Source organism: Scyliorhinus canicula, chromosome 6 (genome assembly GCF_902713615.1).
Source record: "Scyliorhinus canicula chromosome 6, sScyCan1.1, whole genome shotgun sequence".
In the NCBI taxonomy this organism is placed as follows: Eukaryota; Metazoa; Chordata; class Chondrichthyes; order Carcharhiniformes; family Scyliorhinidae; genus Scyliorhinus; species Scyliorhinus canicula.
The window spans coordinates 163,188,575-163,300,568 of NC_052151.1; the positions used below are offsets into that span (position 1 = coordinate 163,188,575).

The following is a 111,994-nucleotide window of genomic DNA, read 5'->3' on the forward strand; positions in this document are numbered from 1 at the left end:
AGAAATGTCGACGCAGAGCTCGGCAGGCAGTTTACTGACCTGGCATTAGCCAGGACATTGCCAAGTCCGAGTCCGTCATCAAAGCTTGCAAAGAGACATTTGCCAGGTATGGGATACAACTCACGGTAATGAGTGACAATGGTCCATGTTTCTACAGCCAAGAGTGGTCCGACTTTGCACGATCCTACCACTTTAATCATATCACATCCAGTCCCCATTACCCGCAATCAAACGGGAAGGCCGAGAAAGGGGTCCATATTGTCAAGCGGTTGCTGTGCAAGGCTGCAGACCCAGCCTCGGAATTCAACCTGGTGCTATTGGTATACAGGGCAACCCCTCTGTCGACTGGTTTGTCTCCGGCGCAGTTGCTCATGAACCGCAACCTGAGGACGACTGTTCCAGCCATCCATGTTCCAGACCTTGACCACCTGATGGTGCTGCAGAAGGTGCAGCGATCCAGGGACCTGCAAAAGATCACGTTCATGCCACGAATCTGCCTGCGCTGGCTCCAGACGATGTTGTTCGCATTCAGCTGCCTGAGGGAGGTTGGTCAGCCTCAGCTGTTGTTGTCAGACAGGCTGCTCCCAGGTCTTTCATTGTCCAAATGGCTGATTGCTCCATTTTACGGCGCAACAGGAGGGCGCTGCGTAAAGTTCCCTGCCCATCACCCAACTGCACTTCCCCCGCATGTCATCATGCCTCCTTCGCACGTCTTGCACCATGAGTCCACCGTTCTGGCAGCGATCCCATCTGTCCACAAGGCCACCGCGATGGCAGCCATCCTGCCTGTCCAGGTGCCGGCGTCCCCCCTCCACCTCTGCGGTGATCGACAAGAATTCGTCGCCCACCACAAAGACTGAATCTATCGACTTAAATCTTGTAAATTTTGTTCAGTTTGCTCTGTGTCTGTACGATAGTCACCTTCCCATGTACATATGTTCATTCATTCCCCACTTGTGCATAGTTATGCATGCATATACAGCCACGTTCCAAAATTTATTTTTAAAGGGGGAGATGTCATAATATCCACTCATGTATCTCATGAGATGCAGACGGGCAGTGATTGACACACAGGACAACCAATGAACACACATGACACAGAACAACCAATCACCAAACAGGACACCACCACTATAAAGCCCACAGGGCATTAAGGCTCTCCCTCTCTCACAGGACATGGCTAGGGAGATAGTCACAGTGCACAGGCCAATGAACATTATCACCATGTGATAGAGAGCTAGTCTGGTCAAGCCAGTAGGAGGTTATCAGTTAGGTTAATAGAGTGTCAACCCACAGCAGATTATGTACAGCAATCAGCAGGTTCAATAAAACAGTGTTGGACCATCTCCTGTGTCGGAAGCCTGTTTCTCGATTTACTGCATCCAATTCCAGTCAATGTTAGACCAACATAGATAACACATCAGGTTTGTTGTGTGCTCAGACATGTGAGATATTAAACAGCTCATCTATTAGATCAAGCCAAGGAAACGTCTCAGCATTTATCTGTGCCTTTGAACTTACATCTCTGTACCTGTGATTTATTTTCAGGATTTTGTTTGAGTCAATTCAAATGAATTGGCATGGTATCACCTTCACAGTGCATGCCCGCAAAAAGCTTGATTACAGCTTTCCTTGTTATCTCCATGGCTTCATGTAGATAGTAGTCATGATCTTTTTTTAACAACAGATCACATCAGCTAAGCCCATTGCTCCTTTGCTTCCCCTGCATATCTTGTCTACTTTCTGTTGGAACACATACTGGCTCTTTTAAAAGCGAAAAGGTAAACTTAGGAATCTGTACCATCCAAAGGCTGTGTTGAATGTTGTCAACAGTGAATGCTCCATATCAAGCTTCACATTCCAGCAGCCACTTGTGGCATCAAGGTCACTGAAAACCATTGTCCCTGCCAGTGCAGGGGTGATCCCTCCCAGTGTTGGAGTCAAGTGGTGATCATTCTTGATTGCCTTATTAAGAACTTTGAGATCCAGGTAACCTCATAACCATCCTTTTGAATTCTCCCTCATTTTGATGGAATTTACCCAATCAGTCGGGTCTGTGAATCTGAAGAACAAAGAACAAAGAAAAGTACAGGCCCTTCGGCCCTCCAAGCCTGCGCCGACCATGCTGCCTGTCTAAACTAAAATCTTCTGCACTTCCGGGGTCCGTATCCCTCTATACCCATCCTATACATGTATTTGTCAAGATGCCCCTTAAACGTCACTATCGTCCAAGCTTCCACCACTTCCTCTGGCAGCGAGTTCCAGGCACCCATTACCCTCTATGTAAAAAAAAATCTGGCAATCACTTTATTTTCTTCCTTCTCTTGGAGCTCTCCTTCAAGATTTTCTTTTAGCTTTATTGGTACTTTACTCGGGGAGGAATCACTGTTTTTTTTCCCCTGGATTAATGATGATCTTCAAAGTATCCAACCATCTCATCAAACACTCTGGACACATTTATATCTTTATTTCTTCTGATTGAAGGATGCATTTAATTGGGTTCACTACCTTCAACCTTCTGTGATACCTCCTTCAGCTCATAGTTTACTGAGATCAACTGCAGTTCTTCACAACTGTTCAACTCCATGATAGTAGGACCATTTGTTTAAGAACGTACAGTTTATGGCATTTTCTTTGTGTATCGTTCTGAGCTGGGCTCTCAGATTTTGAATCTGAGTTCCCCCTGTATGCCATTAGCATGAAGGTGCTTGGCTTCAGAGTATCTTTCTTTGGATAACCATTTATTTTCTTTGTTCATGGGATGAGGGCATCTCTGGCTAGGCCGCTCCCTAATTGCCCTTGAGAATGTGGCAGCGAGCTGCTTTCTTGAACTGTTCTCTTTCAAAGTTTCTGGAAAGATATTCTGGAAAGCTTGAGTGGGTGATGTTGCTCTGTGTCCAGTATCAAGCTTCAGATTTATGGTTGTAGGTTTATCTCTCACCTTCCTCTGATCTCAATGGTTGTGCAAATGTTTTCTTTGTGAACTGTTGTAACCAAACATTTAAGTGTGTGGTTTCTGTGTCTATTGTGTCTCAAACTGACTGTAATCTTCCAGATATTACGATCTCCGACCAGACCCCAACGGTGGCAAGGATACGGGACCAAAAGCAAAATATTTTATTTTAATTTGTAAGACTGTGCAGAAAGAATGATTAGTTGCTGGAATGATTGGATGAAGAAATGCGGCTTGGTTATTTTTAAAACATAACTTTAATATGAATCACAATAACTTCAAATCCAAAACAAACAGCATACAATTTCACCTTAATACTCCATTTCCCTGAAACAACAAGAAAATAAACATACTGCTCTCAATTCAGCTTAAACAAGATTGGCCTGAAGTGATCCAAAACAAATCATGGCCCTTGTGAAAACCCCTTTAGGCTCTTTCTGAATGTCTTCAAATAGCTGTTTCAACTGGACTGTTTCAGCCTTTTCCTTATCTCCAGACAAGGCTGTTCTACTTTTAAATATGATCACTTTAAAATCTATCTCACTGGGTAAGAAAACGGCCTCTCTACTGGTCACACAAGGGTTGCCAGATCAGAGCGTACTTCCTTTCAGTTTTCTCCCAACACATTTAAAACTTCTAATTCTTTGAGATGGCTCTGGGTCTCTCTCTCAGCACCACCCAGCACTGACCTCATCTCAAGATTTTAAAAAACTGCATCTTTGCAGGCTGAAAATAATTAACTGATCAGGGACTTCCCCAGTCAAACCACATTAACCCCAGGCGTTTAACCCTTAAATTGCCCACTACATTTATAATCTTCCAATTGTCACACAGGACAAGGATGTTTTTGTTTGTTTTTTTCCTATTTGCACTCTTGCTCTGCCTCTGTAAATTCCTTTACCTTCAGCTCTTTGTCTTCCACATCTTTTCCCAGTAATCAGGCTTTCCACAAGCTATGAAGTTTGATCCATATGCAGAACATATGGGGGAGGGGGGGGGGGGCACGGTAGCACAGTGGTAGCACAGTTGCTTCACAGATCCAGAGTCCCAGGTTCGATTCCCAGCTTGGGTCACTGTCTGTGTGGAGTTTGCACTTTCTCCCCGTGTCTGCATGGGTTTCCTCCGGGTGCTCCAGTTTCCAACCACTGTCCAAAGATGTGCAGGTTAGGTGGATTGGCCATGCTAAATTTCCCTTAGTGTCCAAAAAGGTTAGGTGGGGTCACTGGATTATGGGGTTACGGGGATAGGGTGGAGGTGTGGGCTTAGGTAGGGTTCTCTTTCCAAGGGCAGGTGCAGACTCGATGGGCTGAATGGCCTCCTTCTGCACTGTAAATTCAATGATTCTATGATTCTGTCTGTGAATTCATGTGGTCATCCATAACTCTTGCACATCTTTCCATCAGTCCGGTGTGCATTCTTGTGTTGCAATTTCACCGCATCAGCCCTGCTGCCTATCCCTTGAATTAACTGAAAGCTAGTTGTTTAGATAGTCAATGCATTTATCTGTGCACTCTTGGCTCCATGTGCTCTTGCAGTGCCAACAGCTTGAGATGTAAACAGTGACCATGTGGGCTGCATGGTGGCACAGTGTTGCACTGTTGTCTCACAGCATCAGGGACCCGCGTTTTATTCCGGCCTTGGGTGATAGTCTGTAGCCATCTAAGATTGCCACCTGCAAAGGACCATGGAGATTATGGCCAACCCAGGACTCCGACAGATACACAGCCTATGTGTATCTAAAACACAGGTAACCAGACCTGACTGAAACCCCGCTCGTTTACATTTTAATGGCCCATTTTTCCAGGAAAATAGAACTCCAATCAAGCAACCGGTACAGTCACAGACTGATCGGCGGCACTCCCCTTGCTCAGAAAGCACAACTTCCAAGGTCAATGACCGCTAAGAACCCACCCAGCTACCAAGGCACCCGCCCCTTTATTGGCCAAAATCGAAGAGAGTTATCAGAGCCCTGTCGAACTATTGGGTCCAAGGTTAAGGACCGCCCCAAAGAGCGTGGAATCCCAGGGGGATAAAGGAGAGCACAGCCATGTGTTCTGTCTCTCTTGGATCCGGCCTGTGCCTAACCCAATTGCAGCAGGAACAGCCAGCTAAGTTCAAGACCAACAATCTCTACCTGATAGCTGAGCCCAGCAGAGACAGAGCCACTTTCTTCGAACCAGCCAAGTGAAATCCAGATAAAGGCCTTTATCCATTTGCACAGTGCCGGTCACCCTGATGTTAAGTGTAGGTTATTGTAGCTGATAGGTGTAGTATAACTCACAGTAGATATTGTGTTTGCATGTTGAGATAACTCTTGTGTATGTAAATAAACCATGTTTTGAACTAACTAACTGGTTTTGTGGTCATTTGATCGATATAAGGGGAAGGATTGTGGTTTACTGAGATAAATAAATAGAGCAACAAGTCTGTCAGCAGTTTGCACATTCTCCCCGTCTGCATGGGTTTCCTCCGAGTACTCTGGTTTCCTCCCACAGTCCAAAAGATATGCAGGTTAGGTAGATTGGCATGCTCAATGTGTGTGGTTATGGGGTTAGGGCGGGGTAGTGGGTCAAGGTAGAGTGCTCTTTCGAAGGGTCGGTGCATACTCGATGGGCAGAAAGATCTTCTGAACTGTAGGGTTTCTATATTGTCCGTTCCAAATTTGTGTTTTTTGTACATCAGGATGTACAAATGAGCTCATCTGACAGCCTTTCAACTTCTTTTTTCACACTTGCGGACTATATTCCTCAATTTCATTAGGAAAGTGTCAGCAGGCTCACTTCATTCCTGCTTCAGGCCATGAAATTCATATTGGTGGATCCGATGGTTTGACTTATTGGCTGGAGAAGTGTGCTGAAATCCTCAAAAATTTTGTCTGGGATTTTACTGTTGTCCTCAACTATTTCCCAACTACTACAAAGGTCTAACTCTTCCTCTCCTGCCCATAAAAGGATGTGGCTGATCTTTAGCTTATCATTAGCACCCTTCAGGAAACTGTTGAATGTTAATTTGCAACATTGTTTGAAATTCTCAAGACATCTCCAAACACCACTGGCCTCTTCCCAGTTCATAGAGGGTTTGGACTGCACGCTTATTGCTGCAGCAGGGGCACTTTCATTTTTACACAATTCACGGTTCGTTTGAGCACTTTCTCAGGTTGATTTTCATAACCTAGTTTGCACCTGTATCCTTTGAAGGTTTGAGTGCCTCTCGCACACACTGAAACTAAAAAAAAAACTTTTGTCACAAAGTCCAGATTGTAAATCGTATAATTTCTCACGCTGGAACAAGACTGAACCAGATGAAGGAGCAGAAGTAGGCCGCTTGACCCACCAGCTCTGCTCCCCTATTCAATTAAATCATGGCTGATCTGATATAATCTTCAACTTCACTTTTCTACCTTGTGCCCACAACCCTTGATTCCCTTTACTGATCAAATATCTATCCATCTCAGCCTTGAACATACTTAATGACCCAGCCTCTACAGCTCTGTGGTAAAGGATTCCAGATTCACTCCCTCTGAGAGGAAATTCCCCCTTATCACTGTCTTAAATGGTGACACCTGACTCTGAGATTGTGCCCTCTGATCCTAGACTCTCCCACAAGAGGAAACATCCTCTTAGCTTCTATCCTGTCAAGCCCCCTGAGAATCCTGTCTCAATAACTTCACCTCTTATTCTTCTAAACTCCATTGAGTACAGGCCCAACCTATGTAACCTCTCCTCATGAGAAAATCCCTCCATATCCGGGATCATCCTAGTGAAGCTACTCTGCACTGCCTCCAATGCGGTACATCTTTCTTTAGATAAGGGAACCAAAACTGTTCACAGTATCTTGCTGTGATCAAACTAGTGCCTTGCATAGATTTTGAAGGATTTCCCTATTTTTATACTCCATTTCCTTTGAAATAAAGGCCAACATCACGTTTTCCGTCCCATTTACCTGCTGAACTTGCATTCTAGCTTTTTGTGATTTATGCACGAGGAGCCCCAAAACCATCCTGGGAACATGTATGGTAAGACAATTATGTGCGTAAGTGTAGTAACATCGCCATCGTCCCAGAGACCATAGGCTGCTTTCCTCTTTGAGGGGGAGAGCTGACTGCTAGTGATTGTGTTGTTCCTTGTGTCTTAATAAAGCTCGTAGTCTCAAAGCTGGGGTAGATGCTTTATTGTGAATTTGTTCTGTCTTCAGAGCTTAACTTACAACTACCTCAAATGCTGCCTGCCTGTGTGTCTTGCTCCCAGTTCCCCTTTCTGTGAAGTCTGCCCTCACTTCCTGTCCCTCTGTATTCATAGCTCTCCCATGCTCCCTCTAGTGCTTGCTCAGTTGTATTGCATCTACACAGATCTACAATCACCACACCCACCTTTTTATCTTTACAGATTTTCTGTACATCGTTAAAGAAAATTGTACAAAACAGTTAGATTACTTACAATATGTGTATCTATACAAGTGATGGTGCTATTGCATGTTTTATAAAGCCAATTTGTATTTATGAGTCCAACCTTAATAAAAACATTTATGAGTCCAGACTTGATGAATTTGTTCATTGAGTTTTTTCTTTTTCGTTGTTGACGTGGTGATATTGATATTGCAACTCCGTTGTGAATGTTGTCGGTGTTCTTGTTATTTTAAGTAACCAATACGTCATCCCGAGGTGTTTGCATGGTCGAACCACTGATGTTGACTGACATGGACTTTTTTCTGTGCTTGTGGTATCGATTTAGTATGTCATCTGCCTTGAAAACTGGTGTGCTTGCTTGTTCTGGAGCAAATGTGAGTTTGTGCGATTAGCTGTCATCCCATGGCATGTTTGTAGTCTTGTCATTGTTTTGCAGTGTGCTGTGGCATTGTCCTTTATGTGCAGAGTTGTACCATTTTGTATAAGTCATAGTTTCATTGTTGTTGTTTCTGTCTTTGTTGTTTTCGGTGTCGTTCTTGTTTCTGCTCTGCTTCTTGTGGTTTTTGTTGTTCTTCTTGTAGTTTTTGTCATTGTGCTTGTAGTTTTTGTTGTTGCTGTTGTTCTTGTTTCTGCAGTGCTTCTTGTGATTTTTGTTGTTCTACAATCTACAATCACCACAGGGGAGAGGTGACTGCTGATGATTTAACCTGAGGGTCACAGCACCTCAGGCGAGGGGGAAGGTTGAGAATAACCTCATGAATAACCTCAGACTGTAGGGAAATTAAACCTTAGCCTTTGTTCTGCATCACGAACCAGTTGTAAAGTGTAGAATGTGCACTTCTACACGTAGGATACATACATATGCTCGTTATAATAATATAGAACCCAAATCATTTTGAAATGATTTCTTCCGCAAACTGGGCTCTGCAGCTGTCACACGCTGAAGAAAGATGGAAGAGGGAGGGGGGGAACAAAAGTCATCTGTGAGAGCAGAAGGAAGCCTAGCAACACACGGAACAGCAGTCACCCCAGCGCTCCTCAATGATTGACTATTCAATACACCAATGAGAGCTCAAACTGGGGGGGGGGGGGGCGGGAGCCGACAGAGACAGCAAATTGGACAGGACAAGGCGCGCGGCGATGGGGGCGGGGCTTGCGACGCTGGGGGGCGGGGCTTGCGGCTCGACAGCTGACGGTGCTGTTGGGCTTCCGTCAATAAAGGCGGAGGGAGGCTGTTTGTAAATAGAGGCAGCGGGCGTGCGCGCGTTCCAATTGCAACCGCCGACGAACGGCCGGGGTGCGGCTGCATGCGGCCGGCCGGTTCACTTTGAAGCGGGGTGCGGGCTGCCCGGCCGCCGCTCTCCCGAGGGAGGGAGCATGCCGTTCTTAGGGCAGGACTGGCGATCCCCGGGAGGGTGCTGGGTGAAATCCGAGGACGGCTGGAAACGGGAGGTGGATGAGGATGGAGCGGACAGCCGCCCCCGCCACCGCCAGGGGAAGCAGCAGCTGAGCGGACAGTGAGTGCTCGCAGAAACCAGAGCGGCCTGTCAGCCCTAATCAGTCCCAATGGCGATCATCCTTCCCCATCTCATCAGAAACACGAGCTTAAAGTTGTCTTTCGTTTTGCTTCGGTGTCTTGTCTCCTGCCTCCTTCCCTGTCCGTTTTGTTTTTCGGATAGATGTGTCTTTTTTTTATGTCCCCTCCCCTTGTGTTGCTTGTTTTTGTTTTTATATTTTTGACTTTCTGTCGTGCTTCGGCCATGGTTGCAAGTGGCCTACCTACAGTCGGCGTGTTTCGTATCCTGCGGGGGGAGAAAGGTTAATCCCGTGAGGGTTGGTGTGGGTCACTTTCTGCCAGCCTCAGTCATGTCAATCCGCCCTGGAGTCACCTACCTGCTCGGCCTCCCAAACCTCAGTGCAGGAGGAGCTCTGCCAACTTCCCATTGGGTAGATTGTTGTTTCTTCAACTGCAGCAAGAAAATCCTTTGGTGGTGAGGCCCCATCCAATCCAGGTTACTTCCCTTCAGCTGATGTTGTGTGCCAAGCTGCACCTCTCCCTGCTGTATCTGGGACAAAAACCGAAAATGTTGGACAATCTCAGCAGGTCTGACAGCGTCTGGGGAGAGATAAGCGAACCAATGTTTCCAGTCTGGATGACTCTTTTTGTCAAATCAAAGAGTATCCGGGACCTAGTCTCTGCAAGGATTTGTATGATCTGCTCGCCACTAGCAGTGCTGTCACAAACACAGGTGTCTCTAACAGGTAGAGGGGGTGATGATGACATCCAGTTTTTTCTTTCTGGAGCTTTGCCTTTCAGGATTCATGATGTTGAGATGCCTGTGTTGGACTGGGGTGGGCACAGTAAGAAGCCTTACAACACAAGGTTAAAGTCCAACATGTTTGTTTTGAATCACTAGCTTCCGGAGCACAGCTCCTTCCTCGGGTGAAATCAGGATTCAATCAGTGTTCTTGTGAGGTGTGCCCGAGCCACTTTTGACAATGGCCAGAGAGATTCTGCTGTTTCTGTGTTTTGGGTGGTAATCAGGAGATTTGCTTGATTGTCTTTTTGACCTGATGCCATGAGACTTCATGGGACCCCTGAGTCAATATCAAGACTCCCAGAGCTATTCTATCCTGGCTGCAACCTGGGGATTTGTCCAGCTATTTGGACAGACTGCACCAAGGGATGGTGATGGAAGAGGCTAGCACGTTGGCTGATGGGCACAACTCTGTTGGTGATTGAGGAGGGAGTATCCCCAGGAGAGTCCTGTAAAAAGAAATCCATCCTGGCACCAATGGGGATTTGTGGTGGAGAATGTATGGGGGTAGTTGTGGAGATGGGGGTGTGTGTAACAAGTAAACTGAGGGCCTTCTAGTAGGTTTGCTTCAGAATCTGACAAAAATCACTGGCCATGGGTCTAGCGTAGGTGAAAAAGAGCTTCAGGACTTTGGATACTTGCCCTTTTTGTTTGGAGAACTCTTATGTATTTCATTAAGTCTTTGACATGATCATATGAGGTCCTCCATTTTGTTTAAAGTGTTTTATGCTCTTGCTCTGGTTGGACTTTTGGACCTTTTCCCCTGAACTTTTCTTCGGTTTTAATCGGAAAATTTGTAGGCTGAGGTTGCTAGGCACTGTTTCCTTGCATTGGTTTATGGAAAAAAGGATCGGAAGTGTGCGAAAGGGCAGAAACAAGAAGCCAGTAGCGAGCGGTGTTGAAGCTGTAACAGGAGACAGTATGGCCGAGAGACGGACCCCTGGGGTAGCAGTGCAGCGGGCCCAGTGATACAGGTCATTCAGGATGGCTTTGCCAGACACAAGGAGGAATGCCTGTACCTGATCAAGGAGAGTCAATTGATCGCCTGGAAAGCAGACTGGACGCCCAGGACTGGGCGATTCAGAAGGTGCTGCTGGAACAAGAGGAGCACCAAACAGCTGTGGAGATGGGGATGCTTTGAGAACAGCAGAAAAGGCTCTTGAAGAAAGTGGAAGGCCTTGAGAACTGGTCCCGCCAACAGAATCTAAGAATTGTCGGGCTTCCTGAGGGAGCAGATGCTGGAGCATAGGTGGCGGGTATGTTTGAAAAGCTGCTGGGTGAGGGGGCATTCCCCTGACCGCTGGAGGTGGACAGGGCATATCGGGCGCTTGCCAGGAAGCCATGGGCAGGGGACCCTCTGAGGACGATGGTGGTGATTCCACAGGTTGGTGGTATGATTCCACAGCTTCCTGGACAAGGAATGTATACTACGGTGGGCCAAGCACACGTGGAGTTGCAAATGGGAGAATAGCATCCTGCGGGTGAACCAGGACCTGAGTATGGAGGTGGCGAGGAAGAGGACAGGCTTCAATCAAGTTAAGGCACTTTTTTTTTTTCCTTTTCAGAAGCAGGTGAAGTTTGGTCTGCTGTATCCGGTGTGCCTGTGTGTTACGCACGAAGACCAACATAATTATTTTGAGTCTTCTGATGAGGCTTTGGACTATGCAAAAAGAAAAGGATTGGTGGGAGCTTGAGAACTTTTGGACTCTGACAATATGTTGGCCTATATCGGGCCCTTTCTTTTTCTTTTTCTGTTTTTCTCTGGGTTTTTGTTTATTTGTTTTTCATCTCTTCCCCCTTGGAATGTTTTTTGGGGGGGGGGGGGGAAGAATCTTGTGCGCGTGTGTTTTATATCCTGGTTAGTGGCATGGTCAACGTACACGTGCCAAATTGGGACGATGGGGATTTTCTAAAGAGGGTACTGGGGAAGATTCCGGACCTGGATTATGGGTGGGGATTTCAACACTGTTATTGATCCAGGCCTTGACCAGTCATGTTTGAGAACGGGCAAGGTGCCAGCAATGGCAAAGGAGCTGAAAGGGTTTATGGAGCAGATGGGAGGAGGGGGGTTGGATCCGTGGAGATTTAGGCAGCTGAGAGCGAATGAATTTCTCCCATGTTCACAAGGTGTATTCCTGGATTTCTTTTTTGTGGGCAGTACCCTCTTGGCAGGGGTGGTGGGCACGGGTTATTCGGTGATTACGATCTCAGATTATGCTCCGCACTGGGTGGATCTGCAGGTCAGTATGGATAGTAAGCAGTGCCCGCAATGGAGATTGGATGTGGGACTATTGGCAGATGAAGCGGTCTGCGAGAGGTTGAGGAGGAAGTGCATGCTGAACTAACTGCAGGTAAACGACAGAGGGGAGGTCTCCGCAGTGGTGGTCTGGGAAGCGCTGAAGGCAGTGGTGAGAGAGAGAGCTGATCTCGATCCAAGCTCGGAACGGACCGACTGGTAAGAGAGATCCTACCACTGGATCGGAGATATGTGGAGGCTCCAGAGGCGGGGCTATTCGGGGAAAGACTGAGGCTGCAGGCAGAATTTGGTTTAACTACAGGAAGGGCAGTGGAGCAGCTCGGGAAGGTGAAGGGAGTGATCTACAAGCACGGGGGGGGAAAAGGCCAGTAGGATGCTTGCAGCTCCGGGAGGGAGGCAGCTAGGAAAATGGGAAAAGTGGTTGTCGGGGAGGGGAACTTAGTTGGGGACTCTGAGTGAGCAAGACCTTTTGGGACTTTTATAGTAGGTTGTATAGATCGGAACCCCCTCGAGGGCCAGAGGGGATAAGGCACTTCTTGGGTGGGCTGATTTTCCCGAAGGTGGATGGGGAGCTGGTAAAAGGGCTGGGGGACCCGGTCAGGCTGGAGGAGATAGTGGAGGGCTTGAAGGCCATGCAGTCTGGGAAGGCCCCGGGGTCGGACGGGTACCCAGTCGAGTTCTATAAAAAAAGTTCTCCGGAATATTGGGGCTGGTACTACTGAAAGTACGAGGCCAAGGAAAGAGAGGTTTTACCCCTGACGATGTCACAGGCCATGATTTAGCGCATTTTGCAAAGGGACAAGGACCCAGAGCTGTGCGGCTCTTATAGGCCGACATCCTTGTTAAATGTGGATGCCAAAATTCTGGCCTCTAGGATTGAGGACTGAGTACCGGACGTTATGGGGGAGGACCAGACGGGGTTTAAGGGTAGGCAGCTGGGGGTCAATGCAAGAAGGTTGCTCAATGTGATTATAATGCTCCTGGAAGGCAGGAAAGCTAAAGTGATGGCTGCGATGGAATATTTCTGCCTGCTGTTTGCGCTTACGATAGAGCTGCTGGCAAATGCTCAGGGCCTCAAGGGGTTGGTTTGGTTGGATGGAGCACAGAGTCTCATTTATATGCATATGTCTCCGACCCAATGGAGGGGATGGGGGAAATTTTGGGAATCCTGGGGGAATTCGGCCGGTTTTCGGAGTACAAGCTTAATATGGGGAAGATTGAATTGTTTGTGGTTCAGGAGAGGCGATTAGGGGAACTGCCGTTCAGAGTGGTAGGGGACAGTTTTGGGTGTTCAGGTGGCGAGGGATTGGGACAAGCTACACAAATTGAACCTGGCCCGGTTGGTGGACCAGATGAAGGAGGATTTCCGGAGATGGGATGCCCTCCCGTTGTCTCTGGCGGGTAGGGTGCAGTTGGTAAAAATGACTGTCCTCCCAAGGTTTCTCTTCGTGTTCCAGTGCCTCCCCGCAGTCTTTTGTTAAGCAAATTATTAAGAATAAGATTATTGTGGGCTTTTGCTGGGGGTAAGCCCCCACGGGTGAAGAGGGCAATGCTCGAGCGGAATTGGGGAGACGGTGGACTGGCGCTGCCGAATTTCAGTAATTACTATTGGGCGGCTAGCACAGACATTGGGGGGGGTGGGGGGCAGCCGGCATGGGTGCTCATGGAGGCGGGTTCGTTTAGGGGTACTGGTGACGAAGCACCTGCCGTTCCCGCCAGCGCGGTACGGTCTGGTTATGGTAGCGGCCCTGAATCTGGGGGCAGTGGAGGAGGCATGGGGGAACAGAGGAGCATTGGTATGGTCCCAATCTGCAACAATCAGGTTTGCCCCAGGGAGGATGGATAGGGGGGTCCGTATTTGGCAGAGGATGTGGGACTTGGGAAGTAGCTTCCCGAGTATGAGGGCGCTGGAGGAGAAGTTTGAACTGGGTGGAAGAAACAAACTGATATTGACAGGTACGGGACTTTTTGCGGAGGCAGATACCAACCTTCCCACTCCTGTTGAGGGGGATTTGGGACAGGGTGGTCTCTAGAGGATGGATAGGGGAGGGGAGCATCTTGGATATATGAAGAGCTTATGGGTTCATAGGAGACGCAGGAGGCGGAGATGGGGGGAGGGCCTTTCAACAGACGCGCTAGTAAGGGTCAATGCTACCGCAACATGTGCCAGGCGCCGCCTGATCCAGCCTGACGGTGGCCCGGATGAGCAGATTCTTTGGGGTGGAGGACAGGTATGCGAAGTGTGCTCGGGTCCAGTGAACCATGTCCCCGTGTTCTGGGCATGTCCAAAACTGAGGGGATTTTGGTAGGGGTTTGCTGACACCATGTCCATGGTATTAAATACGAGGGTGGCATTGAGCCGGAGGTGGCGATTGTTGGGGTATCACAGGACCCGGGAATTCAGGAGGAGAAAGAGGCAGACGTTCTGGCCTTTGTTTCCCTGGTAGCCCGGAGGCGAATATTGCTGACGTGGAGGGACTCCAAGCCCCCGAAATTGGAGACCTGGCTTTCAGACATGGCAGGCTTCCTCTGCCTGGAGAAAATTAAGTTCGCCATGAGAGGGTCTCAGCTGGGGTTTGCGCGGAGGTGGCAACCATTCGTCGACTTCCTCGCAGAGAACTAATCGTCAGCAGCGAGGGGGGGGGGGGGGGGGGGTCTAGACTAGTGTACGTATGGGGAGCAAGTAGTGGCAAGACCTGCGGGAGAGGGTGGTGGAATTAGCACTATGTATATATCTCTCTTATTTATATTGTTGATTCTGTTGTTGTTAAAATGCCAAAGAAAATGCCTCAATAAAATGTTTATTTAAAAGTATTTTATGACTCTCAGGCACAATTAGTCATGTGTTGGTTGTCAGAAGAGTAGAAGTGTTCTAAAATTTGTAATTTTTTATTTGTTGAGTTTTAATGTTGCCTTGTATTTGTCAGAAATTGACCATCTTATTTTGCAGCAAATGGCAACTGTTGCTTCTCAACACCGTCAAATAAATGGAGATGAATGTCAGAAGCTTGAATGTTAACTGTAGGAGATTTAGTGGTCAGTTCTACATTTCATTGTATTAGCATGCAGATTGTGGGATGTAGAGGAATACTTCATATTAATTTTGCAGAGCTGTTATTCCTTGAGAGAATGCAGTTGTTTCAAAAGCTTTGGATGTTTATCAAGTTTCAAAATCTTCCAGATATTTATCAAGCTAAGAATGCATAGTAGAGCATTCAAAATTGAAAAATGTTTGGTTAATTCCTGTTTTTGGTACCTTGTGCATTGTTATTGCATGGTTGGTTTGTCTTGCATCCACACAAGTGAAGGAAAAGCCTTAACTTGCAATGTCATAAGCTAGATTTACCACCAGTGAAAATTCATATTTTTATCATTCTATTTGCAGTGTCTATTGCTAGTTTAAAAAAGAAACCTATTGCTGAATGATGTATGCCTGGTATCACTGTTTTGCAGCGCCATTTACTCTGATGCCTGGCTTCTAGTCCGTTAATCGCGTTCAGGTGAATATATATGAGCTGTTTGTATGTTCCCACTGCCGCAGGGTGGGAAGCCTGCAATGGCAGGAGGGGTGAGGCAGGACCGTAGACTCTGGATGGGTCTGCCACCCAGCACCGATCCTGTTTGTAGACTGGAGTGGGATTCTCTGCCTGATCAGGATTGCTGACTGGGGGGGTTGGAGCGGGGAAACCCCCTCTGTCACCTTTAGGAAATCCAGAATGTGAGTTGTCCAAAGCTTGGATTTAGTCCAATCTCAAAAGTTTGAGACACCGCTTTGGACAACTATGGAGCCCTCATCCCAATCATGAGCCTAAAAATGCTATAGCGCTCTGCTTGGGGGTTCTGGAATCTATGATCCTCAGATGGGGATGCATAGCAGCATGTACTTAACCTAGAAAGTATAGCCACCTTTTACATAGAATTTACAGTGCAGAAGGAGGCCATTCGGCCCATCGAGTCTGCACCGGCTCCTGGAAAGAGCACCCTACCCAAGGTTAACACCTACACCCTAACCCAGTAACCCCACCCAACACTAAGGGCAATTTATCATGGCCAGTCCACCTAACCTGCACATCTTTGGACTGTGGGAGGAAACCGGAGCACCCTGAGGAAACCCACACACACACTGGGAGGATGTGCAGACTCCGCACAGACAGTGACCCAAGCCGGAATCGAACCTGGGACCTTGGAGCTGTGAAGCGATTGTGCTATCCACAATGCTACCGTGCTGCCCTTTTTTTTTGTAAGTACTGAAGTTTAAATTTGGTTTCCTTCCATGATGTGAGGCTACGTTCTATGTTGTAAGCTTTTGTAAATCACTGTTTCAGTTGAGTACTGCAACGATCTGAGTTGATAATCCTATCCCTTATTTCCATCCCCCCCCCCCCCCCCCCCTCTGGCACCAGGATATTAATGTATGGGGATTCAGCAATGGCAATTCCCCTCCATCTTTGAGGATAATAGATGCAGACCTTGCCAGCAATGTCCAGATCCCATAAACATTTTTAAAAAAAATTGTGGATGGGGAATCTTGCTTTGGTACAAGTAAGAGGCTCGTTTAGGCAGTTTTTCCCGAACAACACCGAATCGAGACCTCAGCCCAAGGTATTTAATTATTCAAGCCTGACTTTATTAGTATAGTTACAAACTAGACAGATGGAGTTTAAAATTGTGCATCTTTAAAAACCATCTAGATTGCTTCTTGGCCTTTTTGGTCAAGATAAGCATGAGGTCAGGTGTAATGCCTGGATCTGGTATGTCTCTTGTAGGGACCAGAAATTGGATTCCATTTGAATTGATTTTTGGAGCAGGTAAGGAGCTGGATTAGGGGTTTGCCCCTCTCCACACTCTTGAGCTCTGTTGCCTACTTTACTTTGGGGTGAACTACAAGCTGTTTCTTATATCGACCAAATCACCACACCAGCAACATGTTAGTTCAAAAACACAGTTTATTGATAACACAAGACTTGTATCTCTATGCAATAACACACATGGGTCCGTACTAAATTGCACCTAATGACTAAGATGACCTTTACTTAACTTCTAGTGACTGGCACTGAAATGAAATGAAAATCGCTTATTATCCCGAGTAGGCTTCAATGAAGTTACTGTGAAAAGCCCCTAGTCGCCACATTCTGGCGCCTGTCCGGGGAGGCTGGTACGGGAATCGAACCGTGCTGCTGGCATGCTTGGTCTGCTTTAAAAAGCCAGCGATTTAGCTCAGTGAGCTATACCAGCCCCACTGTGCGAGATAAGGCCTTTTTATCCGGGTCCATGTGGTTGGTTTGGAAGTTGCTGGGTTCGTCTCAGCTGGGTTCGTCCTTCAGGAATGGTCGCGGGTCCTTAAACTTGGTTGTTTGGCTGCAGTTGGTCGCACACAGGCTCGTCCCAAAAGAGATCGATCTCTAGTGCGCAGGGCTTTTTATCCTTCATCTCTTTCGTGCCCTTTTGGGCGGTCCTTACTCTGGGGTCCAATGGATCGATAGGGTTTTTGGTCACCCATATCGATCTCTGCCAATTAGGGGGCGGAGACCTCTATAGCTGGGCGGGTCCTAACTATCATTGTCCCAGGCACATCAGCCTTTCCAAATAAAGGGGGGGGGGGGGTTGGCGACGGTTAGTCTGCTACTGTTGTAACTCCTTGATTTAAACTCTATTGTCCTGGGACAAATGGTGATCGACTCTAATGGATACAATTTTCAGCCAAGTCTGGTTTCTTTGCACAATACACAGAGGCTGTGTACCTGTCTGTGTCCCAAATTGACCACAATTCCCATGGTCCTTTGCAGGTGGCCATTTTACATGGCTACAGCTCTGGCTTTGTAACTCTGATGAAATAATTTTTTAAAAAAACATTGAGACAATATACTTTCTAAATCTTCACAATTTAAAAAAAAAAAAAACGATTGGGGTATAAATTCAGGGTTGATGCTTCTACCTCCCAAAAAAATGAAGTAGGCCTTTTGAGGGCTGCATGAATTTCATGTCGTTTGTCAAAACATCCAACAAGGCACTGGAAAGAAATGCCCTTTTGTAGTTGCTCACTATTAGCCACTTCTACCTTTTTTGCATCAATATTAGTAAGAAACTCCAAGGGAAGACTACATTTGACCATTACTGTGGTCAATGAGTGAGGCTTGGCCTTGCAAGAAAATGAGACTGCTGAGAAGGCTGAAGTCCATCCTTCAAGGATCACTGGATTATTAAAATACAGAACTTCTGCCTTTCTTGGCTGCAAAATTGATGTTTAGACCAGAGGATTTTAGGCTTTCTTATTACTGTGTAGTTCCAAGTTGCTGATTTGAGGCCTGGTTTTTATTTTTTCATGGTCTATGAGCCATCATTTATTGCCCATTTCTAATTGCCCTTAAAGGTGGTGGTGAGTCTTGAACCACTGGGGAATTATATTTGTATTGGTAAACATCAGAAATAAGTATTGTTTTAAGTCCGTTTAATTTAATGCTTCTGTGCCTGGAAGGGTAACATCTATAGTTAGATTCATGCTGAACAAGATGTTTGTATGTGAGGTTTGGTTTTCATTCCAACTGTAATTTATTGTGTAAAGAGTAAATAAACCAGAAATGGTTGCCTGGCAAAACAACTGCAAGTTTTTAGTTTAGCTAATTTGACTGCAGTTGGAGATGGGCAGCTCTGCTAGAAGCAGTTGGTTTTAGAAGACTAAAGAGGGAACATCTCCCTCAGCCTTGCTAGAAGAAAAAACATATAATAGAGTAATGGTTAAGAAAACAGATGCCGGAAATAAGTTCATGGAGTTAACGAACAAAGGAAGTTGGGAACCAGACAAATTACTACTGTTCATTGGATCATAAGAGGCCAGAAATATCTCTGCAGTAGTGCTTAGCTTTGTGAGCAATTACTGCAGCTTAGTAGACATATATATTTATGGAAAGTGGTGACTGGACCTCTGCATTTGTGTAAAGCCTTTTAAGACAAAGGAAACCTGAAGAAGAAAGAGCAGTGAAACCTTGCTACAAGCAGCAGAGGGAAAGCATAATTTAAAAGATGATTGGAAAGAATCATGTGACTTTTTGAAATTACTCAAGTGGAAGCCAGAGTTTAGTGAGACAAGGTGGCTCACAGTATAAGATCATTGGTGGGGGGGGGGGGGGGGGGGAATTTTGAGGAGAAATTCACCAACATTAATTTGTGTTCAGAGCGAGTGTAGTATGTCTTACTACAGTTATCTTGTGTGCTTAAAAGTGACTGTGTTAATGACACCACAAAGGTGGTGGCATAGGGTTATTGTCACTGGACTAATAATACAGAGACCCGGGGTAATGATTTGGGGTCCCGGGTTTAAATCCCACCATGGCAGATGGTGAAATTGAATTCAATAAAAATCTGGAATTAAAAGTCTAATGATGACCATGAAATCATTGTCGATTTGGATTTGTTTGTGTATTGTCACGTGTACCAACATACAGTGAAAAGTATTGTTCCGAGTGCGGCTCGGGCAGATCATTTCATACATGAAAAGGAAATACATAATGTGGCAAAGATAAAATACATATAAAACACATAGAACAATGTAAATACATAGACACAGGCATCGGGTGAATCATACAGGAGTGCAACACTTCTCGATAGAGAAGATGTGTGAAGAGATCGGATCAATCCATAAGAGGGTAATTTAGGAGTCTCGTAACAACGGGGAAGATGCTGTTTTTTGAATCTGTTTGTACATGTTCTCAGACTTTTGTATATCCTGCCCGATGGAAGAGTGAGTAAGCTAGTTGGGAGTGGTCTTTGATTATGCTATCTGCTTTCCAGGCAGTGGGAGGTATGCACCAAGTCAATGAAAGGGAGACGGGTCTGTGTGATGGACGAGGCGGTGCTCACAACTATTTAATTAAAACCCATCTAGTTTAATTTTATTTCTGCTTTCATTTATTTTGTTTGCTTATGTTTATGCAAATGCCTGAATAATTTTTTTTAACCCCCCCCCCCCTCCCCCCACTGAAATGGCCTAGCAAGCCACTCCATTCAAGGGCAATTGAGGATAGGCAGAAAATGCTGGCATAGCCAGCGATGCCCACATCCTAAGAACACATATTTAAAAAATTGTAGTTTAAGTAGTACTCGGGGGGGGGGGGGGTAGTATTATGTAATAACCCAACAGGCACTATTTAATGCGCAAAAAAAAAAAAAGAGTAACACCCCACCGAGGCCACACTTACTGCATTCATCAGTTCAGGAAGAGGTTGGGGCACCATTTTTAAATGCAGCCCTGATCTTGAGTTTCCTCACCTCTCCTCTTAACGGCACGGCACTTCCTAGCCCAATCATGGGCATCCTTGCCATGGACCCCTCAGCAGTGTCCAGATGGCAGTGCCAAGGTGGACCCCTCAGCAGTGTCCAGATGGCAGTGCCAAGGTATCTGGGTTCCAGCGGCAGTACCAGCATATCACCCTGACCATCCACTAGCCTTAGATGGCCTGAGACCCCCACCAGGTGCTGTTATGCATGGTCCACCTTTGTACTGTTAAACAATGACATGGTGTGGTTTCCCTGGCATGGGCGTTCATTCTAGGGCCTCGCGAGTATCTGGTGCAGAGATATTTAAATGAACCATTAAATATGTTAATCTGGATCTCGTCCAGATTGCGATGTCTCATGAGATCCCGTTGAATCTCGAGAGGCGTTCTGAGTGTCACAAATCTTTTAGTGACGCAAGAAGACCAAGTCTGGTGCCATTCGATCGTGCCTTTCATATTTAATAAATATTTTGCTTCTTGGTGTTAATTAGCAGTCGTGTGACTGTTCCACCATGTTTTGTACAAATTATGATCTTTTGAGCCAGGATTCAATTCTTGAACCTTCCTGTCCAGTTATAACATTACGATCATCACAGTATGTACACCCACAGTGCTGTTAGGGAAGCGGTCCAGGGTTTTGACCCAGTGATGATGAAAAAGCAGTTATAATCGTTCCAAGTCAAAATGGTGTGTGGCTTTGAGGAGAAAGTGTAGGTGGTGGTGCATCCAATGCATCAGCTGCCTGTGTCCTGAGTGATAGAGGTCACAGATTTGGCAAGTGCTATTGAAGGAACTTTGGCGAGTTGCCCAACATCTTGCTTTATGACTATGAAACATGGACAGCTTTCAAGACCGGAAGCTCAACAACTTTCATCTTCACTGTTGTTGAGCATCTCGTGGAAGGACAAAATCTCAAATGTAGTAACTCTCTCAAAGGCAAATCTGCAAAGTATGCTGGCACTCCTCGAACAGCGTTGACTTTGGTTCATGTATGTTAGGGTGGAAGATGGTTGCACATCTAAGAACTTTCTGCCTGTGAGGTAGCAGGAGCCAGGGAATCACTACTTTGCCCAAAGCTTGCCTATTAACCACTTCATTTGTGGCAGATCATATTCCTCATGGGTTGTTTGTTCTAACATCAGCAAAGGTTCACCAAACACCATTTTATTCAGATGGATACTGATGATAAATTTTTCTATTCACTGAATTGGTATCTCCCATAGTCATAGGCAATCAGTTCCTTGTTTCATTCAATATACTGATAAATAAAGGTTCTGTTTATTCAAATCCAGCAAAGGATGATAATGCTCCATCTAAAATATAAAGATGATCATGCATGGCTATCACTGGCAGTAAATTCAAGATACTATAGCTCAATTCCACTGAATGATTATATCATGAATGGAGTGAATCTTCTACAGTTAATCTGCATTTGACGTTTATCATAAGTTTATAGAGATACTGTAACATAAGAGCAAAGATGCTCAAGATATTTCCTCAATCTACTCCGCAAGCTTGTAGAAAAAATACAGAGGAAGTTTACTAGACTCCTATCAACGATGGGGAGACTAGATAAACTGAGATTGCTCTCCCATGTAGAGAAGGGGATATTTAATAATAGGTGTTAAATCCTAAGGGATGTTGATAGAATAAATGAGCCATTTCCAGTTGCACAAGAGTGAGCAAAGGTTGAAGGTAATTGACAAAAGAACTTGAGTTATCATGCAGCAAGTTGTGATCTGGAAGGGCCAACAAAGCAGATTCGATAATAACTTTCAGAAGGGAACTGGATTATTAGTTGGGGAGTGGGGTGCAGGTAGTGTGGGGAGTTTGAACAGGACTAGAGACCTGCAATAGCTCTTCAGGGAGCTGGCACAATGGGCTGAACATCCTCATTCAGTGCTCCTCATTCTGAAAATTTGTCAAGATCCAATTTTGGCCATTTCATTGGCAGCTTACCAAAGTATCTCAATAGGGTTGTGTTCCGCCATGGAATGGTGAGAAGAGTTGTTTTGACCTGTCCTATCATGTACATCAACTTGTGTAACTTAAAATTAAAATCTGACTAGATTAAATCACTTTATTCAAATGACCTAAATAATCTATATATTGTGTTTACATGACTTATTGGAATTTTAGACAATTTGAATGTTTAGCACAGAGTTTTGAATCCTTAAGTAGACCATTGCCTTTTGCATTTGAGTTTTAAAATTACACAGAAACAAAGTATTTAAGTGGTTCACCATTTACCAGCTCACACTCTACATCTTACCTGTGAACACTTATCACACCTGTAATATGTTGCATTGCTTTATTAACATTAACTGCATAGCCATTCAAAAAGAATGTTTGGTTTTCAGATGTACAGATAAAGGATATTCAACTTGTATTGAACAATTTATTGGAATATGTTTCATATATAGCAAATTTGATAAAAAATCGAAAATGGGCACATTTGAAGCTCCATTCATGCTGCTGTACTATGGGAGGACACCTTGGAGGGTAGCGAGGCTATATGGGTAGAGATCAGGAATAAGAAGGGTTTACTACAGGCCTCCCAACAGCAGCGGGAGATAGAGGAGCAGATGGGTAGACAGATTTTGGAAACAAGTAAAAACAACAGGGTTGTTGTGATGGGAGACTTCAACTTCCCCAATATTGACTGGGACTCACTCAGTGCTAGGGGCTTAGACTGGGCAGAGTTTGTAAGGCTCATCCAGGAGGGCTTCTTAAAACAACATGTAGACAGTCCGACTAGGGAAGGGGCTGTACTGGACCTGGTACTGGGGAATGAGCTAAGGCCAAGTGGTAGATGTTTCAGTCAGGGAGCATTTCAGGAACAGTGACCACAATTCAGTAAGTTTTAAAGTGCTGCTGGACAAGGATAAGAGTGATCCTAGGGTGAATGTGCTAAATTGGGGGAAGGCTAATTATAACAATATTAGGTGGGAACTGAAGAATCTAGATTGGAGGCAGATGTTTGAGGGTAAATCAACATCTGACCTGTGGGAGGCTTTCAAATGTCAGTTGAAAGGAATTCGGGACCGGCATGTTCCTGTGCGGGAGAAGGATAAATACGGCAAATTTCGGGAACCTTGGATAATGAGAGAAATTGTAGGCCTCGTCAAAAAGAAAAAGGAGGTATTTGTCAGGGCTAGAAGGCTGGGAACAGACGAAGCCTGTGTGGAATATAAAGAAAGTAGGAACCAACTTAAGCAAGGAGTCAGGAGGGCCAGAAGGGGTCACAAAGTCATTGTCAAATAGGGTTAAGGAAAATCCCAAGGCTTTTTACACATACATAAAAAGCAAGAGGGTAGCCAAGAAAAGGGTTGGCCCACTGAAGGATAGGCAAGGGAACCTATGTGTGGAGCCAGGGGAAATGGGTGAGGTACTGAATGAAAACTTTGCATCAGTATTCACCAAAGAGAAGGAATTGGTGGATGTTGAATCTGGAGAAGGGTGTGTAGATGGCCTGGGTCACATTGAGATCCAAAAAGACGAGGTGTTGGGCGTCTTGAAAAATATTAAGGTAAATAAGTCCCTAGGGCTTGATGGGATCTACCCCAGAATACTAAAGGAGGCTAGAGAGGAAATTGCTGAGGCCTTGACAGAAATCTTTGGATCCTCACTGACTTCAGCTGATGTCCCGGAGCACTGGAGAATAGCCAATGTTGTTCCTTTCTTTAAGAAGGGTAGCAAGGATAATCCAGGGAACTACAGGCCGGTGAGCCTTAGGTCAGTGGTAGGGAAATTACTGGAGAGAATTCTTCGAGACAGGATCTACTCCCATTCGGAAGAAAATGGACATGTTAGTGAGAGGCAGCATGGTTTTGTGAAGGGGAGGTCGTGTCTCACTAACTTAATAGAGTTTTTCGAAGATGTCACAAAGATGATTGATGCAGGTAGGGCAGTGGATGTTGTCTATATGGACTTCAGTAAGGCCTTTGACAAGGTCCCTCATGGTAGACTGGTACAAAAGGTGAAGTCACACGGGTTCAGGGGTGAGCTGGCAAGGTGGATACAGAACTGGCTAGGTCATAGAAGGCAGAGAGTAGCGATGGAAGGATGCTTTTCTGATTGGAGGGCTGTGACTAGTGGTGTTCTGCAGAGATCAGTGCTGTTCGTAGTATATATAAATGATTTGGAGGAAAATGTAACTGGTCTGATTAGTAAGTTTGCAGACGACACAAAGGTTGGTGGAATAGCGGATACCAATCAGGACTGTCAGAGGATACAGCAGCATTTAGATCATTTGGAGACTTGGGCGGAGAGATGGCAGATGGAGTTTTAAATGTGAGGTAATGCATTTTGGAAGGCCTAATGAAGGTAGGGAATATACAGTGAATAGTAGAACCCTCGAGTATTGAAAGTCGGAGAGATCTAGGTGTACAGGTCCACAGGTCACTGAAAGGGGCAACACAGGTGGAGAAGGTATTCAAGAAGGCATACGGCATGCTTGCCTTCATTGGCCGGGGCATTGAGTATAAGAATTGGCAAGTCATGTTGCAGCTGTATAGAACCTTAAGTTAGGCCAAACTTGGAGTATAGTGTTCAGTTCTGGTCGCCACGCTACCAGAAGGATGTGGAGGCTTTAGAGAGGGTGCAGAAGAGATTTACCAGTATGTTGTCTGGTATGGAGGGCATTAGCTATGAGGAGCAGTTGAATAAACTCGGTTTGTTCCCAGTAACGACAAGAGGTTGAGGGGCGACCTGACAAGAGGTCTACAAAATTATGAGGGGCATAGACAGTGGATAGTCAGAGGCTTTTCCACAGGGTAGAGGGGTCAATTATTAGGGGGCATAGATTTAAGGTGGAGGTTTAGAGGAGGTGTACCAGGCAAGTTTTTTACACAGAGGGTAGTGGGTGCCTGGAACTCGCTGCTGGAGGAGGTGGTGGAAGAAGGGACGATAGTGACATTTAAGGGGCATCTGGACAAATACATGAATAGAGGGATACGGACCCAGGAAGTGTAGAAGATTTTAGTTTAGACGGGCAGCACGGGCTTGAAGGGCCTGTTCCTGTGCTGTACTTTTCTTTGTTCTAATCTGAAATAGAAGGTATTTCTCCCTATTTTCTTCCTATTCTATTCAACTGCCATCAAATAAGTCTAAGATTGTTACTTCTACTAACTTACCCAAAACATTCATCCAGTGTTGATCATTTTCTCTTCCCCTGGCACCTGTCCTTCACTTTTACTAGGCCCCTTGGTTCAAATGTCTGAGAAATTCTCAAGTGGTCCAATTGTAACCATTATTAAATATATTTTAATGTTTCCTTTGGAGCCTCATCCTTGGCTATTTTCATGTTTGCAAAGTCTCCATTTTGTCAGTCTTTCCTCAAAACAATTTTTAATGGCAGGGATCAGCCTCGTGTCTTTCCTCTGGCTTGAGTGATTTTCTTGTGAGTGAGCAAATCGGAAGAGTTCAACATATAATCTGACCAGGGCACAATATAATTTAATCATGACAAAATTCTGAACTGACCTAGTATTGTGTACCCTAATTGCTTTGTTTTTATTTCTGCTCATCTGTTGGGTTCGGCATCATTAAGCATACTAGACTCCCTTTCTGCTCCACCATTGGCTTTTTCTTGTATATTTGTGATATTCCTTTGTTTTGCCATTGTGGACTAACTTGCACTTCTCTTTATTGAATTAATCTTCTGCTGATTTGCCAAACACAATTTTTCGACCTTTGGTTGTTTCGCCAACTAATCGATGTTTAGTTGGTTCCACTATAATATTGAGTTTGCATTGAAGCATTTAAAGTGAATACGTTTCAAACTTGTATGAAAATATTTGGGTCTGAAAAGCAAATAAAAGCCATGCAGTACCTACATGTTTTTCATTTACAATTTTACACACTAAAAGGCAAAACTATTTGTGATCTGTCTGGACCACGTGCATATCAGTGTTGTAACTGCATGCCAACTCTCTCGGCGGTTACTACTTCATTTTTGTTGCACATATATATAACCATAACTTATAATTTATATGTTTTGATTGTTTCATTTCCAAATGAGGAGTTTATAACTAACCTGTTTACTCTGCCTTTGTCATAACTTCAGCATGAAAGTAAATACAGTGTCTTTATGCATGTATGTTCTAACATTAACAGCAGGGAAAATCTATATTGAAATACCAACAGTACATGAAATCTAACGGAATTGTCCCTATTTTCATAATAGATCTTTCCAACTGTGATGACTTCATTACAAACTCTCATTAATACTATTTTAGAAATATTGAGTGAGTTCAGTATTTAACTATATGAAACTTTTGCATAAAACTAATGTCTATACTACGATCACATCTTTATGAAGTACTTGAGCTCCTTTTGTTTTCAATAGATTTCAGGATGAGATCAATAAAAATGAAATTATTGGGGAAGACTGTGAGGTGGTAGTGAAAAAGAGGAAGAAAGACCACTTCAATAACAACGCGAAGACTCAATGTAAGTTTTAATCTTCACTTACTTTAACGTAAGCGCTAAACACTTGCAGGCTATTATTTGACTGTCAGTCATGGAAATACATTTAAATGATTATACATGTATTGATTAGGTATCATAAACCAGGTACTCTTTAATTAATTATCGGTTAGTTGAGTCTGTATCAACCCTCCAAAAGAGCACCCTTTCCAGGCCCACTCTCGCTCCCAACCTGCACATACCTGGAAATTCTTAGCATGGTCAGTCCACCTAAACTTTCACATCTTTTTGCTCATTTGGTTTAATGCCAACTATAGGAATATGTTTCATTGCCAGTCTACACATTTTTCCAGATGCATGTATGTCATTATGGAATATTTAGAAAGCAGTGGCAGGTATGTCATTTTGGAATATTTAGAAAGCAGCGGCAGGATCAGTCAATCAGCATGGATTTATGAAGGGGAAATCATGCTTGACAAATCAGTTGGAATTCTTTGAAAATGTAACCAATACAGTTGACCAGGGGGAGCCAGTAGAGTGGTATATTTGGGCTTTCCGAAGGCGTTTGACAAAGTCCCGCATAAGAGATTATTGCACAAGATTAAAGCGCATGGGCTTGGGGGAAGTATGTTGAGATGGATAGAAAACTGGTTGGTAGAGAGGAAACAAAGAGTAGGAATTAATGGGTCCTTTTCAAATTGGCAGGCAGTAACTAGTGGGTTACAACAGGGATCGGTACTGGGACCCCAGCTATTCACAATATATATTAATGATTTGGGTGAGAGAACAAAATGTAACACCTCAAAGTTTGCAGATACCAAGTTGGATGGGAGGGTGAACTGTGATGAGGATGCAGAGATCCTACAGCATGATCTGGACAGGTTGGGAGAATGGGCAAATCAATGGCAGATGCAGTATAATTTGGATAAGTGATTTGATTTATTGTCACATGTACCGAAGTACAAGTATTTTTCTGAGGCTGAGGGAACGTACACAGTACATACATAGTAGACAAAAGAATAATCAATAGAGAACATTGACAAATGGTACATCGACAAACAGTGATTGGTTACAGTGTGGAACAAGGGGCCAAACAAAGCAAATACATGAGCAGCAAATAATTGTGAGGTTATTAACTTTGGAAGCAAAAACAGGAAGACCGATTACTACCTTAACAGTTGTAAATTGGGAGAGGGGAGTGTGCAGCGGGACCTGGGTGTCCTAATGCACCAGTTGCTGAAGGTAAGCATGCAGGTGCAGCAGGTGGTAAAGAAAGCTAAGTGTATGTTGGCCTTCATTGAGAGAGGTTTCAAGAATAGAAGGAGGGATGTGTTGTTGCAATGATGTAGGGCCTTGATGAGGCCACACCCAGAATATTGTGTGCCGTTTTGGTCTCCTTTTCCGAGAAAGGAAGTTCTTGCTCTTGAGGGAGTGCAGCGAAGGTTTACCAGACTGATTCCAGGGATGTCATATGAGGAGAGATTGACTAGGTTAGGATTGTTCTTGCTGGAGTTCAGAAGAATGAGGGGGGAATCTCGTGGAGACTTATAAAATTCTGCCACGATAGATGCAGGGAAGATGTTCCTGATGGTGGATGTGTCCAGAACCAGGGGTCACAGTCTGAGGATTCAGGGTAAATCGTTTCGGACAGAGATAAGGAGCCATTTCTTCACACAGAGTGGTGAGCCTGTGGAATTCATTCCCACAGGAAGTAGTTGATGCTAAAACATAGACTATAATCAAGAGGCAGCTAGATATAGAACTTGAAGCGAATGAAATCAAAGGTTATGGGGAGAAAGCAAGATTAGGCTCTTGAGTTGGATGATCATCCTTAATCGTGATAAATGGTGGAGCAGGCTTAAAGGGCCAGAAGGCCTCCTCCTGCTCCTACCTTCTATGTATCTATGTACATCCATCTTGCTTTAAAATAGAATGGGCTGGATTCTCAGTCCCCGGAATGCCGTCGCTGATTGGACGGAGAATTGGGCCTTGAGGCAAGATCGGGGCTGGGCGCCAACCCGAATGCCATGCTCCGACTCCCCCTTCTGAACTATTTGGTTTAATGCCAGGTATAGGAATATGTTTCATTGCCATATTGCACATTTTTCCTGATGCATATACATGCATTTCGCCTTAAAATAGACTGGGCTGGAATGTCCGGAATTTGTTTCCTGATGGGACAGAGAATCGGATGTCAGGACAAAATCTGGATCGGTGCCAGGCACCAACTCTGACACCATGTTCCGACTCCCCGCTGGCTGCGTGAACAAGTTCCACGCTACACGCCAGCAGGAGCATGTAAATAAATGCAAATGGGTCATATTACCCCTCTTTTTATTTTTCATTTCCCCCCCACCCACCGGGTCTGATTTATGGGGACCCCTGCAGCTTTGATCTGTTCACATGCTTCAGTGGCCTAAGTGGTGAAACCCCAATGTTTATAAACACTGACAGTATCAAAGAGATGAAAGTTGCACTAAGTGCATTCTAATCACTCCAGCATATGATTTCACTGTTCTTGCCTCTCTCGAAAGCTGTGAGTGGCCTGCAAATAGTGGATCTGTGGGAACCAGACCCAGGCACTGCGCTCCTTGGAGGAATGAACACATGGAGCTGCAAGGTAAGTGCTAATATGCTTCCCACTGCCCTGTCTGGACTGCTCTCAAGCAGTTGCTTTACAATCGCAAGGGGATTGTAAAACTGGTGCAATTCAGCTCCAGCGAGAGATGGTTTCTCATGATGTATTTACATTGTGTATTTATCGTGTGTACTATATTTTCATATATGGAATGGTTTGCCTGGACTGTTTGCAGAACAATACTTTTCATTGTACACTGACAAATCTAATCAAACGGAGAATCCAGCCCAATGTCTTTCATCACTGCAAGATCTCAGTTTCTGATTTTAAAAAAAAAAAATCCTGTTTGAATTAGAAGAATGGAAATGTTTAGTTCATTGTAGAAGCTGTATCTGAGATTTTCTGAATGTAACCGTATAAGAAGATACCCTCAAATGTAATTGTTACAGAATGCTTGTTCCCATTAAGGACCCTTGATTTAAATTTACATTAGACAAGTGGAATAGTTATAATTTTCTGCCCTTTGGAAGTTGTGATAGGAACCCCCTCCAAGAATGAATCAGATTAGCAGGAACATTGTCCTGCTAAAAAGCAGGAAATATTTGCTGTGCCAATATAAGAACCATAATGAAAACTGCTACGCTCATAATTAACAATCCAAATAATTTTGACAAGGGGCAAGTTCACGAATAACGAGAGCAGTAGATTGTGGGATTAATTAGATAATGCCCAGAAATGAACATTCGGGTCGTGATGTGAACCCGTTTACTGCAATGCTGGCATCATGTCAAATTCAGGCTGTCTTTTGCAGAATGCAGCAAGTATTCTCTGTTGAGTTCATTGTCTTCCCTGTTAAGTTCATTATCTAAGTGTTACAGGTGAAGAATACTCTGGCTGCATCATATGTAAAACCTTTTTACTGTAACTGGGGGGGGGGGGCTAGAGATTTAAATGATTTTAAGGAATCTTCCGGTGGCGGCCGTGGAGTGAGTGGTCGAACAGAGGGCAACCTTGGTTTGAAGGTGAGTTCTTTTTATCCAAAAACTGTGGGGGCTTTGACAGAAAAGTGTAGCTGAAGGTGTGGAGGAGGAGTCTGTCCTTTCCGTGCCTCCACCCCCCCCCCCCCCCCCCCCCCCCCCCCCCGGTGGCATGTCTGCTGGTTATCAGACCCAGGCAGAAAGACCTGGCCAAGGAACTGGAAGAGACCTGTGGCGCAGCAATAATTGGAAGGGGAAGGGCGTATACTGGAAAACCCCAGGTGGAAGGGGGAGAGAAAGGAGGAATGGAAGAATGCGACATGGCAGTGTTGGAGAAGGAGAGTTGTCATGGATGGAGAAGGGTGTCATCTTGGATGGTTCTGGTTTAGGGTGAAATTAAAGGAGACAAAATTGGTAGATGAGGACGCCGGACAGTAGGGGGTAATGGCAGCGCAAGCCTCCAGTAAAGTTCGTAACATGGAACATACAGGGGCAGAACAAGCCGGTGAATAGGTCTCGGGTCTCTGCACTCTTGAGGAGCTTGAAGGCGGAGGTGGTCTTCTTGCAGAGGATGCACCTCCAGGTGAAGGATCAAGTTCAGTTGAGAAAGGGATGGGTGATTCAGGTATTTCACTCTGGGTTTGATTCAAAATCGTGGGGAAGGTGGCCATCCTGTTGAGTAAGAAGACTGGGTTTGTAAGTGCCAGGGGGTAGATCTGCGATAAGTGTGCAGGGTGCTGGAGGGAACGCTGGTGGTACTAGTGAATGTATATTCACCAAATTGGGATGATGTGGGGGTTGTGAGTGGGTAGTGGGGGGCAATTCCAGTCCTGGACATGCATCAATTGATTATGGGAGGGGACTTTAATTGCGTGCTGGAGCCGATGGTCGAGCCCCAAATCAACGGGAAGGCAGGCCACGTCCAGAGAAATCCTGAGAGTACGGGCAGGAAGGGGAGGTAGTGTCGTAGCTGGGTAAGATAAATGAGCGTTTAAGGAGTATTATGAGAAATTGTATAGGGCCGATCCTGGGGATAAGGAAGGGGATTTGGGGTGGTTTTGGACGGGCTGGAATTGTCACAGCTGGATGAGGAAAGGAGGCAGGTGCTGGAGAAGCTAATAGGATTGAGAGGGGTGATGGAAAAAATAAAATGGATGAAGTCGGGGAAGGCCCCGGGGTCACACAGTTACCCGGTGGAGTTCTATAAGGAGATTGTAAAGGAGTTGGCATCACATTTATTGGGTGCATTTAGCGAGGCGCTGGAGAAGGGGGGAGCTGCCAGAGACACTGACACAGACAACGATCACGCTAATTCTGAAAAAAGGGAAGGACCCGCTAGAGTGTGGGTCACACAGGCCCCTATAACTGTTGAACATAGATGTGAAAGTGTTGATGAAGTTAGTGGCAGGGAGGATGGAAGGATGCGTTCCAAGGGTGGTTGCAGAGGACCAAACGGGCTTTGTGAAGGGTAGACAACTTTCTAGTAATATTAGGCGGCTACTATATGTGATCATATGTGATTAGGGGGTCAGCATAGTGGCAGAGGATTCCGAGGGGGAGTAGGGAACACCCAGTGTCGCTGTAAGAAGCAGGGAAGCAGTTCGTGTCAGACCCATTGGAGAGTATGGGGAGAATTATGAGCTTATTGGAGAGGTTCAGGGCTTTCTCTGGTTATGAGTGTGAGGAAAAAGTGAGGTGTTTCCGGTGAATGGGGTGGATCGAGGAGCCAATTTGGGGGTGTGCCATTTAGGGTTCCATGAATAGGTTTAGGTATCTGGGGGTGGAGGTGACGGGGGAGTGGACGACAATGGACAAATGGAACAAAGTTGGTGGAGGTAAAGGAGGACTAAAATGCAGCTGACAAAGAGCACTGCTGCAGAAGTGAAGGAGTCATGACTAACACCAGATACTGGTAATTTACTTGTATGACTAATTGTGCCTGGTTATGTACCAGCTGGATATTCAGAATCTAATCCATTTCCATTTGGGGAAAATAGTCGAAGTCATGTGAGGCACATGCACTCAACCCTAATGTGAGGAAGCCTACAGTTGAGGGAATGAGGTGGAAACTGTATCTGTTTATGCTAACAGCCTCCTGTGCCCTCTCTTGTTCAGCGGTACTGCAAACTAAAGACATTACTTTTATTATAACATCTCCAGCAGCAGGAGCCAGACACCAACAAGTTAAGAGCCTTGAAGCCCTAGGCATGCGATCCTTGCTTTACACTCCGATTTCAGTTGTGACTACAGAGGTCAATAGATTTTGTTCACAGGATAATGCAGTGGTTAGCACTGCTGCCCCACGGCGCTGAGGGTCTGGGTTCGATCCCTGGGTTACTGTCCATGTGGAGTTTGCACATTCTTTCTGTCACTGCGTGCATCTCTTTCCCCCCCCCCACAACCCAAAAAGTTGAATTGGCCATGCTAAATTGCCCTTCAGTTTGGGGGAAAAAATAATTGGGTACTCTAAATTTAAAAAACAAAAATAGATTTTGGTCACAGTCTCTTTATTGAAGCGCAGATGTCTTTAGCATTGGTCATTGCTGAAGTTCAGGTAAAGTAATTTCTCCCTGAAGTCCCTTGGTGGATATGATTTCTTGTTGAGAATACATCTCCCCTCTTTTGTGTGCTGTCTATAGCCTCTTGTCATTCTCCTAGTAATGCTCAATTCGAAAACTATGACAACCCAGCTGCCTATGACTTGAAGCCACTTATTTCAGCGCAAGCCTTCAAATAACCAAAAAAAAGTACTTCAACTAAACTTCTACTTGTAGACTGTTGAAATTTTAGACCAGTATAGGAAAGTTCCAAAACACACACGGGAATTGCACCAACAGCTGGAAGACGTAATCCAGAAACCAACCTGTAAATAGTTCACAATCCCTTAAACTAGTGCTGGTTGGAAGGGTCCTTCAAACTACTTATGATGATGTGTAACTGCAAGCTTAAGACCGTATATTTTGGCTGTTGTTGGGAGAGATGTTAATTGCAGTGCTAGCCAGTAATATTGTGTTGTGCCAGTTCTTTAAATTGGCTGCTTGGCGTCATTAATTTTCAATCAGTGCCTTAACTATCCTTGGGGGTGAGGGTTCCCAGTAGGCATTCAACTCTTACAAAGATGCCATTTTGTGCTGAAGGTGGGTTAATCTCACGTGGCAGCTAAGGACCTCATCTCAGCCACCTCCTAAGGTTCTTCCAGCTGCCTAAAGTATCCAGAGGAAAATCATCTCCAGGTGTATTCTTGCTCCAAGGAAGGTAAAGAAACATGCTTACTGCGGCTGATATTTTTAGTGGTTGATCTTGCTTCAGAAACCAGAGCTACTTTCATTGGTTGTAATTGATCCAATAAAGTTCTTGGATGGCAGTGGAAAAACATATATCTTTATTTTTTGTTTGAGGTTCTTAGTTTTGAGATTTGAAAGGGAAAGCTATTCTGAGTCTTGGGTAATCTATTCAGTCAATAGGAAAACAGAACCATAATTCCATTATGAGAATTGGGGCAACTATACTGAGATTTGATCCAATTTACAGTAGAAGAATGCATATATTCTACCAGGTTTGAAATCTCAGGATTCTATAATTAGAATTTAACCTGTTAAATGTTCAAGCAGACAGCAGTGATATTATGAAAATGGGAGTCACAATCATCAATGTTGTAATCTTGAAGACCCTACTTCCAGTAGAAATTAGTGCAATAGATACAATGACTGACACTTGCAGTACAGTATCAGCTTGTACTAATGTCTCTCGTCCAATAATGAACTGTCGAATAATTTGGAAAAAGTATTTGTATTTCATGTTTTTCAGACTTCAATCAGGAAAAGTGGATCTACGTTCATAAAGGAAGCACCAGAGAAGTAGGTTAATGTGCTATATAATCTTTGTTGTCACTTCAATTTTTATCCTTTTTAAATGTTCTAACTTTATTTTATTTGTAGAGACATGGTTATTGTACACTGGGAGAAGCTTTTAACCGCTTGGATTTTTCAAGCGCCATTCAAGACATGAGAAGATTCAACTATGTTGTTAAAGTAAGTTTTCCTTGAACTTTGGTTTCCTTGTAAAGAATATATTTGTATTTGGGATCGAGCAAGGCACCAAGTTGTGTTGAAATTCCATTCTTTCAGTTTTTTAAAATCTTTTATTATCTTTAGAAATGTAGCCATGAAATGATGATTTACATTCACCTAGGACATAACGGGTTGCAAATTATCATATATAAATTGGCTTGGGTTGTTCCCAAGAAAATTGCATTGTTATGGCTAATTTTTACAGGAAAAATTAAAATTGCAGATATTATGAACATATTTTGTCTTGCCACACAAATGAAACAAGGCTCCCTTTCCATGGTCACAATATTTTCACTTTTGTATTTTCACTTTTGTGTTTTTAAAATCTTTTTATTCACCATATTTTCATCATTTTCACCATACAAACAAGAAAAAAGACAGAGAAACGAAAACAAAACAATCCCACCAATATGCTACCTAAAACAACAACTCGGAAGTTTAAAAATAATAAGCAAAAAACAAGCAAACCCCACCCCTTAATATTCAACGGCAGCCAACCTCCGAAAATGCATGATAAACAAACCCCAAGGATTGTAGAACTCCTCATATGCCCCCCCCCCCCTCCCCCCAACTCAGACTTCACTTTCTCCAGAGTCAAAAGCTCCAGGCCTCCCCCCTCCACGCTGAAGCACAGAGCGGAGAATCAGAAGCTGACCTCCACCCCAACAGGACCCGCCTACAAGCAGTCAGTGAGGGTAAGGCTACAACATCTGGACCCGCCTGCAACTCTGGCCAGTCTGACACCCCGAAAATGGTCTCGTGGGGACCCTGCTCTAAATCCATATGCAGCAACCTCAAGCTGATAAATACTTTCCTCCAATACCTTGCCTGCTTCGGTCAGGACACATGGTTTTCGGGGCCCCTCTCACAGGCATCTTCCACCCCTCAAAGAGCTGCCTCATCCTTTTTGTGAGGTTCGCCCTGATATACAACCTTCAATTGTATCAGCTCCAACCTAGCGCATGAGGTTGAGGCATTCACCCTACATAGCATCCCACACCACAGATGCTCTTCCATCATTTCAACCCCCCCCCCTCCCCACAGCTTTTCCTCCAACTTTGCCTTATTCCCCTCCATGGACACCCTATCCTCCTCTAGAATCCTCCCAAACATCGCTGATACCACCCCCCTCTCCCTGCCGACTGTACCTCTTCCAACAGCAAGGGGGCTGGCATTATCAGGAAGGGCAGGAAATCCTTCCTCGCAAAATCTTGGACCTACAGATACCTAAACCCTTCCTCCTTTGCCAACCTCCAAACTTTCAAATCGTCCCCCAGGAACAGATCTTTCCCTAATCCTCCCACCTCTGAAACCTTGTATCCAGCCTCCCCAGGTTTCTGGAACCTATGATACCTCTTAACCAGTAACCCCCTCCCCTGACCCGGCTGTCTAAACTGCCCCCAGATTTTCAAAGTTTCCACCACCACCGAGCTCACCAAATGCTTGCCTGGGGCCATTGTTGCTAGCGCCCTCAACACCGACCCCCGACAGACCCCTCCTCCATCTTAACCAACCAGGACCCATCCCCGCACCTTCTCAGCATTCGCCGCCCAGTAATAATACAATAAGTTTAGGAACGACAGAGGGAGGCTGTCCCACCTTGCCAAATCGGCCTTCAACCTCCCCACCAAACTATTAAAATATACCTTCAAAGCCCACCCCTATCACGCGCCACCTGCACCCCCAAGTGCCTGAAGTGGGTTGCCACCCTATAAAATGATACTCAACCCAACTCTTGGTTGGGACACAATAAAATCCTCGCTCTTACCGAGGTTCAATTTATACCCTGAGAGCAACCTAATCTTTGGCGAAGCCCCATTATATTCCCTACCGACGTACTCCGCTCTTGAGATGTACAGTAGCAAATCGTCAGTGTGTAAGGATATGCTATGTTTTTCCCCCGCCTTCACTGCCCCCTCCAAAACCCGAGCACCTTAGAGCGATGGCCAGCAGCTCTATAGCCAATACAAACAACAGGAAGGACACAGGACACCCCTGCCTAGTACCCCGATGCAGAGCAAAATGCTCCAAACTTATCTTATTAGTGTGAACACTCGCCGCCGGCTCCCTATACAGCAGCCGTACCCACACTGTAAACCTCGGCCCCATCTCAAATCTTTCCAAGACCGCCATCAAATGACCCCACTCTACCTAATCAAATGTCTTCCCCTCATCCAGTGCCATCACCACCTCTGTCTCCTTTTCATCCGTTGATGACGTGATCACATTTGACAACCTTCTAACATTCAACAACAGCTGCCTTCCCTTCACGAACCCTGTCTGATCCTCTCCTATCGCCTTCGGGAGGCACCCCTTAACTTTACCGGCATCACCTTTGCCAGTATCTTGGCATCCACATTTAATGGGGATATGAGTCTGTACAACCCACACTCTACTGGGTCCTTATCTTTTTTTAACAGTTGGAAAATCAAAGCCTGTCCTAACGTCTAGGGCAATACCCCCCTACCAATCACATTTGCACCATCAGCGGCACCAACTTGTCCTTAAACTTCTTATAATATTCCACTGGGAATCCATCCGGTCCTGACACCTTCCCTGACTGCATCCTCCCGATTGCGTTTTACCTCCTCCACCCCCAACCTCGGATACTCCAACCCGTCAAGGAACTCACTCTTCTCCCAGCGGCTCCGACCTGTACAACTTCTCATTAAAACTCCTCAAAAACTTTATTAATCTGCTCCGGGACCACTGACTTCCCCATCTTATCCCTTACCTGAACTATCACCCTTGCTGCCACCTCCCTCCAGAGTTGGCTGGCCAACATATGCTTCGCCTTCTCCCCATGCTCGTCTGCTTCCCTCATTCGTTTCAATTGGCGCACTGTTTTCCCTATGGACAACTAGAACATAGAATATTAGAACATAGAACATTACAGCGCAGTACAGGCCCTTCGGCCCTCGATGTTGTGCTGTCCTGTGAAACCCCTCTAAAGTCCCTCTACACTATTCCCTTATAGTCCATATGCCTATCCAATGACTGTTTGAATGCGTTTAGTTTTATAGAACTGATCAAACTTTGCCTGAAGCTCCTTTTTCCTGTCCAAGAGGGCCAGGTCCGAGTCCCCAATGTACCTCCTATCCACCTCCAACATCTCCTCGACCAACATTTTGGTGTTCCTCCCTCTCCTACTTGGCCTTAAACGATATCACCTCCCTCTTCACTACTGCCTTCACAGCCTCCCAAACCACTGCCTGTGAAACTTCCCCTGTGCAATTAAATCTCTCATATTCCTCAATCCCACATATTCCTCAATCACCTTCCCAGTCTGATCACAAAAGCTCCGCTTCCCACAACAACCCTATTCTCCACCCCAGCCTCTGGGCCACCCCCTTCTCCAAAACCACAACCACACAATGCGGCGCATGAACCAAAATCACTATTGTGAAATACTCCGATCCTTTGACACCAGCCAATAATGCCTTGCCCACCAAAAAGGAGTCTATCTTAGAGTGCACTTATGTACCGGAGAGAAAAATGAGTACTCCCGCTCCCTCAGATGCAGGACCCTCCACGGGTCCACTCCTCTCATGTCTCTCATGAGCCCAGTCAGTGCCTTCTCCGCCCCTCCCCCCAATCTCTCCCGACTGGGCCAGTGAGTGTGACTGCGACCTATCCATCCATGTCTCTGGCACCACATTCCAGTTCTCTTTTTTTTTTTCCCCCCCCCATTATTAACTCACGAGTGTCCAAGTCCAGGATGGCACCCAACACCCTCTTTGTAAACCCTACATTGTTCCAGTTGGGGCCATATACGCTCACCAGAGCCACCAACCTTTCCTCCAACACTCCTGTCGCAATCACGTACCTGCACCTCTGATCCTGCCATTACCTTCTCTATCTGGGACCTCACCCTCTTGCTCACCAACACCGCTACCTCCCGGAGCCCTCCTATTGAAATCAGAATGGAACACCTGAATCAGCCAGCTCTTCACCCTCGAGTGGGTCTCCTGCAGCATCACCACATCGACCTTTCGGCAGCAACACCCTCAACCTCTTCACTGGAACCCCCAATCCCCTCAAGTTCCACATTACTATTCTGCCCCTTCTGCCATTATCATGACCACACCCCCCAACCTAATCACTTCCTCTTGAAAACACACCTCTCTCAGTATTGAACCCATCCCACCACCTTTCACACCTCCCAGGCCCATCAAAACCTGTTCAACCAGGTTTCAATGACCACCTCCCCCCCCCCCCCCCCCCCCCCCCCCCCCTCCGGCCAACCTGTTCATTAGCCAACCTACACTTGCTAGTGTGGAGGCCCCATGCCCAGTTCCTAAAAACAAATGACAATCAGCCTTAGCCAGTGCAAAGAAAACGCACTCCAGAAAACCACAATAACCCCAAAGTTCACTAATTTCCTACTTGCTGTACCCCATACCGCAGGGTACGCTACCCTTCAACCAACCAACCCAAAAACCACAACTCCCAACTGTTCCTCGTATAAAACAAACAAACATACTTAAACAACAAACAAGAGATGAAACTAATATAATAATTTCACCCCCACTTCCCTCCGTCCAAAGCCAAATCCCAGTCCCATCTCTCATTTCAACCCCAGTCCTTCGGCCTTCACGAATGTCTCCACTGTCTCAAAGTAACAGTCATTCGAGTTATACGTCACCCTCCGCTTCATCGGTAGACCATGCCAAACCACTCCCCATTACTGTACAGTTCCGCCTTCACCCAACCAAAGGCCGCACACCTTCTTCCCAGCTGCACGGTTAAGTGTTGCTTTATACGAAAACCAATTCCTTCCAACCTCGCCCTAATGACTCAGGACCTTTTTCCTTAACATGTTCTTTATGAAAACAAACTATGACCGCCCTTGGCGGCTCCTCTGTCTTCGGGTTGGGCCTGAGTCACCGATGAGCCATGTGAAGTTCATACCGGGAGGGTTCCTCCCCCTCCCCCAGCAACTGAGCCAACATCTTCGCGAAGTACTCAGTTGGCTTCAGGGCCCCCCACCTCATCTGGCAAGCCCACAATTCCTAAATTCTGCCGCCTCGACCTGTTCTCCAGGTCTTCCACCTTGGCTTTCAGTCCTTTGATGGCTTCCACAGCTCCTCAACCATCAAGTTGCACTGGTCACTATGTGGCGACAGAGCTTCCTCCATCCCCTTCAACTTTTCTCCTTGCTCCTGTACCTCGGCCGATGTCTTTAACACTGCTGCCTTCACTGGGGCTATTGCCTCCTCCACCAGCTCTTGTATTGCTGCCATCATCTCTTTACACATCACCTCCATATGCTTAGCAAATTGCTTTTCGAACTCTCCAGACATCACCTCTTGTCATTTTCTCTATTGGGCATGGCCCGACCCAGCCTCTGCCATCTTTCCTACAGCCGGGCTGACTCATCTGCTCAATGGTGAAACTTCGTTGACCCCCCCTTCTTCCCAACAGCTTTTTTCTTGTTCTTTGACATACCCCTCCGTCTGTATGTCCTCCTGCACCAGCTCATCCAAAAACTGCCATGGGACTGGGCATTAAATTTTTAAAAACTGAGCCTCTAGCAGGAGCCATCCAATCTCTGACTTCCACCTACATGCCACCACGGGAAGTCCACTTTTCTCTTTTCTAATATAATTACAGATTTTGGATAATTGTCATTCTTTTAAAATAAGAAATCACAACAGATAATTTTGCAGTTCACTAACTGGGTAAATTCATCCTTTGCTGTGACATTTTGTTTAAAAGACATTCCCATTTGTGATATAGTTAGTGCTCTGAGTTCACTGGAGTCCTTTTCTTGATAAATTGATGTCTGCAGAGTGAACAGCGCCCAGATATATTTATGTTGTTTCTCTCAAAGCACTTATAGTTGGAGTGTTCGCTTTCAGAAATAAATAAATTGTATAATAGTTCTATTTGCTGAATGTAGTACTTGTAAACTGTTTATTACCGGTGTTGTAAACTGATGTTACGGGAAAGGATATATATACTATAAATTATACTTTAATTCTTTCTCCTCACCCTGGCCATTCTCCTGGTGCAGCCTTTATCTCCATTCTCTTATGCCCAAGGGATGCAGACTTGAACAGATATGGCAAGCAACTGATTTAGCCCATCACTGCCAGATCTGACCGGTCAAATAAAGCACTATTGGGCCCAGCTATCCTATACAATACTGTTTTACTATTTCAGGTTCCTGTTGGAATGCAAAAGTAACTCATTGCTTCTTTACTGCAAGCCATCTTCTTAAAGCTTTCTCATCTGTCTCCTCTACTCTCATCTTCAGTGACAAGTGTGAGGAGCTCATGAACATCAAGACCATTTGATTAGCTGCGTTTGTCACTTGGGCCTACCTGGCCAAATCTCCTTTAAGGCTCCACTCTTTTCTCCTCCGAATATTTGGGCAAATAGGCCTTTTGGTGGATATTTGGTGTCGCAAAGTATTTCTTTTTGTGCTGGCCACATCTCCTCTTCCCACTAAGTTGGCAGAAAAACTACAAGTACTCGGGGCATAAGTCCAAATGGTATTATTGGAGCCTTGCCTCTCAAGAGGGAAGTAAGAGACTGCTGTGTACTCTGTTTCTCGGAGACTTGGCTCATCCCTGTCGCACCGGACTGTGCCATACAACCTGAAGGCTTCTCAGTACACTGGACAGACTGCACGCCGCCATCAGGCAAATCAAAGGGAGGAGGGGTTGCCTCCTCAACTCCTCCTGGTGCTCTGATGTGACGACCCTGGCGAGTTACTGCTCCCCAGGCCTGGAATACCTGACTGTGAAGTGCCGCCCGTCCTACCTTCCACGTGAGTTCACTTTAGCCGTTATCACTGGTCTACATCCCATCCCAGGCAGAAGTGAAGAAGGCGCTGGACGAATTGTATACATGAAGAACAATGAAACCGAACACCCGGAGGCCTTGTTCATCGTGGCCGGGGACTTCAACAAGGCCAACCTAGAGTGTACTGCCAAAATTCCACCAACATATCTCCTGACCAACCAGGGGCGACAACGTTCTCGAGCACTGCTACACAAAAATCAAGGGCACTTACCGATCCATCACCCGACCGTACTTTGGAAAATCGGACCATAAAACGGGGCTCCTTCTCCCGACATACAAGCAGAAGTTTAAGTGGGAGAATCCGGTTAAGAAGGTCGTGCAGTGCTGGTCCGAGGCAACAGAAGAGCTCCCACGTGACTGCTTGGAGTCAGTGGACTGGTCCATATTTAAGAACTCTGCAACCGACCTAAACGAGTATGCCACCGCCGTCACAGATGTGATCGCGGATATCTTCAACCTCTCCCTATTTCATTCAGAGGTCCCCACCTGCTTCAAGTAGACCACCATCATACCGCTGCCAAAGAAGAACCAGGCAACCTGCCTCAATGACAATTGTCCAGTTGCCTTGACATTGATCGTAATGAAGTACTTCGAGAGATTGGTTCTGAGGCATATCAATTCGATACTCCCAGAATGCACAGATCCATTGGAATTCACATACCACCGCAACCAGACACCATCTCCTTGGCCCTACACTCATGCCTGGAACATCTTGACAAGCACCTCTACATCGGACTCCTATTTATTGACTACAGCTCCACCTTCAACACCGAAATCCCAGCCAAGCTCATCTCCGAGCTCCAAAACCCAGGCCCTGGCTCCTCATTCTGCAACTGGATCTTCGTCTTTCTGACCCAAAGACCACAATCAGTAAGAATAAACAACAACTCCTCCATGATAGTCCTCCAATACTGGGACCCCGCAAGGCTACGTACTTGGCCCCCTTCTGTACTCCTTATACACACATGAATGCATGGCAAAATTTGGCTCCAACTCCATCGTTTGCTGATGACACGACCTAGTGGGTCGGATCTCGAATAACAAAGAGTCAGAATACAGGAGGGAGATAGAGAACCTAGTGAGTGGTGTAACAACAACAATCTCTCCCTTAATATCAGCAAAACTAAAGAGTTGGTCATTGACTTCAGGAAGTAAAGTATTGTACACACCCCTGTCTGCATCAGCGGGACTGAGGTGGAGATGGTTGACAGCTTCAAATTCTGAGGTGTGCACATCACCAAAAATCTGTCCTGGTCCACCCACGTCGACGCCATGACCAAGAAAGCACAACAGTGCATATACTTCCTCGGGACACTAAGGAAATTCGGCATGTCCACATTGACTCTCGCCAACTTTTACATGTGCACCATAGAAAGCATCCTATCTGGCTACATCACAGCCCAGTATGGCAACAGCTCGGCCCAAGACAGGAAGAAACTATAAAGAGTCGTGAACACAGCCCGTCCATCACACAAACCTGCCTCCCATCCATTGACTCTGTCTACACGTCCCACTGCCTTGGGGAAAGCATAATCAAAGGCCCCTCCCACCCAGCTTACTCACTCTTCCAACTTCTTCCATTGGGCAGGTGATACAAAGTTCTGAGAACGCGCACTAGATTCAAAAACAGTTTCTTCTCTGCTGTTACCAGATTCCAAAATGACCCCTCTTGTGAACTGATAGACTTATGAACTGATCTGATCTCTACTGAGTAGTACTACACTCCTGTATGCTTCACCTGTTGTCTGTGTATTCACATTGTGTATTTTATGTTTGCCCTATTATTTTCATTTCATGTACAGAATGATCTGTTTTTTGTAAATATAAATTTAGAGTGCCCAATTCATTTTTTCCAATTAAGGGGCAATTTAGCATGGCCAATCCACCTACCCTGCACATCTTTGGGTTCTGGGGGTGAAATCCACACCAACACGGGCAGAATGTGCAAACTCCACACGGACAGTGACCCAGAGCCGGGATCGAACCTGGGACCTCGGTGCCATGATGCAGCAGTGCTAACCACTGTGCCACCATGCTGCCCTGGAATTATCTGTTTGAGCTGCACACAGAACAATACTTTTCACTGTACCTCGGTACACGTGACAATAATCCAATCCAATGGAGTCCAATTTGCATATTTAATAATGAATCCTATCAATTTCAGAAAAACAGATCAAAACCTGGGGAATATGAGCATTTGAGTCTCCAAAGCCATTTTAAATGCCTGTTTGCCTGGATTTTACCAGGCATACAGGGTTGAATATTCTTTCTGTTAACAAATTTTCTATCCATGTGACAAGCCTCTTGAGAGAGATCTTCTGAAAAGTCATGTCCTATCTTTTATCTATCCAATTGGTTACCTGTTCAGAAAACTGTTAAATAAGACTTTAATGGATCCATGCTGGCTGACGTGATTGATCTACTTCTGGATGCTGTTGAATTATGGAGTTGAGTCCACAACTGATGTACAGCTGCATTACGTTCTAAATTGTATGATCCCCAGCTATTTCAATTGTTGTGGTGCTCCACAGCATTTCTAGTTGGTGCAGTATTCCAAACTTTTGAAGTATCTGCCCACTATATAGCAAATGATTTTTTAGGCTTTACAATCATCAAATAATACAGCATTGATTGAGGCTATTTGACTCATCATGCCTGTGCCAGCTTTTTTGAAAGAGCTATCTAATTAGTCCTGCGCATGGGGCTCGATCCTCCCAAAAGGTGACTAAGTGCTCCTGCCAGTGGAAAATCCAGAGTGATTCCTGCTGACACGAAGGGCATTCCCAACATTCCATGCTATGGCACTTGGACAAATATTTTTGCAGAATCGGTTTTCCATGGGATTCTGGGTTTTCCGCTGAAATTGCAAGGGCAAGATCTAATCTCTTGGACAGGTGCCACACCTCTGAGATCAGAGCATTGTAATTTAAAAATGACGCTATCAATTGTCATATTTGGCAAGAATTGTTGACATCAAACAGGCAGTGCTACCTTCAATATATGTTCAACTGTGGTAAGACAATAGATTAGATTCATCAGTAAAGGAAATCTTTCTCTTAGTCCAATCTCGCATTTGTTTAGTATATGTGCCATTTGGCATCCCAATGATTGTGAGCAAAATGGCTCAGGTTTTTGATCTTTCCCAATTTGGTATGTTGGCGACTTCCTTCTGCACAACCCACTCTTGCAACTCCTGGTCCTTAAGTCTCCACATGTCCTGTCTGTTCAAACCGAAAATCAGTTATCTTCCATATCCTACTTGGTGGCTAACGCAGAATAGTTTTTTTCCTTTTGATTTGGATAGCAGCAGCTATTTTCAGTCTCCTTCTGCAGATCTCTGATTCTGAATGCCTGTGTCCAGAAAGACCAGCTGTCCCTCCTTTATGTCGGGATGAAAACTGACATTTCAATTTCTATATGTTTCAGCCTGGGCCTTTTTCCCATGACAACCTAAACATATCTGCCAACTACAGGCAGATTTAATATGATTGCACTATAACCCCATTCCAGGACATTTCTGTTTTACCTTCAATTGAAACAGGTTACAACATAACTGTCTTATAAAGTCTCACATTCATAACAATATTATGACCTATCCCTTGATTTGATTTATTGTCACATGTACTGAAGTACAGTGAGAAGTATTTTTCTGCGGCCAAGGGAACGTACACCGTACGTACATAATAGACAAAGAGAATAATCAACAGCGAACATTGACAAATGGTACATTGACAAACAGTGATTGGTTACAGTGTGGAAACATTCATCAACAATTTTTACTGGGGCATTAGAAGGCCTGCGTTTGAGTAAATCATGCAGCTGCTACCATTTGATATTGCTATTTTGAATGATTATGGGTGGAATCAGTCGGAATTTTCTCCTTTACATGTCTGTGGTCAAGCAGGATAAGATCACTGTTACTGGTCAAAGAAAGAAATGACCTCTGCGTTTCAAATACATTATTTTGCAGAGAAGTCCTGCTGAGTAATTGGGAGGATCTCCAATCGATTCCTATACTGGCCACTTGAGATATGTTGTTATCATTGATGACTATCGACCATCTTCCTTTCACTTCCATTATTTTCTGATATCCAGGACATTTAGAAGTTCGGGATCCAATCTTTTGTTCTTGAACACTGATCATGTATAGCTTGCAAAGTACTACATCATTGAAGAGTTACAACGACAATGATGTCACATTTTGAATTTGAGGCTTGTAATGTCCTGAAACTCTCCTGACCAAGTATTTATAGAATCGGGTTTTGAAATTCAGTATTGAAATGAAGAGTTCTTGGTCATTGGACAACTATAACTATATCACATCGTTCACACTGCGATACTGCTGCATCAGATGATACGTGCTGCACTTGTTTGGTTTATTTGAAAACAGACTGCTACTGGAAAACAATTTATCTCCAGTAAAATACAGTTACTAGTGATATAAGTAATTGCATAAGCATTTGTCCTTCAAGCTAATAACCACTTTATTCCTCCTATCCTTTGAAATGAAATGAAAATCGCTTATTGTCACAAGTAGTCTTCAGTGAAGTTACTGTGAAAAACCCCTAGTCGCCACATTCCGGCACCTGTTTGAGGTGGCTGGTACGGGAATTGAACCGTGTTGCTGGCCTGCTTGGTCTGTTTTAAAAGCCAGCGATTTAGCCCAGTGTGCTAAACCAGCCCCTTTCTGTATATCGATGCTTGAACACCATAAACTATGGGGGCCATGGTAGCACAGTGGTTAGCACTGTTGCTTCACAGCTCCAGGGTCCCAGGTTTGATTCTGGCTTGGGTCACTGTGTGGAATCTGCACGTTCTCCCTATGTCTGCGTGGGTTTCGTCCAGGAGCTCCGGTTTCCTCCCACAAGTCCCGAAAGATGAATTGGACTTTCTGAATTCTCCCTCTGTGTACCCGAACAGGTGCCGGAATGTGGCGACTGGGGGCTTTTCCCAGTAACTTCATTGCAGTGTTAATGTAAGCCTACTTGTGGCAATAAAGATTATTATATTAAAAAAAAAACTACTAATGCTTCCAAGCATCATTAGTTGTTTTTTGAACAGCTGCTGTTTCAATATGTATTCTCGAATATTTGGGATATATCTTTAATTCTTTGTAACCAGTAATTCTAATGTGCCAAAAATAAACTTTGAGGAAGAAAAGTTTTTTGTATTTGAATTCTATATATAATTTTTATTCTAAACTATTTTAAATATTCACTTACGATACAAGTGTACATTTTGTGATGAAATGCTTGTTTGAGGATTTGTAGCAAAGAAAATAATTTTACTGTATTAAAGATTCATGATTGGTAAAAACGTTTTCACTCAACAGCTTTTACAGCTTATAGCAAATTCCCAGTTGACCTCTTTAAGTGGAGCTGCACAGAAGAACTACTTCAATATTTTGGAAAAGATTGTTCGGAAAGGTAACAACCATTTAAATGTGTAAATAAATACAGAACATATTTCTCAGACTAGAAATACAGCGAGATCTATACTAAATTACTACTTCCCAATACTTGTTTTATCTTTATATTCAGATTTCTTAAGCCTAGTTAAATACTGGATAACACTAATATCCCATTGCACTTTAACTTGGAAACTACAATTTTCAAGTGAGTAGCATTATCCCGTCTTCGTGACCTCAGAACATTGCAAGACACATTACTGCCAGTGAATTACTTTTGAAGTGTAGTCACTGTTATGCACAAAATACATTTGTTCAGTTTACTCTGAATTCCCAGGTTGAAATGCAAAAATTGGTGTGAAATGCTGCTGATTGTGTACTTTCCTATTGGTGACAATGGTGTCTTCAATATGGTTGAAACTGATGATTCTTTCATGGTATTCTTACCTTTACTCTATAACAGTTATTCTAGATAATTCTTTTAAAATCTTGGTAAATTCAAATAATGCTTTGTGAAAGAAATGGCATCTCCAAATTGCCTAAACTGACTGACTTTACTCCAATCTCTGACCAGTAATTAATGTGACATTTCAAATTGAAATGGGCATATCTGCCTTTTTGATCTTGTTACAATAGTTCATGACAGTCAGTCCCATGATATTTAAACCACTCACAGGCACCACAGGAATTTCCAAATGAGTTCACTTTATCTAATGAGATATTCCCAGAAGAGAAGAACATTCAAGGACAGTTTCCACCATATAGCAGTTGCAGATTGGTTAGACAAGAGATATGATACGTTTTTTTGTTGTTGGAATTTTCAGAAATCATTGTTTACACGAACAAGTAATTTCCTGCGGCTGCCCTGTAGGATTCCTCTTGTAACCACATTCTCATACCCATTTAACAAATATTCAACAGGAAATATTAGCTTGCATTATATGTAGCCATTAATTTTGTTTTAAATACTAATATGTGCCATTAATTTGTTTTTAATAATGTGTGCCAGTGCATCTTTCAGTGTTTAAGGATATTTCTCCAAGTGAAATTTGGAAAGGCAGGATATATGAGTACTTCAAGGGCAGGACCAGGAAATTCCAGCAGGGAGTGACTGATACTGAAAATTGACAGTTCCTTGAGTGCCAATATGGGGTCAGAATCTAGGACATGAAGGCACACTCTCGTGAACGACATCCACAAAGTACTTGCCTTCTGGATTGCCAATAGCAGAGTCCAGAAGAGCAACCTTTAATTCCAGGAGGCTACTGGGCAATCTATTGGCAATCCTGTGTCGGCAAAATTGGTAGCAGCACATTGGGATAGTTTGTTTTTAAAAATTGTTCATGGGATGTGGGCGCTGCTGGCTGGGCCAACATTCGTTGCTCATCCCTGAGGGTATTTGAGAGTCAACCACATTGCTGTGGGTCTGGAGTCACATGTAGGTCAGACCAGCTAAGGTTGGTAGATTTCCTATCTTAAAGGACATTAGTGAACCAGATGGGTTTTTACAACAATTGACAATGATTTCATGGTCATCATTAGACTTTTAATTCCAGACTTTTATTGGATTCAAATCCACCAGCTGCCCTGGTGGGATTCAAACCCAAATCTCTGATCCCTGGGTCTTTGGATTATTAGTCCAGTGACAATACCACTATGCCACAGCTTCCCCTAGTACAACACGTAGCCGCAAATTGTGCTTCTGATCGAGTTAAGGGGCTGGATTCTCCCCTACCCGGCGGGGCGGGGGACCCGCGGGATGGAGTGGCGTGAACCACTCCGGCGTCTGGCCACCCCAAAGGTGCAGATTGATCCACACCTTTAGGGGACAAGCCCGCGCCGGAGTGGTTGGCGCCACGCCAGTCGGGGCCGAAGGGACTTCGCCGGCCGGCGGAAGTCCGCGCATGTGCCGGAGCGTCACGTCATGCATGCGCAGGGGAGGAGGTCACTTCCACATCGGCCATCGTGAAGGCTATGGCGAACGCGGAAGGAAAAGAGTGCCCCCACGGCACAGGCCTGCCCGCCGATCGGTGGGCCCCGATCGCGGGCCAGGCCACCGTGGGGGCATCCCCCAGGGTCAGATCACCCCCAGGACCCCGGAGCCCGCCTGCGCTGCCCGTCCTGCCGGTGGGACAGGCATTACAGCAGTGGGACTTCAGCCCATCGCGGGCCGGAGAATCGCCGGGGGGGCCCGCTGACGGGCGCGGTGCAATTCCCGCCCCCGCCGAATCTCTGGTGCCGGAGACGGCGGGGGCAGAATTCACGCCGCCCCTCGGCGATTCTCCAACCCGGCGTGGGGGTTCGGAGAATCCAGCCCACGGTTTTTGTTTTTCCATTTATTTTCTCCAGGATTGTTTTAAACTGGTTCCTACATAACAGCTAAGGTAGGTTGGTGGCTGTGGTTGGTATTTAGCCTACATTTTTCTTTCCCTAACTGCCTCCTGAATCTGACGGGTTTATTTTTCATGCCTGTTTGTTTATGAAGTTCATAGACTTGAAAGTCATATTCATCCAATGATTAATATAGTAATGTTTGGACCTTTTCAACCAAGAATTATCCAATCGTTACTGTTGGTTTTATTTGAAATCCCCTCCCTTTTCCTCAATCAGTGTATTATCCGTTAAGAGTGCCTAATTAGTACTTGTGGCGACCATGGAGAAAGAAATCGCATATTTGGTAGCTCCCGCTCCAAATGACGGAACTTGCCTCCCGACTTTTTTTGGAATTTTATTGGAACAATCGGTGGCGCATGAGACAGTGAGGAGGAATCCCCCACCAGTTTATGGAGACGCGGACCAGAAGTGGTCTTATGAGAAGAGATAGCCAAGCAAAGAAGGCACATGCAGAACCTCCAGCATAGGACAACATGGAGGAGGTGCAGCATCCTGGCTTGCCGGCTCAGTGGCCAACGGTACAGTTGGTGAAATACATTCAGGAGAGTTTTGCCAAGCAAAAGAAGGAAGGTTTAGACCCCAATCAAGGCATCAATCAATCGATCGCGTAGAACAGAGTTTAGAAACCCACGAACTGGCGACTCAGAAGGTGGCCGATCACGAGGACCAGTTAACTGTGCTGGAGGTGGGGCTGTTGAGGGGCCACCAGAAAAGGCTGCAGGAGAAGAGGGAAGACCTGGAGAATAGGTCCCGTAGACAGAATGTGAGGACTGTCTGCCTCCCGGAGGAATGCGAGGGAATGGACGCAAGGGCATATGTGGTGAGTATACTTGAAAAGTTAATGAATGATGGCGCGTTTGCTCGACCCTTGGAAGTGGATAGAGCGTTTGCGAGGCAGCTGCGTGTGAATGAGCCGCCGAGAGTGGTGATGGTGTGAATGCACCGGTTCCTGGATAAGGAACTGATTTTGCAAACAGACATGGAGCTGCAAGTGGGGAAATCAGCGAGCTGTGCTAGGACCTGGGTGTGGAACTGGCCAAAAGAAGAGCGGGATTTAATAGAGTAAAATCAGCCCTCTTCAAGAAGGGGGTGAAGTTTAGAATGCTCCATCCAACTCGTTTGTGGGTCACTTATGAGGGTCAGGAGCATTATTTTCGATCGGCAGACAAAGCGATGGACTTTCTTAGAGATAAAAGGCAGGCAGGTGACTGAAGACACTGAACTCTGGGGGCGAGTAATGCTGTGTCGATTCTATAAAAGTTTTTTTGTTTTGAACTGTACATGGTGTGCTTTCTGCATCAATTCTTGGGCCGTTGCTCAGTTCTGTGCGGCAACTTTGTTCTTGTGGGGGGATGGTGGGTGATTCCTTTTCTCCTGTTCTTCCCCAACAATGTCACGGGCCTCCATGTCACTGATCCTGAAGCGGGAGAAGACCCAGAGCTGCGCGGGTCATACCGGCCAATCTCCCTATTGAATGTCGAGACCAAGCTGTTGGCTAAAATTTTGGCCTCCAGTATAGAAGATTGTGTCCCGGTGGTGATAGGGGAAGACCAGACGGGGTTTGTTAAGGGCAGGCAGCCATCGGCCAACTTTGGAAGGCTCTTAAATGTGATCATGTTGCCCTCAGAAGGAAGGAAGGTGGAGGAAGTGGTCGCGATGGACGCAGAAAAGGCCTTCGACCTGGTGGAGTGGAACTATTTGTGGGAGGTGTTAGGACGGTTTGGACTTGGGCGAGGCTTCATTGATTTGGGTTTGGTTGTTGTACCAGGCACCGGTGGCGAGTGTACGAACAAATCGGCTGACTATTGTCGGGCTATTGTAAACTGCACTGAGAACATAAGAGCTAGGAGCAGGAGTAGGCCACCTGGCCCCTCGAGCCTGCTCCGCCATTCAATGAGATCATGGCTGATCTTTTGTGGACTCAGCTCCACTTTCCGGCCCGAACACCATAATCCTAAATCCCTTTTTTCTTCAAAAAACTATCGATCTTTACCTTAAAAACATTTAATGAAGGAGCCTCAACTGCTTCACTGGGCAAGGAATTCCACAGATTCACAACCCTTTGGGTGAAGAAGTTCCTCCTAAACTCAGTCCTAAATCTACTTCCCCTTATTTTGAGGCTGTGCCCCTTAGTTCTGCTTTCACCCGCCAGTGGAAACAACCTGCCCGCATCTATCCTATCTATTCCCTTCATAATTTTAAATGTTTCGATAAGATCCCCCCCCTCATCCTTCTAAATTCCAACGAGTACAGTCCCAGTCTATTCGACCTCTCCTCGTAATCCAGCCCCTTCAGCTCTGGGATTAACCTCGTGAATCTCCTCTGCACACCCTCCAGTGCCAGTACGTCCTTTCTCAAGTAAGGAGACCAAAACTGAACACAATACTCCAGGTGTGGCCTCACTAACACCTTATACAATTGCAGCATAACCTCCCTAGTCTTAAACTCCATCCCTCTAGCAATGAAGGACAAAATTCCATTTGCCTTCTTAATCACCTGTTGCACCTGTAAACCAACTTTCTGTGACTCCTGCACTAGCACACCCAGGTCTCTCTGCACAGCAGCATGCTTTAATATTTTATTGTTTAATTAATAATCCCGTTTGCTGTTATTCCTACCAAAATGGATAACCTCACATTTGTCAACATTGTATTCCATTTGCCTGACCCTAGCCCATTCACTTAACCTATCCAAATCCCTCTGCAGACTTCCAGTATCCTCTGTACTTTTCGCTTTACCACTCATCTTAGTGTCATCGGCAAACTTGGACACATTGCCCTTGCTCCCCAACTCCAAATCATCTATGTAGATTGTGAACAATTGTGGGCCCAACACGGATCCCTGAGGGACTCCACTATCTACTGATCGGCAACCAGAGAAGCACCCATTAATCCCCACTCTTTGCTTTCTATTAATTAACCAATTAATTGGTTAATTAAAAGGCAAGGGTGCACCCTCTTCCCGCTGGCCATAGAGCCACTAGCAATGGCACTAAGAGCATCAAGGGACTGGAAGGGGTTGGTCCGGGGCGCGGGGTCCGGTAGAACACAGGGTCACGCTATACGCTGACAACCTGCTCTTGTATCTCTGACCCATTAGGGGGATAGGGGAGATTATGCAGATCTTATGGGAATTTGGCCGGTTTTCGGGGTCCAAATCTGAATATGGGGAAGAGTGAGATGTTTGCGATCCAGGCAAGGGTACAGGAGAGGAGATTGGGAGAGCTACCGTTCAGAGTGGTGGGATGGAGTTTCCGCTACTTCGGGATCTAGGTGGCACGGGAGTGGGAGCTGTTACATAAACTAAATTTGACTCTGCTAGTGGAGCAATTGAAGGACTTTCAAAGGTTGGACATGCTCCTGCTGTCACTGGCGAGGAGGGTACAGACCATGAAAACGACAGTTTTCCTGAGATTTCTGTTTGTTTTCCAATGCCTCCTCTGGTAAATAAGATGATTTCTAGTTTTTTTTGTGGGGGGGTAAAACCCCGCGAATGAAGGAAGTGCTGCTGGAGCGTAGTCGGGGGGTGGGTGGGTTGGCACTTCTGAACTTCTCATCTATTACTGGGCGGCAAACATAGCCATGATTAGGTGGTGGGGGGGGGGGTTGCGGTGTGGGAGCGAGTGGAGGTGGCATCGTGTAAGGACACCAGTCTGGCGGCTTCATAGTGGCACCTCTGCCATTCACACTGGCCCGATACTCCTCAAGCCCGGTGGTAGTGGCAGCCCTGAGATTCCGGGGCAGTGGAGGAAGCATATGGGAGTGGAGGTAGCATCGGTCTTGGCTCCAATTTGTAACAATCAGCGGTTTGTCCCAGGGAGTCTAGACGGGGGTTTTGGAGTTGGCAGAGAGCAGGGATCGAGAGGATGGGAGATTTATTCGAGATGGGAGCTTTCCCTGTTTGGAGGATTTGGAGGAGAAATTTGAATTGCCAGGAAGAAATGGCTTTAGATGTCTGCAGACACTGGATTTTTTGCGAAAGCAGGTTTTGACCTTTCTGTTCCTACCGCCACAGGGGATAGAGGACAGGGTAGTTTCTAGAACGGTGGTGGAAGAGGGAAAGGTCAGAAATATCTATAAAGAACTCATGGTGTCGAAGGTAACTCAGATAAAGAAACTAAAGGGCAAATGGGAATAGGAGCTGGGGGGTTAGATAGAGGCGGGTCTGTTGGCGAATGCTTTGAGCAGAGTCAACACGTCCTCATGTGCCAGGCTCGGCCTGATACAATTCAAGGACGTTTACTGGGCACACATGACGGTGACCCAGATGAGCAAGATTTTTGGGATGGAGGACAGTTGTGCCAGCAAAACATGTTTTGGGCATGTCCGAAGCTTGGGGGATTCTGGCAGGGATTTGCCGAGGTCACATCCACGGTGCTAAAAACAAGGGTGGTGCCGAGTCAGGAGGTGGCGATTTTGGAGATCTAGATTTTCGGAAGATCCAGGAGTCCACCGGACGAGAGAAGCTGACGTCTTGGCCGTTGCCTCCTTGGTAGCCCGGAGACGGATATTGCTAGCGTGGAGGGACTCGAAACCCCCCCCCCTGAAATTTGAGAGCTGGGTTAGCGATATGGCCAGGTTTCTTAGACTTGAGAAAATTAAGTTTGCCTGAAGAGGATCAATGCTAGGGTTCGGCCGTTTGTCGACTTCTTTGGGGGAAACTAAACATCAGCAGAGGCAATAAGGAAAGTGTGTGGGCGGGGGGGTGGGGAGGTAGGGCTGTTTTTTATTTGGGGTAGGTGGCATTTGTTAAGAATGGAGATGGTTTATACACTATGTTTATATCTGTATTTGTACTGTTTCCTGTTATTATAAAATTACAAATACCTTTAAAATGTTTTACAAAAAAAAAGTACCTCATTACACGCAAATAAAAACACTAAAGATAAATTCTTGTCAGTATCTGGATAAACCAAGAAATAGTTTTGGATTACTTTGGACAAATTGCTTGCCTTTTTTATGCATTGAGTCGTCTTCCATACAAAAGACAACTAGCATATCTGACTTTCATGTAGATTTTGGTTTTTTTTATGTCATTCTAAAAGCATATTCTGCTGTTTTGACTTATTTCCTCCTCCTTCCTCAGTAAACATGCCAATCTATGTTTTGAATTTTGTTGTGAATTTTGATTTTTCAAGGTGATTTCTAAATTCCTATTTGAAGCCATTTAGTCCTTGTCTCATACGTTCTTAATCAGTGGACAGAAACAGTTATTTGATAAACCTGATTACAACTTCTTTATGTTGCCGTACCGAAAATCACATTTACCGGAAATAAACTTTCAGATGTGTAACACCCAAGTATCCTTGGGCGTTTCAAACCTCGTGGCCAGTAAATTCTTTCTTGGGCAATTGTATAATCAACGCACAGAAATACATTTTTAAAAAAAAATGTTTTTGGGACGTGGGCACCACTGGCAGGGCCAGCATTTGTTGCCAATTCCTAATTACCCATGAACTGATTTTTACGACAATCGGCAATGGTTGCAAAGGTCATTGGACTTTTAATTCCAGATTTTTATTGAATTCAAATTTCATCACCATCTGCCATGGTGGGGTTCAAATCCGGGACTCCAGAGCATTACCATGGGGTCTCTAAATTACTAGTCCAGCGACAATACTATGCCACTGTCCCCTGCGAAGAGTATTGAAGATAAATGATTTGATAACATTGTGAAATACTGTGGTACGTTTCATGCTGCTCGAATCAGTTTTTTTTCTCTTTCCAACTCAAAATCTAGTTGGATGGGATTCTTGTCTCTTTTTTTTTTTGTTTTAAAATTTTTTGTACTGGTCTGAAGATGAGGGCAATCATTACTCGCGAATAAAACATTTATTTGTTCCAGTGTTGGCAGTTGGCATAGCGTTTAAGCATACTCTGGTCAGGTAAACAATACAGATTCGGTGTGAAATTTCTCAGCTTAAATCGCACCGGGCCATCTTCACAAATGTGAAATTTCCATTTCCAACAGCATCTTAATGGCTTGGAATAAGATTATTAACTTGAAACCGTTTTGCACAAAATAGGAATTGGACTGATGCTTGACTATCATTAACTATCAAAAGTGAAGGGGCAGTTATCTCATCCTGTAGATTCAATGAACAAACTCAAAGTTGCAAAGATCATTGCACTTTCCAGCCCACCTAGAATTCTATCTCTGCATTTTAAATACATTTTCAGTTGTAAGCATTGATGTATGCCTTTCTGGTTCTATTACAGTGCTCGAGGACCAACAGAATCCTCGACTAATCAAAAACCTCCTTCAGGATCTGGGTTCTGCCCTCTGTATCCTAGTTCGTGAGGTGGGAAGGTGTGTCCTTGTTGGGAACATTAACATCTGGGTTTATCGTATGGAAACTATTCTGAATTGGCAACACCAGCTAAATAATCTGCAGATTACCAGGGTAAGAATACTGAACTCATTTTATTGCTTACCATAGTCACTGTGACCAGAGTTGCTTCTGGGTGGACTCTTTTTTTTTATTGTTGGAGATTATCTGACACTTGTGTGATGTAAATGTTACTTGCCAATTACCAACTCCAGCCTGAATGTTGCTCAAGATCTCCTGCCTGCGGGCACAAACTACTTCATTTTCTGATGAGTTGAAAATGGAACGGAACTCTGCAGAACTCTGCACAATCATCAGTGAACAACCCCACTCTGACCTGCTATGATAGAGAAAGTCATTGATGAAGCAGCAGAGGTGCTTGGCCCTACGACACTACCCTGAGGAATTCTTGGGGTTGGGATCATTGACTTCCAACAACCATAGCTACAATCTGTGTTAGCTAGAAAGTTTCCCCCTGATTTTTATTTGACTACAAATTTATTGTTCCTTCGTGCCACACTCTATCCACTGCTGTCTTGATGTCAAAGGCATTCGCTCTCGCCTCTGGAATTCAGCTCTTTGGGTCACGTTTGGGTCAAGACTGTAATGCGGTCTGAAGCCGAGTGTCACCTGACAAAGTATCGGTGAGTTAAGTGCCACTTGATAACACTGATTATAGGCAGATCTTCCGGCTATTCACGCTGATGGTATCTTCCAATTCCGCTGATGGCGCAACCCCATGTGTGGTGTGGATTCAATTGGAAATTCTATTGACAGTGGGAGGACCAGAAGATCTCGCTGCCGACCAAGGGCTTGCCGCCTTTCGCCATCGAGAAATGTGCCATGTGGAGTCCAGAGAATCTCACCCAATTTATGTCCTCGCTTGGCTGATAATTGCAAGATAAACTGCAAGGGCAGATTAAATTTTGCTGCTTTTGCTTGATATGATATGCCTGGACAATTTTGCATGTTTTTTGGTTGACAGAAGTGTTGTAATTGCTTGGCTAGAGCCGCAGCCAGTTCAGGAGCATAAGTTTTCAGTACTACACTCAGGATATTATCACCATTTTACTGTACCCAGAACAACATGCTTACAATACTGCTTGTGTGATGAGGAGCAGGAGTGTTCCCTATAGGCCCAGCAAAGCAGCTTTCTCCCACATGATTGTGCTCTGCATTTAGCAAATGACCCTTTTTTACCAGGCACCTGCTTCCTGGCTAGTTTATAACCCAGTGGGAAACCTGTTGAATTTCAGCTGGGTTTCCTAATAAAATTCCTCTTGAAATGTCGTGAATTTACATCTCTTGCTTTACAAGTGGTCAAAATTAACATTGTGTTATCGAATATATATGGAGAACAATGGAAAAACTGCAACAAAAAAAAAGTAAAAGAGAAAACGCATGAAAGAAACTAAATGAGGTGAAACAAGATACTACAGCTTTAAAAAAAAAGGTAGTCTATTAGTCTATCTACATTGCATTGATTAGTCTTGGTATAAAAGTAGACGGATGGCTTAATGTTCTGAGCCCCCCCCCCCCAAATGTTGCTGGTTACGAATCAGTATTCGAAGAGGCTGGTGAGTTGTTTGCACATATGGTGGAATCCTTCAACTGATCCCCTAATTGCAAATTTTATTTTTTCTTTCTAACTTCAGGAACTCTGCTAGGTGGGAGAGCTAGTCTGAGGCTCTGGGTGGTGCTGCCGACCTCCATGCAAGTCTCGGCTAGGCAATCGGGGAGGCGAGGCCAGGGTGTCGATCCTTCTCCCCATAAAGAGCTCAGGATGCTCCGATCTCCCAAAGGTTGCCACTGCGGAGCATGACTCCAACCACTCTGGACATGACCTCAAAGAAGGTGGTTTGGGTCATGACCAGGACATGTGGGTGTGGTTGACTGGACCTCTCTGGCACCGCTTGCACTCTTCTCATGCATGTCCTGGTTAGGTGCGCCTTGTGCACTACCTTTAGTTGCACGAGGCTCAGCCCTGCAGATGAGATGGTGGAGTTGACCCTATGCAGAACTTCAATTCAGAATCCTCCCTATGCCGAGCTCCTCCCATTTTATTTTTTTCACATCTCGTCCAGTGGGGCCCTTGTCTCTTCTAATAATTGTCCGCCACATTTACCTCCTCCTAGCAAGTCCGGTGATAGCTGTTTGTCCGTTACAATGTCTGGGGGAATGTCATGGTCGTCTTGCGGAGAAAGTCTCGCAACTGCAAGTACCGAAGCTTGTTTCCTTTGGGAGTTGGAGCTTCTCTGGACTCTCCCTGGGTTGCTACTCTACCACATCCATCCATCCTCTCTCCACGTTAAGTGATGTCAATTTTTCCCGGAATAAATTTATGGTTCCTGCAGATGGGGGCTGCAGCAGACATGCCACTAAGTTTGAAAGTCTGAGCTTTGTGACCACTACCACTGGGCTCCTCATGTATTTGGGTGGGGTGTTGGGGCAGTGAGGCAATGGCCAATGCCTGGAGGGAAAACTCAGTTAAGGAGGCCTCTTCCATGTGCACCCATTCCACCTTCGGCTCTCCCAACCACTCTGCAACCTCCTGTGTTCGCTGCCTGCTCGTAGAATAGGCAGTTTGGCAGAGCCAGACCTCCACGTGTCTTCCTCTTTGTAGGAAGTTGAACCTTGGCAGCACGTTCATTTTTATTGTCTGCACTCTTCCTGACGGGGAGAGTGGATGTGAGTCCCATCTTCACAGGTCCTCCTCCACCAGGCAGGAAAGGTTGCACTTATGGAGCCATGTCCAGTCATGGGCTATCCCCAGGTACCTAAACTTGAATTTGGTCAGTTTGGGCGGCAGCATCTCCAGCTCTCTTTCTCTCTGGAGTTTACTGGGAATATTTTGTTCTTGCTGAGGTTGAGTTTGAAACCTGCTAAGGCTCTGGAGTTCCCTTATCCTGCCCATGCTGGGCAGGGGGTTCAACACGTAGAGCAGCAGGTTATCTGCATAGAATAAAACTCTGTGCTCCCTGCCTCCCCTCTGAATACCTGTCCATCCTTTGCTGCTCTAAGGCCAGTGGCTCAGTTGCCAGTATGAATAGCAGCAGGGATAATGGGCACCCCTGCCTCATGCCTCTGGTGCAGCCGGAAATATTCCGAGCAGGTGGTGTTTGTCCACACGCTCCCCTTGGGAGCCCTGTACAGTAGTTTCACCTACCAGGTGAACCCTCGCCCAAACCATTCAAGCACCTCTTGTGAGGTATCTCCATTCTACTCTATCTTTCTCTGGGTCGAGGGAGACGATCACCTCTGGTGTGCCTATCCCAGGTAGAGTCATAATCCCATTCAGCAGGCGCCTGATGTTTGCCGTTAGCTGTCTGCCCTTTACAAACCAGGTCTGATCTCCACGATTGCTTCTGGCCAGCGACTCTCCAGTCACCTCGCCAGAGCTTTTGCCAGGACTTTGGTTTGGTGCTCAGGAGTGAGATGGGTCTGTATGATCTGCACTAATTCTTGTTTTTGTCTTTTTTCGGGGGGGATCTGTGAGATCGATGCTTATGCCAGCGTGGGTGGCAGGATGGCCCTCGCCAGCATGTCATTGAACATCTCTCACCAGTGCTGCCACAAATTACTTGTCCACCAGAAACCTGTCCGGTCCCTGTGCCTTCCCTGACTGCATGGAATAAATGCATTTCATTTGTTTCTTCCAATTAAGGGGCAATTTAGCGTGGCCAATCCACCTACCCTGGAGTTGTGGGGGGAGACCCATGCAGACACTGGGAGAATATGCAAACTCCGCATGGACAGTGACCCGGGATCAAACCCAGGTCCCCAGGAATTATTTAATCTTTTGAGGCCCCCTCCAGGAGCTGAAATGTGCAGTCCACGGTAAAAGTTTGCGAACATCCTGTTGACCTCATCTGGGCCTGCAACTTTCCTACCACTCTCGTCCCTTGCATGTTGTTCTATCTCCCTTGAGGGAGCCTTATTCCTCAGATGGCGTGCCAGTAGATGGCTGGCCTTGTCTCCATGCCCAGAGAAGGCCACCCCCCGTGTCTGGCAGAGCTGGATCACTGTTTTCCCTGTGGAGAGCAGCTCCAAGTCCATCTGTAGTTTCTTCCTGTCTGCCAGAGCTCCACAGTCGGGACCATGGATTACTGCCGATCCACTTCCAATATGGAGTTGATCGGCCGTTGCCTAGGTGCCTTTTCCGAACCTGAAAGCCGCCTTTTTTTTTAAAATAATTTTTATTCAGATTTTCACAATATCAATAACAGGAAATATTAACAAACAAAAAAAAATTAACAACTAAGAAAAACAAGAAAGAACAAACCCCCCCCCCCCCCCCCCCCCCCATCCGTTAATTACAAAAAGAAGAAAGAGATTGACACTCGTCATAACCAAAGAACACATGTACACGCCCCTCCAACCCACCCGAAAGCACTCTGTCCTGGACCCCACGTGAGGGCAACAGAGGGAACCCCACCACCTGGCAAACTCCCTTACCTGCATATACCTAAAAATGTTCCCCGGGGGAGCCCGAAATTCTCTACGAACTCACCTAGGCTCGCAAACTTCCCATCTACAAACGGGTCCCTCAACCTCCCCCCTGTGCCGTCTCCATTGCCCCCAAATTCTGAGGGTAGCCACCACCACCGGGCTCATGGTATACCTCATTGGAGGGAGCGGCAACGGCGCAGTTACAAGCGCCTCCAAGCTCGTGTCCACACAGGACGCCGTCTCCATCCTCTTCCATGCTGCCCCTTCCCCATCCATTACCCACTTAAGCACCATCGCTGCGTTGGCAGCCCAATAGTACCCACAGAGGTTGGGCAGCGCCAGCCCCCCCCCCCCCCCCCCCCCCCATCCCTGCCCCGCTCCAAAAACACCCTTCTCACCCTCGGAGTCCCGTGCACCCATACAAATCCCGTAATACTCCTGTTGACCCTCCTAAAAAAGGCCTTCGGGATAAGGATGGGGAGGCACTGGAACAGGAACAAAAACCTCTGGAGCACCGTCATCTTGACTGACTGCACCCTGCCCGCCAGCGACAGCGGCAACATGTCCCATCTTTTAAACTCCTCCTCCATTTGCTCCACCAGCCTTGTAAGGTTAAGTTTGTGTAGGGCCCCCCAGCTCCTGGCCACCTAGACTCCCAGGTACCTAAAGCTCCTCTCCGCCCTTTTTAGTGGGAGCCTACCAATCCCCTCCTCCTGGTCCCCCGGGTGCACTAAGAACAGCTCGCTCTTACCCAGGTTGAGCTTATACCCTGAGAAGTCCCCAAATTCCCTGAGAATCTTCATCACCTCCGGCATTCCCCCCACTGGGCCGCCACATATAGCAATAAGTCATCCGCATAAAGCGACACTCCGTGCTCCTCCCCACCCCGCACCAGTCCCCTCCAGTTCCTCGACTCCCTCAATGCCATGGCCAGGGGTTCGATCGTCCCTCGGTATTACCAAAAGTACTCCGACCTCCTCCTATTCGTGGCCACGCTTGCCATTGGGGCCTCATATAACAACCTCACCCATCTGACGAACCCCTCCCCAAACCTTTCCAGCACCTCCCACAAGTACCCCCACTCAACCCTATCAAAGGCCTTCTCCGCGTCTAGTGCCACCACTATCTCCGTTTCCCCCGCTACCGCCAGCATCATAATAACATTCAAGAGCCTCCGTATGTTTGTGTTCAGCTGCCTTCCCTTCACTAACCCCGTCTGGTCCTCGTGGATGACCCACGGTACACAGTCCTCTATCCTTGTGGACAAGATCTTCGCCAACAGCTTAGTGTCTACATTTAACAGCGAGATCGGCCTGTATGATCCACACTGCAGGGGGTCCTTGTCCCGCTTAAGGATCAAGGAAATCAGCGCCCGGGACATAGTCGGGGGCAAAGCCCCCCCCCTCCCTTGCCTCGTTAAAGGTCCAAACCACAGGGGACCCAGCAGGTCTGCGTACATTTTATAGAATTCAACCGGGAACCCATCCAGTCCCTTCCCTGACTGCATGCTCCCTATCCCTTTGACCAGCTCCTCCAACTCCAATCGGCACCCCCAGTCCCTCCACCTGCCCCATCTCCACCTTCAGGAACCTCAGCTGGTCCAAGAAGCGCCCCATTCGCGCCCCCCCCCCCCCCCCCCCTTCCGCTGGAGTTCAGACCGATACAATTCCCCTTAAAAGCCCCTTAAGACCCCCTTCGCACCACATTCCCTCCCCCATCCTTAACTCCACCAATCTCCCTGGCCGCATCCGCTTACGGAGCTGATGCGCCAACATCCTACTCGCCTTCTCCCCATATTCATAAACCGCCCCCTGTGCCTTCCTCCACTGAGCATCCACCTTTCTGGTGGTCAGTAAGTCGAACTTGGCCTGAAGACGAAGCTGCTCCCCCAGCAATCCATCCTCCGGAGCTTCCACGTATCTCCTATCCACCCTCACCAACTCCCCCACCAGCCTCTCCCTCTCTCTGCTCTCTCCTCTCCCTATGGGCTCGGATGGAGATCAACTCCCCTCTAATCACCGCCTTCAATGCCTCCCAAACCGTCCCCACTCGAACCTCCCCATTATCATTGGCCTCCAGATACCTCTTGATACATCCTCGAACCCGCCCGCCCACCTTCTCATCTGCCAGCAGCCCCACCTCCAAGCGCCAGAGCGGGAGCTGGTCTCTCTCCTCCCCCAGCTCGAGGTCCACCCAGTGCGGGACATGATCCGAAATGACTATGGCCGAATGGGAGGGTGGCATCCTCCACCCTCAGAACCAGCCCCCTGCTCATAATTAAAAAATCGATCCGGGAATAGGCCTTATGCACATGGGAGAAGAACGAAAACTCCCTGGCCCTCGGCCTCGCAAACCTCCAAGGAAACACTCCTCCCATCTGGTCCATAAACCCCCTCAACACCTTAGCCGCCGCTGGCCTCCTACCTGCCCTGGACCTGGATCGATCCAATGGGGGATCCAGCACTGTATTGAAGTCCGTTTCCTCCCCCCCCCCCCCCCCATTATCAGGCCCCGTCTCCAGATCTGGAATGCGGCCCAACATGCACCACATAAAACCCGCATCGTCCCAGTTCGGGGCGTATACGTTCACCAGCACCACCCGCTCCCCCTGCAGCTTGCCGCTCACCATCACATACCTCCCGCCGCTGTCCGCCACCACATTTGACGCCTCAAACGACACCCTCTTTCCCACAAGGATCGCCACCCCCCCAATTCTTTGCATCTAGCCCCGAATGAAACACTTGGCCTACCCATCCCTTCCTCAGTCTAACCTGGTCCGCCACCTTCAGGTGCGTCTCCTGAAGCATGGCCACGTCCGCCTTCAGGTGTGTAAACACACGGGCCCGTTTGACCGGCCCATTCAGTCCCCTCACAGTCCAAGTTACCAGCCGGATCAGGGGTCTTCCTGCCCCCCTCCCCCGCTGACTAGCCATAGCCCTTCCCCTGCCCGCCACTGGCCAATGCCCCCCGCTCGGCCCGTTCGTCATGGCGACAAACTCCCGACCCCCCCCCCCCTGCATACTCCAGCTCCTTCCTGGCCATTCCAGCGGCAACCCAGTACCCCACCCCTCCTAGCCGCGTTACTCCCTCCATAGTACTCCCATAAGCCAGCTGGCCCCGGCAACTCCCTCCACTCCTCCGACCCCTCCCAGCGTGGGGTTACCCCTCCTCCCCAGTACCCACCAGCAGGCATTCCTCCCTCTCTCGCAGGAAAAAAAAAAGCCCGCGCTTCTCAGCTCCAACCCCGCCCCCATCAACCCTCAGCGCGGGAAAAAGCCCGCGCTTTCCACCTGCCCGACCCCGCCTCCTCGAAGGCTGCTCCCATTGTCAGCCCATGCCCCTCGCGTGGCCCCAGCCCCCTCCCCACTATCATCTCCCCACACTGCAAATCTACCTCCCACCTCGAGCCCATCCACCGAACCCACGCAAAAAGACAGTGCCCCGCCCACCCTGAAAACAACACAGAATCAGCATTAAACAGAAACCCCCCCCCCCCTCAGAAAATAACAAAGTTACATATAGACCCCCGCACCCAACCCTCAGTTTGAGTCCAACTTCTCGGCCTGCACAAAGGCCCACGCCTCCTCCGGGGACTCAAAATAAATGTGCCGGTCCTTGTAGGTGACCCACAAACGCACCGGCTGCAACATGCCAAACTTCACTCCTTTGCTGTGTAGCACCGCCTTCATCCGGTTGTACCCGGCCCTCCGCTTAGCCACCTCTGCACTCCAGTCCTGGTAAATCCTCACTACCGCATTCTCCTACCTGCTACTCCGCTCCTTCTTGGCCCACCTGAGCACACACTCCCGGTCAACGAACTGGTGGAACCACACCAGCACCGCCCGTGGCGGCTCATTCGGCTTGGGCCTCCTTGACAGTATTCTGTGGGCCCCCTCCAGCTCCAGGGGCCCCTGGAAGGACCCAGCTCCCATCAGCAAATTCAGCAGGACGATCACATAGGCCCCCAGGTCCGACTCCTCCAGCCCCTCCGGGAGGCCCAGGATCCGCAAATATTTCTGCCTCGACCGGTTCTCCATCTCCTCGAACCGCTCCTGCCACTTTTTGTGGAGCGCCTCGTGCATCTCCACCTTTACCGCGAGGGCCGAGGCCTCATCCGCTCTTTCAGAGGCCTGCTGTCAGATCTCCCGGATTGCCACCCCCTGGGCTGTGTGAGTCTCCAGCAGCTTGTCGATGGAAGCCTTCAACGGCTCTAGCAGCTCCACTTTGAGCTCCCGAAAGCAGCGCTGGAGAGTCTCCTGCTGCTCCGGCGCCCACTGCCTCCATTCCTCTAGGTCTCCGCCAGCCACCATCTTGTGCTTCTTCCCTCGCTTTTTCTTTGGCACTGCCACTGCTCTCTTGCTTGCCCCACTCCTGGTCCAGGCCATATACCGATGGGGAACTGCTGCTGACTCCTTCCCACGTCGGGAATCGTCGAATAAGTACCGCTGGGGGCCCTAAAAAGAGCCCAAAAGTCCGTTCCTGGCGGGAACTGCCGAACGTGCGGCTTAGCTCCGCATAGCCGCAACCGGAAGTCACCTGAAAGCCTCCTTGTATACTCCTGGAGGATATACTACTGAATTGTGTAATGGGTGTCGTATGTTATAGTTCTGGCCATATAGATTATGGTATAATATGCATAACTTTTCTCCCATTTGGAGGAAGCTGATGGCACTTTTTTTATTTACAGCAAATAAATAATGGAGCAACACTTAGTGATCTTCCACTTCACATGCAGAACAACATTCTGTATAGGTTTTCTGATGGCCTGGATATTGTCAGTTTGGGTCAGGTGACTTCAACTCTGCACATGCTCAGTGAAGATAGACATCTGTGGAAGAAACTTTGCCAGTACCATTTTGCAGAAAAGCAGGTAAGTCTGTCAGATGAAGTAGAATGTGACCTAATGAAATACAGTAAGGTATAAAGCTTGTGTGGAAAACAGCATCAAAAGAGCTAGTGCTGGAATTGTAGTGTTATAATTAGTATTCCTCAGTGCAGTTTTACTCCGAGAATGCATATTAAAATGAGGCTCCTGATCATTAGCTCCATCCAGCCTGCGTGGGCAGCACGGTAGTATAGTGGTTAGCACAATTGCTTCACAGCTTCAGGGTCCCAGGTTCGATTCCCGGCTGTGTCACTGTCTGTGCGGAGTCTGCACGTTCTCCCCGTGTGTGCGTGGATTTCGTCCGGGTGCTCCGGTTTCCTCCCTCAGTCCAAAGATGTACAGGTTAGGTGGATTGGCCATGCTAAATTGCCCTTGGTGTCCAAAATTGCCCTTATTGTTGGTTGAGTGGGGTTACTGGGTTATGGGGATAGGATGGTGTGGGCTTCGGTAGGGTGTTCTTTGCAAGAGCCGGTGCAGACTTAATGGGCTGAATGGCCTCCTTCTGCACTGTAAATTCTATGATCTATGTGGAGTCAACTACTTTAATATTTTAGTTGGATGCCTGCTCTGTTTCTAGTGAATTTAGAATGACCTCTGTTCTCAAGAGTGCGGGTGGATTTCACTGTGGTACTTGTGTTGCAGTGTCAGTGATCCACAGGGTCCCAGAATAGAGATATGCATATATATTTTTAAAAATCAGAACTGTGACTGACTGACTTCTTCTGTTAGATTTTGCAATCCAATTCCATCCACTTGGGAGCATTCAAGGTAGAAATTCTTAGGGATTCCTGGTCCCCAGCCTTGCTGAGGTGATGTGAAGAAAACATGTCTCTGATTTTCTTTCCTTGCATGATACTGCAATATACCTACCAGTTTGAGAGTGGGAATATTAGTCCAGATTCTGTTGTCCATGTATTTTTGTGAGCTATTCAGTGGCAGCTTTTATCATGTGTCTGACTCGGGACCCGTATGCCTTATTAATCACTTTTAGCAACTTGTACACAGAAAGCACATCCTTTATTTTATATTTCCCGTCCTTCCTACCCAAATGTATCACATCACACTTCACTGCATTAAATTTCTGCCACCTGTCCACCCATTCCACCAGCCTGTCTTGTGGTCCTCTCAAAGTCTATCATTATCTTCTTCATGTTTCACTATTGCCAAGTTTTGTAAGAAGTCTTACAACACCAGGTTAAAGTCCAACAGGTTTGTTTCAAACACGAGCTTTCGGAGCACGGCTCCTTCTTCAGGTGAATCCTACGGGTGAACTATACAATACAGGTTTTGAGGAAAATCTGTATTCACCTGAATACACCTGAATACACCATTCACCTGAAGAAGGAGCCGTGCTCCGAAAGCTCGTGTTTGAAACAAACCTGTTGGACTTTAACCTGGTGTTGTAAGACTTCTTACTGTGCTCACCCCAGTCCAACGCCGGCATCTCCACATCATGGCCAAGTTTTGTGTCATTTATAAATTTTGAAATTGTGCCTTGCACGTCCAAGTCTAGATTGTTAATATAGACCACGAAAAGCAGTGGTCCTAATACGAACCCCTGGAGAATCCCAAAATATATCTTCCTCCAGTCAGAAAAATAACTTCATCGCACTCCCTCTCTTTCTTGTCACTTGATGTATGTTTTTTTTAACTCTAATATCTGGATCAAGCAGAACTAACATGGTGGAAAATTGAATGCGTGTTTAAGACACAATGTAATACACCAGTAATACTGCAGAAACATATGACTGTAGTGAGCATCATTTCAAATTGGACCGGGCAGCAGCCTTTCCTTTCTTTCTTCCTCCACTTTTCTTCAGAGTGCCCTGTTCTCTACCTCTTGAATCCCTCAGGAGTATTGGACTGAATTTTCCTTAAGAATTCTTTTTCCACTGCCTACTACACTGAGCTCTCAAATTGTACCTTTTTTCGGGGTTGATTATTATTGACTGGGTCTTAGAGACCTATAAAGATTTACTTTATTAAACAAAAATCCTATGAAGCATTGCATTCTTGTCATTCACCTGCTAATTTCTCCTTGAGCCTTTGCATGTACTTCTGGGCTTGATAAATTACTCTTGCTTCATCTTTACCTCATCCTTTCCTTATTGTATCTCAAATTGTTCTACTGGATCAATTTTACCCTCAGTAAAATTATGTCTCCAGCGTCAAGCTGAGTTTCAAAACTTATACCTGTTATTTATGTGCCTGAGGCCTGTTAAGTTATTCATAATAGCCATTCATATCAGCTGTCCTTTTGCAGGCTGTTGGACCACTGTATTGTTCACTATAAAGTCTATTTAACCTCCATGCACCAATAAACTCGTGTACAGGTGAATACCGTTTTTGCATAATGGTTTGGGGCTGAGTTCATTCTGGGATTTTCCTCAAAACCTGTATTGTATAGTTCACCCGTAGAATTATATTAACATGCTGCACAGGGGCACCAGACAAGGATGCCCACTGTCTCCGCTGCTGTTCGCACTAGCAATCGAATCGCTAGCAATTGCGCTCAGGGCAGCAAAAAATTGGAGGGGGATCCGAAGGGGAGGCATAGAGCACAGAGTCTCGCTCTATGCAGATGACCTGCTCCTCTACATCTCGGACCCACAGAGCAGCATGGACGGAATCATTGCGCTCCTGAAAGAGTTTGGAGCCTTCTTGGGCTACAAACTCAACATGAGCAAAAGCGAGATCTTCCCAGTACACCCTCAAGGGAGAGGGGAGGGGGGGGCAGCACTAAAGGGGCTGCTGTTCAAACAAGCCCGACACAAATTCCGCTACCTGGGGATCCAAATAGCCAATGACTGGAAAGTGATCCACAAATGGAACCTCACCAGTCTGACGGAGGAAGTAAAAAAGGACCTGCAAAGATGGAACACACTCCCACTCTCCCTCGTGGGGAGAGTCCAGACGATCAAAATGAACGTACTGACCAGGTTCCTCTTCCTGTTTAGATCCATTCCGATCTACATCCCCAAGGCCTTTTTCAAAGCGCTGGACAAACTTATCATGGCATTCGTATGGGGGGGGGGGGGGGGGGGGGGGGTAAAAATGCTAGGATCCCAAAGAAGGTCCTACAAAAAAAAAATCCAGGAGGGGGCTAGCCCTCCCAAACCTGCAATTCTACCACTGGGCGGCAACAGCTGAGCGAGTAAGGGGATGGAGCCAGAGGCCGAGTGGGTCCGTGCGGAGAAAGCCTCCTGCATGGGGACCTCCCTCCGGGCCCTCGCCACGGCAGCACTCCCATCCCCACCCAAAAAACACTCCAGCAGCCCAGTGGTGACAGCCACCCTCCAATCCTGGAACCAACTGCGGCAGCAATTTGGCCTGACCAAAATGTCGGACAAGGCTCCCATCTGCAACAACAATAGGTTCACACCAGCACTGACTGACGCCACCTTCAAAAGGTGGAGGCAGGACGGAGGGACACTGACAGTCAGGGACCTATACACGGATGGCAGGATCGCAACACTGGACGAACTGACAGAGAATTTTCGGCTAGCCAGGGGGAACGAGCTACGGTATCTGCAGCGCAAAACCTTCTTACGAAAGGAGATAAGGACGTACCCACAACCGCCACGACAGACACTACTGGAAGACCTACTGGACGCAAGTATCCTAGAGAAAGGGAACTGTAGCGACATGTATGACCGACTGGTAGAAAGGGACGACACCGTACTGGACGCAACAAGAAAGAAATGGGAGGACGACCTGGGGATTGAGATAGGGTGGGGACTCTGGAGCGAAGCACTGCATAGGGTCCACTCCACCTCCACGTGCGCAAGGCTCAGCCTGACGCAACTAAAAGTGGTACATAGAGCCCACTTAACAAGAAACCGTATGAGTAGGTTCTTCCCGGAGGTGGAGGACAGATGTGAACAGTGCCAAAGAGGCCCGGCCAACCACGCCCACATGTTCTGGTCTTGCCCCAGACTTGTGGAGTACTGGACAGCCTTCTTCAAGGCTATGTCCAAAGTGGTGGGGGTGAGGGTGGAGCCATGGCCGATAGTGGCGGTCTTCGGGGTTTCAGACCAGCCAGATCTATTCCTGGGGAGGAGGGCGGACGCCCTTGCCTTTGCCTCCCTGATCGCCCGCCGTCGAATCCTGTTTGGCTGGCGGTCAGCAGCACCACCCAGAGCTGCAGACTGGCTGTCCGACCTCTCGGAATCTCTCCAAATGGAGAAAATCAAATTCGCCATCCGAGGGTCAGACGACGGCTTCCACAGAACGTGGGAGCCATTCATGCAATTGTTCCAATTGCTAGAGAAAGGGAAAGAGAAAGGGGGGGGAAAGAGAAAGGCCTTCTTGGGCTACAAACTCAACATGAGCAAAAGCGAGATCTTCCCAGTACACCCTCAAGGGAGAGGGGGGGGGGGGGGAGGAAGAGGGCTACGGGTTCGTTATGGGGGTTTGTTCTCGTGGTTTTACGCTTATTTTTTTTTCTTAATTTATTATTTTTGTATTGGAGGGGAGGGGTTACTGTTTTTCTCTTGTGATAAAATTTGTTGTTGAAAACTTGAATAAAAATTATTCCAAAAAAAAGGAAGGACAAAGCCGCAAGCGACAGTCTGATGGCAGGCCCAAAACCAAATTGTAAAATAAATACCTATAAACATGTGCCTCGGCCATATTGAGGAATATAAAATATGTATGCCGGTTAAAGGGGGTGACCACGGTTGTTATTATGAAGATGCTTACCTGTAAATATACATGTTAATTTTTGCGTGGTTTTTTTTCTAATAATTTGTAATTTGTTGGATATAAAATATGAAAGCTCAATAAAAATCATTTCTTAAAAAAAAGAATTATAGTAACATGCACAAAGATATTAGTAACATTGCTTTTCCTTCATTAAGAAATATGTAGCCTATGGATACGATTGTGTAATCACAATAATAGCTTTTAGACATTATTGCGGCATATTGGGAGAATCAGAACAACAGCGTTATGGTCAAACAAAAAAGGAGCGGAATCAACAAATGAGGAAGTAAAATAATTTGGACGTGGGAATACTTCAGCCTAATTTACAGAAAAAAATAAACCAAAATAACACTCTCCCCCAAACAGGCTGTTTGCAATGAGTAGCACTGTTGCTTCACAGCTCCAGGGTCCAAGGTTCGATTCCTGGCTTGGGTCACTGTCTGTGGAGTCTGCACGTTCTCCTGTCTAAGTGGGTTTCCTCCGGGTGCTCCGGTTTTCTCCTACAAGTCCTGAAAGACACGCTGTTATGTAATTTGGACACTCTGATTTTTCTCTCTGTGCATCCTAACAGGTGCCGGAATGTAGCGACTAGGGGCTTTTCACAGTAACTTCATTGCATGTTAATGTAAGTCTACTTGTGACAATAAATATTATTAAAATAATTCATAAAATAATACATACAGTATCTTCACATCATTTCTAGACCTGTTATGTAAAACAATGTAACATTTTTGTGCATCATTGCACCAATATTTGGTATCAAAGTACTTGAAGTTGTAGTGCCACACGAGTGTCTGAGTCACGGAACGTGATGTGACACAGGTGCCAAGCACTGCGCCACCAGATGGAAAATATACAAATTATTATAGTGGACTGAAACTTTTATTAATGCTGCAGCATTTCTATTTTGAAATTATAGTACTTACCAGTTACTGGCTGGCAGTGGATGCATTATATCCAGCAGTTCATTCTCTTTTTGTGAGCGAAAATGCACGTCTGGGTGTGGGAGATGGTGTTGCCGTATGGAGTGTTGGTGTCGAGGGTGCAGTTGATAAGCTCTCGCTGTTTATAAACTCTTGTAAACAGGTCATGCAGAGTTGCTTCATTGATTTAAGTTTATCATAATTGTTACATTCTAATTTGTACATTTGACATTTACAACTTGCTACTGGGAATAATTGTTTTGCAATAGAGTTTTCACAGCATCTAGAGCATCACTAAATGAGTTCTTCAATTTCAGTCTCATAGTCTGAGTCTTCAGTCACTTTTTTTAGGATTAAGAATGGACACTACTATTTCTTCATCGGTCATTATATGTATGAAAGGGGCATCATCATCATCGACACATCCATTTTTATATTCTTTATCAGTGAAGAGCTCTGCGCTAGTTCTTCTATTGCATGTGTCACTTTTTTCGTCATGCCAAAACCTTCAAATTCTGCTGGTTTGAGATTATTTTCAAGCATAACTGCTGGCCACAGTTTTTTCACCATTCCTGAATGGTTTCTAGGGAAACGCCAATCCCATGCGGCATAAAAATCAAATTCCGCATCTTTGGTGTATGATTTGCAGAAGGCATCAGTATCACCAGCCTTGCCTTCGCCATTGATCAGCTATTTCATAAATTTGTTCTGATACAAGTTCTTCATTGTGCTTAACTCTTAATGATCCATTGGTTGTATCAAGCTGGTAACGTTTGGTGGGAGAAAAATAGCAAAGATTCCATTGATCAGAATTTCTGCATCGGGATGTGCGCTACAATTGTCCAAAACTCCAATGGCTTTGTTATCTTCAAGTAAGCCAAATGCACGAAAGCGTTTTTTATTTGGCAAACCACATCCATGTTCAAACCATTCTTGGTAAATTTCTTGAGTCATTCATGAATTTTTGATGTGTTCATACGTCACTGGTAAATGCTTAATTTATTTTAATGCATGAGGATGAGCACACTTTCCGCTGGCTGGCCGACTGACTGACTACAGAGATTTGATTTAAATCCTGTGGCATTCCCAAACAGCTTCACAGTGATGCAATCTTTTGCTACATTAACACCTGGTGCCTGCTTTTCATCTCCTGTGGCTGACATAGTTTGAGGCAGGCAATGCAAGAAGAATAAGTTTCATCAGTGTTGAATATTTATTCAGCAGTACAGTTGTGTTTCTGAACAAGTTTTGGAAAGTTTTAGCACTACTTTATCAGCCGAACACTTTTCTCTCCAGTTATCGCAAGATTCCACAGAACCCGTCTTATCGTTGAATCACTTGAGCCACTTAATGGAGAATTCACAAGGCTCCTTAATTTCCATCTGCTCCGAAAACTGCATAGCCACCTTCATTAGCAAGGTCCAAAAGTGGCTTGGCTAACACAACATTGTCTAATTCTAGGTTAATCACTTGCCTTGCGTATTTTCTTTTCAAACCTGTTTCATTGGACTTTGTTTCATTGTAGAACTCTTTTGCTCCTTCTTAGCCTTGAAGTCATACACAGGGATGAATCTGATGCCATATTCTCTGAATTAGATTGCTGTTTGCCTCCATCCAAGCAGTGTAATATTTCCACTTTCTTTTAAATTGCAAGTGAAACTTGTTTCTTTGTAATAGGCAATGATGTGGATGTAAAATTTAGAGATCGTCTTTTGGAAACCATGGGAAATATTTCCTGTGGTTGACTGGAGCAGCCAGCACCGCCCCAGAATGCGTAATTGCCAGTTTACAACCCAATCACTTTCCGTAAAACCAGCATTTCCGGTAAAATGGTACAATGTCATTTTTTGATTTACCTGTACTCCAGCAAGTATCTTAAGCGAGGCTATATGCAAATCTTAATGCAGCTTTGTACTATGGTTGTCTTAAGTATCTAATAGTTGCATTCTACTGTTGCAAGAGGCCTTCTATTCATGGGTCCTGATTTCAGGCTAGCCATCATTACCTAAAACTAATTATCCCACTAGCTTTCTTTCTGTGGAAATTAAAAGTTGAATGAAACTTGCGGCACTAACCTATGCTCCCACTGTCCCTATTATTCCTTCAAACTGGCAGGCAGGCTTATTGTATGGTACTTTATCAAGTGCCTTTTGGAAGTCTGCCTGCATAATGTCAGTCGCATAACCTTCAGCTACACAAAGGTTTACATACCGTTGTTTGGCAAATCCCCTTCTACTCCCACCCCCATTTACTTGTAGCCATATAACATTATAAATTCATTTTAAAATATTTTATTCCATTACTTGCATGAAATATCATTGATGAAGGAGAAAAGCCACAAAATTGTTTTTGTCACAAAGATCTTCTGAATCAACTAGTTTAAGTGAAATGTTTTAAATATAAAGTGAGCCAAACTTTGTATCTGATATCCTTTTTGCAGTTCTGCAGGCACCTGATTCTGACCGAGAAGGGCTGTGTCGACTGGAAACTAATGTATTTCACTCTCCAAAAATATTGTCCAAAGAAGGAGCAATATGGAGATGCATTGCAGTTCTGTCGCCATTGCAGTATTTTGTTCTGGAAGGTAATTTGATGTCAGTACCAAGTCCACATGAAAATTGTCTCTTATTTCTAATGTGATTGTATTTTTTTATACACTCCACCCATTTGCATTCATGTTCAATTTGTGGTAGAAATAAACCTCTCTCTGTCATTTTTAAATACCAATAATAGATAGCTGAACAGTATTATATGTATACATCAGACAATGCATTTTTCTCCAGTATCTAATTAAACCCCATAAATGTAGCTTATTTGATTGCATCATGTTTGAACATTTTGTTTTGTAATGATTTCATATCATTTGAAACTTATCTTTTAATATGGTAATTTTTGCGGAGTGTTTTCTGCTCTGAAACATAAAAACAGCACAGGAGCAGCTGAGAGTACCAAAAAGGAGGTGAAACTGAAGAAGGAACGTCATAATCTTCAGGCGAATCTGAGGAATTGTATAATATGTCTTGCTATATAAGTGTTTGATGGTTACTGTTCAGGTACTTTAGTTTAATGGTTAGACTTTGTGTTTGTGTTAAGTTAGTTTTGCTTTAAAGGTATTAAAAAATAATTGGGTATTAAAAAATAATTGTTGGCTAACATGGTAGTCCAGCTGGGCCCTGTTGGGTATATTCTGTGCCATGTGGGAACTCAAGGATACTTGCAAAACCACCATGTAGGAAGTGCAGCCAACTGCTCAAGCACAGAATTTGAGCTTGAAGCGTAGCTGGCATCATTCTTGTACATAAAGGAAGCTGAGAGCATGCTGACAGGAGGTGGTCACCCCACACGCTACAAATAATTCACAGGGCAGAGGGAGTGGGTGACCACCAGAAAGATCCGAAGGAACAGGCAGGCAAAGATCCCTTGGACTGCGGTATCCATAAATACTGGTATTCCGTGTCATTCCAGAGTAAAATACATCACTAAGTGCAGGATATTCTGCAAGGAGAACAACCAGAAATTGTGCTCCACATTGGAGATAATCAGTCAGGCAGTGAATGCATGGTTGAACAAGAAAGAAGGCTTCAGATGTGTGGGGCATTGGGACCAATCCCAGGGTGGGAGAGACTTCTAAAAACCAACAGGACTGAGACCAATAACAACAAGGCCAACTGATGCTATGGGAGTTGGTTTAAAGACACCGCAGGAGCAAGTAATGACCTGATTCATAGAAAATGAGGACAGACAAATTGCAATAGAACAAAGAATAGTGTAACAAGAAAAATGTGAATGGGGGAAAAAAAGCAAAGCAGCGTGGTGTTGAAACACGTGTTAGTGGTTGCACACAGATTGTTGAGCTACAGCTGATATTGTGCCTATAACAAAGATCTGACTTCAACTTGAGGAATGGAAACTCTGTAATACTGGCTGCAATGTATTCTGTAGAGATATAGAAATGAAAATGAATGCTTGGGGGTTTTGGGGTAGTGAGAGAATTGATCAAGGATACAGCGGAATGCTAAACTAAAAAGGGTTCAAAGACGGAGGGCTGGATTCTCCGCCCCGGCATACCACATTTCTGCCTCGCCCCGCCAGCAGAATTCTCCGTTACGCCGACCGGTCAATGGGGTTTCCCATTGCGGGGCATCCTCACGCCGTCGGGATACCCCCGGGTACCGCCAAAGTGGAGAATCCCACCCAATGTATTCGGCCAGAGGCGAGGAACCAAAAAGATGCTATTATATTGTTGGGTATTTACTGTAGGTCCTCAAATATTGAGGAGCAAATCTGTAGGTGATAGCGGGTATAATAAGGGGCATCACCATAAGAAAGACTGGGGAAGTTTGTTTCAAAGGCCGAGTTTGGGATTTAGTTCTTGGGAAGGTAGTAGAGAAAGTAAACTGTTTTATTGGGGGGAAAAATGAGGAAGAGTAAAGAACTGGTGGCACCTAGTGGGCACAGGTGAACAGAGGAGCTAATTAAGATGGGGCACCACTGTAATATAGCACTTATAATAAATTCCACTTTGTTTGCCACCTGATCTTCCACCCTGTCATTTCATGGGCCCAAGATCTGCAAACCCCTATGCACACTTGGCGCTGCATCCCTGTGCGAGGCGCGAGTTGCAGCGAATGTCTCTCCCATCTCCCACACAGATTCATTAAAGATATTCCGCTGCTGGCAACCATCCCCTCCTCCCCTAGCATCAAAGCTTGGGCCTCTCCTAGCAGTCACTCCGGCAGTGATGACTATGCCACGGGTTGATGCAGAGGGGCTGCCCACCTCAGTGGAAGAACACATCAGGACCCCTGACATTAAAGTGGGTGTATCCCGCAACTCTGAACCCCATGATGAGCCTGTTCCTTGACATGATGCTTTCAGCTGTATCGGAGGATAGAAGGAGCATGCCTCTGCTCTCCATGCAAGTCATCATCCTCCTGCAGAGTCCAACCAATGGTTTTAATGTTATGTCTGTGGAATCGGAAGCACTAATATAGAGGTGGCAGTCCCCTCGAATAGAGATTTCCTCTCCCCTAGTCCTCGTCCCCAAACCAAGAGACTTCCCAAACCCAACAGTCCAACCGGGCTATGGCCCAAGGTTGTTCTTCCTCTTCCTGCAGGTTGCCCCTCGCCGCCTTCATCCTCCTCCTCCTCCTGAGAAAATATGGCTCTCCTCCGGGTCCAGGTGATCTCCCCTCTGCAGTACCAAGTCGTGGAGAGAGCAACAGACCACAGTAAAGTGGGACACCCTGTGGGGGCTGTGCTGGAGGGCACCCCGCAACCAGTCCAGGAACAAACCGTATCTTCAACTGTCCGATCACCTCCACTAGCATGCATGCATGTTTAAGCATGTGCCTCATTGTAGCGAGTCTCTACAGGTGTTTCTGGCCTTCTCACTAGCATCATCAGCCACCTCCTTACTAAGTATCCCTTGTCCCCAATGAGCTATCCCTCCAAACACTACTCTCCCTCAAAGAAAAATGAAATGAAAATCGCTTATTGTCACGAGTAGGCTTCAATGAAGTTACTGTGAAAAGCCCCTAGTCGCCACATTCCGTCGCCTGTCCGGGGAGGCTGGTACGGGAATCGAACCGTGCTGCTGGCCTGCTTGGTCTGCTTTAAAAGCCAGTGATTTAGCCCAGTGAGCTAAACCAGCCCTGTCTGGGATCTGCAAGCACCCCAAGATGTAACTGTTCAGAGAAATGGGCATACACCTCCATGATTCTCATTGTGAGTTCACATATTGGATGTTGAGGGAATGGTATCCCTTGTGGTTCATAAATGGTGTATGATGGCATGGAGACTGCAGGACCATGTGGGTGCAGTCTATGAAATCCTACACTCTGGGCATGACAGCTAAATGGGTGCAATCCATGGCCCTTTTGTCTTGGCCTGAGTAAATGAAGGGCAAGGTCTGCTGGCGATCCTCACACCCTTATCAAGAATGAGAGACTAACCCCTGGCCCTGATCTGTGTTCCCCACGTCCTCTCCAATGCACCCTGAGTAGTGAAGGCCTAGGGAGACATGAATGTCTGAGCACTAACCTCCAATATTCCCCTCGGAGGTGAGGCCGTCAGATTCACTTTTATGTAGACCTATTGTAAATGACGCCGGCGTGCCAGGTGAATATTCCATGAGTGGCTGGGGGAAGAGAGCTATGGAGAGTGTGCTCACTAATGACATGCTAATGTATTAAAATGGTTCTCGGGAAGAGAATCGCTTTGCTTCTCCAGATTTTGAGCCTGCGCTGACTTTCTCCGGATTAAGAGAGTGGACTCAAAATCGCCCCCATGTTCTACACTTATTGTAAATGATTTATTTGTAAAAATTTGTGTATGGATACATCAATTTAAAATATTGAAGTCAAACTTAGTGCTGTCAGGTTTTTTCCTATAATCTGTGGAAAGGTTGAAGCTTGCTGATTCTCCTCAAAGCCATAATGGCCACCATTATAGTTTGAAAATTAGTGTTCATTTCATTTCATTGATGCTTCCCAATTATTGAATTAGAAATATGAAGCACCAGTATTATGCACCTGTGTGTTCTGTACGGCAAGAAAGCTAGCATCTCTAATTGTTTATATTTGGGAGTATCTCTAATCATAGAATTATCATAGAATTTACAGTGCAGAAGGAGGCCATTCGACCCATCGTGTCTGCACTGGCCCTTGGAAAGAGCACCCTACCTATGCCCACACCTCCACCCTATCCCCGTAACCCAATAACCCCACCGAACCTTTTGACACCAAGGGGAATTTAGCACGGCCAATCCACCTAACCTGGACATCTTTGGACTGTGGGAGGAAACCGGAGCACCCGGAGGAAACCCACGCAGATACAGGGAGAACGTGCGGACTCCACGCAGACAGTGACCCAAGCCAGGAATCGAACTTGGGACCCTGGAGCTGTGAAGCAACTGTGCTAATCAGGTGCTACCGTGCTTTCCCCAAGCTATATAAAGGGTGAAAATAAAGTTATTCCACAATCTTAACAAATTGGCAATAATATCACACACACACAATTGTGCAATTTTATTGTTTATCATTTCATTAAGTAAGAATGATATTACAGAACAGAAATTTTAGTTAAGAATGTTTCACTGGAATGGATAATTAGGTGAGAGTAGAAAGTGCAGGGGTAGTTAAGAAAGCAATTAGGAGAGCAAAAAGGGGGCATGAAAAAGCATTGGTGGATAAAATTAGGGAGAATCCCAAGATATTGTATAAGTACATTAAGAGGATAACTAGGGAAAGAGTTGTGCCCATTAGGGACCAAGGGGCAATCTGGAGCTGCAGGAAATTTTAGAGGGTGTTAAATGAGTACTTCACATCTGCTTTCACACGGGAGAAGGAGGATATAGGTACAGAACTCTGGGAGAGGGACTGTATTGTTATTGAGTAGTTTGACATAGGGAGTGAGGAGGTATTGGAGGTTTTGGCAGGCTTAAAAGTGAACAAATCCCAGGTCCAGATCAGTTGTATCCCAGACTGCTGTGAGGCAAATGTCATGGGAATGTCACTTTTAAGAAATGTTTGTCTGCTCAAGTGGCTGCAGTGATGTCAGAGTGTGGGTGAAGCTGAGCCCTGGCTCTGCGTGTTAGTTCGCATTGAGGAAAAGCTTGGGTGTATATGCATTTTTTGGTTTTGTTTTAGTGTTGGAGCTGAAGCAGCCAAAAAAAGGTGTAATTTTGATATCTCTGCCATCTAATGACTATCTCTAGATCATTTGGTGAATTCAGTGATAACTGTTCTCAAGGAAAGTTAAGGATTACTTAGAGTGTTATATTCTTTGGGGGGTATATTTGAATTGATGGTTACTAAGATGTTCACCTGTTTTATAAAGGTTAACTGAGTTCATAGAATAAACATTGTTTTGCTTTAAATATTGCTGTTTAAATTTCTGCTGCATCACACCTGGAGAGGGTATTGTGCTCTCCATACCACAATCTAGTAAAAGTCGTGGGTCAGGTGAACTCCATGATACACTTAAACCCTGGCCCATAACGCAAGGGAGGAAATTACAAGGGCTCTGACCCAAATTTTTATTTCCTCTCTGGCCACCTGGGAGGTGCCAAATGTTTGGAGAACAGCAAACGTGGTTCCACTTTTCAAGAAGAATGGTAAAGATAAACCAGGGAATTACAAACCATTGAGTCTCCAATCAGTGGTAGAGAAACTGTTGGAAAAAAATCCGAAGGATAAAATAAATCTCCACTGGCGAGGCAAGGTTTGATCAGACCCAGTTCGCATAGCTTTGTCAGAGGGAGGTCATAGCTAACAAATTTGCACATGACACAAGAGATTGACAGGGTGGTTAATAGTGACCGAAGGAGGCCTTGGGTTGCAGGAAGGTGCAGACAGGTTGGTCATATGGACAGCTCTGTGGCAGATGGAATTTAACCCTGAAAAGTGTGAAGTGATGCACTTTGGAAGGAATAACCAGATAAGAAGATACTCAATGAATGGTCGAATAGTAGGATTCTCTGGGTCAAAGAGATCTTGGGATTCTTGTCCACAGAACTCTGAAGACGGCAGGGCAGGTAAGGATACGGGACACTTGCCTTTCTCAGTTATGGCATAGATAGTGAGGTTAGGTTAAAGCTGTACTAAACTTTGGTTAGGCCGCAGCTTGAGTATTGTGTGCAATTATGGTTGTCTCACTATAGGAAGGATGTGACTGAACTAGAAAGGGTGCAGAGGAGGTTCACCTGGATGTTGCCTGGGATGGAGCATTTGAGCTATGAAGAGAGGCTGGATACGCACAGGTGTTTTCTTTTAGAGCAGAGAAGGCTGAAGGGGGATTTAATTGACGGGTATGGTCAGGGTTGATAGGAAGCAGCTGTATCCCTTGCTTGAAGGGCTAATAATGAGGGGGCATAATTGTAATTGAGGGGCAGGAGGTTCAAAAGGATTTGTGGAGGGGGGGGTGAACCTTCACCTGGAGGGTGGTGGAAGTCTGGAATTCACTGCCAGGGAGCGTAGTAGTGGTGGGAAACATCACGTGGATGAACATTTGAAATATAATATTCAACATTATGGACAGCCCTGTAGCACAAGTGGCGAGCACTGTGGCTTCACAGTGCCAGGGTCCCAGGTTCGATTCCCTGCTGGGTCACTGCTGTGCGGAGTCTGCACGTTCTCCCCTTGTCTGCGTGGGTTTCCTCCCGGGTGCTACAGATTCCTCCCACAGTCCAAAGACGTGCAGGTTAGGTGGATTGGCCATGATAAATTGCCCTTAGTGACCAGAAATGTTAGGAGAGGTTCTTGGGTTATGGGGATAAGGTAGAAGTGAGGGCTTAAGTGAGTTGGTGCAGACTCAATGGGCCGAATGGCCTCCTTCTGCATTGTAAATTCTATGATCTATTATGGTTTAAGGGTATAGGTTTAAGGTCCGTGGGACAAAGTTTAGAGGAGATGTGCGCGGCAGATTTTTTACACAGGGTGATGAGTGCCTGGAACATGCTGCCAGGGGAGGTTGTGGAAGCAGAGACATTAACGGCGTTCACAGGCATCTTGACAAATACGTGGACAGGATAGGTAAAGAGGGATAGGGCACTAGAAAACGTTGAGGGTTTTGGTCAAGGGTGGTATCATGACCAGTACAGGCTTGGAGGACCGGTTCCTGAGCGGTTTTGTTCTTTATTCTTTGCTATGGGCCAAGTGCTGGAAAGAGGGGAACTAGTGTAGTTGTGGCAGTGCACTCATTAGACAGGAGGGAAGCAGTGTAGTTTTGTCTGTGCAAACGCGATGGGCCAACGGGTCTCTTTTGTGCTTTATGATTCTGCCTCTAGGTTGGAAAAATCCTTATCTCTATTCTTTAATTGTTCCTATTTATCCTTTTTCTTCCTTTTTGTCCTTCATGCTTACCCCTCCTGCTCCTTCTTCCTTGATCTCAAAGGATTACCATCTTGCTTTATTATTCAAGGTATTTTGAAACATTTACGTCCTTGAATTCTAACTGATTCAGTTAATTAGGTAAATAAAGGTAGCAGTCATTTCTGATGCCCCAGTTAGCAAGGGTTAGATTGTAAAATTACTCTAGCATTTTCCATAAAGATATATTATGTTTGACTTGTTTGAGAAGTAGCTAACATTAATTAGTAAGGGTGGGATTCTCCGTTGGCTGATGCGAGAATCCGGAAACTCAATTGGGCGGAGAATCTGATTTGATGGTGAAATCGTGGCAGGTGCTGGTTTCACGCCAAATCTCAATTCTCCAGTGAATCGACAGCGGCGTCAATGCTTTCCATGTACAGTAAACACCCTTGGCACGTTATTATCGGACCTAACCTGGTATTCTCCGGGGCCTCAGCGATTTTCCGCCTCCACCAGGGCGAATTCCCAATGGCAAGGTTCATTGTGCTTTTAAAAATTGTAATCGGTGCCATGGCTGCTGAGGGGTGGGGAAGGGGAGAGAGGGTACGAAAAGTGTCCAACATCGTCATAGTTTGCTGTCATTCGTGCTGCTGGCCAGGGGGCTTCTGCCAGTACCGGAGAGAGAGTAATGGGGGTTGGCCAGGAGGTGGGCTGTGGGGTTGGGGTGGACGGGCACCAACACTATTGCTGTGGCCTGCAAGGCAGCCATGCAGCTGCGCACGCCACTGACTGCCCACTGTGAACGTAGGGCCACTGGTCGTATGGGTGTCCCCAGGTACCCTCTGGCCCCAGCCGACCCATCAGGGTGCACTCCAGCACAACCAGTGCCATCTTGCTGGCTGGGATGGTGTGTGTGGGTAGTGGGGAGTGAAGTTTATATATGAAAATACATCTTGTCAGCCTCTCTAATGTCAATCACTGACTCAGCGAATCGCACACAATTTCTCATTGGAATTGAATGTGTTCCACATGGCGCTGATGCTAGCCCCTTAACAGTTGCTGAATCAGTCCAAGTGCAGTGGCAGTTTTGCTGTTATGGAAGTCCACGAACCCTGCCCCGGCGTCAACACTTAGTCTCAGGAACGGAGAATCCTGCTTCAAGAATTTTGTTACTGTAATCAGTCACAAAGGCACTTTCAAAATTTTGTATTAATTTGTTATTTTTCCTTTTAAATAGGATACAGGACATCCATGTACTGCCAACAATCCTGAAAGTTGCTCTACACCAGTGTCACCTCAGCACTTCATAGACCTTTTTAAGTTCTAATGGAACTATTAGTGCTTTAAAATTTAATTTTAGATGGCCCCCTTTTTTTTGTAGGAGAGCACTTCGGTGCTTTTCATTCTTGTGCAATGCATTTGTTCTTTAATTAGTTTTTAAATAAAAGCTAAGCATTGCCTACATCAGGAAAAAAATCATGTAGATTTATGTTTCTATAAAAAACAAAAGTAATATAGCTCCTTCAGATGCTTGCATGGAGTTCATTCTTGATTTAAAAGCTTCGATAATGTTTAAAGTTTAAATAAATATTTTGCACTGAAATTTAGCCTGAAATATAATTTACTTACTGAAATTGTTTTAGCACCTTTTTATAACAACATGTTAAAATCTATTGAGAGATTGATACAAAATGTATAATCTAGTGTACTATCTTTTAAAACACAAAGAAAGCACTTTGGTTTCTGTTTCTAAACTGTCTTTTGAACAGAACATTGGCCCCTACAAAGCATTATGTATGATCATTATTCTTTAAGATGTCTCCACATGGATAGGATAAAACCATGTCATTGCTTCAAATTGTGATATTTAAGGTTTTTTCAAAAATATATTGCAGATGATGTACATTATTTTATAAAATAATCATTCCAGCTTTCTGTGATGCTGAGATAAGAGACTTGCTGAAAGCAAATGCTATCTTGTAACAAGCTTGAAGTGCAGGGTATAAAATTGTTTTTTAATATAAAAAAAAACTCTCACAGTATTAAATATGTACGTTGGTGCAAAACAGTAATGCATTGCTTGTACTCTGTAGATATTTGGGAAGACAGGAGAAATAAAATAATTTGGTCCCCAATTGTTTAACTATTAATTTGTGTATTACATACTAGTCATAGATTCGTACAGGGCCGAAAAAACCTTTTTGGCCCATCGAGACTGCACCTACAATTATCCCATATCTAGCGCCAGTCCCATTTACCAGCACTTGTCCCATATCCTTGAATGTGATGGTGTTTTAAGTGCTTTTTTACAGCTTGAGGTTTACAGCCTCCACGGCCTTCCCAGGGACCGCCCTCTGAGTAAATTGTTTTTTCCTCAAATCTTCTCTGAATCTCCAGCCTCATTCTAAAACTATGACCCCTTGTGATTGACCTCTCAACCAAGGGAGGGGGGAAGCAGCTGCTTCCTATTTATCCTGTCCAAACCCCTCCATAATCTGGAACACCTCAATCATATCGCCTCTCAACTTCCTTTGCTGTAAAGAAAACAATCCAAGCCGATCCAGTCTCCTTATAGCTCAGATGCTCCATCCTAGGCAACATCCTGGTGAATCATCTCTGTAGGAGATCGAAGTCGAGAGGTGCTCTGCACTATTAAGTACCAACGTTTTTTTTAAATTTAGAGTACCCAATAATTTTTTCCAATTAAGGGGCAATTTAGCGTGGCCAATCCACCTAACCTCCACATCTTTTGGGCTGTGGGGATGAAACACTCGCAGACACGGGGAGAACGTGCAAACTCCACACACACAGTGACCCAGGGCCGGGATTCGAACTCGGGTCCTCAGCACCGTAGGCACCAATGCTAGCCACCGTGCTGCCCCAAGTACCAACCTTTTTTTAGAAGTTTATTCGTCAACTTCTTCCGTATTCCTGTCCTGTTTTTTCTGGGTAAGATTCCAGTGGTACAAGCAGTACCTCGAGTAATTTAATTACTCGTGTGAGCCAAGACCGTGTCTGCAAGCTATCTGTCATGGAAGATACAATGGCTGAGCCTGATCCTGTTTATACAGATGTGCACAATAGTAAATGTCTTGTGAATATTTCTCAGTTCTGACCAAGTACTTAACGACAAACACCCGTATACTCATTTATTTTAACTCTAAATATAAATTTTAAAAAGTTTTTTAATGATGTTTTACATTTCAGCAAACAATGCAACAAAACCACAAAAACAATACAGAGGGAGACCAGAGAACAGCAGTATAATGAGCTTAATCTAATCATTAGCCATAACTTGATGCCTCTAAAAGCCTTACCAGAGAACAGGGGAGAAACAGGATTAGGCCATGAAAACATGGTAAAATGATGCACACTTTCCCAAGCACTGATTGCTGGCAATTCCCATGAAAGTTCAGGATAAATTCTTTGTGCCATGTTCAGGCACACACCAATACATATCTCTCTCCATTTCAGTAGCTCCAGGAAAGAACCTGTCTCTCTCTTCCCCCCCCCCCCCCCCCCCACCCCCTCCGATACAATAAGGGGAACCTCCCTTAGACCACTGGACTGGCAGTGCTCACCCAGATGAAGAGAAGAAAAAATAAACCCGAAAGGAAGAAATCTGATCTAGGAATATTAGCAGTACATACTAGCAGTAGAGGATATCAAGGAAAACGGCAGTGCTGCCTCACAGCTCCAGGGTGGCACAATGGTTAGCACTGCTACCTCACCGCTCCAGGGACCTGTTACGGGGATGGGGTGGAGACATGGGCTTACTATCCAAGGGCCCATTCAGACTCGATGGGCCGAATAGCCTCCTGCTCCATTGTAAATTTTTAATTCTATGCCTCAACAAAGATGCAAACATAGGAAATACAACCATTATGAGGGGCATAGATAGAGTGGATAGTCAGAGGCTTTTTCCCAGGGTAGAGGGGTCAATTACTAGGGGGCATAGGTTTAAGGTGCGAGGGGCAAAGTTTATAGGAGATGTGCGAGGCAAGTTTTTTTTTCACAGAGGGTAGTGGATGCCTGGAACTCCCGGAGAAGGTGGTGGAAGCAGGGACAATAGCGACATTTAAGGGGCATCTTGACAAATACATGAATAGGATGGAAATAGAGGGATACGGACCCTGGAAGTGCAGAAGATTTTAGTTTTGACGGGCAGCATAGTCGGCACAGGCTTGGAGGGCCGAAGGGCCTGTTCCTGTGCTGTACTTTCTTTGTTCTTTGTAACCACAATGAAGAGGATACTCAGGAAATTGCGATATAAGACCACGAATGAGGGCACCCTACTCCCCCATCAAACCTACTCGACCACAAGAGGGAAGGGCTCCAACAATGTGAAAGCATGGCAAACAGTCTCTCTCTCTCCCTTAAATAAATCGGTTAAGGATTGATCAAGCCCACCTTGGCCTGTGCCCACCACTCGATTTCTCCTAATCACATAGCTCCAAAGAAACAAAAAGGATCCCAAAAACACTCGCAACGTGAAGGAAGAGTCAGATGCAACCCAGTCCTCTCCAGGATACATAATCTGCCCAGGTCATTGAAGGAGACAAGCACGGATTCTTAAATTCAAAACGATTAAATGCCACGATTGGTCACCTCCAACCCTCGCGTTGAGAACAGGATAATATAGGGCCAGTGGCTGGGGGTTGCCCATTCGACCCCAGGCCTCGAAGATCGGATCTACTGCTTCATCGAACCAGAGACACCCAGCCTCCATCAAGATTACTAAAGCAGGGACTTCCGGTGTGCACCATGGAATGAGTGGTCACACACACGGCAGCTCCTGCCTAAGGTTACAGAAAAGAGCTGTTTTTTAAGCAATATGGGGTGGAATTTTTATGAAAAAGCATAGGTGAATGTTGGAGGAGTACTTTCCCCCAGGAATGGTATGTTTCTTGGTTTCCAGATCCGCGGAAACAGTGAAAGATTTGGCTGCAGCTACAGCATGCAGGCGGGGGAAGGGCGAGTTTAAAGGCTTCAAGCTGACCTGAGGGCCTTTATGAAAGCTGAATTCTAGCAGCAGAGGGAACAACTGGGAAAAGATCTCACCAAGGGCTCTTTTAAGGGCCCGCAACGGCGCTGATTTGATTTTTCCCCGGGTGGGAACGCAGCCTTTGTGCTTGGCGGCCGGTGGATGGGCTGGACTAGAAGTGGAGCGACCAGAAAATCAACTTTGCAGCAGAAGAAGGTGCAAGGCAAAAAGGACAAGATGGCTGCGGGCGGGGGACTGGCAGCGTGGCAGCAGTGGGCAAGGGAGCAGCAGGAGCTGCTGCTGCGCTCCTTCCAGGAACTAAAAGCTGAGATCCTGGAGCCGTTGAGGGCATCGCTGGACAGGCTCGGGGCGACTCAGACGGTGGAGATTCGGGAGCTGCAGCAAAAGGCTTCGGAGAACGAGGACAACTCCTGGGCCTGGCGGTGAAGGTGGAGTCGCACGAGGCGCTTCACAAGAAATGGTTCGCAAGGATGGAGGAGATGGAGAACCTCTCCCGCCGGAAGAATCTGCGGATCTTGGGCCTCCCGGAGAGGCTGGAAGGTTCGGATTTGGGGGCCTACGTGGTCCTGATGCTGAACTCTCTGATGGGTGCGGGGTCATTCCGGGGACCCCTGGAGCTGGAGAGTGCCCATAGGGTGCCGCTGCGGAAGCCCGTGCCGAACGAGCTGCCCAGGGCGGTGCTGGTCCGATTTCAACGCTTGGTCGACCGAGAGTGTGTGCTTCGTTGGGCGAAGAGGGAGAGGAGTAGTAAGTGGGAGAATACGGAGATCAGGATCTACCAGGACTGGAGTGCGGAGGTGGCGAAGAGAAGGGCTGGGTTTAACCGGGCGAAGGCAGTGCTCCACAAGAAGGGGGTCAGGTTTGGCCTGTTGCAGCCGGCAAGCCTGTGGGTCACTTATAAAGACCGCCAACTTTCTTTTGACTCCCTGGAGGAGGCCTGGACATTTGTCCACGCAGAGAAGCTGGACTTGAACTGGGGGCTGGGGAACGTTGTACGCGGCCTGGAGGCTTTGTCCTCCTTGATATCCTTTCGCTCTTTTTGGTTCTATTGGACGATGTTTTTTTTTGCTGTCTTGACTTTTGTTTTCTGCTTTTCGGGACTGTTATCTGTTTACTTGGGTGTTTTATTATATCATGTTGGGATTTTTATTATTTCACTGGTTGTGGGTTTGAGTGGGGTTCGCGGCCCTGTTGGGTCATGTGCCTGCCTTCCCGCATTTTGCGGGGGCGGGGCTTGGGATGGGGGGCATGGGTCTCTCTCCCGCGCTGGAGAAGCAGGGGGCAGGGTTGGTATTGGGGGAATGGGTGTGTGTCACTGGGGAGGGTAATTGGGGTGGCGGGAGCAGCTGGGGTCAGCAGGAGTCGGCTGACTTACGAAAGTACAATGACCCGAGTTACGCAGCTAGGGGGGGCCCTAGCTTGGGGGGGGGGGGGGGGGGGGGGGGGGGGAGAGGGGGGATACCGGGTTGCTGTTGGAATGGCCAAGAAGGAGCTGGAGCATGCAGAGGGGGTCGGGATGGGGGTCTGTCGCTGTGGGGAACGGGCTGAGCAGGGGACGCGGGCATGTGGCGGATTACGGAAGGGTGATGGCTAGTTGACGGGGAAGTGGGGTAGGTGGCCCTCCGACCCGGCTGATCACCTGGAATGTGAGGGGACTGAATAGGCCAGTCAAACGGTCCCGCGTGTTCGCGCACCTGAGGGGGCTGAAGGCGGACGTGGCTATGCTTCAGGAGACGCACCTGAAGGTGACGGATCAGGTTAGGTTGAGGAAGGGGTGGGTGGGCCAAGTGTTTCATTCGGGGCTGGATGCAAAAAACCAGGGGGTGGCGATCCTGGTGGGGAAGAGGGTGTCGTTTGAGGCGTCGAGTGTGGTGGCAGACAGCGGCGGGAGGTATGTGATGGTGAGCGGCAAGCTACAAGAGGAGCGGGTGGTGCTGGTCAATGTCCCGAATTGGGATGATGCGGGTTTCACACGGCGCATGTTGGGCCGGATTCCAGATTTGGAGGTGGTGGGCCTGAAAAAGGAAGGGATTTCAACACGGTGCTGGATCCGCCACTGGATCGATCCAGTTCCAGGACAGGTAGGAGGCCTGCGGCGGCTAAGGTGCTATGGGGATTTATGGACCAGATGGGAGGGGTGGATCCTTGGAGGTTTGCGAGGCCGAGGGCCAGGGAATTTTCATACTTCTCCCATGTGCATAAGGCCTACTCCCGGACCGATTTCTTTGTTTTGCGTAGGGCGCTGATTGCGGGGGTAGTAGACGTTGAGTATTCGGCGATAGCCATTTCTGACCATGCCCCGCGTTGGGTGGACCTCGAGCTGGGGGAGGAGAGGGACCAGCGCCCATTGTGGCGCTTGGAGGTGGGGCTGCTGGCGGACGAGGCGGTGAGGGGGCGGGTTCGAGGATGTATCAAGAGGTATCTAGAGGCCAACGACAATGGGGAGGTCCGAGTGGGGACGGTCTGGGAGGCGCTGAAGGCGGTGGTTCGTGGAGAGTTGATCTCCATTCGGGCCCACAGGGAGTGAGGGGAGCAGAGAGAAAGGGAGAGATTGGTGGGGGAGATGGTGAGGGTGGACAGGAGGTACGCGGAGGCCCCGGAGGAGGGATTGCTGAGGGAGCGGCGCAGCCTTTGGGCTGAGTTCGACTTGTTGACCATTAGAAAGGCAGAGGCTCAATGGAGAAAGGATCAGGGTGCGGTGTACAAGTATGGGGAGAAGGCGAGCAGGATGCTGGCACACCAGCTCCGTAAGCGGGATGTGGCCAGGGAGATTGGTGGAGTTAAGGACCGGGGAGGAAATGTGGTGCGGAGGGGGGTAGACATTAATGGGGTCTTCAGGGACTTTTATGAGAGACTATATCAGTCCAAACCTCCGGCGGAGAAGGGGGGGATGGGGCGCTTTTTGGACCAGCTGAGATTCCCGAGGGTGGAGGAGGGACGGGTGGAGGGACTGGGGGCGCCAGTTGAGCTTGAGGAACTGGTTAAAGGGATAGGGAACATGCAGCCGGGGAAGGCACCGGGGCCAGATGGGTTCCCGGTTGAATTTTACAAGGCGTATGCAGACCTGCTGGGCCCCCTGTTGGTTAGGACCTTCAACGAGGCGAGGGTGAGCAGGGGGGGCTTTGCCCCTGACGATGTCTCGGGCGCTGATCTCCTTGATCCTTAAGCGAGACAAGGATCCCCTGCAGTGTGGGTCATACAGGCCGATCTCACTCCTGAATGTGGACGCCAAGTTGTTGGCAAAGATCTTAGCCACGAGGATAGAAGATTGTGTGCCGTAGGTTATCCACGAGGATCAAACGGGATTTGTGAAGGGAAGGCAGCTGAACACTAATATACGGAGGCTCTTGAACGTTATTATGATGCCGGCGGTAGAAGGGGAGGTGGAGATAGTGGTGGCGCTAGATGCGGAGAAGGCCTTTGATAGGGTCGAGTGGGGGTACTTGTGGGAGGTGCTGGAAAGGTTCGGGTTTGGGGAGGGGTTTGTCATTTGGGTGAGGCTGTTGTATGAGGCCCCGATGGCGCGTGTGGCCACGAATAAGAGGAGGTCGGAGTATTTTCGACTATACCGAGGGACGAGGCAGGGGAGTCCCCTGTCCCCCCTACTTTTTGCGCTGGCAATTGAACCCCTGGCTATGGCGCTGAGGGATTCGGGGGATTGGAGGGGGCTGGTCCGGGGTGGGGAGGAGCACCGAGTGTCGCTCTATGCGGACGACCTATTGTTGTATGTGGCGGACCCGGTGGGGGGAATGCCGGTGGTGATGGGGATTCTCAGGGAATTTGGGGATTTCTCAGGGTATAAGCTTAACTTTGGGAAAAGCGAGCTGTTTGTGGTACACCCGGGGGACCAGGAAGGGGGGATTGGGAGGCTCCCACTGAAAAGGGCGGAGAGGAGCTTCAGGTACTTGGGGGTTCAGGTGGCCAGGAGCTGGGGGGCCTTGCATAAGCTAAACCTCACAAGGCTGGTGGAGCAAATGGAGGAGGAGTTTAAGAGGTGGGACATGCTGCCGCTGTCTTGGTGAGTAGGGTGCAGTCAGTCAAGATGACGGTGCTCCCGAGGTTTCTGTTCCTGTTCCAGTGCCTCCCCATCCTTATCCCGAAGACCTATTTCAGGCGGGTTAACAGGAGCATTACGGGGTTTGTGTGGGCGCACGGGACCCCGAGGGTGAGACGGGTGTTCTCGGAGCGGGGCAGGGTTGGGGGTGGGGGGGGGGGGGTGGCTGGCGTTGCCCAACCTCTGTGGGTATTACTGGACTGCCAACGCAGCGATGGTGCGTAAGTGGGTAATGGACGGGGAGGGGGCAGCATGGAAGGGGATGGAGATGGTATCCTGTGTGGGCACGAGCCTGGAAGCGCTGGTGATGGCGCCGCTGCCGTTCCCTCCAACGAGGTATACCACGAGCCCGGTGGTGGCAGCTACCCTCAAGATTTGGGGGCAATGGAGGCGGCTCACGGGGGAGGTGGGGGCCTCGATGGGGTCCCCGATACGGGGGAACCACCGGTTTGTCCCGGGGAGAATTGATGGCGGGTTCCTGAGTTGGCACAGGGCAGGTGTCAGGAGGCTGGGGGACCTGTTCATAGACGGGAAGTTTGTGAGCCTGGGTGAGCTAGAGGGGAAGTTTGTGCTCCCCCTGGGGAGCACCTTTAGGTACATGCAAGTAAGGCCGTTTGTCAGCCGGCAGGTGGTTCCCTCTGCTGCCGCCGCGTGGGGTTCAGGATAGGGTGCTCTCGGGGGTGTGGGTTGGAGAAGGGAGGATCTCGGAAGTGTACCAGGTGATGCAGGAGGTAGACGAGGCCTCGGTGGAGGAGCTGAAAGATAAATGGGAGGAGGAGCTGGGTGAGGAGATTGAGGAGGGGACGTGGGCCGATGCCCTAGAAAGGGTGAACTCCTCCTCTTCGTGTGCGAGGCTTACCCTCATACAGTTTACGGTGCTGCATAGGGCTCATATGACCGGGACAAGGATGAGCCGGTATTTTGGGACCGAGGACAGGTGTATTAGGTGCTCAGGGAGTCCAGCAAACCATGTCCACATGTTCTGGGTATGCCCAGCGCTGAGGGAATTTTGGAAGGGTGTAGCAAGGACGGTATCGAGGGTGGTAGGATCCAGGGTCAATCCAGGCTGGGGTCTCACAATATTTGGGGTTGCAGTGGAGCCGGGAGTGCAGGAGGCGAAAGAGGCCGGGGTTCTGGCCTTTGCGTCACTAGTAGCCCGGCGGAGGATTCTTCTTCAGTGGAAGGATGCGAGGCCCCCAAGCGTGGAGGCCTGTTCAACGATATGGCGGGGGTTTATTAAATTCGAGAGGGTGAAATTTGCCCTAAGGGGGTCAGTGCAGGGGTTTTTCAGGAGATGGCAACCATTCCTAGATCTCCTGGCAGAACGTTAAAAACAAAAGGTCAGCAGCAGCAGCGGGGGGGGGGGGGTTGTCTCTTTTTGTTTTGGGTTGAATATCAGTTTTTTGCCAACAACGGGCGTTAATTTATTGTTTCTCTTTTGCATTTACGGGGTGGGGGGGGGGGGGGGTCTGTTCTTTTTGTTCTTAGAATTTTCTGTTATTTTCTTTTTTGTGAAAATGTGAAAATTTGAATAAAAATTATTTAAAAAAAAAAAGATTACTAAAGCATAGCAGCTAATTTTCAAGCTTTGGCTTTTCGGGAACTCACCTCCCACTTCTCACCAGAGACCAGGCTCACGGGCATTCCTTGTCCAGCCCATACCACCCGACCTGTCAAGATAGACGACATACCATGCAGCAGTATCTCAATGAATTGAAGGCAGTCCCTCACCAGGGATAGTGCTCTGTCGACTACAAGAATTCTGTCCTGTGCCTCCACCATTCTCCCATGGATATCTTGTAGCTCCAAAGACCTGAGCCACAGAGCCAAGATCCTCATCCAGGTCAACATTCTCAGTGATGACCATCATCCAGATGCACAAAGCGATGCCTCGGCAAGGCCCGCTCACCAGCAATAACACCGCTGCAAGCTGGGCCCCACCCCAGGCCACTCTGACTGTCAGAGTCAAACGAGGATTCTCTATGATTTAACTCAGCTTGTCATTGCAAAACTCCATTCAGGATCAACAGGGACATAGGACAAAACATATAATCCCCCAATAAAGACAATTATGAAATGTTGTTGCTCGTTCTGGTGAGTGTGCTATACACTCAATTGGCTCTGTTTAATTCCTTAGCTCTAGAGTCTCCAGGTATCCTTATGATACCGCCACAAGGTTCAAGGTCAAGTTCAGACCAATGACTCAATACACCAGTTAGTAAGGTTCAATCAAACACATTTATTATTTACACAGTAAATTGATACTCATGCAACTAATACTAACGGACTAAACTATTCCTACCACTATAAGCCAATACTTATCTTCGATAAGGGAACACACTGGATCAGGGAACAATGGCCTCTTGTTCTGTCCTGAGACTGCAGGCTTCCCAGTTGGTACGGGCTAAGGGGTCAGGAGTGTCTATTCTCGTAGCGTGCGTTGGTTGGACACTTACTTGTCGGTGTAGCTGTTGGCCAGGCCTCTCCTTCTCAGGTTCAAGTTCTTAGAGAGTTGCTGCAAAGGTGTTCTGCTGGGAGGGCCGGCTAAGAGAGAGCTGAACTTGGGATCTGTCCTTTATAGGTCACAGGGGCTTCGCACCCATCTGGGCGGACCCTGTACCTGCTTGCAATCGATTGGACCTCATACCAATCGATTGGTTTAAATTCCCCAATACTGGGGCTATTTCCCGATCGCTGGGCGGTTCTTGGGGCTGTTTGTAACTTATTGTCCGGGACTCCTGCTGGCGCCGAAGAGTCTGGCTTGACCTTTGTTATTCTCGATTGTGTCCATTGTGCCCGGGAATCACCGGGAATCACTCAATTAGTATGCAAACTTGTTAGTTTCAACGCTGTCTGGTTTCTCTGCAGACAGAATACACAGAGAGATTCTGCAGCCTGCTTGTCTTTCTGACATTGTCCAATTTTCCCTGTATGCATTTCAATTCTCCATTTTATGTCGGGAAGTGGCCAGCTTCGGTGGCTACAATGTGCACCAGGATAAAACAAAGCATTAAAAGATGAGCAGAACCCGAGCTCCCAAAAATGCAAACACTCCCTAACTCACATTACATGACCCTCAATTTTTCACTTTTTAATTATCTTTGATTCTTCTTCCCCCCCCCCCCCCCCCCCCCCGCAAGACATCCCATTTAATCTGATCCACTAGGATTATTGTTGTTTAGAGGAACACTTTTCTTGTATATTTCATGAAGGAAGTAATCCGTTAGGATAAACAAGGTGGTTAATATACTGGCTTTTACACTCATTAGGATTCTTGTTCATTTTGTGAGTGCTCATTGATCATTATAACGAAGGAATCCAAGTGGATCATCACATTTCCTACTGCATCTTTTGTAAAGAAAGAATTTGCTCTATATATTTCTCATTGATTTCTTTTTTCTTTGCTTTATGGTATGTTTGTTTAGTCTATACTTACTGCTATTTATTTACCCAACATATTTGGCTGTATGCCCATACACAGTGCTCACTTTTGTTCATCAAACACTGATGTTTAAGTTTTCCTCTCCTTTCTAATCTTTTTTATCAAATGATATGCACTTAGCTCCTGGTCCAGATCATCTTGCATAAATGCAAGAAATAGAAGCAGGAATAGGCCATATGGCCCTGCAGTAAGATAATGGCTGACCTTCTGCATCAATTCTACTTTCCTGCACTATCCCCATATCTCTTGGAGTACAAAGATCTATTGATTTCAGTCCTGTGTATGCTCATTGAGCATTCGCAGGCCTCTAGAATACAAAATATCAAAGATTGACAACCCTTTCAGTGAAGAGATTCTCCTTTTATTGCTCCTAAATGATCAACTCCATTATCTTGAGACTGACCTGCAGCTAGATGAAACAGCCTGTCAGCATGTCTATTCTGCAAAAGCTTTTTGTAAATTTAGAGATGAAGTGTGATCTATAAACTGTATGACGTATGTCCTCTCCACCAAAAGCAGGACAAATCTAATCCAGCCAATTACTGCCCTATTGGTCTCCTCTCATCTCATCTGCAAAGGGCTGGAAAGTGTCATCGACAGTGCTATCTAGAGATACTTGCTCAGCAGCAACAGCTCACCAGTGATCAGCTTGAGTTTCACCACCCAGGTGCACCCAGTCTTGGTACATACGTGGACAAGTGAGCTGGATTTGAGATGAGGTGAGAATGACGTAAAGCAACAGTTGACTAAGTGTGCCATCACAGGAAGGTAAGATGAGGGAGAAAATTGGAAGCAAAGTTGATGTGATGTTTTCCTATTCAGGCCAGGAGCAGGAAACCATGCCGACAATGTCACCGTGTATGAGAAAAATGAGGTGAGGGAGGGGACCAAAGTAAATCTGGAACATAGAAATTTCCAAATATCCCACAAAAAGGCTTGGACCCAAGTTGGAAAACAAAGCAATATTTGTTTTGGAGGAATTGATGAAAGGAATATTGTTCAATATGAGAACAAGTTTCAGCCTGGTAGAGGAAAGTGACTACATGCATTGTAGCCCAAAAATGGAAACATTTTGCCACTTATCTAGGAATTCATATTTATGTGTATCTCAAGCTTTGTCAAAAATCAGGTCGCCTATTTAGCTGTAAATCATTAAAAGAAGTAATAAGGCAATATTATACGTTTGTTATAATAGTTTAGTTAAGACACTTCCAGTGGCGGCTATCAAGGAGTAAGTCGCACATTTGGTAGCTCCCGCTCGGGTCGGACATTTGGACCTTTTCCTCCATTTATTTACCAGGCTTGATTTGAAAAATCAATGACAGAGGCAATTGTGAACTGAATTCCCACATCGGTGCATGGAGAGGAGGACTAGAAATGCTCGCAAAGGCAGAAACAGAAAGACAAAGAAGGCTTGGGCCTGCACGGGATATAGCATGGCGGAGGACCGGACCTCTGGCTTGTCGACCCAGCGGTCAACGGAGCAGCTGAAGCAAGTTATCCAGGAGGGCTTCACCAAGCAGGAGCAGGACTGCTTGGACCCGATTAAAGAGGCAATTGCGCGGCTGGAGCTTAAATTGGATGCCCAAGATCGGGCGATCCAGAAGGTAGAGAAGGGGCTGGCTGACCAGGAGGAACATCAAACAGCGGTGGAGTTGGAGGTGGGATGCTGAGAGACCAGCAGAAAAGGTTCGTGGAGAAGATGGAGGATCCAGAGAATAGGTCCCGCCGGCAGAGCTTGAGAATCATTGGGCTCCCGGAGGGGTCCGAAGGAGCGGACGCTGGGGCATACATAGCAGCCATGTTTGAGAAGCTGCTGGGTGATGGGGCATTCCCCTGACATTTGGAGGTGGACAGGGCTCACAGAGCGTTCGCGAGGAGGCCGCAAATAGGAGACCCTCCAGAGGGCAATGGTGGCGAGATTCCACAGGTATTTGGATAAGGAGCGTATTTTACAGTGGGCCAAGCAGACACGGAGCTGTAAATGGGACAACAGAATCCTGCGGATCTATCAGGACCTGAGTGCGGAGATGACCAAGAGAAGAGTGGGGTTTAACCAGATCAGGTCGACCCTTTTCAAGAAAAAGGTGAAGTTCAGGCTGTTGCATCGGGCCCGGCTCTAGGTCACATACGAGGAGCAACATTTCTATTTTGAGTCACCTCACGAAAAGGAAAGGACTGGTTTCGGACTGAGAACTTTGAACTTTTCTGCAACGTTTATGTTTAAAAAAAAGTTTCTTGTTTTTCTATTTGCGGACGTTAATTGTAATGCCTGCTGTATTGATCTGGGGCCAATTGCAGAGCTGAGTGAGTTAAAGTTTGCTTTTGCACTGGGGGATGGAGGTGTGTTTGTTCAGATGGATCTTTTGCTTGATCATTTCTTTGTTCAACTTGGGTTTTTTTTTCTCTGTTGGGCAATCGTGCTGAGATTGTTTTTCATTTGAATATGCATGTATGAGGGAGGAGAAGGGTGTGGAAGGAACAATAGATGGGAGATTGTCTGGCGCCAGGGGCGAGGGCCACCAAGCTACCTGGGCGGGTTAGCTTACGGAAGCATAGTGGGGGGGAGCAGATGTTAGGCTTATCAAAGGGTTGATTTATTTTGTGCTGTTACAAGGGGGGGGGAGGGGGGAAATGTTCTGATGGAGGGAGGGACTTTTGCTGAGTGAGAGAAAGGAGGTCGGGGTGGAGGCTGTCTGGGGGCGGGCCGGTGGAGCCGTGGGGTGCGGACTGGCGACTGTCCCAAGAGAGGGGATAGCTGATCAGCGAAGTGGGGGGGGGGGGGGGGGGGGGGGGGGGGCGTGACGAACCCCCAACTAGACTGATCACCTGGAATATAAGAGGGCTCAATGGGCCGGTCAAGAGAGCACGCGTGTTCGCGTATTTGAGAGGACTGAAGGCGGATGTGGTAATGCTGCAGGAGACGCACCTTAGGGTAGCTGACCAGATTAGATTAAGGAAAGGTTGGATTGGACAGGTTTTTCACTCGGGACTGGACCCGAAGACTAGAGGGGCCACAATCCTGACCAACAAGCGGGTTGTGTTTGAGGCGGGAAGAATAGTTTTGGATGTGGGAGGCGGTACATTATGCAGGTGGTACTAGTAACTGTATATGCGCCAAATTTGGATGATGTGGAGTTTATAAAGAGGATGCTGGGGAAGATACCGGACCTGGATTTGCATAAGCTGGTCATGGGAGGGGACTTCAACACAGTTATTGACCCTGGTTTAGACCGATCAAGTTCAAACACGGGCAGGGTGCCAGCAATGGCAAAGGAACTAAAAGGGGTCATGGAGCAGATGTGGGGGGGGGGGGGGGGGGGGGTGGAGGACCCATGGAGATTAGGGCAGCTGAGAGTGAAAGAATTCCCCTTCTACTCAAACGTGCATAAAATGTACTCCCGGATTTATTTCTTTATTCTGAGCAGGGCTCTACTGACGGGGTTGGTGGACACGGGGTACTAGGCGATCACACTCTCAGATCATGCTCCGCACTGGGTTAACCTACAGGTTAGTAAAGGCGGTAACAAGCACCCCCATTGGAGGTTAGACGTGGGGTTTTTAGCGGACGAGGAAGTGTGCGGGCGGCTAAGGAATTGTATTCAGAACTACCTGGAGGTCAATGACAGGGGGGAAATTTCAGCAGCGGTGGTCTGCGAGGCATTGAAGGTGATGGTTGGAGGGGAGCTGATCTCGATACGGGCCCACAGGGAGAATGTAGACAGGGCAGAGATCAACTGGTAAAGGAGGTACTTCCGGTCGATAGGAGGTATGCAGAGACCCCAGAGACAGGGCTTTTAAAGGAACGGCGGAGGCTACAGGCGGAGTTCGGCTTGTTAACACAGGGAGGGCAGTGGAGCAGCTGAGAAATGCGAGGGGGGTGAACTTTGAGCATGGTGAGAAGGCCAGCAGAATACTTGCACAGCAGCTTAGAAAGAGGGAGGCAGCCAGGGACATCGGGAAAGTAAAGGATAGGGACGGGAGCCTGGTGGGAGACTCAGCAGGGGTGAATAAGGCGTTTAAGGAGTTTTAGATGGATAAAGAACTGGCTGGGTAACAGGAGACAGAGAGTAGTGGTGGAAAGGAGTGTCTCAAAATGGAGAAAGGTGACTAGTGGTGTTCCACAGGGATCCATGCTCGGACCACTGTTCGTGATATACATAGATCATCTGGACGAAGGTATAAGTGGTCTGATTAGCAAGTTTGCAGAAGATACTAAGATTGGTGGAGTTACAGATAGCGAGGAAGACTGTCAGAGAATACAGCAAAATATAGATAGATTGGAGAGTTGGGAAGAGAATTGGCAGATGGAGTTCAATCCAGGCAAATGCGAGGTGATACATTTTGGAAGATCTAATTCAAGAGCGGACTATACGGTCAATGGAAGGGTCTTGGGGAAAATTGATGTACAGAGAGATCAGGGAGTTCAGGTCCATTGCACCCTGAAGGTGGCAACGCAGGTCGATAGAGTGGTCAAGAAGGCATATAGCATGCTTGCCTTCATCGGACGGGGTATTGAGTACAAGAGTCGGCAGGTCATGTTACAGTTGTATAGGACTTTGGTTCGGCCACATTTGGAATACTGTGTGCAGTTCTGGTCGCTAGATTACCAGAAGGATGTGGATGCTTTAGAGAGGGTGCAGAGGAGGTTCACCAAGATGTTGCCTGGTATGGAGGTTGCTAGCTATGAAGAAAGGTTGAGTAGATTAGGATTGTTTTTGTTGGAAAGACGGAGGTTGAGGGGGGACCTGATTGAGGTCTACAAAATTATGAGAGGTATGGATAGGGTGGATAGCAACAAGCTTTTTCCAAGAGTGAGTGTGTCAATTACAAGGGGTCACAATTTCAAGGTGAGAGGGGGAAAGTTTAAGGGAGATATGCGTGGAAAGTTTTTTACGCAGAGGGTGGTGGGTGTCTGGAACGCTTTGCCAGCAGAGGTGGCAGAGACGGGCACAATAGCATAATTTAAGATGCATATAGACAGATATATGAACGGGCGGGGAACAGAGGGAAGTAGATCCTTCGAAAATAGGCAACAGGTTTAGATAAAGGATCTGGTTCGGCGCAGGCAGGGAGGGCCAAAGGGCCTGTTCCTGTGATGTAATTTTCTTTGTTCTTTGTATTATTGGGCGGCGAATATAGCCATGATTAGGAAGTGGGTGGTGGGGGGAGGGTCAGCTTGGGAGCATATGGAGGCGGCCTCGTGTAAGGGCACCAGCTTGGGGGCGTTGATAATGGTGCCTCTGCCATTCCTGCCATCATGATACTCCACCAGCCCCGTGGTGGTGGCAGCCCTGAGAGTCTGGGAGCAATGGAGGAAGCATGTGGGAGCATCGGTCCGGTCTCCAATTTGTAATAATCACCGGTTTGCTCCGGGAAGGATGGACGGGGGGTTTCGGAGATGGCAGAGAGCAGGAATTGAGAGGATGGGGGATATGTTTATAGAGGGGAGCTTTCCTAGCTTGAGGGAGCTGGAGGCGAAATCTGGATTGGCGAGGGGAAACAAATGCAGGTACCTACAGGTGTGGGACTCCTACGTAGGCAGGTCTCAACCTTCCCGCTCCTACCACCTAGGGGGATACAGGACAGGGTAGTTTCCAGAGTGTGGATGGGAGCAGGGAGGGTCTCTGACATCTGTAAGGAACTCATGGGGTCAGAGGACACGCAGACTGAGGAGCTGAAGCCCAAGTGTGAAGAGGAGTTGGGAGGAGTGATAGAGGATGGCCTCTGGGCAGGTGCGTTGAGTAGAGTCAACATGTCCACAACATGCGCCAGGCTCAGCCTGATACAGTTTACGGTTGTTCATCAGGCTCACATGACAGTGGCCCGGATGAGCAGGTTCTTTGGGGTAGAAGACAGGTGCGCAAGGTGTGTGTGTGGGGGGGTGGGGGGGGGGGGGGGCAGCGAACCACGTCCACATGTTCTGGACATGTCCAAAGCTTAGGGGATTCTGGCAGGGGTTCGCAGATGTCATGTCCACGGTGTTAAAAATAAGGGTGGCACCGAGTCCGGGTTTGGCCATTTTCGGGGTGTCGGAGGATCCGGGAATCCAGGAGGAGAAAGAGGCAGACGTTCTGGCCTTTGCTTCCCTGGTAGCCCAGAGATGGATACTATTAGCTTGGAGGGACTCAAAGCCCCTGAAGTCGGAGACCTGGCTATCGGCATGGCTAGCTTTCTCTGTTTGGAGAAAGTCAGGTTCGCATTGAGAGGGTCACAGTTCGGGTTCACCCGGATGTCGCAACCGTCGTCGACTTCTTTGCAGAAAATTAATCGTCAGCAGAAGGGCGGGGCGGGGGGGGGGGGGGGGGGGGTTAGTTTAGCTTAGAGTAGGGGGTTAATAAAGGTGGGACCTGTAAGGGAGGAAGCAGGCTTTTGCACTATGTTTATAGACTCATGAACATTGTTTATTTTGTCGTTGTTGTAAAGCCAAAAATATCTCAATAAAATGTTTATTTAAAAAAATAATAGTTTGGTTAAATTAGAATGAACATAGTACTGAGCAGTGTAGGGAGTATAATAAGCAAAATACTGCAGATGCTGGAATTCTGAAATAAAATCGAAAATGTTGGATAACATCGGGGAGTATCTGTGGAGAGAGAATAACATTTTAAGTATTCATATTTTTTGTAATCTTTCTGTCCAGTCAAAGCATGGATAGACGTAAGTAAGTACGATATACTGATCTTTGAGGAATTCCTCACTGCATCTAGAATGAGAGAAATTGGAAACAATCTTGGGAGCTGCGTTCATTGCAAAGAGATCTGTGGCAGAACAGTTGGATTTTTAGAATACGGTTTAGATAATTCTCGGTCAATATCCTGGTCATAAATATGGATCTCATGGTAACTCTACCAAAGTGATAGTGGTTAACATTCAGCTATCTGAATAGATTACTAAAATTAAATGCAACAAACCCTGGGACATCAGTCTCACATTCTCCTATGTGTTGAAGAATTACATTGTCAATACAAAAGCATTAATCTGCAGATTAATATTTCCAGGTAATGCATATATATTATCCTTTTACAAAATTATTCTAATTAGCATTTAAAAAGTAGGAATTGTTTCCTTTCAACCCATAATAACAATCACAAGGCCGACAAAACCATTCATTTCATTTTCTGTCCCATAATAAGCTTTTGCAATGTATTTTAAATTATATTTTCTATTCTGGTGACTTCAGTTCCTTTGGCAATATATTCCTATATATGATAAATATGTATTTTATGAATTTCTAAAGCAATCTCCTTTCATGTAGGAGACAATCAGATAGTGCTTCTCTACAGATATCAAATACTAATTGTTACAGTATAATACTGCAGAGGCCCAGTGGAGTACAACATTGATATCCACCATCAAAGAGTAGTTGAATTTTTTAATTTTAAAAAATTATTTTATGGGTTGTGGGTATCACTGGTTAGACCAGCATTTATTGCCCATCTCTAGTTGCTTTTAAGAATGTGCAAGTGAGTTACAGTCTTGAACTGCTGCAGTCCCTGAGGTGTAGGTACACCCACAGTGCTGTTAGAGAGGAAATTCCAGGATTTTGATGTCGATACATTTTCAAGTCGGGCTGGTGAGTGACGTGGAGAGAAATTCCAGGTGATGGTTCCGAGGTATCTGCTATTCTTGACTGTAGTGGTCGTGGGTTTGGAAGGTGCTGCCAAAGGAATCTTGTTGAGTTCCTGCAGTGTATCCTGACTCCAACCAGTGGAGTGTTTATCCGGTGATTCCCATTGACTCCAGTTTTGTAAGGCAGAGGTAACCTCACCTCTGGCATTCAGCTCTTTTGTCCCTGTTTGAACCAACTCAGAAGCTGAGTGACCCTGGCGGAACCCAAACTGAGCATCCCTGAGCAGGCTATTGCTGAGTAAGTGTGTTGATGACTCCTTCTATCACTTTGCTGATGATGGAGCAAACTGATGGGGTGGTAATTGGCTCGGTTGGATTTGCCCTGTTTCTGGTGCACAGTACACACCTGGGCAATTTTTCACAGGGCAGCATGGTGGCGCAGTGGGTTAGCACTGCGGCCTCACGGCGCCGAGGTCCCGAGCTCTGGGTCACTGTCTGTGTGGAGTTTGCACATTCTCCCCCTGTTTGCATATGTTTCGCCCCCACAACACAAAAATGTGCAAGCGAGGTGGATTGGCCACTCTAAATTGCCCCTTAATTGGAAAAAAATGAATTGGGTACTCTAAATTTATTTTTAAAAATCCACTTTGCTGGGTAGATGCCAGTGTCGTAGCTGTACTGGAAAGAGCTTGGCTTAGAGTGCGGCAAGTTCTGGAGCAGAAGTCTTCAGTACTATTGCCAGAATATTGTCAGGGCCCACAGCCTTTGCAGCATCTTGTGCCTTCAGACACCACTATCATCATTCCTGGGTATGTCCTGTCTCACCGGCAAGGCAGACCCAGCAGAGGTGGCAGCACAGTGGTGTACAGTCGGGACGCATTGGCTGGAGACTGACATCAGTGATGCGGTGGATCTCCGGAGGAGACAGAGATGTCTCATTCACTTGGCACTTTTGGCTAAAGATTGTTACGAATGCCTTGTCTTTTGCACAGATGTGCTGGGCTCCTCCATCATTGCGGATGAGGATATTTATGGAGCCTCCTCTTCCAGTGAGTTGTTTAATTGTCCACCACCATTCACAGCTGGATGTGAACATGAACATAGAACATACAGTGCAGAAGGAGGCCACTCGGCCCATCGAGTCTGCACCAACCCACTTAAACCCTCACTTCCACCCCATCCCTGTAACCCAATAACCCCTCCTAACCTTTTTGGTCACTAAGGGCAATTTATCATGGCCAATCCACCTAACCTGCACGTCTTTGGACTGTGGGAGGAAACCGGAGCACCCGGAGGAAACCCACGCAGACGCGGGGAGAACGTGAAGACTCCGCACAGACACTGACCCAGCGGGGAATCGAACATGGGACCCTGGCGCTGTGAAGCTACCGTGCTGCCCATTGAAAGACTACAGAGCTTAAAACTGATGTGTTTGTTGTGGAATCGCTTAGCTCTCTATTACTTGCTGTTTATGCTGTTTGGAGTACACAAGTCGTCCTTTGTTGTAGCTTCACCAGGTTGACACCTATTATTTAGGTATTCTTGGTGTTGCTCCTGGCATTCCCTTCACTGAACCAGGGTTGATCACCTGGCTTGATGGTAATGCTGGAGTGTGGGATATGCCGGCACATGAGGTTGCAGATTGTGGTTTAGTACAATTCTGCTCCTGCTGATGGCTCACAACGCCTCATGGATGTCCAGTCTTGAGTTGCTGGATCTGTTCAAAGCCTATCCCATTTAGCACGGTGGTAATGCCACACAACACAATGGAGGGTTTGTTTTCTCAGGGGTGCTGTGGTGGTCACCTCTACTGACATTGTCATGAACGCCATGGTGTTCAGAGGCGACGTTGAGCACACCCCGGGCAACTGCGTCCCGAATGTACACCACTGTGCTGCCACCGCTGCTGGGTCTGCCTTGCCGGTAAGACAGGACATACCCAGGAATGGTGATAGTGGTGTCTGGGACATTGTCTGTAAGGTATGATTCTCTGAGTGTGACTATGCCAGGTTGTTGCTTAACTAATCTGTGACACAACTCTCCCAACTTTGGCACAAGCCCCAGATATTAGTAAGGGGGACTTTGCAGGGTCGTCAAGGCTGGGTTTGCCGTTGTGGTTTCCGGTTCCTGGGTTGATGCCAGTTAATCCACCTGGTTTCATTCCTTTTTTGTGTTTTTCTAGTGGCTGAGTACAACTGAGTAGCTTGCTAGCCCATTTCAGAGGGCATTTCACAGTCAACCACATTCCTGTGAGTCTGGAGTCAGACCAGTCAGGCCAGACCAGGTAAGGATGGCAGATTTCCTTCCCTAAAAGACATTAGTGAACCATATGGGGTTTTAAGACAATCGACAATGGCTTCATGGTCATCATTAGACTTTTAAAATTTCACATATGTAAAGAGAATGCGGAATGCTTGGTAGAATGGTTGCCACAGACAATTGTTAGGAAAACAAAAGATGTTTTAAGGGATTCATATTGGAAAAGGAAAACTGCAATGTAAGGTACAGTTTTAAGTGGGTTTAATTGAATGTTTCTCTGACAGATAAGGTAAAACCTATAGTTAGATTCACGGGGGACAAAGGTGTTTATGTGTGTGGGGCTTGGTTCAGTATGTTTCTATTGTGCTTAAAGAGTAAATAAGCCAGAACAAGTATGTGGGTGTTGCCTAGCAACTGAGGGCCTTGTAAGGTACAAACGCTTTTATGTTTTAGGTTCAGCTAAATTTGTTGGCAGTTGAAACAGGACACCAGGGAGTGAACAAATCTCAACTGTGGAGGAAGACTGCTTAGGACAGGAGTGGCAAAGGGGCAGTCTTCCCAAATAACCAGTTATAGTCCAGGTAACCAGGGAATTGGGACAGAAAGAATGTCTTCAGACGATGAAAGGTAACAGAACAGAGACCAAGATATTGCTCAGAAGATTTCAAGGAAGAGTAACCACAGTGTTCTGAGTTAAAGAGACAATTGTAGTGACCAGATATAAAGTGGGAAAGCAGAAGTCAGAGGTAAATCAAAAGTTTGATGACATTTTAATAATGTGGGAATCGAGAGCTACAGCAATTGTGAATCCTTTGCACAGCAGTCAAGACAGAAGAGTCCTAAAGGGGGGCAATGCAAAACCTGGATACTGGATCCGCTGTAAAAGTGGAGTGGAAGCTTTGTTTAAAAGTCATTTGGAAAACCTAGACTGGATTTCAGAATTCAAACAACCAATGGAAAGCATCATCATGAAAGAAGATTTTAAAGTGTGTTTTTGAGAGTGTAGTTTGGAACCTCTCATGTGCTGATTATCTGGCAGGACCCTGAAGAAAAATCCACCGACATTCACTTGGATTCAGAGCAGGGTTTGTGTATTTGCCCACGGTCAATCTTATGTGCCAAAAGGAACTTTGTGTTAATGAGACCATTGTGGCTTAAGATGTACATTGTAATCTATGTTAAGTTTAAAAACTGTGTGTTTGTTCAGATAAGGGGGAGTAAAGGAGTATTGTTTAATAAATGTTTTTTTTTCTTGTTGTTAAAACGTAGGAGCAGTCCTGTGACTCTGTTCCTCCACATTTTCCAAACAAAGTTAAAGTTATAGGGCTGGATTCTCAGTTCTAAGACCATGGAAGTGACGACAATCCTGGGGCAAATCAGGATCCATTAATGGTACCATGCGAAACTAGAGCAATTCCAATGATAAAGTGTCCATTCAAAGGGGTCAAGATTGGCACTCCACTCCCCACACACACTTATCCCAGCCAACAAGATGGCAGCCCAAAGAGTGGCACCCCGGTTTGCAGATGCAGAGTCGAGACCCTGCTTGATGCTGTGGAGAGGTGGGGGAACTCAGTTGGAAGAGTCCAGAGTTCAACCGCAGACAGGAGGTGGTACCGACCATGCATGCACCTGGGCTAAACCCCACGTGGCTTCCGCAGTGGAGACCTTGGGGGGCGAAGGTATCGGCCATGGGTCAGGATGTCTGAGGCATGGGCGGAGTCTCTTTGTGGGCGGTGGCAGGGGACAGGGCTTCCCTGTCACAGGAGCTATGTACCAGAGCCTTGTGGACATTGAGGCAATGCTCCAGAGCATGGCTCAGTAACAACGGGTCATGAAGCTGCGCGGACTAACCTGATCCAGTCACAGAGGAAGATAGCACAGTCCCAGAGGGAGGTGGCCTAGTCCCTGTGCTCCATGGCCATGAGCAAGGATACCCGGGTCGAGATGACAGCGGGCCTCCAGGACTGGCTGTGCCATGTGGCAGGGGAGCCCCCCCGGAGCATGCTCCAGCTGCACCCTGTCCCAAGTAGTAGCCCGGGGGCCAGCGTAAACACTGAGTGAGGAAGAGGTGATGGGGCCCTTGCCGGTGACACCCGCAGTGGAGGTGCTGGAACACCACAGAGCCTTGGTCCACAGTCCCCCCCCCCCTCCCTCCTTCCCTGGAGCATCTGATGGACAGCAGGAAGAACAGGGTGGCACCATACCACCCGAGATGCCCGTGGGATTGCTGGGTCCATAAAGGCCCAGCCGCTGCACAGGATGGCCATCAAAGGGGACCCAGGGCGGGTATTGCAGCAGGCCACATCCACCTCTGATGTACCGCCTGGGGATCCACTTAGATGGAACGTTCGGACCCGGGGGCGGTTGGTGCAGGGAAGGTGGCCATGGGGAAGGGTGGACAGCAGGTAGTGGAGTGGGGGAGGGGGAGTTACATGTGGGGGTGGGACGGGATGTTCATGCTGCCATAGACCAGGCTCCCTTTTCCGTGAACCTGGAGAGTATTAAAGTGCCCCTTGTGGGCTGGCACTGGTACGCACATTGTGCAGCCTCATGTGCATGCCCGGGCCCAATGCCCTGCCATCCTGGCCCTCCTCTTGTCGGGCGAGGTCTGGCATTCATTCCCCTCCTCCAGAATATCGGCCTTCTACTGTGTAACGTTGTGGAGGATGCAGTTGGCCATTACAATGTGGGAGACCCTCCTAGCACTATACTGGAGGCATCCTGGTGTGTTAGGTCCACATTGAAGCTGATATATTGTGCCGATCGGGCATATAGGACCTCCATGATGCACATGTGCACAAGATGTCTGTGAGATCCCAGTCAGGTCTCCACTCAGCGCCTGGAAGGACCCCATGGCAAAAAGATTCAGGGCAACCGTCACCTGGACAGCCACCAGGAACGTGTATCCTCCCCTGTATCCCCATGGTGCCAGGTGGCGCCATGGTGCAGCAGATATGGTGTATGGATTCCCCTTTGACAGCATGCTCGGTCTGGCAGGTCCTCGAATGTCAGGCGCTGCCGGTACTGCCTTCCCAAATCCTCCGCAGCCTGTGAAAGGCAAAACTAGGTTTAACAGGCTGCCCCATCCTGTAATGCAGCCCCTGCCCCCCCCCCCCCCCCCCCCCCCCATAATCCACCCCCTCCACCACCCCATTCCTCCTGGCACTCCACCCTCCTTACCACACTCCTGGCCCAGTTAGTGTCTGGCAAAGTTAGCAGTGGCTGGCACTACCCATGCCTGTGATATGCTCTGCAGCCCCTTTCCAGTACTCTCTGTGGGGCTACCTTGGGCATTGCCCTTGGCGAGCCACGTGATGCTCCACCAGCGGGTGGCACCCGGTTGAGTGAAGGGGAGAGGGGGGTCAGTGTTGGGTGGGTGCACCCATGGCCGGTGTCGCTCTATAGAACCACGGGCCGTGGTGGGCAGTGGGGTGCGCAGCAAGGTGGCTACCTTGCAGGGTCAGCAATGGCGGTCTGTGCCTGGACACCACTGTCTTTCTCTCCCCCCCCCCCTCGCCCCAGACACACACACACACACACCAGCCAGCCAGTGGCAGGACCAGCAGCCCACAGTCGTGCGTCTGGGAATATGGCCTACTCTGCTTTCTCCCTCAGCAGCCAGCAAGCCTGTTTCCCAATTTTTGAAAGCAGAAGTGAACTGCGCCATTAGTAATTCTCTTCCCCCACCCCCCCCCGGAGATGGAATACCTTTGAAGGCTTACCAGGACACGTGAGTTATGTTTTACCAATGCCATTTACTGTACATGTGGCATAGAATGCATTCACACCACTGTCAAGGCACCGGAGTATGGCATTAATTGGACTGCCAATGCCAGCTTCGATTTCTCTGCCCGATGGCGTTTCCCACTCACAGCGTTGGCTGATGGAGAATCCAGCCTATGCACTTTGAGCTAGGGTTCCACTCTGATTACTTTCACAAGCCCAGTTGATACAGCTGGATAGGAAAAATACACCAATTTATGGTGACAGACAGTGAATGCCAAGCATTGTTTGAAACTTAAACCAGGTAGTTTGGCTTTGATTTGTCCAAGGCATTGCCCGAACGAATGAACCAGCGAACTGCTGTCACCTATATTGTGTATCTGAAAAGGGTGCAATGTGTGTACATCTTCTTTCTGTCTGCAAAGAACAGGACCCAGTACATTAATAAATGTAGCTTCCAGAACCCACAAACGTGCCACATACGAAACATGAATCTTAATCGGTTGTCAACATAATTCTTTTCTGAGGATTAATTAGCACGTGTTCAGTCACGGTGTCACATCCAATGTTGGACACGGTATTTTGAGTTTTGCAAACACAGACTGACTGTTGTACCTTGCCCATTGTGGACAACAAGGAGGAACATTCAGTTTGATAAAATCTGCAATCTTTGAAATGTACAGCCTATTGTAGAATTATCGAAGCCCTACAGTGCACAAGGAGACCATTTGGCCCAACAAGTCTGCACCAGCCCTTGGAAAGAGCACCCTACATAAGCCCACAGCTCCACCCTATTCCCGTACCCCATTAACGTTTTGAACACCAAGGAACAATTTAGTATGACCAACCCACCTAACCTACACATCTTTGGAGCCCATGGAGGAAACCCACACAGACAAAGGTAGCAAGTGCAAACTCCAGAGTCACCCAAGGGAATCCAGGTCCCAGGAGCTGTGAGGCAGTAGTGCTAACCACTGTGTCACCCCCACGTACCTAGCATCACACTGGCATAAAATGAATGTGTGTGAGATAGACAGAATGTCTTTTTGGCTTGGTAGTAACATCCCCATAGTGGCAAATACCACTAGTGTTGCTACTACATAGCAGTGTGAAAAACAGCTAGTTTCACCTGTTGCGCAAATTTTGCTCATCTTGCAAAATTGATGCTGAAATAGGACACATCAAAGGCAAAAGGTTCCCTGCACAGATCATCTCACACTGTAGATTGCGCCAAATCATGAATGGGGCTAAGGTCGTCACTTTTGGCCCTGAAAAGCACCCAGTCTACCTCAGATGAGTAAAGTATCTCAAAACACTGAAGCAACAGTTGAAAGTAGCTATTTCATACTGCTATTTTCTTCAGCAAAACTCAGATTAAATCAATCTTTGGAGCAGAAAACTATATTTATTGGTCGCTGAATTTCTAACGCTGATGTTTTGGTTAACACAGCAGGCCTCAGGACGGGGGGACACTGACAGTCAGGGACCTATACACGGACGACAGGATCGCAACACTGGACGAACTGACAGAGAAATTTCAGCTAGCTGGGGGGAACGAGCTACGGTACCTGCAGCTCAAAAACTTCCTACGAAAGGAGACAAGGACGTACCCACAACCGCCACGACAGACACTACTGGAAGACCTACTGACGCAAGTATCCTAGAGAAAGGGAACTGTAGTGACATGTATGACCGACTGGTAGATAGGGACGACACCGTACTGGACGCAACAAGGAGGAAATGGGAGGACGACCTGGGGATGGAGATCGGGTGGGGACTCTGGAGCGAAGCACTGCATAGGGTCAACTCCACCTCCACGTGCGCAAGGCTCAGCCTGACGCAACTAAAAGTGGTACATAGAGCCCACTTAACAAGAACCCGTATGAGTAGGTTCTTCCCGGAGGTGGAAGACAGATGTGAGCGGTGCCAAAGAGGCCCGGCCAACCACGCCCACATGTTCTGGTCTTGCCCCAGACTCGTGGAGTACTGGACAGCCTTCTTCGAGGTAATGTCCAAAGTGGTGGGAGTGAGGGTGGAGCCATGCCCGATAGTGGCGGTCTTCGGGGTTTCAGAACAGCCAGATCTATTCCTGGGGAGGAGGGCAGATGCCCTTGCCTTTGCCTCCCTGATCGCCCGCCGTAGAATCCTGTTTGGCTGGCGGTCAGCAGCACCGCCCAGAGCTGCGGACTGGCTGTCCGACCTCTCGGAATCTCTCCAAATGGAGAAAATCAAATTTGCCATCCGAGGGTCGGATGACGGCTTCCACAGAACGTGGGAGCCATTCATGCAACTGTTCCGGGACCTATTTGTGGCCAATGTACAAGAGGAAGAATAGTCGGGGGAAGGTAGCGGGAGGGGGGGGGGCTACAGGTTCGTTACGGGGGTTCGATGGCTAGCTAAGGCCCAAAACCAAGCTAAATAAACATGTTGAGGGGGGGGGGGGGGGGGGGGGGGGGGGCGCAGTTACTACTACGAAGATGCTTACCTGTAAATATGTATGTTAATTTTTTGCGTGTTTGTTTTTGTTTGTTATTTTTTTTTTTTTGTTTCTCTCTCCTAACAATTTGTAATTTGTTCAATATAAAATACGAAAACTGAATAAAAACATTTATAAAAAAAAACACAGCAGGCCTAAAAAATTACAAAACTTTGTGCATCACATTTACATATATTCTCCACCTCAGCCATCTTGAAGGCACGACTCTAGCACATAGACAAATGAGCTGAGCTAGGAAACACAACTAACTACCACTCGAGGCAACTGGCAGGTCCATACCTTTGGTCACTGCCACAACATTGGCACGGCAAGCCGAGGAAGTAGAGTCATGGTACTTTAGATTCATTACCCTGCTTTTCTATTGATAACTTCATCAATTCATTGTTTGTATCTTTTTATCCATTCAGGGATCTCTTGCATTTGAAATTGTTTGCGGTTACATATTCCACAATTTTTGACAGTAAACACTGGCAGTAGTTGCTTTGTTGATCAGAGAGAAGGATTGTATTTCATCATTGCCTCCTGGAAGCTTCTTTAAAATGTATAACAATAAATTCTGTTTCCAATTAAGTGAAAAGCAAAACTTTTGTCTTCATAATACTTTATTGATGTGAAGCAATATTGTCTGGCAAAAAAGGTATCCACGGAAAACAAAGTGCTAACTATTAATCATGTTTCAAATTCAACTCCCAATATAAAATGTCTTCTGCTTTTATATAATTTTTTTTTAAATCTCACAGAAATCAAATAAGATTGTCTATTGTGTACAAAACAAGAACTCTAGTACTAAAATTATACCAAAAATGTTTAAATGGGAAACTCTGATTACAAAGATACAATAGTATTGTATTAAAAAGAAAAATGTTAAATTTTAACAGTGGGAGAACCAAAGGTAAACACCCCAAACTGCATTATATTCACAAATGCTACCACAGGTTTTGCATAGTTGTATTTATTTGTTATGTCTGCCTTTGTTCAGTTTACAAATGAACAGTTCAGGAAATATAGTGTGCACTCCAGCAGTTTTGGTCTGGCAATTAGAAATATATTTTTTGTTGTATTAAATACTTTGGCAGCATGGTTTGACAATTAAGCAAACAAAAGTACACATCTGTTTTCTTCAGAAAACAAGAGAAACTAAAAAGTTCTAGATACAAATTCATCCTGAAACCTATGACCAATAACCTAAAATAAAAAGTGTATAATCACCCTGAGATGCAATTTAAACAATATACAGCTGTTTCTGCTAACTATTTTTCATTACAGAATGTCCAAACTGTGTGCTGGAGAAAAAGAAATAACTGCTGCAATCAGTCTGGTTTTAACTAGAAGCTAGGTTAGGGCGAGTGTTTAAGCTGTCTATCAGAGGCAGCACCTAATGAATTATTCACATTGCTTTCATGTGATTTTATAACATTCCTTCCCAAACCAGACTCATTATACTTAGTTAGGCTTTAATTGTAAGAACACTATTTCTAATGAAGGAGAAATGAACCTCAAAAACTGACCCTCTAGCATTATTCACAAAGACCAAACCTGCAATGATTGAAGATCCTACTTGTGAAGGTCACATTCCAAAGCTTGAATTGGAACATTAAAAAACCTATAGCATTCATTTTTTTATTTTTTTTAAATTGACAAACATTTAATGAACATTTTTTGTAACATGTATGCCTGGTTATTTTTTTTTTTAAAAAGAGGGAATTAGTTTCAAATGTATTCGGCAACTTAAATGCTCTCTAACCACTGGTATTTTGTGCCACTGTCTATTGAACTAAATTTGCCAACAGTACCACAAAAGTACACTCTTGGCTGGCATTGTAGCATTCATGCAAATCTTCTTCTAAAATCCAATTTGGAAAATCTACTCCAATTTCAGAATAGTTCAAGCAAACAAAAAGCAATCCATTGATTAAAAAGCCTATTTTTAAAAGTTTATTTATTATTGATATCTCCCCCCCCCCCCCCCCCCCCCCCCCCCCCCCCCCCCCCCCCCCCCCCCCCCCCCCCCGGGCATTTAAACACTTACCATTGTACAAGTTGTGTTTCATTGGGATAGGATTTCATTAGTGTTAGGCAGTCATGTCAATATTTGCCAGTATAAGGAGGCTAAACCAACTTCAGGGAGCACAGTATTGTCATTTCCGGACACAGACAAACCCATAGGAGCAGTAGCAGGCCATTTAGCTGGCTCCTTCCATTCAATTAGATCACAGCTAATCTGTAGCTCAACCCAATGTTATTCACTTTTTATGCTTTTGTCTGTGATACCTTAAACTAACAAAAATTTATCAATCTCAATCTGAACATTTTTATTGACAAACCTTTCAGCCCCGTAGGTAGGGGTGTGTGTGTGGTGGGGGGTGGGGGGGGCACCAAAAGTGCTTTCTCATTTCACCCTAAACATCTTAAATCTAATTTCACAATTTGTATGTAATTCCCACGTAAAAAGGAGATAACCATGGCAAATGTTATAGTGAGGCAAGCCCTTGATAACTTCCTAAAATGGATGGTTCGAACCCTTATATAAATGAACAAACGGATACTTTTCAGTAGCTTATTACAGGTATTATTAATCTAGTCCAGTGATTCTCCAATTGTACTTCATTAACAATTTGCACACACAAAGCACATTTATGGCGAATATGGAGATGTTCTATAAAAGAATTAGGATACATATTCCAAAACAGATTTTCAGTCTTGAAAAGTGTAAAACCAGAAAAGCCGATTTTATAAAATCTGCCCCCAATCTAGAGCTGCCAAATTTGTTGATTGGATAAAAGATCTAATTTTTAAACACTTAATTTTAGGTTCGGATGCAATCAGTGCACTATCGGTGTGTTGCTGTTCTCAGTTGAGATGTCAATCGCAATTCTACAATTAACCCGTGCCCTAAATTGCGATTAGGAAACAATTTAGCCAATATTCCTATTCCTGATCCTCAGTCACCAAATGTTGCTGGAAGTGTGTGTCTGTGGACACCTGTGGCAGTAGAGGATTGGACTTGTAACAATCCTCATTTCTTCAGGTTCACACTATGGAATTGGATGAAGGATAATATTACTGTATCTGAACATACATACTTACATATGCAGTGCAGGAGGAGGCCATTTGGCCCATCGAGTCTGCACTGACTCACTTAAGCCCTCACATCCACTCTATCCCCATAACCCACTAACCCCTCCTAATCAGCATCAATCAGTATCTTCACTCGAGAGTGGAAAAGATGGTAGAGTTGTAAAAGTCAAAAACATAACATGACGTCGCTGAGAAAGATCAATTGAAAATAAAGTTGCTGGATCACCCTCGAGTATTATCTCAAATCAGTGGTGTCTGTTGCATCTGGATACTGAGTTGCTCCAAGAATGCTGGTCAAAAGTTAAATAAGGGGAGGCACATATGTTCTAGAACAACACCCAATGCTGGTCAGGTACTGGTCTCCAACAAATTCCAGCTTCAACAAACAT

At 46.5% G+C, this 111,994-nt stretch overlaps 1 protein-coding gene and 1 long non-coding RNA gene across 7 annotated transcripts; both read left to right on the forward strand.

Moving 5' to 3' along the window:
* The first annotated feature begins 8,562 nt into the window (after positions 1–8,562).
* Positions 8,563–82,107, forward strand: fbxo25 (F-box protein 25). 6 transcript variants are annotated; one of them, XM_038800386.1, is made up of 10 exons: positions 8,566–8,875; positions 26,556–26,659; positions 33,998–34,047; positions 34,129–34,221; positions 46,403–46,496; positions 55,090–55,274; positions 64,336–64,518; positions 72,601–72,754; positions 80,055–80,081; positions 81,210–82,107. In XM_038800386.1, exons 1-8 carry the CDS (start codon positions 8,736–8,738, stop codon positions 72,751–72,753), a joined length of 1,002 nt encoding a protein of 333 aa, XP_038656314.1. In that variant the 5' UTR covers positions 8,566–8,735; the 3' UTR covers position 72,754; positions 80,055–80,081; positions 81,210–82,107. The 6 variants fall into 6 exon arrangements, with proteins under 6 accessions (XP_038656315.1, XP_038656317.1, XP_038656314.1 ...); XM_038800383.1 differs by having other exon boundaries at positions 72,601–72,744; XM_038800387.1 differs by lacking the exon at positions 72,601–72,754 and having other exon boundaries at positions 8,563–8,875.
* Positions 82,108–102,014: 19,907 nt separating this feature from the next.
* On the forward strand, positions 102,015–103,564 carry LOC119967622. Its single transcript, XR_005461028.1, has 2 exons — positions 102,015–102,329; positions 102,758–103,564. It is a non-coding gene; the product is annotated as an uncharacterized LOC119967622 (long non-coding RNA).
* Positions 103,565–111,994: the final 8,430 nt, after the last annotated feature.

Coding starts and splice junctions, on each gene's coding strand:
- fbxo25 (XM_038800383.1), top strand. CDS start 8,736: ATGCCGTTCTTAGGGCAGGACTGGCGATCCCCGGGAGGGTGCTGGGTG. Junction 34,222..46,402: donor GATTCAACTATGTTGTTAAA/GTAAGTTTTCCT, acceptor TTCACTCAACAG/CTTTTACAGCTTATAGCAAA. Junction 72,745..80,054: donor GCAGTATTTTGTTCTGGAAG/GTAATTTGATGT, acceptor TTGATCTCAAAG/GATTACCATCTTGCTTTATT.